This window comes from Protomyctophum parallelum, assembly GCF_964188405.1.
Source record: "Protomyctophum parallelum genome assembly, chromosome: 2".
NCBI classification, from domain to species: domain Eukaryota; kingdom Metazoa; phylum Chordata; class Actinopteri; order Myctophiformes; family Myctophidae; genus Protomyctophum; species Protomyctophum parallelum.
Window position 1 is genome coordinate 50,789,038 of NC_139699.1, and position 102,627 is coordinate 50,891,664.

The 102,627-nt window shown below is 42.3% G+C and overlaps 5 protein-coding genes across 7 annotated transcripts in view; 1 reads left to right on the forward strand and 4 right to left on the reverse strand.

Moving 5' to 3' along the window:
• Window positions 1-12,736, forward strand: part of LOC310854663 (ribosomal protein S6 kinase alpha-2-like) — a gene marked incomplete at both ends in the record, with an annotated part of 24,958 nt that extends 12,222 nt beyond the window's left edge. The window contains 15 exons of the mRNA XM_083759338.1: window positions 2,065-2,207; window positions 2,803-2,873; window positions 3,323-3,411; window positions 4,253-4,317; window positions 4,617-4,719; window positions 4,849-4,982; window positions 6,837-6,959; window positions 8,308-8,397; window positions 8,906-9,064; window positions 9,576-9,737; window positions 9,842-9,918; window positions 10,576-10,693; window positions 11,322-11,378; window positions 11,480-11,560; window positions 12,548-12,736. Coding sequence (XP_083615464.1) covers window positions 2,065-2,207; window positions 2,803-2,873; window positions 3,323-3,411; window positions 4,253-4,317; window positions 4,617-4,719; window positions 4,849-4,982; window positions 6,837-6,959; window positions 8,308-8,397; window positions 8,906-9,064; window positions 9,576-9,737; window positions 9,842-9,918; window positions 10,576-10,693; window positions 11,322-11,378; window positions 11,480-11,560; window positions 12,548-12,736 — 1,661 coding nt within the window. The remainder of the gene's footprint in view (window positions 1-2,064; window positions 2,208-2,802; window positions 2,874-3,322; window positions 3,412-4,252; window positions 4,318-4,616; window positions 4,720-4,848; window positions 4,983-6,836; window positions 6,960-8,307; window positions 8,398-8,905; window positions 9,065-9,575; window positions 9,738-9,841; window positions 9,919-10,575; window positions 10,694-11,321; window positions 11,379-11,479; window positions 11,561-12,547) is intronic.
• Window positions 12,737-18,900: 6,164 nt separating this feature from the next.
• depdc7a (DEP domain containing 7, paralog a) lies at window positions 18,901-44,663 on the reverse strand. 2 transcript variants are annotated; one of them, XM_083792042.1, is made up of 10 exons: window positions 44,587-44,663; window positions 42,110-42,303; window positions 31,292-31,727; window positions 29,519-29,649; window positions 28,241-28,433; window positions 24,238-24,467; window positions 23,243-23,385; window positions 22,971-23,096; window positions 22,066-22,141; window positions 18,901-21,716 (listed from the first exon to the last, which is right to left on the reverse strand). In XM_083792042.1, the coding sequence occupies exons 3-10, from the start codon at window positions 31,711-31,713 to the stop codon at window positions 21,508-21,510; spliced, it is 1,530 nt and encodes a 509-aa protein (XP_083648168.1). In that variant the 5' UTR covers window positions 31,714-31,727; window positions 42,110-42,303; window positions 44,587-44,663; the 3' UTR covers window positions 18,901-21,507. The 2 variants fall into 2 exon arrangements, with proteins under 2 accessions (XP_083648168.1, XP_083648167.1); XM_083792041.1 differs by lacking the exons at window positions 42,110-42,303; window positions 44,587-44,663 and adding an exon at window positions 35,766-35,872.
• A 2,158-nt stretch (window positions 44,664-46,821) lies between these two features.
• On the reverse strand, window positions 46,822-66,576 carry qser1 (glutamine and serine rich 1). The gene is made up of 13 exons (XM_083792345.1): window positions 65,135-66,576; window positions 61,692-61,795; window positions 61,090-61,236; window positions 57,459-60,686; window positions 56,242-56,564; window positions 55,894-56,010; window positions 55,433-55,566; window positions 54,008-54,192; window positions 52,981-53,118; window positions 52,325-52,422; window positions 51,957-52,103; window positions 50,604-50,699; window positions 46,822-48,566 (listed from the first exon to the last, which is right to left on the reverse strand). Exons 1-13 carry the CDS (start codon window positions 65,317-65,319, stop codon window positions 48,426-48,428), a joined length of 5,043 nt encoding a protein of 1,680 aa, XP_083648471.1. The 5' UTR covers window positions 65,320-66,576; the 3' UTR covers window positions 46,822-48,425.
• Window positions 66,577-67,489: 913 nt separating this feature from the next.
• prrg4 (proline rich Gla (G-carboxyglutamic acid) 4 (transmembrane)) lies at window positions 67,490-70,554 on the reverse strand. 2 transcript variants are annotated; one of them, XM_083792375.1, is made up of 7 exons: window positions 70,344-70,554; window positions 69,926-70,038; window positions 69,662-69,825; window positions 69,496-69,523; window positions 68,560-68,704; window positions 68,264-68,446; window positions 67,490-68,130 (listed from the first exon to the last, which is right to left on the reverse strand). In XM_083792375.1, the coding sequence occupies exons 2-7, from the start codon at window positions 70,032-70,034 to the stop codon at window positions 68,103-68,105; spliced, it is 657 nt and encodes a 218-aa protein (XP_083648501.1). In that variant the 5' UTR covers window positions 70,035-70,038; window positions 70,344-70,554; the 3' UTR covers window positions 67,490-68,102. The 2 variants fall into 2 exon arrangements, with proteins under 2 accessions (XP_083648501.1, XP_083648502.1); XM_083792376.1 differs by having other exon boundaries at window positions 70,341-70,554.
• A 5,133-nt stretch (window positions 70,555-75,687) lies between these two features.
• Window positions 75,688-84,600, reverse strand: eif3m (eukaryotic translation initiation factor 3, subunit M). The gene is made up of 11 exons (XM_083758330.1): window positions 84,472-84,600; window positions 83,527-83,659; window positions 82,698-82,836; window positions 81,683-81,806; window positions 81,134-81,228; window positions 80,423-80,506; window positions 80,130-80,229; window positions 79,380-79,461; window positions 78,837-78,980; window positions 76,184-76,244; window positions 75,688-75,934 (listed from the first exon to the last, which is right to left on the reverse strand). Exons 1-11 carry the CDS (start codon window positions 84,511-84,513, stop codon window positions 75,811-75,813), a joined length of 1,128 nt encoding a protein of 375 aa, XP_083614456.1. The 5' UTR covers window positions 84,514-84,600; the 3' UTR covers window positions 75,688-75,810.
• Between the last annotated feature and the right edge of the window lie 18,027 nt (window positions 84,601-102,627).

The following is a 102,627-nucleotide window of genomic DNA, read 5'->3' on the forward strand; positions in this document are numbered from 1 at the left end:
ACATAAAACCCCAGGAAAGTGTTTCTTGTGCCCTAAACATAATTAAAATAAGCTCTGGTTGCAAAAGGGGTGAAGTGGCCCTTTAAGAGTATGGTTAACTCCATAAACACATACAAAACTGTAAAAGTAATAATCACGGCATTCCATCTTTAAACATTAACACTTGTTTACTTCATGAAAGGCCTGGTATTTGGGCTAATAGAGTAGTAACGACAGCCAGGCTTAGCTGTCGTTACGGCCAACTTCCCTCTTATTTGTCGTCTAATTAATGTTGCTAACTATGTATTACAAAGAGCTTTCCTGCTCAATGTTCACAGTAAGTGCAAATCCTCCCTGCACAGCTAAATGGAGTTTGTTCTAAAACAGATTGATGAATAGCTGAGTGTTGGTTAAATAATACAGATTTATGGATGGACACAAGGGATTAATTCAACATTTTACTATTAGTAGTAATTTACCATTCTGTGCCTATTGGGTTGCAACTAGAAGGCGCCGCTCCGTCGTGGTCTAGAACCATACTTTATCAGCCAACAAAACAAAACTAGTGGCAGCAGCGGGATTCGAACCCAGGATGTGTGGATTGGGAGTCTAATGACAAACGAGGCACAGCAACAAGCTGGCTGCCAGAATATGGTTTTCTAGCTGTATTAGAATGTGAGGGGGGCGGGTCTGTACCCAATCAGGCCATCCATCATCTTAAATAACGCGTCCAGCCTACCGGAACTTCTGTAGACCTGTACTTCATGTAGTTCTGGTGAGAAGCTTTCAGTCAGGAAAGCAGCCATTGGCTGCTTGCAACACATGATTGCATGAGTAACACACTGCATGGTTTCTGGGGCGTCAGTCAGTAACAGACATTGACTATTATAAACCCCCCTGCAGGGTCCGGCAGAAATAGAAAAGTACAAACTATATACCACAGTACGTTTTTACTAAATTCCTCAGTGCTGTACCTTCTCTTTAGGACGGTAATTATTTTCCATCTGCTCAAATATGCTGTACACTGTAAATCCCTGGAACATGTGACGCGTTTAAACCTAAACACCATGTGTGTAATAATAAAATGCCAAATGTTTATTAATGGTCATAAAATACAGTAGAACACGAGTTCACTCAAACACCTCACGAGAACACTTAGGGCTGTATTTTGCGTGTCTTAAGTACCAGGTCTTATTCCCTAACTTGAGTAAACTAAAGACCTGGAGGTGTGATCAATGCTCTTTGGCCACTCAGAATAGCCAAATGGCATTGACCACGCCTCCAGGTCTTTAGTTTACTCAAGTTAGGGAATAAGACCTGGTACTTAAGACACGCAAAATACAGCCCTTAGTGTTCAAATTCTAAACACCTATATGACTGACTTTGATTGTAAAAACTAAACACGTTTATGTGTTTAAAAAGTGTTACAGGCGATTAAACATGTTCTTCCGTTTATAATCTAAACACTGACACGTTTAAAAAGTGTTACAAATATGTGTTTAAAACAGTTTATAACCTAAACGCTTGGGTTTAGTGTGTACAACCTAGCTCATCTTTGACTTAGCCTCGCTTAGCCAACTTTCAACCTGCCTTTGCGATGCATATTGCCCCAGGCAGATTGTGTCTGGTGTCGCTCAATTGTGGGCGTATTTCGCGGACCAGCAGTAGTGGAGGACCAGGGCCCAGTATGCAAATATAGGGAGGGCTTACGAGGCTATTATCATCAGCCAGGGCCATAGAGTTATGTGTGTGACGTAGCAGGCTGCACTACTCCGATTGGTTAACCAATAGAGTCCGCTTGAATAGTTTCATAACCGCCCCTTGGAAAAAAATCTAAACACCCTGACCAAGGGGAAACCAGACTAATATACACGCAGTGATATTAGTATGGCTACGCGAGGCTATCTCTAACTATAGATACTGTACCAATCAATACATTATTATGCTTTTTTCCTTCTTCCCTCTCCATAATTCTTATTTTTCCTCTTTTCTATTTATTTCTAACGTCTCACATTCCTTAATAATAACACAATTACCTTTTGATTTTCTTCCTTTTATTCTGTCTCCAATGCTGTCTCTTTTTAGACTTTGGACTGAGTAAAGAAGCAATAGAACATGATAAAAGAGCCTATTCGTTCTGCGGAACTATAGAGTATATGGCTCCAGAGGTGGTAAACAGACGAGGGCACACACAGAGTGCCGACTGGTGGTCATTTGGGGTATTGATGGTAAGACTCTAACCCAGTCTTGCACTTATTATATTCCACTTTGATAGATCCTTCTGTGACCTAACCCGACTCCACCAGGTGGTGGCAGTGTTGAGTTCACACACACAGTGAACTTGTGAACTCAATACTGCCACCATCTGGCCGAGTCAGGTTATCTGTGACCTATTCTACAGAAATAAGTTGATTGTGAATATATATATATCAAGTAACTGGTAGTGTACTACGAAATCATTGCTTTTTAGTTTGCTTGCTCCCATTTTACCCATGCTCAGTTTTCACGCTGAAAACAACCTAGGACTAGCAAAACACAGTCTTATGTGTATGATTGTTGTACGGTTTGATCCATTGTTATACTCTCTTTTTTAAATACCGGTAGTAATATGTTTTTACGCTACATAATATTGTTGATAGGTGCATCATTTGATTGAGTTTGTGTAGCTGGTGCCTTTTTTTTAATATGCCAGAACGCCACTGAAACATGATAACCACTTACTTAACCAACTAAACCATGACAACATTCAGCCACTATACAGTAAAATATCGCTCTTTACAGTATGAGCCCTGACAGAAATGCCTTTGTTTGTTTTCGTTCCAGTTTGAGATGTTGACAGGATCCTTACCATTCCAGGGAAAAGACCGAAAGGAGACAATGGCACTTATTCTGAAGTAAGATAATTTCAACATGAATCCAACTTATAGCCGTCATTTTAAAGTTCCATTTAATTTAACTTCAGTCCTAATAATAGATTAAGTCCATTTAATCATAACATAACACCAATAGATGCTCACCAGAATGAGTTAATAACTGATGTTAAAATACAGGAACGTAGACTTGCCCCATCCTATTCAGCTATGCATAGTTAACATAAGAAGGAAATATAATTTATTCTTTGAATTTATTTTTAATTTGTATTACTATTCCTAAGCCAATAATGCCGCTGCTCTAATCAGCGCAACTGATGCTATTTCTATTACATGGTACACACACCACAGGTTGAGAACCACTGGCGTACAGTAGAGCATTGAATTGCCTTGTTGAAATGTGCTCTGCAAATAAAACTGCCGTGCCTACATTAGTGTGCTTTCTCCTCATGCCTTACTGTATGTGTCTCTAGGGCCAAACTAGGAATGCCACAGTTCCTCAGTCCTGAAGTGCAGAGTTTATTGCGGGCGCTCTTTAAAAGAAACCCGGTTAATCGACTGGGTAGGTGTAAGCATCACTCACTACCTACTGTATGATGAATGATAAATGTTATGATTAACTTTTCTAAGTGTGCAGAGGAAAGGAATGACCTGATCTTGGTTGGCTCTCTCAGTTGGGCAGAGCAGTCAAAAATAACACCAGTGGTGGAAAGTAGCTAAGTACATTTACTTAAGTACTGTACCTAAGTACAATTTTGAGGTATTTGCACTTGAGCATTTCCAATTTCCAATACTTTTACATCTACTCCACTACATCTCAGATCCAAATATTGTACTTTTACTCCACTAGATTTATTTGAAAACTTTAGTTAATTAGTTAGTTTGTACATTTTGATTATTATTACAAAACACACATTAACCACTTCAGCCCTATATACATTTCTAGCATTTGAAAATAGCCGATCTACAAGCTCACAATGTGCCGCGATGCGACGCATTGTGAGCTTGTAAGTTTTGAATTCTGGCCATTTATTAGATAAGAGGCACTTAGGAGAGATTGTTAATGCCGTTAGTGTTGAGGCCACAGGGAGTCATTATAATTCCAGACCATGAGATAATAATGATCTCATGGTCTCGCGGTTTGAGTAACAGAATGAAATTAAAGTAAACGACTTAATTATGTCAGGGTTATTGGTTGGATTGACAGGTGTAAACGATTGTCAGGCCATAATGTCACCTTGATGCTGTCTGTCTGTCTGTTTGACAGACAGTCGTGGATACTGGTCGTGTGCAGTCGTGTGCCACATTAATTGAAAATTATTGACAAGTTAGTCATTATATTAACGGGTCTTAATAAAAATCTCTCTCTCTCTCTCTCTCTCTCTCTCTATTTGGATTGGCAGGTGCAGGGCCAGATGGAGTGGAGGAGATTAAGAGACACCGTTTCTTTGCTCCAATAGACTGGAACGTAAGCAAATGCCATTCTGTTTCTGCCAATATCATCAAATGACTGCCTGAATGCCTGTTTTTCCAATGGCCTTTTTTCATTCACAATTTATTGGGGTCACCTACTGGGTAATCCTCACGTCATAATCTGACACATACGGTGTAACGAAGAGTGACAGTGTTGTGTAAAGGCGCAGTTAATCGTTCCATAATTATTTTGTACTTTTATTCAAAAGGTACAAAAGAATATCAAAACCTGATTGTTTCTGATAATGCAACCGGATTGTTTCTGATAATAAAATGATTATGTTTTGCCTGTAGAAGTTGTACAGGAAAGAGGTGAAGCCTCCATTTAAACCAACAGTTGGAAGACCTGAAGACACATTCCATTTTGACCCTGAATTTACCTCCAGAACACCCACCGGTAAAACTCTCACACACACTCACTCTCTCTCTCTCTCTCTCTCTCTCTCTCTCTCTCTCTCTCTCTCTCTCTCTCTCTCTCTCTGGGAACCACTGGTGTAAATAATGTGTGTGTATGCATCTTATTTAGATTCCCCAGGCCTTCCCCCCAGCGCCAACACACACCAGCTGTTCAGAGGATTCAGCTTTGTAGCAACCAATCAGGAGTCCACTCCAGCAAGTTCACTAAGGCAGGAAGTGAACAACATCAACCCCATATCACAGGTTAATGTGTTATTGGGAAGCTAAAACAACTTACTGACTTATCTCATGTATTCATTAAAGGGACACTTATATATACTTATATATATAAAATTTAGAACACTTACCTTTATATGTGTGTAATATGTGGTTTTAGATATTTTAGATTTTAGCAGTGTCCATGATGTTACAGACACTGGTCTCACTTCCTTCCTGACTACATCAACGAAGCTTAGAGAAGGAAAAGACATGGTCACGTGACTGGGCTGCGCCATGACACTTTCATGGATGCTTTCATAGGAGCCAAACACACCCGGAAGTTTGGCAGAATGCACTGGAGTCAATGAGAGCTCAGTGACCAGCTCATGAACAAACACTATTTCTGAATGACTGAGACCTTTTGTAAAGTAATCACTTCTGGAAAATAACAGTAGCCCGCCTAACACATTATTGTCTGCTGTGTTGCTTTTCGATGTGTACACTGTAATTGTATAGAGGTATGGTATCTAAAGAGCACGAACCACCTTTCTGAACGTACCAAGTATCACGAGACTTCCCACCGTTACCTGTCCGTTAGGTCAAATCTCGCGATACCTCCGAGCCAGAAACGATACCTGCTGCCGATCCCCAAATAAAATTATATACTGTGCACTCTGTGCACATCGAAAAGCAAATGATTAGAAAATGACCTGTTTTTGTCTTCTTTTATATTCCTGAACCGATTATATGACAAAGGTCTCAATTGTTCAGAAATAATGTTTGTTATGAGCTGGTCCAGCCGGCTCCATTCACTGCCATGTATTCATTGAACTTCCGGTGTGAGTTTTGGCTCCCATGAAAGTGTCCATGAAAGTGTCATGGCGCAGCCCAGTCATGTGACCATTTCCTTTCCTTCTGAAAGCTTCCTTGGACTACATGTTGTCTCAGTAAGGGTATGGGCACATCTAAGATTCCATGCGCGGCCAAAGGAAGCCGACTCCCGGGGTCTCTTTCGGCTTTTTAGACAGCTGGTGGATGGAAATGAGGCTCCATCCACGCGGCAGATTGCAGCGTCGGCCAGATTCCCGGAAAAGCTTGTCCCAGCGGCATTATGGGAATTGTAGTCCAGGAAGGAAGTGAGCTAAATCGTCATGAACACATATTGGTTTGCGTCCCTTTAACCAAAAATCACGTATTCTTCTTTTACTAAACTGATTCATTGATTGGTTTGGCCTTTGCAGATTAATTAGTTACAGAGACTTAATTAACAAACCAATTGTTCAATGGACTTAGATACATGCTGTCGGGAAGAAACCACCTAACTCCATTTTGGAGGTTTTAGATTTTTGTTGGATAAATCAGTGCTATTGAACACCCTCTGTGTGTCGTTTCAAAAATATTGAACCAATGGAAACTGGAAGTAAAAAGTGCTTTGGACAAAACTCCATTGGACCCTCAAACTGCCTGCTAAAGCAACTAACAACCACCTCTCCCCCTCTCATGCAAGTAATTGACAATATATAAAGTCACAACACCAACTTTGATGAGGAATTATTGCTTTGTTTTCAAAATATACAGTTTTCTTAATTTCCTGAAAAGGTTATATTTTTTATTTCCTGGAAAATTAACATTTTGGAGTTTCTTCCTGACAGTAGAGATATAATCTATTCTTAATTTCCCTCTTTGGTGCAATTAAATATAAATTGTAAATGGTGCATTTTTATAGCACCTTTATCCAAGGCGCTCCACAGTCTGACAGTATAAAAAAATACATAAAATATGTATATTAATAAAGAATACATTAAATAATATATTCTTAATATCCTAATCCTAACATCTAATTGAATACACCCCCCCCCCAATCTCTTCCTCTCTCTCACTTGTACTTGCACACCCCAGAAATTCCACAGTGATGTGCCGTTCAGTGACATGTATGAGTTGAAGGAGGAAGTTGCACAGACAGCGATGTCAGTATGCAGGAGGTGTCTGCACAGAGTTACTGCTGTCGAGTATTCTGTTAAGGTAAACAAGTCTACACAGAATTACTGCCAATGAGTATTCTGTTAACCCATTTAAGCACTGAGACCAGATTCTAATGTCTAATCAAATCATGACAGTTTTCTGAAAAACCCTGTTTCTATGTCAGTGGTTCTCAAAGTTTTTCACGTCAAGGACCCCAAAAACTATATGTAATTGGCCGCCGACCCCCATCTGAAAAGATTTGAGTTAAAAACGTTCACTCTGAAAGAATATATGTTCAAAGATTTGAGCCACATGTTCACGATTTAAAAATAATAGCAGATCTACAAGCTCTTAGTTGATATATAGTCGATGTGTTCTTTTTTTGCATGATTCGACATAGAGATTGACATCATTTGTAATACTAATTAACAAATATAAAAATAAAAAAAGGTTATACAACATGATTTATCGGGAGAAACCAAGCAAGTATATGTTAAATCAGACATTAAGCACCCCCACAACCCAAATGGAATGATTCTCTGTTGCAGGGTTCCCCAATTAGTTTTCCCCAAGAGCCAAATTATGTCTAGGGTGGCTTGCTGAGTGCCACGAAAATGTTATTTTATTAGTTAGAAATTAGAATATATTTAGAAGACCTATTTGACAGTTGCAGAAACATAATTGCCTTCCTTGACACATTAACGAGCGTCAACCACCTGAACACAGACACACCTCTCCTCTGCAGTAAAGTAAAGAATGGAGTTTCATTTCTTTAGAAAAGGCCCTTGAATATGATGAAATAATATGATTACGGATCCCTGTGGTTATGGTAAACTAAGCTCACATTGAACATCACATACACCGTACAGTACCTGTAACTTGCACCAGCCCCCACAACAAAAAAAGAAAACAAAAGAAAAGCCTAGTCGACTAATAGTCGACTAATGACAATCTAGTCGAATCCTAGTCGACTATAAAAATCCTTAGTCGAGGACAGCCCTAGTGAGTAGTATGTATCCTGTATACGTTCTCTCTCCCGATTGGAAAAAGAAAAAAGGTCAACCCGACACGAAATAAATATCACTATTACTATTAACAAGTCTTCAAATGATTTTACCCAACCTCAACATATACATTACCATACATTGATGATCCTTATTGTTTCAAAAGCTTGCACTGTGGAAATAAGTGTACTGGTGCTAAATTGTGAAGTTGTGAAGTTATGGTGGTGTGTTCAAGTAAAAGTGTTTTTATAATGGACCTTGTATTGTAAGCTAAAGCACGTCAGTATCCTGCATTACTGTACACTCATCCACAATATTATTCACTCTTCCACTGTGGAGGGGGGGGGGGGTACTGAATAAGTACCAAGTTGTATTATTTTGTAATAAAGACATTTCTTTTACAGATTATTGACAGATCAAAGAAAGATCCATCAGAAGAGATTGAGATCCTGTTGAGATATGGACAGCATCCAAATATTATTACAGTAAAGGATGTAAGTGTTATTACAACCCAGTCTAGGGCAACCTTGAGTCGCAACATTAAAATGTCAACATTAAAAATCAATAGATATTCACTTTTTTTGCCGAAATACCGATATCGTCCAACTCCTAATTTCTGACAGGCACACCTGCCCTCTGCAGTGCTCTAATTTGAAAGTGACTGAAGTCTGTCTCATTTCTCTCCAAAGGCCCTTGAATATTATGGAATATGATTAAGGCTTACTGTGATTATGGTAGGCTCACATTTCATATCACACATCATACAGTAAGAACTTTTACCCAGATTGGACTTTGTAGCCTTTTTCAATGCATCACTTAATTGTATAGGAAAAAATATATGCCCCCCTGCTGATTTGTGCCTAGAGCCGCCCGGCAGGCACTGTGGTCTTGTGTGCTGAAGATAGTTGCTTGTGCTGATCAATGTTGTGTGTGTGTGTGTGTGTGTGTGTGTGTGTGTGTGTGTGTGTGTGTGTGTGTGTGTGTGTGTGTGTGTAACTCCAGGTGTTTGATGATGGCCAGTGTGTGTACCTGGTTCAGGACTTACTGAGAGGACAGGAGCTGCTGGATAGAATCCTGACCAGCACAACTTTCACTGAGAGGGACGCGTCGGACATCTTCTGTACACTCTCCAAGACAGTAGAATACCTGCACTCACAGGGGGTAAGAGATAGGTAGAAATGTTTAGAAAGAGACGAGAGACGAGAGAAACACACATACTGTACACTGTATGGACAGTATGTTTCAAAATATGGACGCTAGGGTTATTATTACCGGTACCTTATATTATCTTGTTGGTAGTACAATGTTAGCTTGCTCAGGACGGGAACCCCCGTTGGTGTTTTAATCATTATGTTATACTTTAGCCATTGAAAAATAGCAGATCTGCTACTTCTGAAAAAAATGTGGCACAAATCTTTGGATATATATTCTTTCAGAGCGAACGTTTTTAACTCAAATTTGCTTCTGGGAGGTCACTGGAACAACATATTTTCAGATGGGGGTCGGCGGCCAATTACATTATATATTTTTGGGAGTCCTTGACATGAAATGGTTTGAGAACCACTGACCCCCCCCCCACACACACACACACACACACACACACACACTACGGTGTAAATTAAATGTGTGACAAGTTTGACAACCAGTCTACGTGTGTGTACTCGTCTCGTAGGTAGTTCATCGGGACCTGAAGCCCAGTAACATTCGCTATGCAGACGACACTGGACTCCCAGAATGCATCAGGATCTGTGACTTTGGTGTTGCTAAACAACTCAGAGCTGAGAATGGTTTACTGATGACTCCTTGCTACACAGCTACCTTCATAGCTCCTGAGGTATAATAATAGTAATAATAATAATGTTCTACAAAATGTTTATCACTTAAGGATCACTTCACCACTTTTCAACCTGAAATTACATGTGCGTGGGTACGTTACAGGTAATGAAGAAACAGGGTTATGATGCAGCCTGCGATATCTGGAGCCTGGGTATCCTGTTATACACCATGATAGCTGGGTAAGTATTAAAGTACTGTGCTACGGCCACAGTATCGCTGCTCAGTTGCATTTGCAGAAGGCTGTCAAATGTGTAGTGAGCAGATCCTCTAGGTCAGTGGTTCCCAGAGTGGGGTCTGGGGGATCCCCAGGGGTCCTTGAGGGAGTTCCAGGGGGTCCCCAGCTGAATGATAGTTAGGAACCCAATGGGGCTGTAACTCATTGAGTACAAATGTTTTGTACACTCTCAGAGTTATATTTACTTTGATTTTACAATATAAATTGGGGGTCCCAGAGCTAGAAATGCCATTCATCTGTAAAGACTAATGCATGTCAAACTGGGGGTCCTTGAAATTAAACTGGTTGAGAATCACTGCTAGAGCCTCTCTTATGGGGGTCCCTGGCATGTATTTTCAAATGGGGGTCCGCGGGCTAATGAGTGTCAATTTGGGGCTCCTTGACATGAAGAAGTTTGGGAACCACTGCTATAGGTGTAACTTATCTCTCCCTGTGCAACTATAGGATGGATAATTGTTTGTTTTTTTAAATTCCTGCTTTAAAAAATAAAGGCATTTCAAGTTGCATGAAAGCTTTATGAAATTAATTTCTCCGCCGTCTGATATTATTTCCTTAATGTTTATAAAACAGCATCTGGTTATTGTGTACTTTCTCTGGTCAGTTTCAGTCCGTTTGCCAGCAGTCCTAAGGACACTCCAGAGGGGATTCTGGCTCAGATCGGCAGTGGGAAGGTCCTTATGTCTGGGGGGAACTGGGACCTGGTGTCAGACGCCGCTAAGGTTAGCTACTCATGTGTGTTGTTCATTGATAGGTGCTATTGTAACATACTGTAACTATATTAATGAACACGGTATGGTGTCATCGATAGGCGTTATTGCGAACGCAGTGAGCCACTTACTATGACAGCAAGGGCTGAATGTCTGTGTGTGTGTGTGTGTGTGTGTGTGTGTCACGCTGTTACACCACCCGCCCACCACCAGAGGGCGCAGCTGTAGCACACACACACACACACACACACACACACACACACAGGGCGCAGCTGTAGCACACACACACACACACACACACACACACACACACACACAACCACACACACACGAGCTGCGTTCGCTTCACGCGTTTGCGCGTCTTACTTGTCGTATGATACTGTAACTCTAACATGGTATGGTTTCACGAAAACCGACTGCACGGTTAAACCAGAATTGCTATTTTTTTGGCCGAAGGAGAAGAAAAAAACCCAGACAAATACAATAATGGACCAAGAAGTCCCTTCGGCCTTGGTCCATTAATAATAATAAATAGCACAGTTCTAAAATAAAATAATCAAATATTAGTTACACATAATTGTCTGACACAAGAATATTCTTTAAAAAAAATCTATTTCTTTATTGTGAATCTGTGTAACAGGATATTGTGACCAAGATGCTACACGTGGATCCGCACCAGCGCTTGACTGCCCCACAGGTAAACTCACAATACATTTATACAGCTGCACTTTATTATTACGTATTGTTAGTGGAACATGCTAGAGAATGTGATGTGAATGATGCTCCCCACCATGGCAGGTTCTTCGTCAGCCCTGGATCGTACAGAGGGACCAGCTCTCTGACAGACCTCTCACCAGACACGACCCGGTGGTAGTCAAGGTGATGGTGTGTGTTCCCCCCGTTTTGTACCGCATGTGTACGGCATTGCATGTGTTTTGTAGTTAGTTGTGTTTCTGACTTGTTTATTGTATGTTACATTATCTAGTTGTTATTGTTACCCTTTTGGTTACGAGTTACTACAGTACTTCTCTGCTCATTCTTACCTTACCTTTTTGTTTCAGAATTATGTACTGTGGTGGTTTTTGATTGATTGATTTATTGATTACTTTATTAGTAATAAATGTGAAGCGCAGCAACTATTCAATTTATCAACATAGCATTAAAAACAATTACACAATAATATATGTCAACAAGATTGATTGATTTATTTATTTTTCCTAGACAATTTTGAAACCAGACAATTTCCTCTGGATTAACTTAATATAAAATGTTAGCTCGGTCCTGCATAAAGCTACTTTATGTTGCTTTACTCTAAGTTGTGGCGATATCAACCACCCCGACCTAAGGAAAGGTAGCGTTTAGTTTGCTTTATTATAGATGGTGGTGGTAAATGTTGGATGGATAAACTGAGACGCTTAAAGGGACACTTCACCCTTCAAAAAAAGATATGTTAATGCCGTTTAGAAGATTTAGAACACTTTGTGTGTAATGTGGTTTTAGATATTTTAGCAGTGAGCCCGGTTACACAACGGCATTCCGACGCACCCCCGTTCCGACTCCTCCCCATTTCAACACACCCCCATTCCAAATCATCCCTGATGTCATGGACACTGGGCTCACTTCCTTCCTGGACTACAATTCCCATAATGCTTTGGTGCACTGCTCCTCCTTAGTAAGTGAGCCCAGTGTCTATGACATCAGAGACACTGGGCTCACTGCTAAAATCTAAAACGACATATTACACACATAAAGACCCCCAGGAAAGTGTTCTAAATCTTCTAAATGTCATTAACGGATATGCTTTTGCAAAAATGGTGAAGTTTGCCTTTAAAGTGAGACAATGTTTTTCTCCTTTCTGTCCACCAGGGGGCACTCTCTGCCACCTATTCTGCTCTGAGGCGCTGTCCTCCCACCCCAGTCCTGGAGCCTGTTCTGTCGTCCAGCTTAGCTCAGCGACGGTCAGGGATGAAGAAAGCGGCTGAAGACGAAGCTAAAGAAACGGAGCCTCCTCAACCACCTGAACTCGTCTCGATCAAGCCCAAAGAAATGAACTAGTAATCCCAAATAATAACAATCCTGTATCATGGGTATTTTTGTTTGTTTGTTTTTGTTTAAGAAAATCCTCTCCTAGGATAGAATTGGAAGTAATTGCACCCCATGGAAATATAATACCAGCTTCATAACACTATACTGTAACCATCGGCTACACCAAAGTGTCACTGCTACTTACTCTGTTCTGTAACCCAGACGCTTCCTGTGATTTGATCTTCTAGGCCTACTCTTGCTGTTAATTCAATCATGACGGCGTAGGTAAATTGAAGAGTAGACTATAATATCCTTTCAATAAACACTTATAACCTCACTCACATGTACACAGCAAAATCTTTAGTGTTTATTAACTCTGACATTGAAAGCTACACATACTGTATAGGCCTACGCATACACAAAAACAAAATGCTGAGGATTTTACTGTATCCTCACCGTATAGGCGTATACTTATCCTCACCTAGAATCAGACAACATTTGTTTCAGTTCATTCTGGATGTTTTCTGGGGCGGATGTAATTTTTACCGTAGTTCTGGGAGACAGTCGGAGTAAGTGTCAAGTCTATAATATCTGCACTAGTAAGCTAATGAAGCTCTGCACTAGTAAATAGAAAATCAAACATGTCTGAAGTGAGTGGTGCAACAACACCCCCTGTTGGTGTAATATATAATAACTATGGGCCTCATGGCCCGGCAAGGCTATACTTCTTCTACTTCAGTGGTTTTCAACCAGTGGTCCAGGGACCACCCCAGTGGTCTTTGGGGAGGTTCCAGGTGGTCCCCAGCTAAATGATGGAGAGTTGGTAACCAAATGGACCCTTGTAGATCTTTAACTCTTGACAAGTGTAAAATGTTACGCTCTCAAGAGTTTTATTTTTTTTAAACATCTGCAATTAGTAATTAGTTAATTTACAAGTCTACACAATTAGAGAATGTAGAAGAATTGTTATTTTGATCAACGTTTGCCTGTTATCTCTCCTATCGTACCACATCAATACAGCATGGAATTCCGGACAAACTATTCTATTCTATTCTAAGTTTCGGGCCTGAGAGGCTAAATCTCATCAAATGCTGGCCCGTGGCTCAAATGCCGAATAAATAATGGACCTTGATATGAAAAGGGTTAAAAACCACTACTGTTCTACTTGGTTAGTCATGTTGACACATACAATCAAAGGTATAACCTTACATATACTTCTACTGGAACCTGATCTGTGATGTGAAACATCTGGATCTTATAGTTTGAACAAGTGGAATTTCTGTTTTTGTTGATCAGCTGTTCCGTTGGAAGTGACGACGGGACACGAACACAGTGCCACATGAATGTATATGAAGCAATACGACAATGAAGTAGCTATGTATCAGGGACGTGCAGAGAGTGTTAGAGGGGCAGGGGCTGAAATCCCGTAAGCGGGCACTTTTGGACAACAAATTGCGAAAATAGCAGATCTACAAGCTCACAACGCGTCGCAGCGCGACGCGTTGTGAGCTTGTAGATCAGCTATTTTTGGGGCGCAACCCAGCACTCTTTAGCTAGTGGAGATGCGGTGTACGACATGGATTTTTAAACAAATTTGTTCAACGCAAAATACTGTGTTCAATTTCAGGAGACTTCGGAAAAAAGCAATTATCCTGAATGCTGCCTTGCGGCATGGCATGGAAAGGAGTGGCATTTGCATTTCTTTCACCATGTAGTAAATGCTGCATTCGTGATCTGGAGAGGGCAATTGTTTTACAGACGGGTAAAAGGCAGGGGCTGAAGCCCCCTTTGATGTCTATGTGTGCACGAGTGCACGTCCCTGTGTAGCATGTTCTGTTGACATGTAATGTGTTAAAAATCTGGGTTTCACTCATTATTCTTCCAACCGTATAAAGTATCATTTACAGTTGGCAGTGACCACTCACTCGTGTTGTTGTCTTCTACCAGTAGAGTAATGCAGATGTAAATGTGTAAATTCTATTTATCACTAATGTGCTTCCATCAGCTACATGTGATAAGTTGAGTGTATATAGTTCCCCAACAACGCTGCAGTGTGTAAAGGCATTTATTCTGTATGCGTTTGTTTTATTTATTTCGTGCAATATTGCAACGGTTCTTTGGCCAAAGATTATTGAATTTGAAAAATTCATCCACTGATGTGAAATGCAAATTCTATAGTGTCAGGGTGTGTTGTGTGTGTGTGTGTGTGTGTGTGTGTGTGTGTGTGTGTGTGTGTGTGTGTGTGTGTGTGTGTGTGTGTGTGTGTGTGTCATGCATCGTTTGTTGGATTTGATTTGAGAGCTAAACACAACGGAGAGCCACTGTGTCAGAGAAATATATTTTGTTTACGAATGGTTATATTGTATATATTGTGCTGCACAAGCAAATAAGGGGTCAGATTCATCGGATATTTACTTTATTTTTTAATTTCATGCTGTACATATTGTGTTGCAGTGACTATAGAACCAGGGAAAATCCTACATTTCCTGATGTTCACCCAATCATCTTTGGATCATTTATGTTTAAGTTATATTGAGATGTTCTGTACATCCCTGTATTGTTGTGCTATAACTGTAAGAGAGAGGTCAATCTGTACATACTAATGTGTTCCTATTGTATTGTATTGTGTGACCACCAGTGATTTTGTAAATACTGTAGTGTGTATATCTGACCTATCATTGAATTGGTTGGCTTGAACGCCAATGTTTTACAAATAAAGAAAGAAAATCAAGACAGTTCTTTTTTACATTTTGCATACTGTAGGATGTGTTTTTCACAACAAAGGACTTTCATGTAGGGCCAGGGACACCCCCTTTTTTGTCCATGGCACCCGATGTGAAGAGAGTTTTGGTTCAAAATTGAATTATATTGTTTACATTTTGTTTGTAAATACAAAGATGCGAATATAATCCATTTCTAATGAATGAAGCCTTGGCCTGGAAGAGAGGTCATCAGGTGGTCTCTCAACCACTACACTCTCCAGTTGACGCGTCAGCAGTGATTGGCCAAGTCACTGCCCCTCTCCTCCAGATTTCCATCTATAGACTAATCCACGGAGGGGCGCCCCGGGAAGCACAGCCACCATCGAGGTGCAACCAGCACATATCATAATTGTAAATGAGAAATTAATTGATTGTGATGTTGAAAAATATTAAATTAATAATATAATTAAAATAATAATTAAACTACTCGTCATTTTGTCTGGGAACCGAGCCTATAGATTAGAGCCATCTCAAGGACCCCACTTTGGCACGCGTGTACACTTCCTCTGTGATTCATCCACTGAATAATAATGTGCAACATGTGAAGAAAAGAAATCACACCCGTGTGAACTGAGTGGTGCAACTCCCCCTGCGCGTCTCTCTCCGTCTCTCTCTCCCCCTCTCTCCCTCTCTCTCTAATTAGCAGGCAACAGTGCAACACTATCTCTCTCTCTCTCTCTCTGTTTCTGGCACAACAGCGCCACTTTTGCCCCTACTGGTACTCTAAACATAGTCAAATAGGTTGCCACACACAGTCACATAGGACGGACATTGCTGTTCCTTGGAGTGGTTCCACCACTCAAAAACAAATGTGATTTGGACTTTGTTTTTGTACCAGACGCAAGAAAGCTCAAATTGTGCATAGGTTAAGCATAATTGTTGCAAATTAGACTTATTGCAAAAATGTAATAAGATTCTCAAATGGTGTAATGTACTATATAAAAACAGTACTATATTTATTCTTTCAGGTCTAATCTTCCTCTTCAGAAAATGTGCAGTACCAGATAAGAACCACTAGATGGTAACCAATCACAACCTATGTGCTCTGTGCTCTGTCCTGTTGTCCCTTCAATTAAACAAAGATATAATATAAGTAGTAGGCCTAATTGTTTTTGGAGCCAAGAAAAAATGATTAAAAGTCAGTGCTCAAGCTTCAATCACAAATCACACCCCAAGACAGAAATCTTGGTGTAGTCGGTGGAATCAGACCCGAATTTCAACAGCTATAGATCAAGGTCAGACTTAGCCCCTTTCGGGACCCTACATAAAGCTTTTCTGAAATTTTGATGAGTTTTATGTTGGGTCCCTGGTCAGAACTATATTTTCGTATGGGAATTTCGGAACGCGGAAGTAGACATGCTCTCTAAGATAGAATCTGCGCCGTTTGACGGCCTGTTTTAGTTTAAATTATTCTGAATTCGGGAACTTTAAGTACCTATACATTCCGCTGTCAATATCTCCTGTGTCGCGGAAGCCGTTAAGTATTTTTAATCTTTGTTTGACCGATTTGGTCGCTTTATTTCTTCTTGTTTGTTTACCGTTTATTGTACCGCCTCCCGGTGTGCGGTTGGCTTGTGCGGCTACGTCCCTGCCTCTGATCTGCTGTGTCATAGCTATAGCGCCACTAGCTAGCCAGATAGGCGGTACAATGAGGTGTCAATAAACAAGGAAGGAAGAGATTAATCCAAGCTTCCAAATCGGGCAAACATAGATTAAAAATACTTAACGGCTTCCGCGCCACAGGAGATATTCGCAGGCGGCATGTATGGGTACTTATACTTTACATATTCAGAAAGCCTCACAAGGAAAAATGTCGTCACAGAGCGCGGACAGGCTCTAAACTTGTTGTTTATGTTTAAGAATGGCTGCGTACCAGGTGGCATGGTAGTGGTGCAACAGGACCCCATGGACTGGGTCGAACAAAATGTCAGAAACATAGGCCTATTACTCCAGCATCTCTCTTCTTATCTGTCTTATCTGTTAAATAAGTTATTTCAAAACATTACTCTTTATACTTTATTGGATTAGCATTGAATGTTTTAGGACAAAAATTTATTTCTGATCTTCTGCTACATGATGAACCCTCGATACTTCTCCTGTATGAAAAGCCAGGCCCAGAGTGGTGCATGCGATTTTAATTATTTTAACCAGTGCAATATAATGTTTTGCTGGAAGTGTCATGCTTCCAAGGAAGCTCGGCAGATCGCAAACGCAAATTGGATGAGTAGGGAGTCAATGGAGGGTATTGCAACTCTAGATTCATCCCATTATAAAAAAAATCTAGAGTTGTAAATTGCGGCTACATTTAGATGTGTACCAAGAAGGAGTAAAGTAATCAAGAAGTCCCCAAAGTTATAAGACAATGCATTGCTCATCGAAAAAGGAAAAAGGAAGTATCATCCTCACCCAACCTTCATGTCAAGAGTCCTCAGCTGGTTCCTTTGTTCAAAAGCTCTGAATTGTTTGTTCAGAGCTCAAAGCATCATACATTTCCGACCAAACTTTCCTTCTTCCCCTTCATAAAGTTCTTCTGTTAATTATTGATTTAATAGGTTCAGGCTTTAAAAGAGTTTGTTTGCCAAACAACTACCACCAAACACAAACGATCTTCTTACTGCCCAAAATGGAAGCCCTGGTTGCCTCACTTCCTGTACCTTTATAGCTTCCTGACACCTCACTTCCTGGAACTATTCCTGGAACTATTGTTCACATTGTTTTTCCCCACAGCTCCCCCTATAATCAAACCTTGTCAACAGAAAATGGATGACCATGGTTTAACTACACAAAACACAATATATTCTCCGTATGTTGGGGTTAAATATTCAACAATATTTGAATATATTCCCTTGTTATCCCCCAGTATATTTCATTTTCTTTCAATACTCATACAAGGACAGGAAATACATTACTTCAAACATTTATGTGGCAGTGTCACAACTTGTGACCTCACTAGTCACTAGAGAGAGGGTGGAGGAACTGGCGAAGGTGCATACAGCGAGGAAGCTGGACACCATCGTGGCAAATCCCCCACAACCCCCCTCCACATGGAGAGAGGGGCAGCTGAGCAGGAGGGGAAACGATAGATTAATCTAGAGGCCTACTCCATGTGGAACTGTATGATGATGAGTAGAGTAGCTATGAGTATTTCCGAGACACACCATGGTCGCTTTGCCAGGTCAACTGTCATAACAAAGTAAATAGAGCATGCACCTCCACTCTAGCCCAGGTGCTAGACAAAAGGCAGTACAAAAGAAAAAATAGAGTCTGCAACACTGGTATGAAAAACTCAGCTCCACTGGTTTATTTGATTCAACGTTTCGATCCCTTAGGATCTTCTTCAGGAACAATGTGACAGGGAATGGGTGTGTACCTATATACAGGAAGGGGTACAACTGATCTAACGATGGGTGGTGAGTGGTGACTCATGCCACCTAAGCCCAAACCAATTAGCCAGTTTCCAATGTCACAATAATAATAATAAACATGACAGGTTTAAATATACACAAATACAAAAATACAACAGGTACAGAATGTGTACACAATATGCAATATTTAAGCACAATAATACACATTGATTTCAGGATAGGACACAAAAAGATTGTCATGGATAACAAAAATCTAATTTGAAATTCCAGATGATCATGTTAAAAACCTTCAAGTAAAAAGGGGGATAAATTCACCACAAATGTACTCAAAGGTATACTGGATTAAGAGACTCATAATAAATGTACAATTATAGGAATGGTCTGATGTCGAAAGACTCATTCAAGCCCTTATTAACAGTATTGAGGGTTGACATCCAAAAAGTTTCACGCTGAAGGAGTAGAACATCAATGTCTCCACCCCTAGGTGGCAGTTGGACCCTTTCAATACCAATATACCTCAAGGAGGAAATACAATGTTGGGCTTGGTGGAAATGTAGGGCTACAGGATTTTTGAAATTTTTGTTTCTTATGTCACTCCTATGTTCTGAAATTCTGGTTTTAAGGGGTCTTAGAGTTTTGCCTAACTGTCATAACAACTCGCAGTTAATAATAACTGTACAATTCCGCTCGGTCACTGACTTTCCTTCTTAGTAACACTGTATGGTGCAGTTATTATATGTACCGATTGCACTGTTGACACTGACACGTTTGTCTAAGCTTGGCGGCGAGACATCATATGGTATGAACAACTGCATGTGACTGTGGGTTGTTGTTCTGCAGTGAAGGCTACTATTTTGAGGTACATATACTGTTTGATACAGCAACACAAAGGGAAGAAATACAAAAAACAATACAAAAGCACAATCAATATAACAGTATATAGTAATAGGCTATACACCATACAAATAACCTGCACTGCGCATAATAAAACAAACCACAAGGTCACGCAGTGTCATCACAGTATCTCGCCCCTAAGCAGAATAGTAGCCTTCACTGCAGAACAACCCACAGTCACATGCAGTTGTTCATACCATATGATGTCTCGCCACCAAGCTTAGACAAACGTGTCAGTGTCAACAGTGCAATCGGTACATAACTATATACTGTTATATTGATTGTGCTTTTGTATCGTTTGTTATTTCTTCCCTTTGTGTTGCTGTATCAAACAGTATATGTAGTACTCTCTATCTGTAACTCTGTACCTTTTATCCCCCTTGCTTTTCTGCCTTTTGATAGTTAATAAGTGAAGATGGACAGGAAAGAAGGAGAGAGAGATGAGGGGAGACACAACAAAGGTTGTCGGGAATGGGAATTAAACCCACAACGTGCTATCAAATCAAGCAACATTAGAGCCTAGGTGCCTGGACCGCTAGGCCAGCGATCCAGGCCATAACTCTGTAACTCTTAACTGCTGTGCTTGCTGCCTCTTGGCAATTGAATTTCCTGTGGGATCAATAAAGGTCTGCCTGTCTATCTATACAGCTGTGTTGGGATAGTAGGTACAAACATGCATACACTGAGACTATTTGTGCTCTTTATGACAGCACAAATTTTGACTTTAAAATGTTCTTAAGGCTGTCGGTAGAAGGTCCTGGGTTCGATTCCCGCTGGGGATGCTGTGGGCGTTTTCTCTCCTCTGCATCATCAGTGCCCACACCCGAGGCGGGTTGGCGAAAGGGCCTGTCTGTGTGGAGTTTACATGTCCTCTAGGGTAGGTACCCTCACAAAAAACATTCAGTAATCCTGATCTCGAAACTGCCTCCCCCTGGTCAACCGGGGCACCTGATGGAGGGGAAAGGAACTGGAATAACGTGTTCCTTCCACACGCTACGCCCAACCAGGGAAACTCCCCCTGTCAGGTGAAAAGAAGCAGCTTGGACTCCTCATGCATTGAAGCAAGCATGATGTCAGTCCGTTGCTCTCCCCAGGTTGACAAAGGGAGTGTAGATCCCAGGATTACATTAGATAATTGACACTGGGTGAAAAAATGGGATACAAAATTGTGGGCTAAAACGATTAGCAAAAAACAAACAAAAGAAAATGTTCAGACTAAATTCCTGTTGTTCTTTTCTCCAGATGTTGTTGTTGCCCTATGCATCATATTATGTCTAAAGAAGAAACCACATGGGCCGTCAGCCAATCCTGATGTTTTATATTCCCAACGCAAACCACAAACCCTGTTACACAACCACAAAGAATACATTCATTGAAACAGGATATGCAGAACTTCTGACCTTCTGCATGCTGGACACAGGACACAGGCTATTGTCAAGAAGCATTGCTCTGTGACACCGCCAGAGCCCTCAAGAACCGTTTCTGTTCATTTGATTCGTCCAATCTCAGTCTTAGTCAATTGTAGTCCACATAATAAGTCATGATGGGACACGTATGTCCTTCAATATTCCAGGCCACGACACATTTCTCTAAATTCACATTTATGCAGACTTTCACATTCAAACCTTCCGATACATGTAATCCCTCTTTACACCATAAATATTTATAAATCTTTACATCATTTACATAATATCTTTGTTCAGCTTTTCTTTTTACACTATAATACATTTTATATTCAACATATAATTATTCAACATATAAATATCGATTTACTTAAAGGTCAACACAAGACAATTTTACTCCCAAAATATTGTGTATAAATCTCTGGGTGGCCTTTATAGAACTGTCCAAGCAGCCGGCTTTTCTCCTTGGAGGAGAAATGAGGGTTCTCGTGAATTGTCCGGAGTAAAGACCAAAGTTCTTCTTTGGTAGTTTTCTGTGCATTTTCCTCGTAGGTTTGACCGCTTACTCTTTTGCAGTATGTCGTGCCTGAGTGAGAAGTATAGGAAGAAAGAAGTGAGGGTATTGTCTAGAAGATGCATGTCCTTACAAAAGATTAAACACAAATGTTCACTGAGTCAAATGAACATACAGTACATGTAAGTTAGATCTGTGCTCCGAGGATCACACTTTTCTAGTTTGCATTCGTTTGGATGCTACAAGAGTGACTTTGAGAACAGTTTTGTAAGTCAAGGTGGAGAATATTTTGAATGATCAATTTATAATCAACAGAGCAACTATTTACAATATTTGGTGTTACATCATGGCAAGGTAACTTACACAACCTAAATCTCCACCAATGTTTAATTTTGCTCTAAAAAGAAGAAAATCTACAAACCTGTTGCGATATGAGGATCTTTTCCCACAATATTCCTTAGTTTGCTGCTGACTAACTTGTGCAATGATGCAGGAATCTGGCAAAAGAAAGGCAACGTGTAAAGATGTAGTTTACATCTATTTTGATTCCACCAACAACACAAGTGTGTCCCCAAAACCCATGGTGATGCCACTAAACAGTGTGCATCCATTTCACATCACAAATGGAACTCTGTTTACTAACTGCAATCATTGCTGGAGTTGGAATCAGATAGTGTATCTATCAGAGATAGGGTTGCCTGGCTAGCGTAGATAGAAGATGCCATATTCTCTCGACCTACATTTAACTGTGGCAGCAGACACACACATATTGTAGTACGTAAGCATGCTTATAAACAGCATGGGTAAATAGCGTTTTATCAACCCAGGGGGCACGAGTCCTCCCACAGGAGTCATCTCTCACGAAGTTAGCTTGTAGTGGTGCATAAACAGCCCATGGACCTGAGACCAGATTTTACAAATGTCTTCTAATCTAAATCATGAGTTTTCTGAAAAACCTATACATCAGTGGTTCTCAAACTATTTCATGTCAAGGACCCCAAAAATGATATGTACCGTAATTTCCGGACTATAAACCGCAGCTTTTTACCCATGATTTGAACCCTGCGGCTTATACAACGGTGCGGCTAATCTATGGATTTTTACAGCTAACGCAGAGCCATCTCAGGCTCTGAGCTAACGTAGCTGCGGCTTATAGTCCGGTGCGGCTTGTATATGGGATTTTCCCTAAATTTGGCTGGTGCGGCTTATATTCAGGTGCGGCTTATAGTCCGGAAATTACGGTAATGGCCAGGCCGATCCCAATCTGAAAATATGTTGTTCCAGGGACCCCCCAGAAGCAAAGATATGAGTTAAAGGGGCCCTCACCTTGAACACATCACAGTGATTATCCAACATGAAGAGAACCATCAAGTCCACTTTCCCTTTGGCCAGCCTCCTGCTGTATACGATGGCACTGGAGAATGCCCTCTTTACTGCCATCCTGTTTTCAACCTGCATGAGAGACACATCTGGGATTAGCAAATGTCAAACACGTATACACGTGTACACACACATGCACGAACACACACGCGTCTCATGTGCACGCGCACACGCACGCACACACACACACACACACACACACACACACTGCAGCTCACCTCTTCGTTCAGTTTGACCTCTAGCGGTTTGGCAGCAACCGCCATGAATCTCAGGAGCCTGCGCAGCTCTTCCCTGCTGCGAGAGCTCTGTAGCTTCAGGCTCAGCTGCAAAGCCTCCAGAGCTTGATCCTGCTTCCCATTCACTGATGACAAACACACACAAAGCACCACCGTGAACAATCTGGAGTTTGGGTTACTCAGTTTACTAAGGCTTCACTCACACCTTCGCATCTAGCATACAACATTGTTGGATGCTAGATGTAAACAAAGGGTAAGTGTCAATGCATTTCCAATGGAAGTCACATGGTTTGACACAACATTTTTGTTGTACGGCTTTCGGCTGTGTTTCGACTGCCCCCCTTGTGTCAAACCATGTGACTTCCATTGGAAATGAATTGCGAGCTTGCATCAGTCAATAAGTCTCATGCATCAGCTATACAACAATCTGTTGTGCAGGTGTGAGTCAGGCCTGTGCAATATTGAACTTTTTACAAGTTAAATCTTATAATGGAAGTCAATGACGGTCGATACAGGCTAAAAGCCCAATATGGAGATGATCAACGTCATAATACTGATTTCATAGTACGGACGGCATAGGTAACTGAGGTCGCAGACTGGCCACATGAAGCCACGCCATTATTAGCCCCTGTCTTGTTCACACAACGGTACACAGGATGGTCTGATGTGACCATTCCTCATTCTATAGATGAAATAGATCTAGTAACTAAATGGTTCTGAGAACAAGGGTTTTGGCAGGGGAACAGAAGGATTAGCACCACTTTAATTTAAGCGACAAATCAATCTGGCAGTTAGGGAAATTTGTGGGGGAAAGAAAGAAGACAGAATGAAGGAGGTCTGTTATTTCACAGTAAAAAATTAAAAAGTTATTTCCTACTGCTATAGCGAGAGGAAAAGGAAGGTGCTGTTGGCATGAAAACTCACTAATTTAAAGGTGATAAAACATCAGATAGCTATGTGACAGCTTTGACTCTTACCCAGGAGTTCAGAGATGCCAGAGTGGATGTCAAAGATGTGGTTGCTAAGCAACGGCGGGTGATAATGTGTGTGTCCGTAGTGCCGAGAAAGGATTCCGTAGAGCAGACGTTTACACTCGGCCTGATCTTCAGCACAACGAGCCAAGCCTCTGCTCACCTCCACCACCAGCTCATCAGGCAGGAACTCCAGACAGTCCACCCCCGCTGACATCCACTCATCAGCCCTGTAGCTGGCAAAGGAAATGATACATTATTATTATTATTATTTTATGTATATATTTATTTAATTTTACTTTCAGTGATATAGGCCCATGGTTCACAAAGCCTAATGCAACCTAATGCATGTCAAACTGGGGGTCCTTGAAATTAAACTGGTTGAGAATCACTGCTAGAGCCGTAATAAAAAAGAATTCTTATGGGGGTCCCTGGCATATATTTTCAAATGGGGGTCTGCGGGCTCATAAATGTCGATTTAGGGGTCCTTGACATGAACAAGTTTGGGAACCACTGATATAGGTCATTGTTGACATTGCTATGATGACAACAACCACATCAAACCAAGAAACATAAACAAAATAAAAACAAAATAAGTGTGCCTGTAACTGCAGTTATTCCTGTACAGATTTCTCAATCCAGTTTCGTTATTATGTTGTTGATTTGCTATTTTATCATACAAGGCATCTGTATACATTGTTTACATATCGTTGCTGTCCGTTGGAAACCTCATAACTCCAAAATGTTAATTTTTCAGGAAATGAAAAATATGCATTTTTAAGGAAATGAAGAAAAACATATATTTTTTAAACAATGGAATACTGCCTCATCAAAGTTGGTGTTGTGACTTTAGATATTGTCAATTACTTGCATGAGAAGGAGAGAGGTGGTGGAGTTAGCTGTTTTAGCAGATGAGTGGGTAGATTTTGAAGGTGCGTTTTACCAATGGAAATACATAAATTGGCCTCGCTCTGCGCACATTCGTATTATGAAAGGCATATCGGCCCGTGTTGAACGCACTGACCCGTGTTGAACGCACACACATTATGGCTTACCGCGGTCCTGAATATTTTAGCATTGTGGGAGTGTCCATATGTTAATTATTTTCGCTTTGCGCAATTTGCTATTAAGCCCCTTGACCTAAAGACACTCAGCGCATAACGATTAGACGTGGGTCTGACCACCTCATAAACGCAAAAAGCACTGTTTGATTTGACACTTGAGCGGCTCTGGGAGGCTGGTAGAGTGTTGCCATGTCTGTTTATTATAAGCGGCTTATTTTTCTGTAAAGTTGCTTTCTGTGTGGTTGTTTTTCTTGTTTCTAAAGTGGTTATTTGGGCTTTTCTCCTAATGTTGTTTAAACCAGTGATCCTCACACAGCACATTCCCATGTCAAGGATCCCCAGATGAATGCATTTGCCCAACTAAGGACAGCTAATCCAAAAATTAAATAAAAAGATTACTTTTAAAAATATCAGATCTATACCAGCTCACAATGCATCACATTCATTCATTAAAACTATGAACTCTGACTGCAGGGGGATATATAATGATCATTATAACAATGTGCAAGAACATATTTAAAAAGAAGGAAGAACTTTATATTTGTGGACAATCAAAATGTTTTTTTATTTTAATGTGGTGTCATTCAAATTAATCTGGATATGGCAGACTCACTATTTAGAAAATAAAAACATGGCACTTCATTTAAAATAGGTTACAGACCCCTGTTATATGCGCTTATTTTTATAGACCTATTTACTTGTTTCTATGAGACATGGCAGTTTTGCGTCTTTTTAAAAAAAATGTTGAGATTAGAAACGGCCATAATTCTTTCATTTCTCAACCTTAAAAATAAATAAAAACGTCTCCATAATCCGTGGGAAATGTGCTTTCATATGCTGTATCACACCCGATTCAAGTCTTCTTCAATAAAATGCTACGAGCGAACTCAGCGAAGACCATACCATCGGGGCCACAGCATTACGCAGCACGCATTCAACTCATTCCTTCGTCGTGACTTGAATGAAATAAAATATAATAAACGTTATTTTACTGGTGTTTTTCAATAGAAACAAATAAAGAGCGTGTGTAGGCTACTGTGTGCAAGTGCAACAGTGCATATACATGCATGCACTAGGCTATATTTCTTCCGTGTCGGGATGGTGATTGAGCTCTTCAAGTTCACAGCCCGTTTGGTCTTTCATAAAAAAACGTTGATATTAGCCTATAAACACTCATGGTTCTCTCATTTCTCAACCGTTTTATTAAATGTAAAAATCTCCATATTCCTTAGGAATCTTGCTTTAATTCGCTGTATGGTACATGGTTCTATCGTTATCGAATTAATTAATTACGCATGGATTGCCAATTTGCCAATATGCTGCTATCTACTCGCAATTCCATTCCGATCTGAAAGGTGGGTCTGTTCTTTTGAGGCATAAAGGTGACAGCATGCAGTGCAATAGGAATAATTAACCCAAATGTGACAAAGGCATGTCATGTCTTCTATGGTGCCAGCCTGAAGAAATGTCATACCACGATCCCCAAAGTGCGCATTCCGTATGTGACATCAGCTGACTGGTAAAGAGAATAGTACGGACATGTTGATTGGGTACGTCTCAAACACGCCTTAAACACACCCATGACTAATTCAAGGCCGTTTTGCGCACTCCGCGGGGTGTCAAAAGCGCTTCTTAACATGCCCAAAATTGCAATATGACATACTACACGCCCCCAGATCATAATACTGTAATTAGATTAGTAATATAGAAGTAAGTAAAATAGAAGTCCTAAATCGACCCCTAAGAGTCCAATGGAGTTAAGAGGTTTTGTCCAATGTGTTTTTTTACTACTTTCCATTGGTTCAATATTTTCGAAACAACATACCGACGTAAAGGGTGTTCAATAGCACTGATTTATGGGGGGGGGGAAATCTAAAACCTAAAAAATAGAGTTATGAGGTTGACAGCAATGATATGTGTTTACAATACATGTTTTTTGAGAAACCTTGAGAAATGTTCTCTAATGGGGGTCCCTGAAACTAAATATTTTCAAAAGGGGCTCCACGGCCGTATATAAAGTTTTTGGGGTCTTTGACGTGAAAATGTTTGATTCTCTAACCTATGACGTAATACTATGTCGAACATAGGCCGCTGTTAGATAGATATAAACATTGATTGAGGTAGAAAATGGTTTAATTGTGTCCCTGACCTTCAGATAACCACAGTGATTCAGAAACACATAAACTGGCCATACTTATCTAATAAACACAGAGACAGCACACGTCACACTGTCTCTGCGCACGCACTCACGCACACACGCACACATGGCAAGGCAAAACAAAACTGAAAAAAACAACACATCTCTTTTATGTAACACTTAGGAGGACATTGGTGGACATGTGGGTGCGAGGGAACAGACTGGACAAATGAATGAAGGGAAGAGATTCCTTAAAGGTTGAACAATGAATCATTCCATTCCAGCGTTGTTCAACCCCCAATGCAAAGCATTGGGCCAACATCCCACTTAGCTTAGCTGTGATATAATCACATTATAGCACAGACTGGAGTGAGTGCTTTAGTAAAATGGTTAGCAAATATGGCAACGTGAAAATAATTAAGGACACAATTCCACATGATTTATGATTTAAAAAATATATATATTCTTAGCCTCAGCGTGATATGGAACTGTATAAAGGCATTCGACTTAAGTTCATAGCCATGTTATGAAGTTATTTTATGATGTGAAGCAAGATTGAGAGATTTGAGCTGCTCGTTTCATGAGAAGCATCGCATAAAAAGCATATTATACAGGGTACAGGGCGCTTTAGTTCCGAGTTCCGACATACTATTGGTCCGACTGTCATTAGAACGACAAACCCTAACCTAACCATAACCGCAAGCACGGGAGCAGCATACGTTCGACCACATGTCCGACCGTTGTTTCCACATGCCGGACCTTTGGTATGTCGGATCTACGTGTGCAATGTGCATCCCATTATACATACTGTGCTTCGCTGAAGGCCTTGAGAACCTCTCTGTCCAGGTAGCTGGACCTGTAGAGCAGGGCTGGATCGCTGTCCATGTCACGCTGAGGAGGCCTGGCCTTCTCCTTGCCCTCCAACAAGCTCTCCAACAGCGGTAGCTCGATCAGCTGCAGCAACCTGAACACGGCCTGCTGCTTCCACACCTCGTCTACCACTGAGCAAAATACAGGGAATGAATCAGTGTTGATTTCGTCGACCAAAACTAAGGTGGAAAATGTTCGTGGACTAATCTTTTTCACTGACGAAAATTAAATAAGTAAAAACAAGGCCATGATGACTAAAACTATGAATAGAAATATTGACAATTTTGGCAAAAAATAAGAACTAGACTAAAATGTTAGCGAGGGACTAGTGCACAAGAGATCATTTCATGTTTGGTTGCGGTCGGGTGTCTGAAAATAGCCGATTTACAAGCACACAACACGTCACAGTGTGACGCCTTGTGTGTTTGGAGATCGGCTATTTTCAGCATGCAACCAAGTTTAAAGCCTGCCATTACAACGCCATCGTGTCCCGCCAAAAATGCAATTTTGTCGACAAAAATTGTATGATATTTAGTCGACTAAAACTAGACTGACACTAAAACATGTCAGATGACTAAAATGTGACTAAAACTAAATTAAGTTTTATTCCAAAGACTAAACTAAATTTGCTGTCAAAATGAACACTGGAATGAATGAACAAGCATGTATTGCACGCACGTGCGTTCACGCACATACATGCAATCCATCAAAGAAACATAGGATATCCATCTAACGTAGCCTATGTGAGTTGTCCTGACCTGAAATGAGCAATGCAAGTTCAGTCAGCTGATTGGACCACTCAATAGCACACATTTAAAAGCCAACCAATCATCTTCTCTACACCCTTGTGTGAAGCATTTAAATGTTGCAATCAAAGTACAGTTACAGTATGCCCTCAGGCTGCTCTCCTGCTGCTGTGCCGTTGTCACGAGTCATGTGCATGAACGTACACACACACACACACACACACACACACACTCACACACATATGCACATACGCAAGCATGCATGCACGTACACACACACGCACAAAAAACCCAACCACCTTTTAGCATAGTCTTTGACTGTACTACCTGTACTGTTAACAACCGCATTAATAAAGTATTCAATTAATCATAAATAATCAAAACCACTGACACTAATATGCTACATAATTGATCTTTACTGCAGTGATTGACTACAGGAACATGACAACACAGCTTATTCCGACACTTACGCTCTTGTGAAAGGCCAAGGTTGATCATCTGAGGGGTGATGGTCGAGTTCAGGTTGAGGTTTCCAAGAACATCCTCAAGTGATTTGTCTGATTTCACGGGTGAGTGGGTGGAGTAGCTCAGGTCCTCTTGTCTGGAGAGTCCCAAATGACAGCAATCAGTAAACATATCACTGGAACACATTTAATATTGAGCTGAGCTAATGTTTCTTCGCACAACTAATTGTTCATTGGTAGAATTATTTTTTAAATATATATATATTTTTGGCTTTCGCCTTTTTTCTTTTTATTGATAGAGGGATAGATGAAAGTAGGCTGACAGGAAATGGGGAAAGAGATGGAGGGGTGACACTCAGTAAAGGCCTTCGGGATCGGGAGTCGAACTCGCGGCACAATGCCAGACTGGATTACGGTGCCCAGACAGCTACGCCAGCCGCCTGGGCTCCATTGGTAGAATTGAATAGAGAAATGTACTGGAGCCTTTTCTCTTTGCCTTTTCAACTATATTCAAGTCGCATCAACAAAGCTGAAGTAATTAAGGTTTACAGAACAACAACTCGCCAACTTCCAGCTTTGACCAGACAAATTCAGTTATATACACGATGAATGAAGTTCTGTTCAGGTTCCATAATTTCCATGTCACAGCACATGAGTCTCATTTTAACAGACATAAATTGTAGGCAGGAGGCCAGTTACACTCATGAGCTGTCACTCTCAGCACTTCACATCACAAGGGTGAGAACAGGGGACGTTTAGGACATGTTATAGCACCGCCTGGACCAGTCCTCCTTAGGGGACGTTGAGGACATGTGATAGCACTGCCTGGACCAGTCCTCCTTAGGGGACGTTTAGGACATGTTATAGCACTGCCTGGACCAGTCCTCCTTAGGGGACGTTGAGGACATGTGATAGCACCGCCTGGACCAGTCCTCCTTAGGGGACGTTGAGGACATGTGATTTGTGATAGCACTGCCTGGACCAGTCCTCCTTAGGGGACGTTGAGGACATGTGATAGCACCGCCTGGACCAGTCCTCCTTAGGGGACGTTGAGGACATGTGATAGCACCGCCTGGACCAGTCCTCCTTAGGGGACGTTGAGGACATGTGATAGCACTGCCTGGACCAGTCCTCCTTAGGGGACGTTGAGGACATGTGATTTGTGATAGCACTGCCTGGACCAGTCGGATATCTGGCTCTTCAAAATAAGGGTTGAAAGAGGAAAAACCTTGGCCACGTGCGATGAATAGATTGTTTAATTCTGGCGGTCAAATGGTTTTATTTGTATTGCTTGCTCTATGAATTCAAAAAATGCTGCACTTCCCAATATCAGGAATCATGTGGAGTGATGGTTCATTATATTAAATGTTTTGATCTATTAAAATGAACTGGAGCCTTTTCCTTTGTCTTTATATCTATCTGCCTCCGCCTTTCTTTATTTCTCTTCTTAACACCTGACCTTTCAACAAGAAACACATTTTATGATGGGACATAGATGTCATAAAATGTTCATATACTTAATGAAGGGGGCGGATTTATATCCGTGATGATCAAGTGGCTTTGTAATTATGAGAACTGAACTCGGAGATGTAACTGAATAATGAGGCATCTAATGATTCAAGTCACTGTTCGCTACACTTCAGAGAGCCATTCATTTGGACATTTAGACAAGTCCAATCTAAAACCCTTTAACTCTTTAATCTGCTATCGGGAGGAAGGAGACCAAAACTGAACAAATACAATTTGCATCTGAAACCGTTACGACTTATATGTCTGTACCGTTTAAATGGTGAACTTTGGTCATTGTCGTAGCCGCCACTCTCGATGGACGTGGAGTTGACGTTGGTCAGCAGGCAGGGGTTGGCCACGGGCGTCAGGAACCTGTACAGACTGAAGCTGCTGTCCTCGAAGGCGACGCGCCTCTTCTCCTTGCCAAACACCTTGGTGCCCACCGCCTCGATCACCCGCGAGTCCATCAGGGCCTGGCAGAGGCGCACAGCCTTGTAGCGGGGCACCTCCTCGTCGCCGCAGAAGCGGCTCTGGATGACGTGCGCCAGCACCACGTCCACGGCCTCCGAGCCCAGGAAGCAGTCATGGTAGACCTTGAGGTTGTGACGTCGCCGCTTGACCTCCACGCTGGACTGGAGGTTGGAGATGATGCTCCCCCAGATGAAGGTGGCTCGGAACGGCTTCCCGGCCATGTGATGTCCCTGGTCTAAAAGGGATGGATGGGGAGGAGTGGTGGGATGGATAAATAAAAAACGCATGGTGGGAGTGAGAGGAGAGTAAAATCGTGGGAAATACTTGAACTATCCAACAGAATATAGAGCCATATATTGCCTACGAATTATCTAAGGAAACCTTGAACTCTGTACAACTTTAATTTAGTTAGCAATATCAAATGATTTGAAAATAATGTATGTAATGTATGGAAAATAAGGATAAGGATAATATCACCAATAGCAACATGTTGTTGTTATTGTTGTTGTTGTAGTATACACAGAATACCATTTTCCGTATGTGACTTTATAAATACAAAGTCGTGATCCTCAGTTGTAGGAAGTAATTGAGCAATTGTAGCTCACATGCATACATGCTGGCAACTTGTTTTATAATCACTGATCAGAGCATTTGTTTGCTAATTAAATTAAAGTTTTACTGAGTTCAAGGTCAATGACAATGTTATACAATAGTGCTCCTACTATGCAGTAAAACAGTAAATGTACAGTATAAACATAGTGTCCACCTAAACATTGTTATCTTTAACACACAAGGGCTGCACTGCACAATTAATCAAAAGTCACCAGAAATCATTATTTGTGGAAAACTTGACAATGAATCAAAGCAGTCAGCCGTTGGACCTTGCCCTCATCTCCTCGCATTACACAAGGATTAATATTGTAGAGCTTCTATCCTGCTCACATCCGGCATGTTAGAGACATAATTGACCAAGGATATGCTGACACAGCACAATCAGTAAAAAGACAGTACAAATATTATAAAATCATATTAATTGTTTCCCTCAACTTGAGAAACTGTTTGAATAGCACATACTGTTGATTCACCATGGTTTTGGTTTTTAGGCGTTATTGCAACCGAAAGCCGCAGTTAACTATGGAATCGTGCATTTCCAGTCAGTGTGTGTTGGTTGGTCGGGGTGAGAGAGCACGTGACATGACGTGACATCATCAGAGATGGAGCACGTGACATCATCAGAGATGGAGCACGTGACATCATCAGAGATGGAGCGAGTGACATCATGTGACATCATCAGAGATGGAGCACGTGACATCATCAGAGATGTCTCCCTTTTGACTGATACCCGACTGATACCCATTTAAACTCTAGACTGGCCTGCCCAAAAGTTATTAGTGCAGCCTCGCCCGGCAGCCGGCGAAAACGAGAGTTAACAGGCCCGAAAATTAAGATCTTAACCCCCATTCCAAAGCACCAGCGCTCGCCCAGCAGTCTGCTGTCACCCAGGCGGATGCGTGCACGCGACCTGGCCCCCTTCTCGCCCTCAGGCGTCTTACTGGTGTTATACTTTAGCTATCGAAAAATAACAGATCTGCAAGCTCATAGCACGGCACCGCGCTACGAGCTTGTAGATCTGCTATTTTTGAAAAATCTTGAAAATGTGAACGATTTTAACTCAAATCTTTGCTTCTGGGAGGTCCATGGAACTACATATTTTCAGATGGGGGTCCGCGGCCAAATACAGATTCTGGGGGTCCTTGACATGAAAAGGGTTGAGCACCACTGACATAGAAACATATGGTTTTTCAGAAAACTGTTGTTAAGTTGTACTTGTGGGTGTTGTGGGTAAAGTACATCGCCTCCTCTATGGTCTAGTAGTGACTATCATAGCAGTTACTAAGCACAATCTTGACACACACGATTGCACATGCACAAGGAAACAGATCATCCAAAAAAATGCAGCCTCCGTCCAACGCTTACAACACAGTACACACACACAATGATCATATTGTAAGCATCCTCTCGTGAGAGACATCTCAACATGTTTGTGAGACCATTGTACTTTTAACTGGGTGGTCGTACACACACACACACACACACACACACACATACACACACACACACACACACACACACACACACACTCATACAGTCATACACCCACAGATACACACTCACACACAGACGGTCTCGAGACAGACTTTTGAAAAGAGGTTCAATGTTTTCCCTTTGTTTCGCATATTCCCAGATTGCACACACAGACAGACACACACAAAGCATCATTGCAGTTAATTCATGACAATATATCAAAATGCACAGTGCAGACACAATAATTCAGTCTTGTTCACCAAACCACAAGCCACAACACATCTAATGTCGCCATCTGGGTCTGATTTGATTTAAGGATTTATAAACGTGAACAGACTGTGATGGCATGTCCCACCGCATGTGTTATGTCCTCCTATACCACTGTACTACTGTACTACTGGTAATGTACTGTACCAGTGAAACTCCTCACTGCCAGGTGAAACGAAGTGACCGATGACTTCATGTATGTCAGAAGAGACATGCTCAAATACAAGCTCACAAACGACCGTATGGGCGTAAGCAGGTATGGATTTCACTGTAAATGTAAGGCAAATGCCATACTTATACTAAACTGCCGGGGGAAAAGGAATAAGGGGAGGAACTGCTGCTGCACCACCGCTGCCATGTCAATGACACCGGTGTGTGTGTGTGTGTGTGTGTGTGTGTGTGTGTGTGTGTGTGTGTGTGTGTGTGTGTGTGTCTATTGTGGATTTTATACTGCCTCCTCAAGTGGGAACCATTTGAAAGTAGGTTCGAGGAGGAGGAGTTAAGAGACTCACAACAGGGACAGGAGCCATAAATCAGCTCTTCAGAACACTGGCAGCCGCCCACAACCCCCAAAGTAGCCTATGACAACAAACAACCACACACTCGACGACTGTTACCCCTTTTGTAAAAGAAACACAGACACACACACACACACACACACACGGACAGCAGAGTATACGCCAGAACAGATGCTACCCTCTCATTCTATTCAGAGGCTGCACATGACAATGCGGGTACAGATGAAAACATAGTGGACATTTTATCTTGAGGAAATGCCCTTTGATTAGAATAATTTACATCAAACTGGCTATTTCCTTCTGGGAGATTTGCATATCAATTTGCATATCAACAACTGGTTGGTTGGACTCTGCAGAGTTATAACAACCTGTCATGACCTACAACCAATGTCTAGGAAAATCAATCAATCAATCAATCATGCATTAGGAGAATGATTTCTCATGTCTCAAATGTCTGGGGGACCCTGCATGCCTGGATTAGATGAATCATAATAACTGAAAACGAGGCACTAGTCTATATAGTAGCCTATAGTCGCCATGGCACGGGTTGGAATGGTTGGAATGGATCCTAAACTCTGCCATGGGAACCTTGCTATAAATTCCTGTCACCTCGATTGCTTCCACCGACAAGAGATGTGAGCCCCAGTTTGCATAGCTGTCTGCCGCCAGTCTCTCCTCTACATTGTGTCTCCCAGCCACCAGCAGCAGCCTGGGGACTCACATACATGTTCCCATGAGGCTGACTGATTATATCTGATGGGAACTCATCTCGGTCAAGGGCAGCAGAACACTGTTTGCACACAGTGGTGACGGTAAATAATCGCAGAGGGAGCAGCGCCTGTCATTATTGTCATCACATCTAATTATTGTGATGATTATTAAAGCTCAACACACAATTGATGTGATCACCACTTATTATATGCTACTACAAGGCTACTATATTATAGTGGCAAGTGGTGCAGGGATAATATACGTTTATATAGAAAACATGTGAATAGTTTTTCTTTTTATTCCAATTTTCTATGCAATTCCCCCGAGGGCAGCATCAGGTGTCACTCAGGCTCAGACTAGTTAGAGATAGAATAGCCTATAGGCTATAGGCTAACCGACAGAATTAACACGAAAGCAAGTTTGCTTGGCTATTGGTGTGTTTGAATTAACTCAAACATCTTTGTGTATTTAAAAAAAACACAGCAGCACTGACAATTTGTGCAGTCACAACTTTCCAAATGAGCACATTGCTTCAAAGGGGTGAGATAGTTCTACACATGCACTCAGCAGGCTACATCATTATTCTGCAAAAACAAGATGATAATTCAGATGTAGAACTAGCAAGTCAGTTAATATTGCAATAAGAAGAAGTGCAAACATACATAGCCTACTAATTCTGCTATTCTGCCTACCTGGTTTTCGAAGCATGAAAACGTTCCCCGGTGCGCTCATAGAGTTCATAGTGTCTAAAACCCGGCTTCCATGCAGCTCTCTGGCCGTCGCGGCTCTAGTCCCCAAAGTCCCGTCACTCCCCACTGTAACGTGACGCACGCAAAAGCAACAGAAACCGTTCCCTCCTTCTCCCACCTCGATACATTATTCATCCATGTCTAGTTACACCAATAACACCTCACGACGTGGTCATTAACATGATAATGAAGCGCCCTTTAGTCAAAGAAAGGATACCCCCTTCCTTCACCCCTCCCTTCTGTCTTTCCCCTTTCTGTCCATTCCTGAGTTCTGGTCTGGAAGGCAGTGCACGCACGCACACGCGCGCATTCTCTCTCTCTCTCTCTCTCTCTCTCTCTCTCTCTCTCTCTCTCTCTCTCTCTCTCTCTCTCTCTCTCTCTCTCTCTCTCTCTCTCTCTCTCTCTCTCTCTCTCTCTCTCTCTCTCTCTCTCTCTCGCACACACACACACACACACACACACACACACACACACACACACACACACACACACACACACACACACACACACACACACACACACACACACACACACACACAATAACTAATACACTAATACAATACAATGAATTAAAAAGGCAATATTGTGAAAATGTCTTCAATTCTCCAAGCCTCACCCTTTATAAATATGCACAGCATGTGTGCTGATACTTTTTGCTGCAGTTCATTAACATCCATTAGTTGACACACACAGCCAAATGGAAACTGTAGCCTATAAGTAGTAGCCTAGCCCTAGTAGGTAAGATAATTTCATAGAAGACAAGACAAGACTTTTTGTGAAAAGAAAATAATTGTGACAAAAATGGAGAGGTCAGCTGATCGCTGTCTGTCTCTCAAACAGGTCAGGTGTGACACGTTTCACTTCTTAAATTATAAGAGGCTCAGGTGTCAAAGCAGCCAATAGAAACCTCTTCATTCCTTACTGTACATCCATTGTAAATGGAAATGGACCACAGCTGTTTTTCAGGAAACATAAGCCTATACAAATCTCAAACTGGGGCAAACTGCTGCGAACTGAATGGCCTTCCTTCCTATCTGTCTTTGAAGTGGAAAAGTAAGATGACACTGTAAACACGAGATGTGTGCAGGCGTCACAATGTTGGTCACTGGCTCACGATGTTGAAAGGAAGACTTTTCACGGTATTGTCTGCATGTTTGGAAACAAAAGCATGGTGCAACAGCTGAAGAAGAAGGCACTCATGACAAAACTCATGACAAACCAGTTTGATCACTCTCTATATCCATCCTATAAATATATTAAGGCATAAAGATGCATTGTCAGTGTGCAGACAGAAAGTGAGAGAATGAGGAAAAGAAGAGAGAGAGCTGATTCCAGCATAAAAAATGTCCTTGATCTGCATAAGGTTTAGCCAGACCTATAGCATGTCATGTAGACAGCACACTAAATTGCATTGTATGTAGTCATAGCACTTCATAGTACATATGTATAGCATAGTATAGTATATATGTATAGTTATAGTCTCATTATATAGATATGTTACGTTCTTTGATCTTTTATGATAAATGCTTTTTGTTCTTGCTTAATGTAAATTGCTCTGGATTAAGAGCGTCTGCCTAAATTGTAAATTGTAGCCATTAAGGCCCACCTATCTGACCATGGCCAATTGGTGGCCGTGTTAAGTAGTCAGATGGGTGGGCTATCAGCCTATCACGCTGGGCACAACAAACAACAGAGTGCATTGCTGAAATTTGGCGGAAGTACAGGATTTTGGCGGAAGTACCGCTCAAGGAAATGACGTTGACGCTTTACAAATGTTTCATTCACTCTGAATGAAACAAGTGTTTTGTCAAGTGTTTGGTCAAAAAAAAAATCGGATCCGGAGGAAATACATCTGATGGATGTTCCGGACAGACACTTCTGGCTATGCACTCTCTGCTTTATATTGTGACCAGGCTTTTCTCTTCGCAGATGAGTAAGCCTGGGACCGAGGCTAGTGCCACAGAGCCTAGTCCTTCCACGCGCCAGACCTCCCAGTCCTTGTAGAGTAGTTCGGGAGTGGCCCTGGTCTTTCCCTAATGGGACTGATCGTGGGACTGGGACGTAAAAATCAGGACTTGATCACCCCGGCTGGGTCACCTGAGTAAGGGGTATGATGTTGTGAGACCCAAAACCCAGATGACCTTGGGATACATCACTGAGGGTACGTCCCAGGTGCATCCATGCAATGTTTTTTGGTTTTTGTTCTTTGTCAGGCATGCCCAAATATGGAGTCCATGCAGATGTCAGAACATCACTGTGATGTCAGAATAGGCCAGTGATCAGGTGTGATCAATTATTGTCCGGATCTCGGGCAGAGGATTCTGTGCTGGTTCTGGACAACCGGCTATCCGACAGACTCGACACCGGTCACTGCAACCAAAATGTGGAACGAGCCTCCACCAGCAGCCATCAAATGGTGCGACTCCCTATCACCATTCAAAACTACCATAAAAGACCACCTGTCCACAATTTACAACAGGACCTAAATAGGTATTCTAGCTTGTCACAAGTAGAGAGAGAACCCCCTACGCTGTTTTCTGTAAATACATGGTATCGACAAAAATTATAAAAAATAGACTAAAATGTTCGGAAGGGACTAGTGGACAAGAGATCCAGTATAAGTAATTTTACACTTGGTTGCATGCTGAAAATAGGTGATCTACAAGCTCACAACGTGTTGCTTGCGACACGTTGTGAGCTTGTAGATCGGCTATTTTCAACAAGTGTAAAATCAGCCATTACGACAGCCATTAAGGCCAGCCAAAACACACAGTCGACTAAATCAACTGTAGATTTAGTCGACTAAACTCTTATGATATTTAGTCAACTAAAACTAGACTAAGACTAAAACATTACAGGTGACTGAACTGTGACTAAAACTAAATTCAAACTATTCAAGAGACTATGACTAAAACTAAAATATCTGTCGAAATTAACACTGCCATTGATGATCATTTCTATTGTATTGTATATGTCTTGATGATGAATTGAACACATAGGACCACGATAAGCCATAAAGGCTTTTTTGTGGGTTTTTTTACATTAACATTTTTGAGGGGTGATGTCCAGCTTTGTGTGTGTGTGTGCGCGTGCAAACACAAACTAAACTGTCAAATGCCATTGACAATGAATGGACAATTTTGAGTGTTTGTGAAAAAAACACAAACATTGAAGACGAAGGTGAAGAGGCAAATTCCGATTGGCCGGAATGAGATGATGTGTACGCGATGATAAGAGCGCCCCTCACTTCACACGGGTGTGATTTGTATTTATATTCATGTTATAGTATCAATAGAATCACTGCTAGAGCCGTAAAAATATTCTCTTATGGGGGTCCACGGGCAATATTAGTGTCAATTTGGGTGTCCTTGACATGAAATAGTTTGGGAACCACTGGTTTAGACATTAAGACCTACTAGGATGATGTGAAAATAGACAACAACACCATTTGAAGAAGTGGGCTTGTGACAGGAAGGTCATCAGTTCAAATGATCAGACTCCCTGGGAAAGGAAAGTAAATAAGTAACACTTTCCCCCATTAATAAACCCCCCCCAAAAACAAAACGTCCATTAAGCTTTCCTCAAGGCATCAAACCACTGACTGCACGAGTGGACATTAGTAGAAATAATAATAATAATAATAATATCTCAAACTTATATAGCGCTTTTCTGAGTACCCAAAGACGCTTTACATGGGGGGGGGGGGGGGGGGGGGCTTTACAGAGGTAACAACAAATAAAAACAACTTTAATAGAAAAAGGAAAAATAACACTAAAAGCTAAAGAACATTAAAAGACAGTGGGGTTAGCTAGGGAAGGCAATTTTGAAGAGGTGGGTTTTGAGGGTGGATTTGAAGGTTTGAAGGGTAGGGGCATCTCTGAGTGCCTTAGGGAGGGCATTCCACAGGGTTGGGGCAGCAAAGGCAAAAGCTCTATCCCCCCACGTACGGCGTTTGGTTTTGGGGACGTCGAGGAGGTTTGCATCACCAGACCTGAGGGAGCGAGAGGGGGCATGGCGTTTGAGGAGGTCACAGAGGTATGGGGGAGCCAGGTTATTTAGTGCTTTGTAGGTGGTCAGGAGTGTTTTGAAGTGGATTCTTTGTTTAACCGGTAGCCAGTGAAGGTCACGGAGGACAGGTGTAATATGGTCTCTGGAACGGGTACTGGTGAGCAGGCGGGCAGCTGAATTCTGGACATATTGCAGTTTATTGAGGACTTTGGAGGTGGTGCCGTAGAGGATACTGTTGCAATAGTCAAGGAGGGATGAGATGAAGGCGTGGATGAGTGTTTCGGCTGCGGAAAATGACAGAGAGGGTCGGAGACGGGCAATGTTCTTGAGGTGAAAGAAGGCGGTTTTGGTGACTTGGTTAACATGGGGGAGGAATGAAAGGGTGGGGTCGAAAATGATGCCAAGGTTGCGGATGCGGGTGGAGGGTGTAACAGTGGATCCATCAATGTTCAGTGAAAAACCTTGGGTGGAATTAGTGAGGGAGTTGGGACCGATAATGATGATTTCCGATTTATTGCAATTTAGTTTGAGAAAGTTCTTTTGCATCCATGTTTTAATATCTGTGAGGCAGGCAGTGAGAGTGGAGTGTGAGGTTGGGGTGATGTCTTGGGTGGAAAGGTACAGCTGTGTGTCATCGGCGTAGGAGTGGAACTGAAGTCCATGGTGACGGAGGATCTGACCTAGAGGGAGGATGTATATGATGAAGAGGAGGGGACCAAGTACTGAACCCTGGGGGACACCATGGGTAACTGGGGCAGTGGAAGATTTGCAGTTATTGATGGAGATGAATTGTTGTCGATCGGAGAGGTAGGATGACAACCAGGAAAGGGCAGTGCCGGTTAAACCGAGGGAAAACTGGAGACGGGTGATGAGGATGGAGTGGCTGATGGTGTCAAAGGCAGCGCTGAGGTCGAGGAGGATGAGGATGGAGAGGTGACCAGAGTCGGCAGACAGGAGGATATCGTTAGTGACTTTTGTGAGTGCAGTTTCAGTACTGTGAAGTGAACGGAAACCGGATTGAAATGATTCGTAAAGGTTATTGGAGTCCATGTGTGATTTGAGCTGAGATGCAACAGTGCGTTCCAGGATTTTGGAGAGGAAGGGGAGGTTAGAAATTGGCCGGTAGTTGCTGGGGGAGTCGGGGTCAAGTCCAGGCTTTTTTAGTATAGGGGTGATGGCAGCAAGTTTGAGAGCAGGGGGAACGTGACCAGTGGACAGGGAGGTGTTTATTATGGTGGTGATGAGTGGCGAGAGAACAGGGAGACAGGCAATAACTAAGGTGGAGGGAGGGGATCGAGGATGCAGGTGGAGGTTTTCATGCCGGAGGTTATGGAGGAGAGGTTGGCTGCAGTTATTTCAGTAAAGGAAGTGAGTGAGTGGCTGGGGAAAAGAGGGGAGGCAGGTTCAAAATCAGGTGTGGAGGTGGGTGAGGCGGCCAGGTCTGTGTGTATGGCGTCAACCTTTGACTGAAAAAATGACAAGAATGTTTCACATTTAGTGGCAGTGAATGAGGTGGTGATGGTGTCCATAGGCTTGAGGAGTTTGTAATGTTTGAAATGTTAAGACATTAATAAAGACTGCTGTTTAACGGAGACCTACTGTACTTGTACTACTTGGCAGAATGCTGGTGTGAATGTACTGTAACTTTAATGTGAAACAGTAGAGCATGACGTGTGTTCAGCAAAACCCTGCCTTGAATAAATAAAGGTTACAGACAGTGAATGATACTAAAGGCGTATGAAAGCATACAAAATATAACCTAAAACTCTCTAGGAGGATATAAAAAACAAAAACAAAAAACGTAAAAAGCTATTTGCCTTATTGTAAATAGTATGACGAAATGTTACATGTTATGCTAAATAAATGTGGGGAAAATGTATAACATTTTGAATATATTTCCCTCTGCTTCCCTCTGTCTTTTGTCACTAACACTAACATCCCATTTTGCAAGAATAGCTTTAGGGATGATAGGCCTATTATTGTCGGATATAGGGAATAGAGAAATGAGATATTTGGGTCACATGTCAGAAGTTGACCCGAAGTGACAGGTGCGTATAGAATATCAGGTTCAGGTTTATTTGTCATATGTATAAATACAATGAAAATTATTTGGAAATCCAAATGTAAAAAGTGGCCCACACACTGACTGGAATTAGCAAAAAAATATTTTACACGCCCCAGACAGTGTACAGTATCACTCACTCTTCAGTCTCAGAAGTGAAATCATAATATCTAAATATGTCTAACTTTAAATACTGAATATAGACTTGTGGACTTACCTTTTGTTAATGGTGTGTACGTGGTTTATATTTCCAAATGTAAAACGATGGAAGAGAACCCCATCATCATGTCTGAGTTACGTAGCTCTGTGTTTTAGTCAGTGAAGCAGCATGAGTATCATTCAGAGGGTGCCAGAACTGGTTCTACCACTCTGAGCCAGATATGTGGGTATTTTGTAAACCACTCACAGAGGCTACAGAGAGAGAGAGAGAGAGAGAGAGAGAGAGAGAGAGAGAGAGAGAATTACTCATACTCAGTCAATCACAATCAGATTAGCTTGCAAGGTCAAATCTATGTTTGCTCTCTTCATTTCTGTGAAAGTGTATTTCCTGTACACGTACGTTTCAGTTATGCAGTGTTAAGGAAAAGCATCTGAAGAATAGGCAAAGATAAGATAAGATAAGATGACAAATATTATTTAGAATTGTCCCAGGGTGACAGCATCAGCGCACCCAGTATGGAATGTAAAAATGAAGGGAATATATTGTCTAAGTACTGTATAGACTATAATTAGCCATGTGAACCAATGGTTGCAGAACTATGTGTGGCCCATCTACAGCCTGGTCATGAAGCGGATTGAAGTGCATTTTTATTTTTTTATATATTTATTTTTGCCTTTATTTATGGGTGTACAGTAGGTTGACCGGTAACAGGGAGAGAGATGGGGAGGAAGACACACAGCAAAGGTCGTCAGGATCGGTACTCGAACCTCATATTACCAGCCTAGGTCCCCAAAGCGCTAGTCCGGCCCGAGCCTACAAGTGCATGCCTAAAAGTCATGATGTACAAGAACACCCCCTGTCGCAGGGACTCATACCGGTAATATCATTTGTATAATCTTTGGTATGACCCAGCCAGGGATGAATAACCCGACATGACCTCCCAAATCTCAGGGCAGACACTCTAACCACAAGGCCACTGAGCTGATTAGAAGGAAATATATGAAGACACCTTAATAGAAATGTAAGAATGTAAAATTCATGATTACTGTAATCCTCTAATCCTCTCCCACTGAAACTCCTCGGATATAACAAGCGTCTGGCAACTTCAAATGTGTATTTGAGTTGACACATCTCACGCTTCCCGCATGGCCAGTAGAAGAGGCTGATAGCGATAGGCTGTATAGGTTGTAGGGTTTGTTTTGTTTTGTTTATGTTTTATGTCTGTGTGTTCGTTTTTTTCAAAGAAATAGTGGTCAAAATGAGAAATTATGACTTGCTTAGTGGCCTATTCCCTGAGACGGAATATTTGTTGTTTGTTGTATCATTGTTCTGCTGTAATTGCAGTCGAGCTCAATAAGAAAGAGAGAGAGAGTAAAATGGTAACTCATTTGTGTTACCACTTGAACTCCAGCATCCATATTCTGGGGAAAAAGTTAGCCAAATAAATAGCAGAGTTTACATTGGTTATTTGGTGTGCACAGGGGGGAAAAAAAGAGTACAGAGCGAACTCAGTTCTGTTTTAGAAGTTTAAGTCTTTAAAAGAATGGTTTATGAAGCTATTTACAGCGTTACAACTAGTACAAGTGTGAATATGTGTACGTTTTTCTATGTTGTTTTCTGGAAGGCAGCTTAATTTGATAAAAATGTAGGACAATGTTACTTCTGCCTTTTATACTGTATATATTGTTTATACATATATTATTATTATTATATGTTTAATGACTAATGAATAAAAATACTACTACTACACTAAGAGCCCAAGGAGGCCCAAACTGACTGTAATGTTCTTGGCTTGCATCCTCATGTGAAACGGGTGCATGATGTACAGTATAGTCGTATACTAAAGGCTCATACAAGCATGAACACCGTTCATGACATGACGTCACGAGCCGCGGTGAAGAGCAAACCACCGCCACCACCACCATGTCGGAGCCACAGGTGAGTTGAGTTGTAACCAGCCACAGGTTTACCGGCCATGCATGTCGGGAGCGACGGTGTTGTCGGACTAATGCCTCTCGGACGGTTAGTATGTAAAATAACTTTGTCAGACAACTAAAACCAAACCATCTTGGTTCTTGATTCTTCTTCCAACAGTAGCCTATCTAGGAGAACCAAAGGTTATAGTTTAGTTTATTAGTATTAGTTAATATCTAACAAGTAACAATACAACAGGGCATTAATCACTCTTGGAAAACAGCTTGCCCAGAATTCTCCTCCCCCCAGCACCTATGGTAAATGGTCCCTCAAAACATGTAAAAACAGCTATATTAGGTTGTACTGATGTTTTGACAGCATCATGTCCAGTCATATTTATTGCTCTACAAGCTCAGGCTTAGTTTTATTTATTTTATCTTCTTTTATATATATATTTTTATCCTGCGATTTTGTAACCCCTTTTTTCACCAGGCGCCAACTGCCAATAGCCTAAGGTGTAATCCTGGGTGCTACTTTACCTCTGCCAACCTTTGGAGAACTCTGAACTGAGCCCATGCTTCCTTCAATGCATGAGGAGTGATCAGGCCACATCTTATCACCTGACAGGGGAGGGGAGTTTCCCCGGTAGGACGCAGCGTGTGGAAGGAACACGTTATTCCAACCAGTTCCTTTCCCCTCCTCAGACTGGCCATGGGAAGGCAGCTGGAGACCAGGATTACTGCATGTTTTTTGTGGGGTACCTATGGGACATGGGGAGAACATGTAAACTCTACACAGAGAGGCTCTTTCACCAACCTGCACTGATGACGCGGAGAAAACACGCCCCCAGCGTCCCTGAGGCGGGAATCGAACTTGGGACCTTCTAGCTGTGAGGTGACAGCGGTTGGTAATACCAACTGCGCCACCACTCAGCACAGGCTTAGTAAACATCCCTCCTTGGGCTATATTCTGTTCACTCTTCCTCAAAGGGCCTCTCTCAGTCCATCTCCCACATGCACAAATATGCAACACATTTAAAATTCATATGCCTTTCGCCTGGAGAGCAGATCTTAAACAACTATCTCTGCCCAGTGTTGCCCGTATTGGAATCCCAACAGTCTGGTTGGTACTCTCCCACCCCCGCTGCTCCCAGGCTCCTCAGACAGAGGACAGTGGCCTTCTTCATTGAGCTGTTGTCCGAGCACAGGGAGTCTATTGTGTTTTGGGGGTACATATAATTCCACATTGTGACGGCCAAACTCGAGAATCATATTTTATTCAACAGGCCACAGGCTCTTACCGAGGAGGACACAAAGTCCGGGCGCCCGTTCTGAGTGAATAGTTTGGTCATGAGGGCATGGTGGGCGAGCATCAGTCAGAGTGTATCCCCGCCTTGGAGTGTGTCCTCCCTCACAGGGACATAAGTTCACACTAACCCAACACACGCACGAGAACACACACACACGTGCGCAGAAGGGGAGGTTATGCACCAACTGTTCCCTCTGTGTTGTTGTCCAGTGTTTTTGTTGTGTCAGACACAATAGTCTACTGGCAGATAGAAAAAGTGAATCGGATAACTGCAGTGGCCATGGCTAAAACATTTTCCGTTTCTGTACAGTACAGAGTAGTAGTTTCTGTATACTAAGACAAACATGTACACTTCATGATCTGCTTTACTTTCACAATTCAGTAAGACATGTATGATAGCACCTCTACACACCTGTAGCATATTCAATTAGCATGTTTACTGGCTATTCATTCACCTGCTGATAACGGCAGGGATTACTGATTAGGCATGCATGTTCCGAAAGCACTTTGGCTAATAATAGCTGACAGCAGGGCAGGAAACAAACACGTTACGTTTAAAGGAATGTCAATGTACTGCATGCTTTATGTGGCAAGTGGAAAGAGACAGGCCTCCACTAAATTAACCTTTTAGCCCTGCCTGCACAGTGCAGCGAGGTTGGAGTAAAGTGGGTCAGTAGTCTGTCTTTTTACACTGTGTTAATAATTCAATCAATATACAATATTTTGAGGACAGTTAGTGAGAGCACCGGGCACTAAGGACGGAAGTTTCAGTCGGTTCCAAACTCTTTGGTATGGTTGGTTCAAATGGTTTGGTATGCGTTCAAATTCATGCATTGAACGCATTGATGCCCAATGGAAGATGAACACAGCTGATTTTGGTGACGCCATGGCATTCCAGGGGTGTCAAACGTACATCCCCTAAAGGGTTCCAATGCAGCCCCCAACATGATACAACATTGGGCCAAGAGTGGTGCTAGTCAGAGTAGACTCTAGCACAACTCTTAGGCCAAAATGTCAACTTGCACATTAAATAAAACACAATTCAAGCACATTAATGCTCTGTATGGACCATAACCATTTAAGTAACCCCCAGGCCATTTCCTATAGTGCTATCCTCAAGTAAAAATGTCAGCTTTGCACACACATTCTCATAATCTAATAAGCAGATTTCAGGGAGAACTCTACCGATATTGCTGACCACATGGCCTCTATATCACCACCCCTCTAGCCCCCTCCCCACCTGCACCACTGATGGCAATGGTTGTTGTTTCGAAGTACTTTGGTCCAGAGTTTAGAGTCAGACACTTATAGATTTGCCTGACCAATGATTATTAATTAAGACGGATTCCTTCCATGACAAAATGGTAAATCATTCCTCCTACTACGAAATAATAAGAAGGGTAGTAAATAGCCTATAGCACAACTATAAAATATGTTCATCTTACACATTATTTGTGTATGGCACGGTTACATGTCTGATAAATAATCCACACTGATCAAACTTAAATGAAATGCATCATGTAAAAGTGGTAATTACATCTGAAAAGTAATGTAGTAGTTTTTATTTGATGTACATTCAATTCTACTTATTTAACAATCACAGTGTCCGTGTTAATTAAGTAGGAAATTTATTTTCACATCAGAAAATAATTGCAGTGTGAACACTTGAGTCAGAACTGTTCAAATTTAACTTCATGGACTGATCCTGTAGTAAAGATACAGTTTGTAAGATTGAAACCCACATGGATTAACCTATAGCTCTTGGGTGAAATGTGAGCCATCATTACACTGTTTGGTACCACTACAGGCCTTTCTATAGCTGTTGTCCCAGATATCTAGAAAGCATCAAGCCAAAAGCATACATATCTTAGCATGAATACATAGCTAATGTCAGCATTAGCATGTTAAGTAAATATGCCAGATACGTGACCACACCCATCACAGGCAGTGCTTTCCATAAACTTTACAAACTGTATCTTTCCCCCAAAAGAAGAAAAGAAAAAGAAAGAACAGGTTAATTGATATATAAAGGGTCCATTCAGGAAATATCTTTGCAGGGGGGGGGGGGGGGGGGGGGGTGTATTACAAAATGAATGACCAAGCAACCAATATAACAATTTTTCCTTCTGTGAAAAATACATCTATGTGATAAAATGTAGGTTATGTCTGTAAAGATAGAGTACAAAGACAACATTTTTCTTTTACCCTTAGGTACAAGGTAATAACATTTCATTACCAAAAAATCATCATAGAAAGCAGTATTTGGATTGCACCAACTCTATCAGCATAAAAAGTCATGTTGCGTAAGCCAAGGAGTTATTGAAGCACATGTATCTTATTGTTTATCAAATTCTTCCTTAAAAAGAATTGCTACAACAAACTCCTCCCTTACTATTTTTTTTTTGTACAAAATATACATTATATATATATATATATATATGTATGTATATATATATATATGTTTGGCGCACCATTACAAAAATTGATGTTTTACATACAGTATACATCTATACTTGTATATCTTTACAGTAAAATCAGCTCTGTATTCAGGCCTACTTATAGAATGGCTGATAAAGGCGTACTGTAGGTAATAAGGATGCTGCATTCTGATTTGCGTGTCCTCTATTCTCCCTATCCTAATTGCTCTGGCTATCTAGTGCATGCGCATTGGTTACCATCTGTCATTATGTTTCACCAAACAGACCGATTCTTAAAAAAAACAAAAAACATAATATAGATCTATGAAAAGGTCCACTAGCAGGTGGTGTGTAACTACTAAAAAACAAACAAACATGAGGACCAGAGGAAGGAAGGGTTACAACTTACAAGCTCCTCCAAAATGCTGGCCACCAGCAAAGTCCATTGTGTTGATTGATCCAGTTAGTGCCATCTAATTGTATGGTTTGTGGTAATCCATGGGAGTCCATCCACCGCAGTATTAGGCTACAGATCGTCCGCCCCCAAAATCTCTTAGGCATGTCAACAGACAGGTCCACTCCTAGATACAAACCTCTCAGTTAGGAGGAAGCAGAGCCCCACTCTATCCATCATCATGTTGTCGCTTTGTTTTGCCAGAACCACGCCACCCACACATTTTCTTAGTCTTAAGTTGGCAGGGCTTTCCATTCTCTATCCCTCTCAGCTGGCTGAGCTATTGGCAGGCCTGCTGCACTTGACTGAGAAGTTCTCCAAAGCGATCGAAGAGCCCCTCTACCCAGGCTCCGTTCTGCAGGCACATCTGTATCGTCTCCTCCTGTCCCAGATCCCCTGTATGCACCCGCAGAGATGCGATCTGGAGGTCAACACAAAAAACGATTGTTAAGGGAGAGAGGGATACGTACAGGTTTATGCTGCGAATAACCACTAAAGTAATGATTTGGTCTCATGCTTATTTATGTGTTTTGTCAGTATTGTACGCCACACATACAAATCCTTAACTAAGGGCACATTCACACTTGTAGTTCGGTAGACTCCGTGCGATTGGGGGGGTGAAGTTGCATCATTGTTGCATTTTTAATTTGGCTTGGTGTTCACACCGTCTTGTTTTCTTTTGTGTTACAATTATACTTTGCGTAGTTAGGACGTAAAGTGAGGGTAACCTGGAAGCAGGGGGGTGTGGGGGAATGGACGTCAAGTGTGTGTGACACTACACTGTGTGACACTACACAAACAAACCTACCACTTGCATCTGACTCCAGATCAGTGGAGCCATCAGGATTCCCAGTTCCAGGCTCGTGATCTTCTTTGCTTGTTGGTTTGTCGCATAATATTGCGTCCAGGTCTGTACTGCGAGCGCAAACCCTTTACTTTAATGAGACATTGTGCGATTAACCCAATCGCCTCTATTCTCTTGCTCCTATATCCTGTACACTGCAGTGTTTCTTTTGGTGCGTATTAACCATCAGTATTTGATAAATAAAATGCGATTGTCTGGTCATATTGCAATAAGGGCTTCCATCTCTTCACTAGACACACCTGTCCACAGGACATCTTTACGCTGCATACTAATTCCTTCTCCTTCCTCCTTGTGTACCAAATATCAACTTCTTCATCCCACAATGGCACATTCTTTGGTTCATCACCTATATTTGATGCGATTGTATTCAGACCTGCGGTGATCCACCCTCTGGTGCGCTTGGAAGCTAACCGAGACCCCGTTTTTTGAGTGGCGCAACCACTCCAAGGAACAGCAATGTCTGTGTGTTCACCTATGTGTTCAACTGTGTTGGTTAATGAGCACCAGTATAATGAGTACCAGTAGGGGCGTTGTTGTGCCAGAAACAGAGAGAGGGATAGTGTTGCACTGTTGCCTGCTAATGAGAGAGAGAGAGAGAGAGAGGTGGGGGGGGGAGTTGCAACACTCAGTTCACACAGGTGTGATTTTTAATCTGCAACAGAATTGGAATAAGCCTCACCTGCTCAAACAAAGCGCACTTTCAAACAATACGCTCCAGTAAAAAATCCTAGTGTGAATGTGCCCTAACAGTGTACACAATGGAACCAAATGGACCGTTATGGGTCCATCTGAAGTTCTGAACACTCCAAGGTAAAATTAACACATTTTACTGTTGCACAACACAAGATGCTTACAGAGTGGGATAATAGGCTTCCCATACCATCACTTCCAGAAAATGTCTCAATCTGAGTGCCTTAAGAAAACTAGGACCAAAAGCAGTGGAACAGAATTAACTGTGCTATTCAGTATTCTAATCTCTTACATCAAAAGAAATGTCCACGATCATCATTAACAAACACTGGCAAATTATTTCAACAGACCTGGCCCTCAAAGAGCACAATCCACGAAGGGTGGTCTATAAGAGACCACCAAACATGAGAAACAGGTTAGTGAGGTCTGATTGTCCACCAGACCCTCCACCCACCTCCCATTCTTTTTTGAGTCCTGTAGAACTAGGAAACTATAAATGTAATAACTGTCAACAGTGTAATTTTACCCAAAAACTAGAGATTCTATCCTCCACAAACGGGCATTAAATGTCAGAGGTAATTACATTACATGATTTACGGGTATCATTAAATGTAAGACCAACAATGTGATCGATATGCTAATATGCCCGTGTGGGCTCGCACATGTTGGCAAAACTACCGCAAATGCACCATTTACCGGAGCTATCAAAACGAGAATTTTGGAAGACCGAAGCAATATCAGAAATCACGATTAGAAGAGTCCTGTTGCCTCTTTTAGTTTTCATATTAGGAGAACAGCATGTGCCCCCAGTCAATGCACAGCTTGCTGTAAGCAATTATTCATTCACACACACACTTGCACAACAACACATGTCCCTGAAATGTGTGTAGAGCGATGTCTCACCTCATCCTTACACATAAGGTATGTGTGGTACTTGTAATGCTGCAACGAGTGGTACAGGGAGAACCACTGGGTTTTCTGCTGGTCCACTGTGTATTCCTTGAAACGGAGAGGAATACAACAAATACATTGCCAAGATATTTGGAAAAACATATTTAGTCCATGAGTTAGATCACAGAAGAAAGACAATGTTGCTTGTAAAAGGATTCTGAGTTGTTGTATTATGCCCTCTACTGGACAAATAATTAAAGTGTACAATGGGGGCCTGATGAAAAATAATAATAATAGAGTTTCACCTTCTTGCCCTGCCTAAAAAAAAAGACACCCGACTCTACTTTTGGAGCTTGTGACCCAACTAGAGTTCTCAACGGTGCCCTAACTGAGCAGTCCTGAGGCTCGACTAATTAGCATAGATTTTAGGCCCGACACTGCCCTAAAACGTCGGGTCGGGTCAGGTTTGGGCAGAATTTGAAAGCTCTCACTTTCAAGTGAAATGCCAGTCAGCACCATCTTCATAATAGATGGCTGCATACACAGACAGAACAGTACTATTATTTTTATAATTATAAAAAGAGGATGCAATATACATTTCTTTTTTTTCATGGAACCCGAGGCACGGCCCTACTGATTAGCATACATTTTAGGCCCGGCCCAAAAATGTCGTGTCAGGTCGGGTTCGGGCAGAGTTTGAGAACTCTAAACCCAACCCAACAGCCTTTATACCAAGAACTATTATTTGACAACTGCAGCAAGATGGTGCTACTGCCATTTTGGACGGAACTAGACAACTTGCTGTCAAAAGGTGGCATGAAGAAAAACAATGCACCGTCATTAAATTATGTGAAGCCTGCGGAACTACTAGTGATGGCAGATAACTCAAAAAGCAGAGCCTACTCAACATCAGCTGATCTTTCACAGGCACACTTCATTTCGTTGGGGCAGGCCATTTAAACCTGCCTGATCTGCTACATTACTGCAGTGCCATGCAGTGCTTTTATCTGTAACGTTTTTGCGCTCCTACAAGCAGCAACTCTATTTCTCTCTTGCTTTTTAATTTTCTGCAATATCCATTTGGTAGATCAGGGATACCAAATATTTTTGGGCCAGAGGAGGACCCCCTTCACAATTTTGAAAACCTTTGCGGTCAAATCTGTGTAGTAGGTTGTTGAGAAGGCTGAAAGTATGTGTTACATCACTTGCAACAGAAAATGAGTGAATGTTTAGCATAAAGTATACAACCATTGTGACATTTTGAAACATCTTTGCTGTGGTAGTTTAAGTCAACAAAATGACTTCTATGTTTCTGAACAGCACAGCATTTTCACGTCTCCATTTGTAGCATGTTTTAGGTCTCACCAGTGGCACTTTGTTGGCTAGCTTGAAGGGCTTCATGGTCTTCTTGTTGTAGGCCTTCCCACTGAGACGCACTTTGAAGGCTGGGGTTTCTCCATCCTTGGTCAATTCTGTTACCACAGAGATCTCTGGAAAGCTGTCTAGGGCCGTCTAAAGACATGGACGAGAGAAATGTTTTAGAGACACAACCTTGTTGTGATGCCATCCTTGAAGTTGTGATTATATCAAAATACAATAAAAGGTGTAGCTACGGTAACACAAAAGCCACAAATCGTGTCATGAAGTCATCACACAAACTACTTTTATTCTTGTCCTCCCACCGTGTTTTCCAAAACATCATTCAGCAACAAACACAGATAAGGGTAATGGACCTTTAGGAGCTGTCCCATATGCAGTTGGGGAAGGAGGCGTTTCCTGTTGTCAGCGATCATCCCGTCCACCCTCCTCATATGAGGCAGCAGCAGCTCATCTGAAATGAGACATGGGGAAGCAATCCATTTTAGATCATCCCGTCCTCTGTGGTCTTTGTTCAATGGGCTATGTGCACACAGAATAACTCTTCCTACTTCTGGGCTGCTTCCCTACTTCCTTCACAGGTGTTACCGATGATACTAATTAAGGCTCCGTTCCATTTAGTTTGCAGTGGTTCTCAAACCTTTTCATTTCAAGGACCCCCCCCCCCGCCCCCATAACTCAGAGTTTACACATGGAACCGAATGGATTTGCGGGTCCCTTTGCTACCATTTGTACACTGTTACACACCCGTACATGGCCATTTGGAACCCACTCAAGGACACTTTGAGACCCACTGGTGTAGCAGTGAGCCAACGCACACAATAGCAGCACCCTGACTGTTTGACCAGAATGGAAGAAAGCCTTCATTAGTGTCAGCGGTAACACCTGTGAAGGAAGTCGTGAAGGGGCCCAAGTTCTTTCCAAAATGGCGTGTGTGCATGGAGCCCATTTTCATCTACTGCTGAATAGGAACATCGACCTCAGCAGTGACCTCAAATGTACATTTGCTCACCGTTGTTCTTTTCCAGCGCCGTCAACACATCCTCGTCCAGGGCAACACTGATGAGCAGCTCCACAAAGCTCCTGAACGTCTCCTTCATGGTCCGTGTGTTCATCAACCGCGAGCCCAATGGCACCGGAGGACTGAAGTCTTGGGTGGGAATGATGTGATGAGAGAAGCAGAGGAGTCCGAGAAGCAGAAAAGAGAAGTGATTTATTATCATAGTCCTCTGTGGGGATGGAGGGTGAAAGAGAGTAGTTTAATTCTTTCTGCGCAATCTACATATCTACACATCTGCAATCAACATATTTGGACCCGCTAGGCTAGGATACGGCAGGTGCCAGCTACATACATGTTCGGACAACCGTATACTCCATGAAAGCGGAAACCGTCAATTTACCTTTTAGCATTGCTCCGGTTGCTATGCAACGCCTCCTTCCCCACCACCTATGGGTTTGTCCATCCAGCTCCATTGAGCCTCCATTATAACATGATTTTCAAAGCCCTGTATCTCTAACGCTTCGAGCACTGTCTGTTCATGGTGGGCCGTCGCGCATCCCGATCTAATTTAATTTGTGACTTTGTCTCGCATCACTCCGGACATGTAACCGTTTCTGAAGAGAGGTAACGGGTATGAGCAACGATCACCGTCCTCACAACAATAGCCCCCACCTCACTAAAAACCCGGAAATGAAACCGAGACTCGTAGACTATGGGCTCCATTTTCGTCACTGCTAAACCCCTTATCCCTAAACTTCTTTGCCTTTTTTTTTCTTTTACTATTTTGCAAAATATTTTTGAATAGTTCAACTAGCCAATCTACATTGACACGTCGCGAGCTTGTAGACTGGCCATTTTAACTATTCAAAAATGTTTCGCAAAATAGTAAAAAAAAAAAAAGGCATAGAAGTTTAGGGATAAGGGGTTTAGCGGTGACGAAAATGGAGCCCTAAGAGTGAACTGCTGGGACAGGTTAGGTGTGCTTATGCTACCACCTAGCGGGCAAAAACAAAACAAAAAGCGTTAAAGGTTTCTTCACCATAGTCACCGCCCTCCTCATCGGAGGAGCCTGAAGGAGTGCTTGAGAGGTCCTCCTTCCACTTCCTCCTCTTCTTGGGTGGCGGTTCTGCCTTGGACTTGGGCGGTTTTGGCCGGGGCTTCTGGTTCAGGGTGACCAGGGAAGGGGAAGCTGTTAGGCCCAGCAAAGTCTTCACCTGAGAACCCCTGGGTAAAATAATAACACCACAATAGCAATTAAAACCTTGCACCCTTCCAGAAATAATCTGAGAAGACAAAAATAATTTAACATCACTCACATCAACACTCACTCACAACTCGATCAGGTCATTCCTTCGCAGAGGTAATGTTATGCATGCATAGACTTTATGTTGATATATTGCAGTTTTTACAAGACTTCCAGGAATAATGAAGATAAACTACATGGAAACACACTGATTAGTATTTTTAGTTTGCATTTCTTTTTTTTAATATATCCTAAAATTCATTAGGCACAGCCACCAAACTTTGCACACAGAGTCTGATCCGTATTATTCTATTAGTTGGGAAACTTTTGCAGAACAAAACAAAAAACAGTCATCAAGCTACAGCAGTGAGGATGATTGTCATTGTGTGGTCCTCTCAACACAAACATAACATGGAAATATTGGGTCACGCAAAGAGCAAGGAGAGTTTCACATGCTGATCAAGGAAGTATTTTTATATTTTTTATGGAGGGACAGACAGTAGGCTGACAGGAAATGGGGAGAGAGATGGGGGGGGGGTCACGCAGTAAAGTCCGTCAGGATCGGGAGTCGAACCTGCGGCACACTGCCAGCTGGATTACCAGCCAAGGTGCCTGGACTGCTGAGCCACGGCCCAGGCCGTTTAGCCAATTTCATTGGCTCAATTTGATGCTTCGCTATAATACACGAGCCACATTAAAAAGAAGACCACCAATTTAAAGATATATATTTTTGGCGTCTTAACCAGTTGAAATAATATAGCTTACTCTGGGCCAGATCTGACTAGTTATGATATGACTTGAGTTGATCTGGCCTCGATCTGACTCTCTGTGATTCATCCAGGGATGTCTGTCTTAGTGGGCAGAATTTATGTTTGTTGAAATCAGGTGATATTCTGGGCCAGATCTGACTAGTCTTGGTTTGGCTTGATCCGGCCACAATCGAGACGTCACTAATTCGTCCTGACAGTGATGCTGGGACCAATTTGATCCGCAGCGGCTGACAGTTAAAAAACCCAGTCTACTGGAATAGGAAATCAATATTGAAGTTCAGCGTTACACCAAACTCAAATTCTGTGACTGGCTTGTGATTGATTAGGGGATGAACTAATAATCACTGAGGATTCTCGAAAACAGCTGCAATTGAACAATTTTAAGACTTAATAATAAATTGAAAGGAAATGGAAATTCAGACTTCGTATCAGGCTAGGGGTCACAACTTACCTGAGCGAGTTCATGGGCTTGCAGCGTGGCTTGCGGCTGCAGACTCGTACATACTCCCTCTTGTTGACAGTGTCTAGAAACTTCACATACACCCTCTGGTACATGGTCTTGGCATCTCCGAAATAGCCAAGATACTGTGCAAACACAAATATAACTTAAAAAAATAAAAAATAAATGCTGCTATATACTGTACATAACAAGAACCCCAAAATGGGTTCCCTTCCTGAATGGGTTAACCCATTCTGGGCAGGAACCCCTTTTGGTGTTTTAAGCATTATGTTCTAATGGTCACTGGAACAACATATTTTCAGATGGGGGTCGGCGGCCAATTACATATATTTTTGGGGGCCCTTGACATGAATATGTTTGAGAACAACTGCCGTAGAAACATGGGATTTTCTGTACTGTATGTGCATGTATGCTTATTATGGTGTGTTGCGAGTGTGTGCAAGTGTACTCACGCTGTTAGTGGCAGAAAACACCCTCTTCCCATCCCTCAGCTCTGGGACAAACTTCTGCAGCAGAGCCTTCTGGACCTTCCAAATGGCTGGAGGCTCCTGTCCCGCTTTCATTGTCACCTACACACACACACACACACACACACACACCATGCGAATACACCATTAGTGCAAAACATGCCTCAGCATGTGGCTAATGTTTCTTTCCTTTCACGTGGTTGCTGGATGTGGATTCAAGACACGTTGCATTTAAACTTTAGCTATCCGATTGCAAGCTGATGTTAATGCCAGATGTAAGCAACATGATCACCTCCTATAAGCATGTCCCATGTTGTACTTCCCTAGCCATACCTTAAGGCTCTCGATATCCTCATTTCTGACGACAAACTCGTCCCTCTCGCGGTACATTCCCTCGCCCCCGCTGTCGGACAGCTCTTCGTCGGTCAGTCCCTCAATGGCCACACTGGGTAACTGGACAGCCAACTGTCCTGGCGGGGCCTGCTTTGAGCTCTCCTGAACCGGTGGTGACGCCAGGACAGGTGACGCAGTCATTGCTGCAGAGGCTTTGGTCATGGTGTCCCTGGGAGTGGCCGCTGGCGGGGTTTCAGCAATAGACTGGGGCACGGTACACAGGGTCTGCTCTGACTTCATCACAGAAGGGCTGATTCTGTCGTCTGCAGTAGGTTTTTTTTTTAAAGAAAGAAAATCACACCTGTGTGAGGTGACGGGCGCTCTTATCATAATACATCTTATTATTATCAGAGTAATCCAGTAAGAGAGTAGTGACGTGCTTTGATCTCACCGCAAAGCGGTTGCCTATGGGCTATAGTTCCAAACATTAGAATTATCCCCTTGAGCACTTCCGCATTCCATTGTTGGGAGTCAACGCTAGTGTCGCCACTCTTTTACTATTCCACTCAGATTATTATTATTATTTCATTCCATCAGCCAATGAGATGAGATGTCCAGCTTTTAATGTTTGTGTTTACACACAACACTCAAAACTGGCCATTCATAATCAGTGGCATTTAATGTTTGTATTGGGACAATGACGTAAAACTGGCCATTCATTATCAACAGTATTTAACATTTGTGTTAGGACAAGGTTTGTGTTTACACACACACACACACACACACACACACACACACACACTAAAAGCTGGACATGGGCGCCCCTCAAAAAAAGAAGTTCAGTAAAACCCAAGTAAAATTCACCCACACAGTCAGTGTAAAGTTGAATTCTTCTTATGTATGTCTATTACCTGTAATGTACAGCAAGGTGCCTGTGTGCATGGCAAACTGTTTAGGCTAGTTGCAGGATAATAATATGTGGAAAATAAATACATGGCTATACACATACTGGATTAAACTGAGCAACATATCAACCAAACAAGATCTTTATCAGGCATGTATGATGAATATCCATTTCTTTCTAATTACCTGCCATAAGCTAAAAAGCGATCCCAGGTTATTGTTCCAACCTTGCACGTCAAATCAAAAAGTGCATGTATGTATGTTTGTAATGTATTATATTGGCTTGGCATGTCATCTATAAGAGGCGTAATTACCTGTCCTGGCTCTCCTATCTGAAGACTCATCCAGGGCAGAGAGGGCTGAAGTGATGCTGTTGCGCAGGGCCTGGTTCTTCCCAGTATTCTCCTCCTCATCAGAGCTAAATGACGGCAGAGTCTCCAGGTTCTTCTGCAGTTCCTCGTCCAGCCGTTTTTGCTGACCGCTTTCCCCATGGCCCCTCTGTGGACTCAGTTTGGGTGGCAGAGCAGGCAAGGGGCAAGGGGACTGCTTAGATGAGACGGAGGGCTTTCTGGGGCGACTGATAGTGCGTGTAGGACTAGGAGAGTAGTGTTGCTTCGGGCCAGATTTGAGGAAGTCTAAAAATGAGCCCATGAAGCCCGTCTTCACCTCTGGCTGTTTCTCTTCCACTTCCCGGATCTTCTGTCGGATCCTCTCCTGCTGCTGATAGCCATCATACACGGTATGTGAGGAGGAGGGAGAACCGGCGTCGCTACCACGAGAGTTCTGCCGCTTGGTCTGCCCGCCACGCTTGGCTGGTCTGCCCTGTGCACTCTCCTCCTCCGGCCCAGATGGCTTGGATAAGCACTTGCTACGAGCCTTCTTTTTGGGGAAGGTCTCAGAGCCCGGGGAGTCTATGAGACCATCCTCCCCTTTGACAGACTTTGCATTCCCCTTGACGATGTTCTGGATTCCCGAGGGGTCATATGCCTGGCTGGTTAGATGATAGTCATTCTCAGTGCGTCCTCCGTCTCCATTTGGGTTGAGGTCCGAGCTGGTGTGGACAGGTTGTCCGTGACAGTTTGTAGTTATTTGACCGCCATTTAGTGTCATTGTCATGGCGTGGGAGTTGGTGATGATTGGCTGTTGTGCTGAGGAGAAACTAGGAGAAATGTGTCTCATGTCAACAGTTTGGAAGTGCCCCTTGGAGTCTGCCATTTCCCCTTCGCCCGCGGATGCAGCTTTGACAAAGTCCTGTGGCGTGACACCGCATGCAGCCACCGTGGCAGCCAGGATGTCGTCAACATTGGAGAGAATGTTCCTGTCATCTGCCAGCAGCATGGAGTCAGGGAAGCAGATGGAGTTGAGAGTAAAGTGGTTCTTGGCATCATGTGACTGCTGATTAGCAGACTGGCCATAGTGGTCCTTTGATGCTAGGTGTTTCGAGTCTCCTGTGCCTGAGCTCTGAGCTGAAGCTACCACACTCCGGCTCTCATCACTGGCACTCATCAGGTACTGGACCTGCGCTGGGCCCGAGCTTTGAGCAGGATGCATAAGTGCCGATATTACCTTTGATGAGTTTTGACCCGAGTGGACGAGGGGGTGCTGTAGCAGAATCATCTCGTTGCGCTCGTGCAGACCCTGGGTGCTAGGGACCCTGATGAACTGGGTCAGAGCTGCTGTAGTCTGGTTATGACTCTGGTGGTTTTGTTGGTGTGGCTCAGAGGATTTGAGCAGCAGAGAGTGATGTTTGAGGTGCTCCGAATTAAGGGGCACATGGGAAGATATAATACTGGCGTTAGTAGTTTTTGTGTTAGCTGTTCCCTCACAGCTGGCACTGCTTAGTTGGATGTGCTGCTGGCCCACAGAGTCCATCCTTGAATTCTTTACCTGGTCCACGTTTGTCTGGCCTAGTCCCATAAACTGGTCCTCAGACCGTGAATTGCTCCGGATTACGCTCTGCGTTTTGTAGCGGTCGTCCATTTTTGAGACCACGTAGACCACGTTATTGTGAGCACCCATGTTGCTCTCAGCTGGGGTCTCCATGGAGACTTGCTGGAGCGCCTGCAGGTCCTGAATAGGAAGCTCTTCAGGTTTTTGTTTGCCATAGGCCGGCTTTAGGTCCTGCACTGAGGCTCTAACATTGTTCTGTAAGGCTTGTGCATGAGGAGCTGAAGAGTAGCTGGGTGTGGGCGCAGACAACAGGTATTTCTGGGTGAGCTGCTGGGTAAGAGCATTATCTGTTTTACCTCCAAGTGAAGATTGCATCAGAGTGTAGCCCTGTGTAGAATTTGATGTAGATAGACTCTGGGCACACGTAGATGAGTAAGAAGAGCTGAGGGATTGTCCTGTGGCATAGCTCAGAGATTGAGAAGTCGAAGCTTGCCCCCGTGACTGAGATGGGTAACTCACGTTAGGGGTGACCTGAGAATGAGAAGCAGGGTAGCTCTCTGAGAGGTTCCCCTGACATAGGACCTGGACTTGGGTTCCATACTGGGCCTCTGGGCCCTGTTGTAACACAGGACTGGAAGAGTAGACCAAGGCCTGACTAACAGACGCCCCGTTGCCAGAGAAAGAAGGCAGAGTCTTGTAAAGGGGAGGCAGTTTATCTGTGGAGGAGTGGGAGGGCTGGGATTGGTTGTGGGAGGTGATATACGTTTGAGAGAGACTGTTGGACAGCAGACTGGGCAGCTGGACCGACTGCTGGTTGGCAATGACAGTGTTCTGCTTTTGTCCAGGGGAGGAATATCTTTCAGGAGAGCCTCCTGTCAAACTCTGCGAATGCCGATGACATTCCCCACCCTCTGAGGGGTGTGGGGCTAACTTGGAAGAGGCTTTAGCCTTGGTCCCCAAAGCAGATGAATAACTCCGAGTTGTTGACTCCGTTTTCGGTTGCGAGGCACCATTGACCCCCTGAGAACGGTCCGCCCCCGTGGCAGGGCTACACGACACAGGGGTCCGACGAGAGGGTTCCTGCTGGTAGGACACCTCCGCTTCACCACCCGAGCCCAAGTACCCCTGTAAGGAGTGGTGAGAGCTGGGTAGCTGCTCTGAGGCCGCGTGGGTACTGGAAGGCCTCTGATGGTGTTTGATCACACTACATTCCCGCTGAAGTGCTCTCTCAATGGAGCCTGAGAAGACTGGGGCACCATAAGGCTGGGGGGCTCCGTGAGGGACAGGCAGAGTAGAGGGCAGAAGACTGAACTGAGGCTGAAGGAGGTGGGGGGCTGACTCCTGGGCAGAGCGGTACGTGGAGGATTGGATGGGCAGTGCCGAGCCCAGTGAGGGGGCAGAGAGGTGGTTGAAGGCCAGGGCAGGGAGGACAGTCTGGCCGGATTTGAGGTGGAGGAGGGGATCGTGGTGAGAGAAGAGGCCATTGGACGTGCTGAAGGCAGGGTCCTGGAGGGCTAAGGAGGAGGCGGCGGCATAGCTCCGGGAAGGGAAGGCACCAGTGTGCTGATAAGATGACAGAGTGGCAGGAGAAGGAAAAGTGGCAGTAGATGGCAGAGCACCCGTCAAATACAGCTCTGTGGTCGAGTTGGCACCTGCATGAAGAGGAACCATGAGAATATAAGTAAAAGGGGGAATATGAAGCCTACATGTACACCAATTGAAAATGTATGAATCATACTACTAACGCTTGCAAATTCATTAAAGGACACAGGAGGCCGCACATTTTTTCTCAGTGGGACAAATGCTCTAGGCTAGCCTCTAGTACTTTTTATGTGTTATAGCAGTGTTATAGCAAAACATGTTCTTTAGTTTTGGGCCTGAGAGGCTAAATCTCATCAAATGGTGGTCTGTGGCTCAAATGCTGAATAAATAATGGGACTCTATATGAAAAAGGGTTGAAAATAAGGTTGTGTTATAGAAACAAGTCGGTCCACTTTTCCAAATAGGAAATTCTAAGCAACGGTAATTTAGTAGCCATAGCATATTTGTTCTCACCAGCAGGCCATGATGTAGTCCTGAAAGGAGGGAGCAGTGAGGCACCGACAGGACCAGCCTGAAGGCTTCTGGACTCCATGGCTGACAGGAAGCTCATGATTGAAGTCTCAGAAGTATTAACATCTGAGTCAAACACTCCTGACAGCCCTACAAGGGAGATGAAAACGATCACAGAATAAGACACAGATGGAGGATTTGTTACTGCCATTACTAAGGTCAGTCGAAACATATTTGTCCTAGGGCTGGTAAATTAAAGAAATAATAACGTTGTTTATTTGACAGGGACAATACAATAAACAATGCATCAAATTATAAAAACTAACAAAATATACTTTATTGGATCCGAGCAGCGCTCGCTGTCCGCTGGTATCCTGTTTTTACAATAACGAGTAATTTTCTATGGGGATGTTTTTATAATAATACTTTTCGAATATATTCAATATAATCAGGCCAATATTTAAAACCCAATATTCAAATTACATTTCTGGGGAATGTTACCAACCCTAATTTGTCCTATATGTTTGTAGTAGCTCAGCCACATCCTGGACTAGAATGAAAAGATAAATGTGCATGCTGCATAGCATTTCCAAGTTCCAACTGACCTGCAGGATGATGTGACGTGGTGTAGGTAGGGATCTGATGTGCAGAGACGTAGCTTTGCCGCTGGAGGAGTTCTGTGTCAAGATGACTTGCACCATAACTGGAACTGCAAGAAAGCACATATAAAGCTCTGGTCTCTTTCTGAAAAAAACTAAAACGAAGCAGTTCTATGGAGCTTTTAAAAACGTATGGGCAACATGGCAAAATGGGCAACATCTTATACGTCTATTAGATAAAGTAGAATGGCACAAAACTTGCCGTTAGAAGTATAACCTTACTGGTCTGCTAGCTCTACATTATCAGACCCTCTGAGCTGCCAATCCTCTTCCTTGTTATTACATTGACGAACACACAGTTATCATGTTATATAGACCATTGGCTCCCAAACATTTTATACTGAAGTACCACCTCAGAAAATATTTGATAACTGATGTTAAAATACAGGACTGTATATACCTGCCCAGTTTTTGTTCCATTCCTAAGCCAATAATGCTGCTGCTCTGAAAACTCAGTCTAATGATTAGACTCGAATCACTAATCAGCACAACTGATGAGATTTCTAATGTAATTAATCCGTTCTCGAATCTTCTATTACCAGCTAGGTGTGGTGTTGTGTTCTGTCATGCTCATTTCAGCATGGCTGGATAGCCTATTTCAAACAATTGCTGTGTTCTCCCCCTGTGTATGTTTGTGTGGCACAACCTCGCGCCTCGCGGCAGTTGTTTGCGTGCGCTGTCTCTGTCATGTCCCCCCCCCCCCCCCATATTAGTCTGATTATTATTTTAGACACATGTTTAATTGTTTATGTGTCACAGCCTCGCGTTAATGGCTTAATGCATGTCGGACCCGCATTTTCAAACTGTCCACACATCGCGACGGACCCGACGGTATAAAAGATGTGAGTGATTCTTGCAACGCGCTGCGTCCGACTCTGACTGGAATTGGATAGCTGTAGTAGGCAGCATTGGCTCCGCCTGTAGCAGGAGTGCTTGCTGTCCCATCCCATTGCCCAGAAGTGCGTGTGCATTGATGCAGACGAGGCAGCCAATCAGGCTGGGCCGTATGACTAGGGATAGAACAGGTCGACTAGCTTATTATTAGTCAGGTGGTTTCACCTGACAAAAAAGCAAATACTGAAGATTAGGGAAAGTTGTATTTGGAAAAAGTGATGATCTGTCGACCCTTTTCTCCTTCGATAAATCAGACAAGTCTGAAGCGAGTGGTGCAACAGCACCCCCTATTGGTACTCTAAACATCGTAGGTTGGGACAAAGGGACATTGCTGTTCCTTGGAGTGGTTGCACCACTCAAACAAGGAGTCAAGACACAATCGGTCACAGCTAGCCTGATCTCGCCAGGAGGCAAACAGCTGTTGAAGAACATTGAACTGAGATTGAGTCATCTGCCCCCATCCCCAACACACACTCACTCCATTTCCCCCCAATTTTCCCTTGATTTCAAAAGCATGAATCAGGGCTTATTAATCAGGTTTATAACTTAAAAGTAAGTAGCCTTACTTTTAGATGACGCTAGTATGTCGCAGGGACTTACCCCCAATCCAATCCTTGATGCTGAATGCCAAGCAAGGAGGCATTGGGTCCCATTTTTAGAGTCTTTGGTATAACCGGCCGGGGATCGATCCCCGACCTCCCAGTCTCAGGGCGGACACTCTAACCACAAGGCCACTGAGCTGCTGGTTATAACCCAATGTACCAAATATATAATTTGTTGTCAATGTAATAAAGTTGATCAAGTTCCCCTGTAGGACTGAGGCAGATTCTAAAAATGCCTTCTAAAGCTTGACATAAGTTTTCTGGAGAAAAACTAAATCTAATCTATTTATTATAAAATTACATAACTGTTGCTTCAATCAATTGCTATATACTGTACATAGCAAGAAGAACCCCAAAATGGGTTCCCATCCAGAAGGGTTAAAACACCAAAAGGGGTTCCCTTCCTAAATGGGTTAAGAAAGGTTTCCAGGCCTTGTACAGGACAATCAGAAAATAAATAGTCAAACACATTTCCTTATTCTTGTCTCTCTGACTCAGCGATGACTTCTTTCAACATCAGTTGAGAAAACTCTTATATAAGAATATAACAATTTAGCTTCTTTTTTTTGCCCCAGAATGCCGATTGGCAAAGTATGGCTTGTTATAACTGAAGCAATGATGATAAGCTATATCAGTATCTCTATCTTTTTACCTGGAAGGGCAATAGGTTATACTTTGTTAAACCCATTGTTTTCAGTCAGTCAAAGTAAATACAACAACACAGGTCACACAAAGACAAAAGCATTGTTAGTCTGAAGACACTTGTGTGTTGCATCATGTATGTAGTACACACATTAATAGGCAGAATGTGTGACATTCTCATGTGACAAATACAATGACACGTTGACTGTATAATAATGGTTGCCCACTAGTATTGCAATTGAGATTAATAAGATAATACATTAAACAGCCTACTTTGTTGAAAGGTGCGTTGTCTTTATTATTATTATTATTAACAAGCGCCAATAAAATGGGTGCAGTACTTAGTTTAGACAGTTTTTGGTTTAGACTAGTCATTGGTTAGACCAGTCCTACTCTACAACTACAACCTAACTCAAATCCTCACCCTAAACCTAACCTCCCACGGGGCAGCACCCCAATAAAATAGGTCACTTATGATCTGCTAGTTGGGTAGCTAGCTAGCATGACGGCCAACTTTATTGTGGGTGGATAAGTAGGCTGGTTAACACTGATACAGAGGAGAGAGATTCCTTCATGCTGAGACCCTACCACTTCATACATGCCTGGTGACAACAGCAGCTCCAACCTAGCAACAACGACCAGGGGCGACACACATTCATGATTCATTGCATTATGTCATGCTAAACACACGTACACACATTAAATAAATGCTAACTAGCTATAGCTGGCTAGCTCCGTTTGTATGTGTGTGTGTGTGTGAATTCATGTGCGGGTCGGGAGGAAGGAATGTCTCCCAGGTAACAACAACGCGACTGCAGGCTTTAAATTGGACCTAGCAGCCTTTTCCCCTCACAAGTGTCATACGACAAAAATGACAATATGTCCAACAACAAACTGGGAGAATTAAGAAGACGCGTCGACATTTACTGTATTTAGTGTATTAGGAATCGTGATGTGTTTTATGTCGAGCGACAAACAGGAGTCGCTGTCACGTGCCGAGAAAAGAAAATGCCGACCTACAAGCCCAAAACATGTCGTGGACGTGACGTGTTGTGAGCTTATATATCTGCTATTTGTCCCCCCCTTCGGCACGCGATACGATAGTGCCTGGCTCGTACGACATCAGCAGAAAAGAAGAAGACCCCTGTGTAATTAATGTAAACTAAAAAGCAGGCCTTCCATCCATCACCGTGTTTTCCCTGTGGAAGGTGACCCGCCCCGAGCCGCCTTGCCTTCATCTCATATGTATACCTTTGCTTGATGCTACTCGCTGCTGCGGCGCTGCTGCGCTCATAGGAGGCCCAGGGAGACGACGACAGAGACGGGGAAGGAGCCGCAGAAGCTGCGGTCTGTGCTGCTGCTGCCGCCGGTGGCGGCGGTGGAACCAGCGCGTCGGCGAAGCTGGACGTCGGCGGATAATTCCTGCTGTCCATCATCCGGCGAAAGCTGCCCTTCTTGTTGTTCCCCGACGACAGAGCTTTGTGGAGGAGCGGCGGCGGCGGCCAGCAGCACACACCATTGTAGCACCAATACCAGAGCAACAACCAGCCAAGGAAGGCAGCCACCGACCAAAACAATCACATTACCAAAGCGATAGACACCCGAGGGGAAAAAACCGAGGGGGAAGCCACCCGAAGCTTTGCTATTACACGCGTCTTGAGAGAGTCTAATACCTTCGTCTTCCTCGGGAAACAAAACAAAAGATGTGTTAATAATTGCTCACATCTATTCTCCCGATGTCCACAACTGTGCAGAACAGCAGCGCTGCATGGTTTCATGATGTGCCCCCATGTTGGGTCATTTCCCAGGATGCACCGCAAACGGTTACTTGGGTTGGAAGTTTTATTTGACTACCGATCCTTCTTCTTACCACCTGCATGCATCATGGTTGTTTTACAGTTAGGCTATAGCAGGCTATGGAGGTCTTGTTGTTTGTATGATACACTAATAATGTATCAATAGCCCACTGTGTGTGTGGGGGTAATGACAGCATTTTGAGACATACTTTTAGAGAAAGAGCACACCAACAAAAGACACCAACAGAGAATCATTCAACAGATTCTATATTATTCCTTTTTCCCCTCTATAGTCAAAATCTGTTCATTTGATGCAGTCTGACTACACCTAATAACAGGAGGAGGAGTAACATATGTGTATCATGATGTGGCTGAAAACAAACACACACTTAAAACTTTATTTAAAACATTTGACAGTTTTCAAGTATTTTTGCTTACAATCACTGAGCAGCAGGGGGGGGAAAAACAACTTTCAGTACATTGACCCATAAGGTCATCGTGAACTTTGGCATCATAAGTTAGACATAATATCCGATGAAACAGGAAGAGGTACAGTATTGTCAAGGGCCCCGCTTCTTCCTCTTCTGAACTTAATTTCTGCATTATGTCATGATTTATCAGACATCAATACTTTGTCCTATTTACCCATTATTCAGACATTGGTAGCCACTTGACTCATCACTGGTGTAAAAACATTAAACCTTAAACTTAATTAACCTTAAACATAACAAAAAAAAAAAGATTGATGGATTCAAACATTGCCATAATTTATATCTAAACCTCTGTTGCCTTTTTTGTGCCATAATACATTAGGCAGTGATTTCACAGGTTAGCACAGTATTTACTGGTATATAGATATGGTGATGAACACAGATTTCCAAAAGTTTAAAAGGTAGGCTACATTTCAGAGCGCAGTGATCATATTTCAGATACACCAGAGATTCCAAACAAAACAGAGCAGGCTGAAGTTGGAACATGTTGGAAGGAATTGGACTTTTGATTATGGCATTTCCATTAATGGACGTGCCATAAGTCCATTAAAAAATCTCTTGTCTTCACATGAGCATCTCCCTTTAATTAAAAGCAATATTCATCTTACATGGTAGATGTGAATGTTTTTGGTTGAAAATGCAAATAAAAACAGTTTAAATAGTCTTACATGGTAGAACAGTACTAACTTAGCTTCAGCATTTCTACTCAAGCTGAGACTTGCAAACACTTTAGTTTTCTTTTCATCTTATTTGGCTCCATAGACTTACTCCAATGTTAAAACAGATGTTTAAAAAAAAAAATCACAAATGAATAATGCGCCACATTACAGCAAACAAACATCCATGTTAATTATTAGAGTGTCTCTGTGTATTCACTAAAGTGAAAATGTCCATAGTGTACATGATATGCCATGTTACTGGTCTGCTGTAATGCAATATTTGTCTTTTAACCCGTATTCATTTAAAAAAAAATCTGTTTTGCCAATGGATTGTCTTTGGAACCAAATATGAAATAAAAATAAATTAAATAGCTTTGGTAGTATCCTTTAAAGGAGAATATCGGGCTAGAAGGCTTTCTTACCTTTATTTGTAGTTGTTACGTACCCACCAAAGAGGTCCAGGTGTTATTTTGTGCAAAAGCGCATTTTTGGCTATTTCCCCTACCATAAGCCCTCAATCTGGGTTGGGTTTTAGTGCCAATTCGCTTATTTCCATCGAAATAAGTAGTAAAGTGTGCCGCTTGGGATACTATTTAAATTATGAAGAGAGAATATATATATTTTTTTAAAGATCATTGAGGGCTTATGGTTAAGGGAAATAGCCAATAATGCGCTTTTGCACAAAATAACACCTGGACCTCTTTGGTGGGGACGTAACAACTACAAATAAGGTAAGAAAGCCTTCTAGTCTGAAATTCTCCTTTAAGGTTTAGCAATATGTAATTCCCAGTTGCAGTAATAGCTTACGACACATTGGTTTCTTCATTTTCCATTCACTAAAGTATATAATATATAACAAACCGTAAACAACAACCAACAGTAAAATCAACTACTAGAAGGGGCACCTGACATGGGCTTGGGGCCTACAACATCAAGCATGTCAAACATGATCATTCTTTTGTGAACAGTTACTAGAGTTAACTAATAAGGAGTTAAGGAATGCACATTGCTGTAATAATGTTCTGTGACTAGTAATTTTAAGACAAGTATATTAAAAAACATTTGGAAAATTGAACAAGAGTTCTTAAAATCGTAGGCTCCAGATGTGACCATTACAAAGCTGTACTTGACAATCGTAGACTCCTGGCGTTACCATACCAAGTACATCTTGGAATTTATATACATTTTGAAGTAGACCCTGAAGCAGAGGTGATTTTAAGATGTAGAGATAGTTTGATGTTGACAAATATGTAGACGTCTTGTACCACACATACTATCGACGAATGCTTCCAGGTCGTGAGCTTGCAGGAAAACAAAAACAATATGTTAGAATAATGTCTTTAGGTCGTATGTGTTAGCGTGACCTCAGTCCTCATACAAGTAAGGATTTAATAAGTCAGCTGATGCATTTATGAGTAATAACTGTACAAATACCCAGGATAGGGTGGAGGTGGGGCATCATGTGGTCCATTCTTGGCTATGGCCTGCTCATAGGAGGGCAGCCCTGGGGCATCGATGTCCTCTATTGGCGGTGGGACGACAGGCTGTAGTGACACCTCCTCCAGTCTCCGAATGATCAGAGATGCATTACTGCGCCTTGGTCGTGACCTAATGGAACTGTAAGAGTTGAATAGAGGCAGTGAGTCACACACACAATGCATTAACACACAGGTGCATAACCGTGGGTATGCTGCTAGCAAGAATATTATAACTAATTACGTTTCACTCACCTACCACGGCGGGAGAAGTCATCCTTACATTTGCCTTGACAGAAGTACCAGACCAGAAGGCCTATAGCAACAACTGACACCCCAGCAGCAATCAAGCCCACAAGAAGGGATGTAACGTCCACACGTGACGGACCCTTGTCTTTGTCTGTGCACCAACACAGATCAAACCATGTTATTTTATGGCTAGTACAGTATACACAGCACGTGACTGTTAGTGGAAGTGATGTGCAAAATAGTCCTTGATTTTAATATAATAACAATTGCAGAGTTTAGTTTTCTGGACAACCAAATAGACAAACCTAAATAGTAATCTACCAGAACCATCTAATAGAAGAGGGATATTGAGGGGGCAGAAACAGAGCACTCGAGCACTGTTCATGCAGCTTGAAAGGGGGACAAGCTGGAGTTTGAAATACATTGTATTCAACGAGTGCGGCACAAATAAGAGCAATTTTATTTTAGGCATGTGTGCAACATGCCAACTGTTTTAAAGTATTGTACAGTAACAATTAAAGTCTCTAATGTTTATGTTGTAGGATTACTACAAAACAATCTAAAATAAAGGGATTTAAAATCTTTAAAGCTGGGCTGTTGCCTGGGTCCAATGCATTTCTGCCTACTTCTGTTCCAGGACTTGTCCCCATTCTATGTACGAGAGCCACCATTGGACTGAAGCCCCATGAAGTGAACAGAGTTTTCATAACTCTGTCTTACTCTATGGCTCTGGAATCTACCATATAATTAGTCGATCAGGTAGTGGAACAGGTTGGTTTGCACCAGCAGCATCCTATTTGTCTTGCAAGTTGCAATGCACAGCACAACACAACTGAACATATTTTAGCTATAAACATTCAGAAATAAAGATGTAAAGTGACAGCCCTGTATTTGAGCTACATAATTGAACCCAACATTCCATTTTATTCTGTGATATCTTACCCTCTGTGTACTTCTTCCAAAATGCTTCCTGCAAAATAAAAGATCAGTAACAAGTTAGTGGTATCTGATGTCAAGGTTGGGTTTCTGCAAATCATCATTCAAAAAAGCCTCTTCTGAATGCATGTTTCCCAAATGCCGAGAAGTATATAGCATGATATCACTTAACTGTATCCTGGTCATTTTCAAAAACCTCTCGTGCTTCCTCATAGTTGCAGACTTCTTCATAACACTCCCTCTCCAAATTTCCAGGAGTGAAGATCTCAAAGTCAAAGCGATTGAACAGTAGGTGGCGTCCCAAGAACTTATTTGCCTCCTCTTCTCCCACAAAAACTAAAAAGGTTTGACTCAGTTAGGTTAAATGAACAGAGATTGACATATGTCAAAATATCAACATTAAACAAACTATAGACATTTGATGACGTCATCTCACCTTCCTGGTTCTCTGATCCTGCATTCAGCAGCGACCTTCTTTTGGTGCACGCGAGGTCTCCACAGGACAGCAGTTGAAAGAGCAGAAATAGATAGAAAAACATGGCCATTCACCTGTTCAGGCGGGGCATTGATTTGTATTACTATGTAGCACAGCCACAGCTCTGTGACAGAGCCAAACACACCCAGGCAGCTTATCAATTGTAGGCAAGGCTAGTGTTGGCTCAGCTGGTTTCGAAATCAACAGGTACAGATAAACAATGGCCTATGGATTAACATGTTTAGAAAACTATAAAGCCCGAAAATTAACCATCTTAATTAGTTCTTCATATCAAATTGACAGCACCATATACATGTTTAGTAAAGGGTATTGGGTCGTTATCCGGTAATTCCGGTTGGTGCATAACGTGACTGACTACCTTGAGCGATCGCCCAAAACAGCTGAGTTGTAGTGGTGTTGGAAGTTCCCCTGATGGAAAAGTATCCCGCAGAACATCATTTGTAAACTCCGTGTTCTAGGCGTAATTACACTAGTCAATGAGAGGCACGTGTGGCATTGCAGCGAGCAAGTATTCGTTTTTATTTATTCCAAAACCACCGTTATCTATTTTAGTGCGTGCTCTACCTAGCCTCTTCCGTTCCGATATAGCCTACTAGTACCTGTGTTGTGCAGAGAACAGAGTAGACTCAACCAATCGAAAGTTTTCAGTTTCACCTGGAAATAGACTAACCTTGCGTCACTCCGCAGTACCTGTGGTAAGCTGATTTCAATCTACTGCTTCATGCACAGATCCGGTCTAGAGCCCGCCTACTGTATCCGGTAATTTGCACAAACACATACATGTACTCATGTAGATCGTTTCCGCATCCGCTCTACACCAGATATTTTAAAAATATATAAAAAAAGATATAAAGAGATAAAAATAATAAAAAAAAGTTAGGACATGGACACTGGGTGGCACCCAAAACCAACAAACATCTGACCCGTACAATGATCTTACTTGCCCTTTGGCAAAGACATTCAAAAGGATTTCTGCAAAATCACTGCTTGAGTGCCTTCCCAGTTCCCACTAAGGTTCCCACGCACACAGTCACCATCAAAACAACTTTCTAATTAGCGCTGCGCTGTTGGGATCAGGATCACTTTAGTCAACAGGCATGACCATAAAACATTCTGGAATTACTTTTTTGCCGTTTTCAAATATTCTTTTCTCAAATGTTTTATTATGGTCATGATTCAAATCATGCTTCACCAGGAGTCTGCTTAAAATAATTTATCAGGGGGGAAAAAGCTGGAAAAATGTGGCACCATAAAATGGCAGCCACTGATAGAATTCCAAAATACATATACAATTCCAATTAGAGCTCGGAACCAATCCAGTTGGATAAAGTTGTATAAACATTTTAGAAGAAAAGTGTCAGTACCTGGGAAGTGAATGTCTAATATTGCTGATTGCGGCGGCTCTGTGGAATCTGTATCTGCTTTGTGTCTTGGAGGTTGATGCTCTGGGTGTCATTTCTGGAAGATCTGAAGATTCACTTGCCTTTTATGGCTGCGGTGCGTGTGTCCGGATTTCAGTCATGCCCAAAGATAGGGTCATATGATAGGCCATATGCAGCTTCCAGGGTGGGTCTATGATGTCAGACCTGGGTAGGTCAATTATCTTCATATATGGGGTAACGATTCCAGGAGAGTCTATGATGTCTGACCTGGGTATGTAAATTATCTCCATATATGGGGTTCCAGAAGAGTCTATGATGTCAGCCATGGGTAGGTTAATTATCTCCATATATGGGGTTCCACAAGAGTCTATGATGTCAGCCATGGGTTACGGGTAGGTCAATTATCTCCATATATGGGGTTCCAGAAGAGTCTATGACGTCAGATCCATGGGTATATCAATTATCTCCATATATGGGGATGTCTGGATGAAATATCCTGAACATGGTCTAACTCGTGGTGGTATCCATTTATGACTAATGATGGCAAGTGGGCTATGAAACTATGACACGTTTCAAAATTGTAACAATTGGATTTGATTTTTACTATATTCTATAGAATAACTTTAAAATATTTACACACACTGACATTGTTACGTTTGTAGGCTACACTCACTCACGTTGTTACGTTATGTGTTGTTAATAAACACAAGGGGTGTACACTGTAGTATAGTGTGTAGAACTAAAACAAGTCCACAATGACTGGTAGATAATCTGGAAAAGTGATGACCTTCAACCTGAGCCACTTTGGGTGACATATAATTCTCCTACCTTTCACTTCATGGACTGAATTCTTATGTCACTGGCTATGCAAAGTGACCCCCTGTCAGGCTGTCTGATACAACTTACTGGGATTTAGGGGACAGCTTACTTTAATGACCCCTTAATGGAGCAAAGAGAGCCCCTATGTCATATTTCACCAACCTGTGTTTCATTCCCAATGCTCTTTTTATGTTCACAATGTTGTCTCTTTGCTTTTTAACGGGAGTGTGTAAATTACTCTTGTAACACAATGCTGTATTTTGGGAGTACATGGGCTTTAAGATCCTTTTAAAGACACAGAAAACCTCTTATAGCAAAATTCAAAGTAGTGAACTCAGGACAGGAGTCTTAGCAAGGTATAGGAGGTCCCTATACCATGCAGTCCTTGTATGGGAATACTTCATGGGTTTCTGAATCTGCCATACAGAAGTGACCTTGATAAGATTCACTCTGTAAACACAACACAATTAAACATCAAGTGACAACATAGACTGTTTCTGCCTGGCAAAACATGATGTGAATAGTAGTGTTTATGTCTCACACTCACATGTAAATAGATATATCTTTCTCGCTAGCCCAGTGTTTATGTAACGTGGAGATAGGATGCAATCAGCCATTTTTCTGGCTGACTACTACTGAATGGTGCTAATTGAAGTGTAGTGAGAGCCCCTCTCCTCGCTGCGACTTGGCTGTGTCTCTGGATAATGTCAGAATTTTAGAATTACCCCAAGGAATGTTGATACAGAGAAATAGGGGTGATGTGAATGTGAAATTCCAGACTTTATCTAGCGTGTGATGCGAGATGATATTGCCCACTTGCACCACACATAATGTAAACCGTTATGATTAATAGTTAACTGCAGCTGGGGTTTTGGGGAATTCATTTAGCTCTCTTTGGGACATCAGTGAGGGGCAATTGATAATTTTGGCTGTATTTGCCAAGGGGGCACAGCCAAGTAGCCACAGCCATTTGTAGAACTAGCTATAAGAAGAAAGGGTCACTAGATATGCACCGCATATAGACCAACCCTAGCATTAGATAGTAGGATGGAGGGATCTCAGATACTGATTATTATTTGGGATTAAACACCTCATGTAGTTGAACAGAGAAAGAAAATGAATCGGAGGTAAAGAATAGAATACATTGAAACAAAGATCAGGACACAAGGCTTTGCTACCTTTCTACTGAAGCCAAATTCCTTGTCTCTCCAATTGTTCCTATCTGCTCCCTCTACGCTCCACCTTGCGGGTGACTGTGATGAGGTTGTGCTCCCTGAGAATGTGTTGTATGATTTACTCCCCCTGATAAGATGTGGAGATGCTGCTCCCTGTGGACATGAAGATAGAAGTGAGGGGTGAGCTTCTGCAGACTTGGGGTAAGGACTGTGACATATCATCACCAAACACAAGTTTGATGGCTTTGGGACAAAGCAGTCTCCTCTCCTGTGTCTCATACTCCAGTTTTAGTTGATAAGGTGACCACCGAAATAACGTCATGCCGCGGTGATAAGCCACTCACCGCTCACCCTAGCACATCTCTGTTTTACCTTATCACCTAAAAGTGTATGAATAGGCCTTAACAGTACAGATGAAGTCCCTTTAATCTTTCAGCTCTGTAAGAACACCTAATGCACATGTATAAACAATATTGCAAGACTGTCAAAGTAAAGTAATTCTTAGTGATGGAGAAAAGGATTCCTCGCCGCAGTACAGTACAATTAGAATGGTATCACAGCTAAACAAGATGTACAGCCCGACAACCATAGAAGCAGCACTGTGTGAGTTGGGTGTGTGGAAGGGAAGCACTGGAAGAGTGCAGTGTCAGTAGTCTGCTCTTTGTCAGTTTGTACGGATTTCATCACAGTCCCCACAGGGGCAAAGAACTCTAACAGACCCCTTTTACACCTAATGCCTGGGCTATATATCACCAGAGCTCACATCCTAATGCTCTGGACTATTGCCTGAAAACAGATTTGAGCACAAATTGAAAAGCTTTGTGGGGTTCTGAATTTAGTTTAGCTTGTATTCCTTCGCATTCCTTGCAACATGCACATTGATCCGTAGCGATTTAAATTAGGATTAAGATATGTTACAGTGTGGTCTAATGTTATCCTGTCTTCTAGGAATCCTGATCAACAAATTCATCTAAATTTTGTTCATAGGACGTACTTAACCCCCCGTAGATTGTGTGCTATGCGGATTTTAAATAATCACAACTGCACTTTCTGCACTTCAAACACCATAGGTACATTCTTTCATATGGTGTGGGAGTGTCCGAGTGTCCTCACATTTTGGAATTTGGTTGCTACTAACCTTTCGACTATTCTACAAGTTAACATCACACCCTCCCCATCTCTATTCTTATTAAATGATGTATCCCAGTTGCCATTAAATAACACCCGTATTCGTGTCTTCTTTGCTGGCGTAACGGCCGCAAAGAAGATGGTTGCTTCGCACTGGAAACCGCCTCATACATTGTCATTTCGCCAATGGGCTTTGACCTTTCTGGATATCATTTATCTAGAGATGTCTACAGCAAGATTGCATGGTGCAAAAGAGGAAAACGTTGAGATTTGGTCTGGTATTGCAGATTTGGTTGGGGGCATGGTTTGATCATTATTGTTATTATCATTATTTGTTTTTTGTTTTCATTGCACAGTGGTTGAAGTGATGACATTTTGTGGCATCTTTGGTCTCGGGGGGAGGGGTGGGTGGGATTGTTTGTTTTTGTTTTTGTGTTCTTTGCTTTTGCTGTTGTGTGTTGTTTTATGTGTGTTTTGTTTGCTTTAAGTCTTTCATGTTGTTAACGTGTCTTGTGATTTGTCTTAAAATAAAAAACATTTGATAACAAAAAAAGGATTAAGATATGCAACTTTCACACTTTGCACAAGACACAGGTCTTGTGCAATGATCAATGGAGCCATTCAGAATTTCACTGAATTATGACTAACAAGCAAGAGATGTGTGGCGCTTTAAGAGGTCCCGGGGTCAGCCTGACCACAAGCTGCAACTGTTGATGCTATGGTCTGATCTGACCTCAAGTTGACAGGGTCACCTTAAGGTCATGTTATCGTCACTTCTGCAGTTTTGTTCCAAGAAAACCAGCCCTTTTGTCACATTTAGCAAGAGGCCATTTCTCACCTCAGTCACAGCTCATCTAATACTGCCAATCTGTCTTTAATAAGAGCCAGATGCTCTCAGATGCGCGCGCACACACACACACACACGGTTCGAGTCTACCCTGTGCTACGATCCATCTATTTATGAGGTGGTTAATCATGTGAGCTTAATGGCCATCAACAGCCGACTACTTTGGTATAGTAGATTAGTGGCTATTTTAATTCATATAAACGAATTAATATTATCTGAAAGCAGTTTATAAGTGGATGCTGCCTGCAACACGTGCTTAACACTGCACCTGTACTTACATTGATCACATAAAAATAGCTTCATCACCACAAAGCTCAATTATTATTATTAAACAAGTGAGAGGCAATCACAGAATAACTCCACTGTTTTTTTATTTAGCTCATATAAAAATGGTGATCAATTCAAGCCTGTAAATGAGTAGAGCTGAGCGGAGTAGAGGAGACATTAGTGTAGACATCGAGGGGAGAGGCGGTATTAAGCAGAGGGTGACAGGGTCTGCAGGCTGGTCTTCACGGTTGCCAGGTTGCCCTTCCAGGAGCTGAGGCTGTCAAACAGCTGCTGCCACTGCTGCTTGCCAAAGGTGCGGTGTGTGCTGTGGCTGATAGGGTAGCAACAGAAAAGGGTTCAAGTGTTAATTTGACACATAAGGCCAGGTCAACGACGACACAAACTGATGTCGAGGACGGGTCGGAGACATCTTACATCATCGAGGAAAGATGATACAAAAGTGTAAATAAATATTTTTTTAAATCTGCAAGGCAACAATGTATCCACAGTTCAGCCAAATTCTAAAACATTCAATATGAGCAGAGATTTACTTGCTAAGAAATATTTCTTAACTGCTTACCTCACAACAACCTTTCGCTGTGTTTGGTCAATTTTGCAATACACCATCTTGGTCCGAACGGCTACAGAGGAAAAAAAGCATACAGGCGTAAAATGAGACATGTAGTTTCAGCATAAAACACAAAGCAGCTGTGTACTTTAGTAACAGTGTGGAGAGCGGCTGAAAAATTGCACAAGATTGATTTGAAATGGAATTCGTTTTCCCCAGTGTTCAACAATGATGGTTTGCTTTTGGACAATCGTCCTATTCGTTTTCCCAGATGGAGTTCCAAGGGGATTCATACTTTGGGTGATTTATTTGATGCTAATGGTTTACGTTCTTTCCAGAATTTATGTGATATTTCTAACTTGCCTGGTAACTCTTTTTTTTTCTATTTACAATTGAGAACTGCCATGAGGACATATGGGGTGCCATGGCAGACCCCCCTTGCAATGCACCCTTTGCATAGACTTATCTGTGATATTAGGTCAAGAGGTTTTGTTTCCGTATTGTATGATTATTTATTAGAATCTAGTTATGGGACCTTGCTTGTCGATACTGTATGGAGGAATGACATATCTAGATCCAGATTGGAGCTGGGATACAGTGTGGTCTAATGTTATCCTGTCTTCTAGGAATCCTGATCATCAACAAATTCATCTAAATTTTGTTCATAGGACATACTTAACCCCCCGTAGATTGTGTGCTATGCGGATTTTAAATAATCACAACTGCACTTTCTGCACTTCAAACACCATAGGTACATTCTTTCATATGGTGTGGGAGTGTCCGAGTGTCCTCACATTTTGGAATTTGGTTGCTACTAACCTTTCGACTATTCTACAAGTTAACATCACACCCTCCCCATCTCTATTCTTATTAAATGATGTATCCCAGTTGCCATTGAATAACACCCGTATTCGTGTCTTCTTTGCTGGCGTAACGGCCGCAAAGAAGATGGTTGCTTCGCACTGGAAACCGCCTCATACATTGTCATTTCGCCAATGGGCTTTGACCTTTCTGGATATCATTTATCTAGAAATGTCTACAGCAAGATTGCATGGTGCAAAAGAGGAAAACATTGAGATTTGGGCTGGTATTGCAGATTTGGTTGGGGGCATGGTTTGATCATTATTATTGTTATTATTATCATTATTTATTAGTTTTTTGTTTCCATTGCACAGTGGTTGGAGTGATGACATTTTGTGGCATCTTTGGTCTCGGGGGAGGGAGGGGTGTGTGGGATTGTTTGTTTTTGTGTTTCTTGCTTTTGCTGTTGTTTTATGTGTGTTTTGTTTGCTTTGAGTCTTTCATGTTGTTAACGTGTCTTATTGTGTTTTTTGTCTTAAAATAAAAAACATTTGATAAAAAAAAAAGCAGCTGTGTACTTTCTGACCTCGACAGCCCATACATCCAAACAGAAAAGTCCTATCTGATTGCATTAAATGTTAAACGATGTTAAACTCACTTTATGCTAACCCTAACCCTTGCCACTCAATTTATGCATTTATGCGCATACCATCTATTCAAATCAGAGATAGTGATAAGAAAGTAGCATCCAAGCTAGGTCATACAGACAAAAACATTTCTTCTCCCCAAAATGATCTGTAGTCCAGACTAGACCTCATTGCAAGCCGGCTGCAGCCTGACACTCCCTCTGTACACATGGGTTATTTACTTAGGTCCATAGGCCATCGACTACTTCTCCATCCAACATGGTTTTGGGCTGTCCTTCCTGCCTCTGTACACAATGGGTGCTGGTGACCAATTTTGACTTTTCTTTTTTTTTTTTTTACTGGTGTCCAGTCACGTTCTTTCGAGCTGCCCTGCACCACTCTTAACAGCTGCTCGTGGCTAACAGCCGTTTGTTTCCCGATAGCCAATGACGTCGCTAGCACAACGTCACCGCCAATGTTTTCTCTTAAAGAGACAGATCCCCAGTTACCAGATCACAGCCAAATGCGGTATTTTTATTTATTAAAAACATTTTAACTTATGATGCTGCCAGAGTTTGTCCAAAATTAAAGGCGCTAGAGTGCCAAGCAGATGAGGCAGATTTTACTCTGAAAAGCACCGCCTTCCATTTCCCCCCGAAACCGGAAGGTATAATCTTCCATTACTACCTCACGCTACCTGGTCTGATCTCGCTTTAGAAGCGTTAATATTCCAAACGAGATGCTTGGATAAGTCAGAAATTAGGACAGAACATTGCCGTTCTGATCAAAACCATGGACAGTGACGTAGATTCAGAGATAATAGCAAGTTGTCAGCCCGTAAAGTGAATGATGTGCGCATGCGCAAAACATGTCCAGGAGCGCTGAACAAGGTGTTGCTTAGCAACGGGAGAGCTGTCAAAAAATGGATTACAGCGATCCCGTTTGAAATCATTAAAAAGGACCTAAAGATGCCTATACACGTCCTTAGCACCCCAGTTTTTATTGAGAGGACGAGTATAGACGTTTTTAGCACAAAAGGTTTTAACAGACATCCATCTGTAAACGTAGTTCTGCCACCCATGTGTACAGGAAGTGAGGTAAAGGAAGGCATCACAATGGCGCAACGGGAACTGTGCAAACTTTATTTCCCTTCATCACTAGCCTACGGCGGCGTTAGAAAATGCTTCAATATACTTGCAGACTGAGCACAAAGATTATTTCAGGTCTAGTGGACATACCGTCAATGACGAAGGCTTCAACATCTTCAGCACCAATCTGTAGTTCCTGTTGCATGGTGTCAAAGGAGATCTCCTTGAATTCCACCGCCATACCCATGAACGTCAACAGACGCATCTTGGCCATGTTTTGCTCATGAGATAGGCCTGGCAACCAGTGTACAGGGATCATTAAACACACACAGTCAATTACACATAACTCTGGGAGTTTCCCCATCTTAATTGCATCTCTAGTCAGGAGCTTGTGGTCAGGAAAATGTACACATTAACACAAACACCATTCCACGATGTATTTTCTTTTGAGAGCCCATCCTACGCACTCTTTTAATTACACCTCAGCTTAAGTGGTGTGTGACAAGAGAGACACTGCTGATATGCACATTCCTGGGCTATGTCAACAGAGCAGTGGAGTAGCTCTGTGTGTCCGTGTATTTGATTCATAATTATTTATACCCAATGTGTTCAGGCAAGACAAAATGTAATCAATGTATATCAATATTGTGCAGATATCGATGGACTTGAACATTCGTAGTTGACACTACTCACCAAGAGAGTCAATGAAGTCTTTGCAGTTCTCGTAGAATTTTACATATGCTACCAGTTTTGCACTCACAAAGATGGTTAATAGCTGTGAAAGTGACAAGGAAAGAGGGGTGCATTCAATGCAAAGATAACGTTGATAACCAAGATTTATCAATTGTGAAAGCTGATAATAGCTGTCAAAGGAAAGTGATGAGGAAGAACTGTTTGTACATTCCAACATTCAGAGAAAATGGAACACACATGCATTTAATAATTATGTACATCATTAAATTACCAAAATAAACAAATAATTGAAATATGGAGATACACGGTTTTGACAGCAATGATGTGTAAATATACGGTTGTGTGAAAAAAGACTAAGACATCACTAACACAAATTATTACTGAAAATGTTATATATGCCGAGATATGTATCTATGTACGCAGTGTGATATGTCCTGTTGCACGTCGGCGCATGTCGACCCAAGCGATTCAATTCAATGGTTGCTTGCAACAACATGTGTTTACTCGCAACCACTTGGTTGCAAGGAGTTGCATGGCAACCCATTGGTGTGGAAAAATGCACAAACACAGCAGAGGTGAGGCGGCGAAATTGAAACTCCTAATAAAACTATTACATTTTAGTATATTTTAATGCCTTCAATTTTGAAGACATAAATGAATATGGAATTACCCCTACAGTATATTCCCCCACTTCCATGTGTATCTGCAGGTATGATTATTATGATACAGAGCAGACGCTCCAGTACTCACATCATGAATGAGTTCCCCCTCAAGGAAGCGAACAGGTTTCAGGGCCAGAAGGTGGTCAAACAAGAAGGTGTTGGGGTCTTTCAGAGCGCGGACAATACATCTGATACACAGAGGACAAGTACATATAAATAAAAACATGAACCCTAACGCCTAACATTGACCGGAAAAAAAGTCTACAAGCTAGCTCAGTTTATAGTTAAGTATGGATAACTCTGTGGGACCCTGGTCAATTAAGTATATATTATAGGGTAATAGCTGAAAAAAGGGACAAAAACAAGGCGATTCAGTATTACTTGTGGGCATCAGTACGTGCATGTGAAGCATTGTCTTCTGTGTAGCTCCCCAGCAGTTCCACCATCACTTTGGCAGCAGGATCGCTGTAGAGTAACACAAATCAAGGGAAAACGTTTTGTATAATATATATAACTGATCTGAAAGAGACAGCGTCTTGCTAGTCTCGCGTGGCCAGACTGTTGCCTCTCACAATATTCAAATGCTTCCGTCATACAGCCTGGAGAACGGAAGCTATTTCCATAAGTAAGCGATAAAGCGGATGTGACGCATCACATCACTTGATGTGGTTGTTTTTCCAAAGGCGGCTGTAGCTCAGGGGTAGAGTGGCCGGATGGTAACCGCAAGGTTGCCAGTTCCTTGAGCAAGACACTGAACCCCTAATTGCTCCTGATGTGCTGGTTGGTGCCTTGCATTGTTTCCGCCGCCATCGGTGTGTGAATGTGTGCGTGAATGGGTGAATGTAATGCACAATCTATGTAAAGCTTATATAAATAGACCATTTACCAACGGAGCTACAGTTCCTGAGCACTGCGTAGTGATTATATCTTTCCGGTCTGAACAGGAGAGACAGCTTCCGTTACTTGGCTCTTGGGAGCTGTACTTCCAGACTCTATATATATATAGCATTCGGCGTTTGTGGAATAGTTGTCTGGCTACGCGAGACTAGCGTCTTGACAGTGAATCAACTATTATGGTATATGGGTAGTTACCTTTTTTTGCAGTCCACCAGCGCCTCATAGACCAGCCTCAACAGTGTGTGCTTTTTTTCGGTAGTCAGGTTCCAGTCAATAATCCACTTGCGCACCTGATCAGGAGCAGACAGTATTAGTAATCTTGGTTTGGTCTTAAACCCAACGCGACACACCGTCATATTAAGAATGAATTAAGTGTATGTAGATCAATATTTTCTAAGTTGATCAGTCATTTGTTATGGTTTAAATTTTTTAACAAGGGCTTGTGACAAAAATAATACAATGGATCTACATTGGATGAATTTTCCTAAAAGTAACGATCTTGGGACACTTTTTATAGCACTTTTCCAAGTGCTCAAAGCGCTTTACAATAGTTCATTCATTCATACATTGGGAGGTGAAGCCGTCCTCACTTCACATACACGGTTTCAGCTCGACAGCGCAAACTAGGGATGTGAAAAAAGTCGACTCGATTTGACGTTGACTCGCCAAATACAGAGTCGTTTCACATCCCTAGCGCCAACGTGCAGTGCAGTGTTTCTGGTGACTCTGGAGAGTGGGGTCTACCTGGTCCAGGTCCGTTGGGATGAAGGCGATGGCATTACAGGTAGCTGCCACCTTGATGAGGCCGCAGAAGACCGTGTACCTCACAGGGGTGTTTTCATCCATTCCATGGAACAGGTTACTCAGCCTGTAAAAGTGTGCAAAAGTCACAGTTAGGCTATTTAAAACCCATTTTGGGCGGGAACCCCTTTTGGTGTTTTAAGCATTATTTTGTACTTAAGCTGTTGAAAAATAGCAGATCTACAAGCTCATAGCGCTGGACTCAGTGCCACGCTATGAGCTTGTAGATCTGCTATTTTTTTTATATCGTGAAAATGTGCCTGAAATCTTTGAATAGATATTGTTACAGACCGAGTTTTTAACTCACATCTTTGCTACTGGGAGGGTCTCTGGAAAAACATATTTTCAGATGGGGGTCGGCAGGCCAATTACATATATTTTTGGGCGTCCTTGACATGAAATATTGAGAACCACCAATATAGAAACATGCGGTTTTTCAAGCTCAGGTCTAAATGGGTTAACAGGGGTGGGATTTCAGTGTTTTTCCCGTTGGACGACTCTAGTCTAGATACTATCTTTATCTCATTGTAATTCTTGTTTGTGGTGCGTCTGCTTTACAAAATGTGTTAAATCAGTTAAAAAACTATATAGCATAGGCAATCAATTTGTACTCTCAGAGTTATGGGGGTCCTTGAAATAAAAATAAAAAACACTTTGAGAATCACTGGTTTACATCCAGTGAGTGTATATTCACAGTTTTAATAAAGCACAGAGAAGTACTGCAAGGCCTCTGAGGGAGCCATGTAGGGATTTTTGCCCGATCCGATATTTATATTTTTATAGAACACTTATGCCATATCACAATAGAACAGTATCCAAAATATAATATTGATACTAGGGATGTCCCAATCACGTTTTTATTTTGTGCTTCCGATCCAATTCCGATCTTTTGAAAATGACGTGATCGACCCCAATTTGGGATCACGTGATACCCTAGAACCAGGTGATGATCACTCACAGCTGCATCCTGAGGGAGGGTCGTTCTCCTTCACGAGGTTTCACCAGCTTTTCACATAGGCTCTCAATGAGGGCCTCCTGCTTCTCTGTCTCCAGGATCAGTAACAGAGACACGATACTGTTCATCACACTCTCCACATCTGTAGGCAGAGAAAGAAGAATGTTTCATATATACATACATGCATACAAGCAGCCTGCTAATGTATGCAGGATGTGGGAAGTAGTTGAGTTAAGGTGGGTCACACAGTCACCGTCAATGACATTTTAAAATGTAAATGCTTAGTTGTATGCCCAGTCGCCCACGCTTGTATTACTGGGACAATCAGAATTCCCAACTTGATTGTCAATGGCCAGCCTGATGACATAGCATACGTATTTACACGCACCTCGACAGTGGGTGCAGGGCCAATAAGGCAATTATGGAAGGAGGTAAGGCCGCACACCATTCTTTTGGTAAAGAATGGTGCCTGATGACATACACAGCCTGATGACATACACATAACAGGCGGTGGTCAGGCCACCACCATGGAGTACAGTCTTCATGGTGCATTCGGCTTGGCCGGCCACTCCAACGAACACAATTGGCCGTGTTTGCGGATGGGAAGCCGAATGACGAGGGCTTATCTTTGTCGCTGCATTGATGATCCCCACAAACGGTCAGGGCACCTGTTCAGGGGGGGAGGAAGTGGGGGGGATAGAGTGTACCTCCACATGCGTTACGCCCCCTTGCAAGACCCTTCACTTCACCCTTCACACCAAAGAAAAGACGATGGCATGGTTGTAATAAGACCCAGAAAGGCTTCATAAATAAATATCAAAATTATTATTACCTTTGTCATCATCCTTGAGACAGACATCACACGCCTCGATGATCTGAGCCAGATCCACATGAAGTCCACTTTCAGAGTTCTCCTCTGAGATCTCTGCCCCTTTAGACTTTAGGTAGGCTCTGAGCTCAGAAGCCTGGTTAAATAGAAAACACATACACACAACAAAGCAATGTATAAATAATGTTGCCTTAAATTCGCTGTACAGTACTAATAGCAGCACCCACCACTCTTAATAGTTAGGAATCAGGATGGATAAATCTGCAAGGATACGTTTAATTTCACATGTCTGTGCAAATATACAGTGGTAAAAATACCCCAAAGGCATGGGGACCAAATTATATAATTATAAATATAAAAGATGATGTAAGGGGCATTGTTAAAATAAGTATTACATTTCTATATTCTGAGTAAGCATAGTTTGTTCGGTAACAGAGGTCTCCCGTCATCTCTCAGTAACCCATCTCTCCAAAACTTTAAACAGAAGAAAATACATTTTCACGAGATACCAATTCTTCCAATCAGAAGAGAGAACTTTACTCCCTGGAAATGGAACTCCCTGGCATCATATCTTTTCAAATGGGGGTCCGCGCGGGCTGATGAGTCAAAGTGTCAATTTGGTGGTCCTTGACATGAAAAGGTTCACAGCTGTAAGTGTAGCCCCTTGGTTACCTTTTTTGTATTTGGGACTTCGGTACCGATCGTCCCAAATACAGACGAGGTAAACTAGGGTCCCGAAAGGGGCTAATAACACATCACAGCTGTAAGTGCTGCAGACAGAACAGCGGGGTACAGTTGCCATTCGCGTGTTTTCTGGTTAGCATTCGCAAGATAACTAGCATGCTAAGCTATAATATTTGAGCCCAATCGCACCATGGCATGTGGCTATAATGTCAGCCGCATAGTTAATTAGGTATAACCGCTTCTAAAAAAAGGTTATAGTGGTACCTGATCTTCTTCTGTAATATCGATAAATGCCGGGACGCTCATTTTGTGTGTTTTTATGGAACTGTTGTCTGATCCACGCTCACACACTGAGAGACACACCAGCGGAAAGGAAAGAAACAACAGCGCCGGTCGAAAGATTCTTCTTCCGGGTTATGTTGTTAAAGTGAAAGAAGCCCCTTTTTATATTACACCTGACCTGTCTGTCTGACATCACTTTTCAGACTCTATAGTCTACTCTATACTAAACTAAAGTCTAAACTATTTAATTTCAAGGACCGCAATTTGAGAACCACTCTAAGGAGCTGCCTCTATTGGTAACACAGGATAGATTTTGGTCTCTAAATGTTATGATGAATTGAAAACGGTGGACCCTCTTGTAAACAAGTGTAATGCTTTGGTGTCGTCCACTCACACAGTTAACAGTTTTTTGTATTGAGTTATGCTTGAAATGTACTGTAATTCTGCAAACTGTTCAATCAATCAATCAATCAATCAAAGGATGCCATCACAATCACTATTACCATTATAACAACAGACAGTAATGGTAATATAGTGGATCTTCTCAAACATTTTTAATTGCAAGGACCCCTATAACATTGTGGGGCATCAGTGGCTCAGGGGCAGAGTAACCATATATGGTCACGCCTCGTGACATCACGCCCCGTGACATCATGCCTCCATATATGGTCACGCCTCGTGACATCACGCCTTGTGACACGTCACACCACCATAGGCTATATGGCCATCTCCATATATGAAGATCACGGCACTTACCTCATCTAACCCTGGATAACCATACATGGAGAAGACTGGATCATCGTCACCTAGATCTGCATATATGGAGCCGGCCAGCAACTCTATATCTGACCTCAAACCACAAACCCTTAGATCTCCATATATGGAGCTGACCTGCTCTGACATTCCATATGTTGATCCCACCCCACCCATCCTTCCGGTTCTGACATTCCATGTGTTGATCTGACCTCATCAAACCCTGTACAGTAGTGTACATTCAAGCCACACTCCATATATGGCCAGTACAGAAATTAATTCATTCCATATGTTGATCTGACCCCCCCATGCCAAAGCGCCAGCGCTCGCCCAGCAGTCTGCCGCCCGTCACCCAGGCGGATGCGGGGCGAGGTCGCTTTTTGCCCTCAGGGCGTCTTACTGGTTATTATAACTCTGAGTTACAGACCTGTAAGGTTCCATTTGGAACCCCCTCAGCTGAAGGAACCCAGAGGGAGACTGTCTGTCTGCACCCCACTTTGAGAACCACTGCGTAATGTAACTTACATGTCAGTCACACACCTTCCTTCCTGCCCCCAGAGGCCCAGACATTGGCCCATGCATGTGGCACCGTCTCATCTGAGCAGCCAGCAGCCGGAGCTAGATACAGTGAAAGGGATGTCGCTGAATGATGCCACTGCTAAACTACGGTAATATGGTAGTACGGTAGTATGCTATGATACTTTTGTCCCAGTGCTGGATAGCTGCAACTTTATAGACAGCCTTATGACAAGACTTCCACCTCTTATCTGTGTGTCCCAATGTCAGTCATTCTTGTCCATGTATTTATCGCCTCTTTAGGGGATTAGGTCCTGGATGTCTTGGATGAGAGTTACAGAGTTAAAGGTGATTCTTGGGAGAGGTTATCTGATTGAATTACATCCCCCTGGCCTGTGAGAGGACCACCGAGACAGGTCCCAGTGCTTTCAACCAAAAAACAATGCAAGCGTCAGGGGGGCACATTTTCAAAGCACATAACACACTGACCCATGGATGTGCTCCCTAGGCCTCTATGTCAAGAGGGATCCTGTGTATAGTTGCATTGACAGGCCACTTTGTGATTGAGGTGATTGAGGTTAAAAGAGTAAGTGAGGCTCCAGTTCACTATACGACCATGAACTGAAGTTACCAGCATCAGGTGTCAGGCAGGTTTGTCCTCTGAGGTGAAGTAATCCATATTAAAACTAAATGTGTGTGCTCCTCCTAACTTCTAAAATGTAGTGAACTCTGTCTGAACAGTCATAATTCTGCTGTCATAGAACTTATATTTCAAAGTATTTCAAAGTTTATTATGTGTGTTGGGGTTCATATATTGAGGGGAGAGAGAGAGAAGGTGGGTGGAGGCTGCAGCAGCCATTTACTAATTCCTCAAAAACCTGCTTGTCCGATATTTCACATGCAGCAGTTATAGTTAAGGAACTGGATTCTGTTTTATTGCACTTCAGCGGGATAAAGATCTTAAAATAGTGTGCTGAGGGGAAATGGCTGGTGGAGTGTTTCACCATAGTAGTTCATAGGATGCGTCATTCCGTTAGGAAGGCGAGTGCCTGGTACCAAATCCCACCCTCACTCTCTCCTTGCCCTTGTGCGCTGTCACAGCCAGGAATTTATGGCTGCTTCTCCACAAGCGCGCTTGTGTAACTCTGAGGCTTTCATTAGCTGATTAACAGCTGTTGTCAAGTGCCTGGTGTATTTCAAGTCCCGAATAAGAGATTTGGAGGCTTTGAAGCTCCAGGTGCTCATGAGACATTGTTTTGGGCTTCTCGAAGATCTACAAAAAATGCTAGGCTGTGGTATGATGCTTTAGAAGTCCATATAATGTACCTGGTAGTATAGTACATACTGAAAATAATGTGTTCATTGTATGAGCTGTTGAGAGAATCTTGGACCGAAGCTAAAGACATTGTACCTGGTACAAGTATTAGTTTATAAGGGTGTCTGTCTGTTTTGAATCATTCTAAGACTGCCCTTTGCTTGACACTGTATTCTTCTAGTTAGTCATTTGTGTTGGCAGGAGACATCACCCATGTTTACAGTATGTTGTACTGATGCCTGATATGGTGTAACTGTAACAGTGTAGTATTTCTGGCTAGATTTCTGTGCAAGTGCAATAGTGCATTGGCCCTTCATTGCTTCTCCTTTTTCAGGCAGGCTGCATCATTCAATGTTGTACATACAGTATATCTTCACGTCGTGCAGTGTGCTGGGGTCATGCCTGTGTTATCCCAGCCTTATGTTGCTTCGGCCCTATATTTTCCCTCAATTTAGGGTAAGATTTGTGGTTAGGTGTTATGGTGCGTTTAGAGACGGGCAGATAAAACAATGCAAAAAATGCATCACAGCATAATTTGCGGCAGCTTCACGCGTCATAGCTGCTTCGTAGCTTCACATCGCTGGCTTCCATTGACAATGAATGGTGGACTGCATCGTTTCAACTGCCCGTGTGAACGCAACATTAGGGACGGGTTGAGTTGGGGTTAGTGTTAGTTTTGAGGGAACATGTAGAGCTGAGGCGTCATAGGGCTGAGGGAACAAAGGTAGGCTACATTGTGTTTTGGAGAAAACGTTGCACATGCACACATGCAATTGCACACGCATGTACGCACAAAACAGATAAAGAGAGGGAGTAGCAAAAACACACTTTTTGCTACTACTCCTACACAATTTGCCCAAAACTCACATGAATGGCTTTACGTTATCTTTGGAGTCACGCGATAATAAACATGTATCATTCAGATTTGTCATATTCCATTCCGATTAGACTCCATCATGGCCCACGATAGCACTTACCCTACCCCCTTAGATAGCATTTCTGTAGACTTAGATAGCATCTGATACAGACTTATAGCATGTTATGTAGACAGCACTATAATTGCATTGTATATAGTCATAGCACGCCATAGTACATATGTATAGCATAGTAGTATATATATATATAGTTTATATGTATAGTCTCATAATATAGATATTCCACTGTTACTTTCTTAGCTTACGCATGTTTTTATGATAAATGCTTTTTGTGATGTACTCCCATGCTTTTTGTTCTTGCTTATTGTAAGTCGCTCTGGATTAAGAGCGTCTGCTAAATGCCTAAATTGTAAATTGATTGACAATGATTGTCGTCCAAAGTTTGAGGGATCATGAAGATGGCGTCCAATCTACCCCACATTTTTAGGGGGGGCCTCTAAACCACTGTTTCCCAAACAGTGGGTCGGGACCCATTTGTGGGTCATGGACCAATGTTTATGGGTCACGAGTCACGACTCGAGTAAAAAAGAAATCCCATTTTATTTTCGTACATATAAAAAATATATAGGCTATATTTTAAAAGGTAAGGTTTCATCATAATCTACACTATCGCGAATGTACGCACAAAACAGACAAAGAGAGGAAGAGGACATGTACTGTAGGAAAGAGAGAGACTGACGGGGATAGAGATAGAGAAACACAGAAACAGGACATGAGGACAGGTCTCACTTCTCTTTGAGATTGTGTGCTTTGTCTGAAAGCAAATTAAATGACCATCGCGGTCTGTTCCTGTGGTCAGCTACAGTATCCATAATAATCGTGTGTGTGTGTGTGTGTGTGTGTGTGTGTGTGTGTGTGTGTGTGTGCGCATGGGGTTCCAACAGTACCATAATAATAGTATATTTCCCTTACCCCGTGTCATGTGAGCGTGCAGATTTGGATCACACGTGCGTGCGTGCGTGCGTGCGTGCGTGCGTGCGTGCGTGCATGTGTGTGAGAGAGAGAAAGAGAATCTGTGATATGGGAGAGCAAGAGAGAGAACAGAAAGGCAAGGGAGACTAAAGGGTCTTTATACACAATACTGTGTACAGACAGTGACATTTTGGTAACATCTTTTTTTTTGTTATCAAATGTTTTTTATTTTAAGACAAAAAACACAATAAGACACGTTAACAACATGAAAGACTCAAAGCAAACAAAACACACATAAAACAACACACAACAGCAAAAGCAAGAAACACAAAAACAAACAATCCCACCCACCCCTCCCTCCCCCGAGACCAAAGATGCCACAAAATGTCATCACTCCAACCACTGTGCAATGGAAACAAAAAACTAATAAATAATGATAATAACAATAATAATGATCAAACCATGCCCCCAACCAAATCTGCAATACCAGCCCAAATCTCAATGTTTTCCTCTTTTGCACCATGCAATCTTGCTGTAGACATTTCTAGATAAATGATATCCAGAAAGGTCAAAGCCCATTGGCGAAATGACAATGTATGAGGCGGTTTCCAGTGCGAAGCAACCATCTTCTTTGCGGCCGTTACGCCAGCAAAGAAGACACGAATACGGGTGTTATTCAATGGCAACTGGGATACATCATTTAATAAGAATAGAGATGGGGAGGGTGTGATGTTAACTTGTAGAATAGTCGAAAGGTTAGTAGCAACCAAATTCCAAAATGTGAGGACACTCGGACACTCCCACACCATATGAAAGAACATTTTGGTAACATCTAAAGTCACTGAATCAACATCTGTTGCCCCTGAGAAGAAGACATAACGTAGACAGTTTGAACTGGATCAGCATACAAGTAGTTAAGCAGCAAATCACTGGGAAGTTACTCATGCGATGAGTCCTGACAAGGTCACTGGCTGATAGATGAGCCCATGCAAGGGGATTTTTCAGAGGCTGTGGAGGTGAGGTGAACGGTGGGAACCAGACAATTAGTGGGTGGAAGGTAGGCAGCCATGTTGGACGATGACTATGAGATTGATTTACATGGATACTAATCACTTGGCCTGCCTGGCAGGGAAGGAATATACACCTGGGTTCAGCTAACTCAACATACAGCCATTTATCTTTGAGCAGGCTTAAGCAGGCAATTAGCCAGCAGTTTAAGAACTGTTATGATTACCCCGTCGCCGGGTGCATGGCGGAGATAATGATTTTGCCCCGTCTCTGTGTGTGTGTGTGTGTGTGTGTGTGTGTGTGTGTGTGTGTGTGTGTGTGTGTGTCCGTCAATCCGTGTCAATCAACTTCAAATCTGCTTGATAGTGACACTATAAGAGGCCACTTTTTTCCCTGGATTCCTTGGATCATGATGCAATTCCCCACAAAGTCCAAGATTTCCCTATATTTAATATATAACTCCTACACATTTTTGCCCATTGTTACATGTTATCTTTGGAGTCATATGATAAACATGTATCATTCAGATTCGTCATATTCTATTCCGATTGACAATGATTGTCATGCAAAGTTTGAGGAAGGGGCCTATTTAACAAAACTCATGAAGATGGCGTCCAATCTACCCCACATTTTAAATTATCACACATTGAGGGGCGACGGGGCCTCTAAACAAGTCACAGAGCCAAAAGCCGTTTCACAGACCCATAGAGGGTGCCAGCCACGCCACAAATTCTACAAATGTCACTGTTGCAGAAACATGATATTTTTCACCGGCATCGATCAACCCTTGTTTGACAGTCATCAATGACTGTCAAACAAGGGTTTTATTCTACGTAGTGTTTGCCTGTAATTGCTTTCAAAAGTCCTGTTTTTTATTTAAAATGCCATATCGTGAACACAAACATCCAATCAATCTTCCCTAAATTGAAATCGCATGTTGAGGGGCCTCACCTCCGAAAGCCCTTTCACTTCTGCCCACAGGGGCAACCACAAACATGCAAAGTTGAACCGCCTGTCTGTCACACAAACTCCGTTTCCCCCTGCAGCTTCCTCGTGTCCTGGGGCTCCTGCAACCCACGACTGACTGACACAGCCCTGGCCTGGGTAGGCAACCCGGCCTGGTGGTGATCTGCGCTCCAAGGAGCACACTTTTCTAGTTTGTAATTAAATATGGATGGGCTCATATATGTGTGTGTGTGTGTGTGTGTGTGTGTGTGTGTGTGTGTGTGTGTGTGTGTGTGTGTGTGTGTGTGTGTGTGTGTGTGCGTGCGTGCGTGCGTGCACATTCATGTCACAAGGTACTGACTGGCTGTGGCCTACTTTGTTAGCTGTCCTAGTGATCAATTATCTGTTCCATCTGTAGATAATCAATCACACTAAATCCATGAGTCCATGACTGAGTAAAATGAGGTAACACACTTTCCTTTGTTAGATTAATTCCTGCTATTCAGTGCCTAGATGTTAAAAGAGTTGATATCAGTTGATATGAACCATGTTCAACCATCTCAAGGGAAATGAAGATGGTATAGCCAAATACCACCGTTATCTTGCCATGTCGCCTAATGAGCACCTGCCAACTTCATACCACTCCAAAGACCGCAGCGATCAATCAAAGTGGATTCACGGTAGTGGTGTTGAGCTATCTCAGGTCATTAATTCCCCCTATGTTGGAATGTGTGCTCTGTCTCAACCCAATGGCCACAGCAAAAAAGGAAAAAAAAGGAAAAGAAAAAGAAAAAAGCCACAATCTTCCAGGAATTCTGACGTTCCCGTCTGGTTTGGTCCAGTCAGCGGAGCAGGAATGGGGCTTTGTAAATGATGGATCGGTCTCTTGTCATCAGAATGTGTTTATATTACACACACTTATACTGCCTGGGAGGAGCAAGCAGAGGTTCAAAAGGCGGTTAAAACAAAGAATCAAATTTATCTTCATTTGGGGATACAGTATATATTTTTGCGTCTCAAATGGTAGATGGTATAGATTTTTAGATCTGTAGATTTCAGAAATACCTGTTAAATGTAGTATACATGTATAGTTGTATACTGTAAAATACCTGTTAAATGTAGTATACATAAAAAAAAAAAAAAAGGTATTCTCCTGAGTCTCCTCTTTGAGAACCTCCTTAGAGATTCAGTCAAAACGTGTGAATCAGACATGTGAACTCATTGAACTGACGGTCACAGAGATTGTCATAACACAAGAAGTTCCCTGTTTATAACTTCCCAAGTTAAGTCTACACCTGATTTCTCAGAAACCAATTGGGGATTTGAAATTAGCGGCTTACATAATATGTTCACGTAAACAAAATAAATCTGCCACCAAGCCTATAATTCCAGTTTGCAGATATTTAGTTGTGAGTAACATATCGAGTCACCAGGCTCTTCCTCAGACTTCTGAGCCTGCATGGTGACCAGTTATGTTTGGTTTGCGGATTTATTTTGTTATAATGAAGCCTCTTTCAATAGAGCGTTGCAGTCCCGCCCCCTTTCAGAACAACAAGGGCACCAGGAAATAATAATAATAAAGACATTTAAGCCTCGGACAAAGCCAACAGCCGAGTTGACAAATCATGACAATAAACACAATGTTTTGGGCCGAACACATAATTAAAAAGAAGAAAAAAAGGGCAGGGTACAACTCTCTTTTTAGAGTTATTCTTAAATAACCCTAACCCTTTCTAATTATTTGTTCCATTGTGGCCCATTTCTTTTGTTTATTGTCATGATTTGTCAGCTCGGCTGCTTTGTTCGAGGCTTACAGATCTTTAAATAAATACTTATTGGAATTATTTCCTGGTGCTTCTTCGTTCTGAAAGGGGGCGTGACTGTGACTTTCTATCCAGCACCCTGCTTCGGAGGTATGGGATGTGAGTGTCTTTTGCACCTTTTCTCATTTTCATACTTTCAAACATATGAAGGTACTAGCTAACCAAATACCTTTAAAAGTGGCGATCAATTCCCTCCTCATCAGTGCCCATACCCGAGGCGGGGGTTGGCGATAGGGCCTTTCTGTGTGGAATTTGCATGTTCTCCCTGTGTCCCCTAGGGTAGATACCCTCACAAAAACATGCCATAATCCTGGTCTCTAAAACTACCTCCCCCTGGCCAGCCGGGGCGCCTGATGGAGGGGAAAGGAACTGGTCGGAATAACGTGTCCCTTCCACGCGCTAGGTCCAGCCGGGGAAATTCCCCTCTGTCAGGTGAAAAGAAGCAGCTTGGACTCCTCATGCATAGAAGGAGGCATGAGGTCAGTCTGCTGCCCCCCCAGGTTGGCAACTTGGCAGAGGAAGTGTAGCGCCCAGGATTACATTAGATAATTGGCACTGGGTGAAAAGAAAACTGGGTTACAAAATCGTGGGATAAAAATGTAAGAAAAAAAGAAAAAAAGTGGCGATCAAAAGTATGATGAAAAAACGAGTGATAGTTCAAAAGGTCATTCAGGAATGAGTGAACAACTGTTTGAACCTGCCTGTAGGACATCCTGTATGACATTTTCAACGTTCTGCAAAATGTATTATTAACACAGATAAAATGTCCTCCCCTATTATCTTTGGATCGGAATTTAGTTAGTTATCATAATAAAGCATTTATTGTGACATTTTGTATTCATTACGATCCTTAAATTCAGTCCTCATGGGTTACTTTCAGAATTAGTTAGTTTGATCTGGATTCCAACCCCATCATTATGGAAAGCATCAAAAAAGCACAAAACAGCTTGCACATCGCAAGGTTCCGAAGTCACGATGACATTGTAAGTATAATGTTATTTATTGCAGCCACAAACCCACAATGTAAAATAAGTGGACCCTTATTTGGCTTGAATGTGTGATTGTGTGTCCATGCCCCGATCTTTATTAACCACATGAACCTCACTGTCCCTATTCTGTTCATACAGTAATAAGCGAACATCTGAAGTAGTAAGTATGCCCTGCCGAGGCATGAGGCCCATAGGGCATACAGTATAGTAGGGCATACAGTAGGATCCATCTCCTGCTTCTGTATAGCGTGAGACAGCTTGATGTACAAGTACACCCCCTGGACATGACGCTAGTATGTCACAGGGACTTACCCCCAATTCAGTAGATCAGCTATTTTCGGTCAAGATTCATCCACGTATAAGTCAGCCTTTAGTGTATCATACCGTCTCTTCAGTGGCCAGTGGCTTCAGAGTGCTAAGCAGGGAGGCATTGGATCACGTTTTTACAGTCTTTGGTATGACCCGGGGTGTCGGGGAATCGAACCACAACCTCCCAATCTCAGGGCGGACACGTCTAAACGCAAGGCCACATGAGCTGGAACATTTAGTAGAAATAGGCAGATTTCACAGTGCGTTGCATTGGGACGCATTGTGAGCTTGTAGATCGAGTCGACTATTTCCACTATTTGACTCAAAAAACAAAGTATACAGGGTTAGGGTTAAGTGGTCAAACATCTGATTCATTTCATAAAATGTTTTCAGTTCACACAGATCAAATAATGGTGCTCAAGGGTATGAAAGCATTCAGGAACTGCTAAAGTTCTCTGAAATGTTTTCTGATGACTGTTATAGACCACAGCTGCAGTTAGGGTGTGCCAGGGTGGAAGGGGCTGTGGTTTACTGTACAGGACTGATAGGGGTGACCTTGGTCCTGACTCAGAAGCACCTGCTGGGATGACCAGTGCGGCCGACCCATGGGCTGACTGGCCGACCCATGGGCCGGCCGGCCGAACCATGAGCCACTGGCCGACCCATGGGACGACCGGACAACCCATGGCCCGACCGGCCGACCCATGGCCCGACCGGCCGACCCATGGCCCGGTAAATTCACCTCGCCCTCCCTCTCGCTTTGTGCCTTGCATACTGGTGGTGGTACATGTCCCACAGACCGGCAACGTTGTGTGTTTGGGAACCTCTGGTTTAGTGAATCTACCAGTGCTGATGTGATGTATTTTTCGAATTACTAAGTCCATGCCCAGCACTGGGACATCGCTATGCTTTGGGATTACTAACTCTAACCAATTTGAAAGGAGAGACTAAGCATGTTTCTTTTGTTTGTTTTAACAATATATTTATTGCATTTCTTTTTTTCGACAAACGGACAATACAACAAAACAATACATAATACAGACAATACAATTACTTAAAATGAAAAACAAACAAAAACCAAAACCAAAACATACAATACATACATATATAAATACAGTATAATAAAATAAGGGCACTTAGAATGGTAACAACAACAGAGTCCTTATGGCCACAAGACCAAACAGCTGCAGAAAATACAATTACACATTTTCAGTTTCCACCATTAAATAAGATAAATCATTAACCGTAATATATTGGATAAACCGTCCCCATATCTTATCAAACATCTTCTGTTTATTCTTCAAAGTATAAGTGATTCTTTCCAGAGGAAGACACAATGATAACTCCCTAAACCACTGAGCAATACTGGGTTTGCCTATCTTTTTCCACGATAAGGCTATAGCCCTTTTGGCTTGTAGTAAACATAAATCTTCGCTACTCTGAATCTTATGGCCAGGTGGGTAAAGACATAATAGAAACAGTTTTGGGTCAAGCTCAATATCTATCGACAATATCTTCTGAATCTCCCTCCTCACTTCTTCCCAGAATTCTTTCACTCTTGGACATGCCCACAGACAATGGAAAAGTGTACCTTTGTCTTTACCACATCTGATACAAGTATCTGGAATATCTGCACTAAATGTATTTAATTTCTCTGGAGTGATATAGACCCTCATCAGCCAATTATATTGCAACAGTTTTAACCGAGTGTTACCCGTCTGGGATTGAGCATCCATACAGGCTGAGCTCCACTCTTCCAATGTCAATTCCTCTTGTAGATCAGCCTTCCATGCATTATATTTGGATTCAGAGGATTCAGGAGAGAATTCTACTAACATAGAGTATAAATCAGAAATGATGCCCCTATTAAAGGGGTTTCTGATAAGCTCTTTTTCTATTATTGACAGGGGAGGGAGTGTCAGAGAATTCACCTGTTTAACCCCTATAAAGCTTCTGAGTTGTAAATACTTGTGTTAAGTGTGTACGGGGTAAATTGTATTTAGCAGCTAGTTCATCAAAAGAGAGTAGATTCCCCCTTTTGTCAAAAACATCCTTCCATTGTTTAATCCCTTGCTTGGCCCATATCTTGAAGCCCCCATCCGCCCTTCCTGGGGTGAAATATTCATTTCCCCAAATTGGGCTGAATCGAAAACTGGGTTGGATATCCAAAAGATAAAGTCTGACATCCTGCCAAACTTTAATCATGTTTTTAACAATAGGATTAGCTGTATATTTTATCAGTTTTTTACTCGAATTAGAGTAAAGATATTCGGGCAGTACTAAGCATGTTTTTAGTTTAATCATATACAAGTTATTTTATTGATATAAATGTTGTTTCTGCCACAATGTTACCTTCTTTGCTAAGGCGTGTGAAGTGCTTTTTCTAAGGCCTAAGCGCAATGTATTTGTCTTACTGTAGACAATGTATGGCTGTAGTCCAGCCATAAGTGTGTTAAATTAGCTTCTTCATTCTGTTGACTGTAAAAACTGAACAAATATACAAGACTAGGTCTTGTATAGAAACAAACACCACAGACAGATACTAGAGCCGTGTTGTGTCTTTTACACAGAATCCAATCAAATGTCTGTTCTCTCTCTGATCCTTCTCCACTCTTCCTATCTGCAGTCTGATATGCAGGTCACTTTGAAGTTTGCCGAGAGTTGATAAGACTAAATTAAAACGTGGATGTTGTTGCCTTTTACGTTTGGGGGTGTTAGAGCGGTTGGGCGAGAACAAACTGTCCTCGCCTGACTTTATGCACACAAACGATTATTGTCCAGACAAGCTTTTGCTGTTTGCGGTTGGGGTGACCTACACTAGACTACATATGATTGGTGGTTATACCAAATGTTGTTGTTTTATTTATTTTTTGTAGTTGTTTGCAATAATTATCGTTCATGCTTTATTTCTGCTAGAAACAGTGAACAGAGAGAAAAATGTGCGGGAAGGGGTGGGGGGGGGATACAGTAAATACTGATTTTAAAGGGAAAAAGGGGGAAATGAGCATTAGCTGAATACAGACACACTCACACACCTGCCCTCTGAGAGTCTGGATACATTTCTCTCCAAATGCCCTTGAATATGATGGAACAATATCTTTGATTTGGGGGACGCGGGACAGACGATGCACTTCCGGGACTGTCCCGCGAGGTCAGCCCACCCGACACAATAGTGGTGGTCCCCGGGTTGCAATTAGTCAGATGTACACGCATGCGCTAGACTAGAGCAGTGGTTCCCAAACCTTTTTGGCCATGCACCCCCTGTTACCTCCTGACCTAGCTGATGCACTCCCCCTCCCACATGGAAATATAAATTGCATAATCTATATAAATATAGAGACATACATTTCCTATTTATCCACATATTTGCACATATGAACCTGAACATGGCATATGCAGCATAGGCTATATTCTGCCTATACTTGCCATATATTGGCATATATGTTAATATGTAGCCTATAAAATAAAACCATAGCACCACCATTAGCCTTTTCATGTCGCACACCCCCTAGAAGGCGCCCGCGCACCACAAGGGGTGCACGCACCACAGTTTGGGAACCACTGCGCTAGAAGCTAGACGGTACTAAGTAACAGCTAAGCTGTGCTACTCATATGCCGAGTTGGCGCCTGGTAGTGTGACAAACATCAATCTGTTTCTGGTAAGAGAAGGTGGTGAGGACATGGAGGACTAATAATGCTCTGAGCTGTGTTTAAATGTATGCATTTCATAAAAGCCGAGATAAAGAGGAACTGACTATATGTTATTTCACATTGCTGCGGATTTGTGGGTTTGTCTGTTGTCAGCTTGTTATCATGCTTACACAGAGAAGAAAAAGAACGAATGTTCTTTCTGATGCCATCAGCACATCAAAATAACATCTGCAGCTTTTTTTGTTGTTGCTAAACTCTCTTCAAGGCCCTTTGATTACTGTTGTTCACTGATTACTAATTTCACTAAATCATAACTAAATCACCACATTTCACAAGGTGAAATTGATTTAAAAATGTAATGGTGGATGAAATAATACAATAAAGACAGTCCTGCATCCACAGTCAGAGCACACACACACACACACACACACACACACACACACACACACACACACACACACACACACACACACACACACACACACACACACACACACACACACACACACACACACACACACACACACACACACACACACACACACACAAAAACCCTGTGGGCAGGGCCTGCCTAATGGTCCGGACGGCGGACACCTATAGGCTCCTAAATGCAGCCTGACAGCACATTGGGTTCAAGTCCCGATCCTGTCCCAACTTTGCTGTCTTTCTCTCCTCTTTCATGTCGGCCTCCACTGTTGATTTACTCTATCAATGAAGCCTATATATATATATATATATATATATATATATTAGGGCTGTCAATCGATTAAAATATTTAATCTGATTAATCGCATGATTGTCCATAGTTAACTGTGATTAATCGCAAATTAATCACATATTTTTTATCCGTTCTAAATATACCTTAAATCAGTGGTTTTCAAGATTTTTCATATCAAGGTCCATTATTTATTCTGCATTTGAGCCACGGAACCACCATTTGATGACAATTAGCCTTCCAGACCCAAACTAAAGAACTGTATTGATGTTGGCCAATGGTACCATTATTAGAGATAACAGGCCATGTTGATCAAAATAACGTGTTTTCTAAGTTTTCTAATTGTGTAGACTTAAATTAACTTAAGTAATGCAGCTGTTTAACAATTATTCAACTCTTCAGTGTAAAATTTCCATGCGTCTATCAACCATTCTGTCAAACTTCACGGTGCGTTAAAACAGTTTTACTGCCAGGAATGGTTTACTCCAGGTTACTGTCGCTGCGATATACGCCTTTTGTTTTATGTGTTTAATACGCCGTATTGTAATAATTAAAAAGAAACTCCGTCTTTGCTGCGGAGCTGGAGACGAGAAGGTTTCGTTTTGATGACGAAACCGGAAATCAACACATGCTATGGGCTGCTAGGGCTTCTGGGAAATTGAGGCCAATGCAAATAAACGGGGTACAACGCCTCATGGAGGAGGGTCTTGTGGGGCCGTCTTGCGGCGCACCAAGATGGCGGGTGGTGCGATCGTTCATAACAAGCGGAGCAACCTTTTTTTCGCCGGATTGTCACGGATCAAAAGCCCAAATAATTCAGCGTATGATCTAAAGGTAATACAACAATCTCGGCAGTGAAGGGGGGTTGATTAAAATGCGGGTTACACGTTTAAAACAGTCAAACTGTAAATTGCGCGTCAAAAGAAATTGTGCCGTTAAAAGGATTGTGAGTTAACTAGTTAATAGTGCGTTAACTTTGACAGCCCTAATATATATATATATATATATATATATATATATATATATATAAATTAAAACAAAGTATAAATAATTTTTATAATTACTTGCGCAAGCAGAGCGTGCAAGTAATAGTTTCGCCCGGCTCGTATGCACCGTCCCAGCCAACCCGCCACTTTTGATGCGTATGCAAAAAAAACGGCAAATTGTGCCTGATTTGCTGGGACCAGATTACATGGTGTGTATATCTCCATCAAATTGTGCCTGATTTGCTGGGACCAGATTACATGGTGTGCAGGTGTGCGCAAGTAACTAGCTCTCAATGATGACGTAAGAAATATGTGTATTAAAGGACCCAATGCCAGAGTGTAATTGGTCTTCGATGGTGACCTAATGACGATATGTTTTAGTGTTGGGAGGATTAAAGGTAATGCTCCTGTGTATACATGTATGTAATCTGGTCCCAGCAAATCAGGCACAATTTGCTGTTTTATTTGCATACGCATAAAAAGTGGTGGGTTGGCTGGGACGGTTTTTGGTGCAAAGTAACCACAGTATACCGCTAATCAACTTACAAATTACATATATATATAGTATATGTATAACTAGCTCTCAATGATGACGTAAGAAATATGTGTATTAAAGGACCCAATGCCAGAGTGTAATTGGTCTTCGATGGTGACCTAATGACGATATGTTTTAGTGTTGGGAGGATTAAAGGTAATGCTCCTGTGTATACATGTATGTAATCTGGTCCCAGCAAATCAGGCACAATTTGCTGTTTTATTTGCATACGCATAAAAAGTGTCGGGTTGGCTGGGATGGTTTTTGGTGCAAAGTAACCACAGTATACCGCTAATCAACTTACAAATTACATATATATATAGTATATGTATAACTAGCTCTCAATGATGACGTAAGAAATATGTGGATTAATGGACCCAATGCCAGAGTGTAATTGGTTTTCGATGGTGACCTAATGACGATATGTTTTAGTGTTGGGAGGATTAAAGGTAATGCTCCTGTGTATACATGTATGTAATCTGGTCCCAGCAAATCAGGCACAATTTGCTGTTTTATTTGCATACGCATAAAAAGTGGCGGGTTGGCTGGGACGGTTTTTGGTGCAAAGTAACCACAGTATACCGCTAATCAACTTACAAATTACATATATATATAGTATATGTATAACTAGCTCTCAATGATGACGTAAGAAATATGTGGATCAATGGACCCAATGCCAGAGTGTAATTGGTTTTCGATGGTGACGTAATGACGATATGTTTTAGTGTTGGGAGGATTAAAGGTAATGCTCCTGTGTATACATGTATGTAATCTGGCACCACTGCCGTAGCAGGCACCATTTGCTGTTTTATTTGCATACGCATAAAAAGTGGCGGGTTGGCTGGGACGGACAAATCACATATACATATACATAGTATATGTATATGTAATTGGTTGACAGTTTGTAGCGGTCGAAAGTACTTGCGCGCTCTGCTTGCGCACTAGTTGGCCTACTAGTGTGCAACAAGCAAGTATGCACTCGTGCAGTTCTACTTTTGTCTGTAATCTGTATATCTGTAATAATCTGTAAACTAAAACGGCTTTGTAGATGTGACAGGGAAATAAGGAACCGTTGTGCCACAGCCACAGAGGTGTACAAGTGTAGTTTGTGTAGTGTGCAGTGTGACATCTAGTGACTGAATGCTGTCTGTATAGCACATTTAGCTCACCAATATAGTTCATAAAAAACATGCACGTGTGCTCATACTTCTAGGTTCATATACTTAAACTGTAGGTCTCTTCTCAAATCCCCCTTTGCATGTGTCTTTGTGCTCTTAATGCCAGTGTATGGTTGACACCCTTGCAGTAAAATCCTCTGTGTTCACGGATGGACGTTGTTCCATTTTGTACACCCTCCTCCGAGTTAAATGAACACCATGGACTTTTATTGTGTTGTTAAAGGGTCAGAGGCAGTATTGACCGTTTTCCCTTCCTCTCCACAGCGGTGTTGTTTTAAACCCACAGCTAGATTGATGTGAAGAATGAGAGTGTATTTGGGGTCTACCATCCGTCATAGGAAGTGAAAGGGTTGTTTTCTCCGGCCTGGCCCTCGTCACCTTTGATGAATCCCTGCTGATGAAGACTCCACTGGGGAAGGCAGAGCCAGCGTTTGCCTCCTCGGGTCAGAGGTAATTGCATTCTTTTTCCCCCCTTTTTCTCATTCTCATTGAGATTTTTATGTATAGGCACAAACCTTTGTGTGTTATTTTACTTTTCAGAATTGTTTGTAGTGGGTGGACGACTCAGGACTTTTTAGTTTTGGGAACAATTAATTTTCTCTGCTACTATTTTCAAATGGGCTTCATGGACATCTCCAGAATGCCTGGGTGTTCCTTTGGGGATAGGATCTGCCTTTGCACTCATTTTTGTCCTAGAATGGAGTGAGTCAGAGATCACTGTGTCCCCTTCATGACCACAGACTCCCCATCTGAATTGGGTTATAAAGCTGCAATCCGGAACGTATTGTATCCAATATAACCAATCTGTAAATAGAGTATGTTAATTCAGTATAACTTATAGTGTAGCAACTAGTGTAGTACATACGTTACTAGTCGGCTAAAGCAGTGGTTCCCAAAGTGGGGTCCGGGGACCCCTAGGGGTCCTTGAGGGAGTTCCAGGGGGTCCCCAGCTAAATGATAGTTATAGGAACCATATGGGTAACTTAGAATGTACAAATGGAACCAAATGGGCCCGTTACAGAGTTAAATTAGATTTTACAATATAAATTGGGGGTCCCAGAGATAAAAATGCCATTAAATGGGGGCCCAATGCATATATCAAACTGGGGGTCCTTGAATTTAAACCGGTTGAGAATCACTGCTAGAGCCGTAAAAATCTTCTCTTATGGGGGTCCCTGGCATATCTTTTCAAATGGGGGTCTGCGGGTGAATTAGTATCAATTTGGGGGTCCTTGACGTGAAAAGGTTTGGGAACCACTGGGCTAAAGAGCCAGGCCCGGTCTCCCCCAGCCAAGCAGAGCCACTGGGCTAAAGAGCCAGGCCCGGTCTCCCCCAGCCAAGCAGGGACTGCATCTTGGGCTAGCAGTTGGTCTCTCCCGTGTGAACATCTGGGTTCAAATCCTGGGTAAGTAAGATAAAGTTACGGACTGCGGCTTTACATTTGAGGATGTGTTGCAAGGTTAGTGTGACCACGTATATTCCACATCAGGATGTTTTCAGCTGGACTCTCCTCTCCTGCTGAAAGACGTGTAATCGCTGTGCCAAAGGGACAGAAAAAAACCTTGCCT

Excerpts from the sequence above, each read along its gene's own strand:
- depdc7a (XM_083792041.1), bottom strand. The coding sequence starts at position 35,814 with ATGAACTCTATGAGCGCACCGGGGAACGTTTTCATGCTTCGAAAACCA. Across the intron at positions 28,434-29,518 it reads CCTTGGCCTTTCACAAGAGC|TGGTAGACGAGGTGTGGAAG; the intron begins GTAAGTGTCGGA and ends TATTTTGCTCAG. Across the intron at positions 23,097-23,242 it reads AGGTCAAACTGAACGAAGAG|GTTGAAAACAGGATGGCAGT; the intron begins GTGAGCTGCAGT and ends TCTCTCATGCAG.
- qser1 (XM_083792345.1), bottom strand. The coding sequence starts at position 65,319 with ATGATGGACAGCAGGAATTATCCGCCGACGTCCAGCTTCGCCGACGCG. Across the intron at positions 61,237-61,691 it reads CACGTCACATCATCCTGCAG|GGCTGTCAGGAGTGTTTGAC; the intron begins GTCAGTTGGAAC and ends TCTCCCTTGTAG. Across the intron at positions 48,567-50,603 it reads ACCTTATGTGTAAGGATGAG|ATCGCATCTCTGCGGGTGCA; the intron begins GTGAGACATCGC and ends GTTGACCTCCAG.
- prrg4 (XM_083792375.1), bottom strand. The coding sequence starts at position 70,034 with ATGGCCATGTTTTTCTATCTATTTCTGCTCTTTCAACTGCTGTCCTGT. Across the intron at positions 69,826-69,925 it reads AGGATCAGAGAACCAGGAAG|TTTTTGTGGGAGAAGAGGAG; the intron begins GTGAGATGACGT and ends AAACCTTTTTAG. Across the intron at positions 68,131-68,263 it reads CCACCTCCACCCTATCCTGG|CTCACGACCTGGAAGCATTC; the intron begins GTATTTGTACAG and ends TTTTCCTGCAAG.
- eif3m (XM_083758330.1), bottom strand. The coding sequence starts at position 84,513 with ATGAGCGTCCCGGCATTTATCGATATTACAGAAGAAGATCAG. Across the intron at positions 80,507-81,133 it reads CTGGTGGACTGCAAAAAAAG|CGATCCTGCTGCCAAAGTGA; the intron begins GTAACTACCCAT and ends GTTACTCTACAG. Across the intron at positions 76,245-78,836 it reads TGAAGCCTTCGTCATTGACG|CCGTTCGGACCAAGATGGTG; the intron begins GTATGTCCACTA and ends TTTCCTCTGTAG.